The 144,179-nt window shown below is 35.3% G+C and overlaps 1 protein-coding gene and 1 long non-coding RNA gene across 3 annotated transcripts; one reads left to right on the top strand and one right to left on the bottom strand.

Annotated features, from left to right (window-relative positions):
* Positions 1–26,194: 26,194 nt before the first annotated feature.
* LOC136032277 (early growth response protein 3-like) lies at positions 26,195–139,489 on the bottom strand. 2 transcript variants are annotated; one of them, XM_065712540.1, is made up of 5 exons: positions 139,363–139,489; positions 122,736–122,991; positions 66,074–66,848; positions 39,843–39,902; positions 26,195–30,179 (listed from the first exon to the last, which is right to left on the bottom strand). In XM_065712540.1, exons 2-5 carry the CDS (start codon positions 122,961–122,963, stop codon positions 29,977–29,979), a joined length of 1,266 nt encoding a protein of 421 aa, XP_065568612.1. In that variant the 5' UTR covers positions 122,964–122,991; positions 139,363–139,489; the 3' UTR covers positions 26,195–29,976. The 2 variants fall into 2 exon arrangements, with proteins under 2 accessions (XP_065568612.1, XP_065568613.1); XM_065712541.1 differs by lacking the exons at positions 26,195–30,179; positions 39,843–39,902 and adding an exon at positions 41,065–41,138.
* LOC136032278 (uncharacterized) lies at positions 39,970–82,008 on the top strand. Its single transcript, XR_010618698.1, has 3 exons — positions 39,970–40,098; positions 51,387–51,533; positions 81,871–82,008. It is a non-coding gene; the product is annotated as an uncharacterized LOC136032278 (long non-coding RNA).
* Positions 139,490–144,179: the final 4,690 nt, after the last annotated feature.

Raw genomic sequence — 144,179 nt, 5'->3', positions numbered from 1 at the left:
CCCAAAGACACAGTTATTAGATTTTCGAATATGCTGAACAAAATGGCTATCATAGAACTTTGACAAGTTGACTTTGGGAAAAAATGAGCGTGGGAAGGGGTTTAGGCGGTGCCGTCCAATTTTTTTGGTAACATAAAAAGGGCACTAGAACTTTTAATTTCCGTTAGAATGAGCCCTCTCGCAACAATATAGGACGATTGAGTCGATACGATCACCCCTGGGGAAAAGAAAAAAAAATAAACTTGCACCCGTGATCGGTCTTCTGGCAAAAAATACAAAATTCCACATTTTTGTAGATAAGAGCTTGAAAATTCTACAACAGGCTTCTCTGACACGCTGAATGTGATGATGTGATTTTAGCTAGGATTCTATGACTTTTAGGGGGTGTTTCTCCCTATTTTCCAAAATAAAGCAAATTTTCGCAGGCTCTTAACTTTTGATAAGTAAGACTAAATTCGATGAAACTTTATATTTTAAATCAGCGTAAGAATCCGATTCTGCTGACGTATCTATTAGTATCAAGATCCCGTTTTTTAAAGTTTCGTTTGGTGTTGAGCCGGATCGCTCCTTACTACAGTTCGTTACCATGAACTTTTTGATGTTATCAATAGTTAGGCTCTTATACTTTCGTTATTGACATGGATCGTTATTTAATTACCTTTCATTGCCACGAAGAATTTTTTTCTGTTGCTTCAACTAAATCATATAGAAAAGATGTTTATGGAAAACCAGAAAGGGATCAAAATCAATTGGCAGCTAGCCAACAATGGGGCAACACACATCTTCTCTATGTTTTTTCCCTGTTATGCTCTCTTTCCTTTGATTTCCTTATTATTACTTCATAGTCCCAAATTTCCAGGGAGCATGCTCCCCTGCCCCCCTGTCAGTGCCCATGATTATATATCAAACATTCATTTTTTTTTATACTTGCCAAGACTTTTCAAGAGATATATAGTTTTCGGTACTCAAGGTCATATCATTGGTTTCCATTAGTAGAAAAAAAAAACCTGTACAAAGAACCGTGCCCCTGCTTTTACTGAGCGAAGTTTGTATGGATTGAACTGGGCAAATAAGCAAAACTTTAACTCGAGGTGGGGGTGAGGTTTGGATAAATTTCAAAACCTAAAAACGTGCTTTAGAAGAAATTTTGAAAGGCCCGTGATTTTGGGAAGACCCTAGGCCTAAACATCCCTCTTCCTCTGGGGAGTAAAAATAATAAATTTCGTAAGGCTGAATTTTATGGAGCCTAAGTTTTGCGTAGATGGAATTTTGTCCAATTTTAATTTTGTGACGTTCGGACTCCGGCTTGCATTACTTTTGTGTGTTGAATTTCGATTGAGATAAGATTTGAGATGAGATGGGGTGGATTTTGCTGGGTTGAGCTTTACGCGGGGTGTGTTGCACTGGGTTGAGTTCTATCGCATTCAATTCTGTTTGGGTTGAATTTTGCAGGGTAGAATTTTGCAAGAGCTGAACTTCGAGTAGGTTGAATTTTGCGGATTGAGTTTTCCGTGGTTAATGTTAATACACACCAGTAGATTTATGAGTGCATTTTTTCTAACAAGCCTATTAAAAAAAAAAAAAAAAAAAAAAAAAAAAAAAAAAAAAAAAAAAAAAAAAAAAACCTGCTGGCTGTAGTAGAAGGGATCTTAGTAAAAAGTGAACCACGGATTATAGCAACAAAAATTAAAAAACAATATGTTTAAAGCGACTTCCTAGTGATAAAGTTGTTTCAGTGTAACACTAATTTGAAAATGTTAACTTTCCTTCGGATTCAACTGAAGAGTAAGTTCTAGTTACAAGAACACAAATTCGGAGAACTGTCAATAGAAACCTGAAGTCCCTTAAAAATGACGCATAATTGAAATAAAAACAATAAGACACAAGGCTGTTCGATTATATAAATAATGAAAAAAAAATCTAAAAAATCAAAATAACTTTTAAATCAGGGAAAGAACCACGACGACCACCCCCCTTTAAATATGTGCCAGAGGATTTATAACAGAAGCAGAGTATGGGAGAGAATAAAAGGGGCTCTGATGATATCCCTGAAAATATGAAAGTATAAAATATATGCAAAAATGGAAAAATGTAAAGCAAGGTTTATCAGTAGCATCAGTAGTAATTATCAGCAGTAATTCCTGTCCTGTTAATGATAACTGAGAAGTGTCACAACACATTCTCTTATATATTTAGCTCATAAAATCCTTCAAAAGCAGGAATATTGGTGTATATTTTAGCTTCCCCAAAGAATTTTACTCAATAAATGACAGTCCCTTAACGCTAAGTATTATTTAGCAATCTGATATAATTTGGCAATCTTATATGATTGAAGGAAATCGTAAGAAAAGAATAAGGGAAATGGAAACTTCTTGGGAAGGTGCAAAGTGGGAGGTTTCGAATAGATTGGGATGGAAGAGGAGCTTGCGGAGCTGTTTTGGCTGCATCCGCCTTGGTGCTGAAAATGAGTTATTGGTATTAGTTGTAGTAATATTATTTGACGATATTGACCGTGTAAAACCAAAACAAATTCCCTGTATAGCGAGTTTGCAGTTACATGTGCCATTTGCGCTTAATCTTTGAGCTGTATCAATTGTTAACGTCAAAGAGATAACTTGATGGTTCTCTTTGTAAAAGCAGTTTAATATTTAATACCTTTTTCCATGCAGCTCAATAAGTCCAAGCCGTTTTTGATCTGAACTTAATTAGTCGTGGGCTCTTCATTTTGATTTTGGACGACCGATATAGCAGGAGAATTATTCTCAAGGTGCAGCTCTTATTGTTCAATGTAGACTCTTAACGTTTAATATGGTTTATAATTTCATATTTAAAATTTGCTAAAGTCCTTAGCTATTATATTTAATAATTTAGACCCAAACATTTGGCTTGAATCCTCATAAATAAAATATAATCAGATCAATAATCTTAGATAACATCTTTTGCTTACACTATTAATTGCACATTTTAATTTTAACATAAGTTGAACCACTGAATAAATGTAGTGTAAAACGTAAGGGATTTGATTAACAATGAAAAAGATTGCTAGTTTTGACGTTAATTATAGGAGTCTCTCGTCACAGGCTACCTCATTTCTAAGGACAGGGCCGTCTTAACGGTTGGACTCAATTGGGACTTGCCTTGACCCTGTGATGGAAGAGAACTAAACTATTGTATATACATATTAAGGGGAAATATTATGTCTATTTAAAGATTTCAGCCAAGTTTGTTAGAATTCAGCTGTGTGCCATTTGTTTTCAACTGACAAAGAATTTTTTGGCTCTTATTTTCCAGACAGACTGTAGCCGAACAAAGAGGACATATTACCTCTGAACCCCCAACTCAATAGGAGAATTAATCTAGAAAATAGGAGAATGTTCTTATTTTTAATTAAAGGACTGAAAATACACTGGTTTCATTTTAATGAACTGAAGGGAGAGACAAGAGCTCCGTCCTTTTCTGTTTTTTTCCTTTTAGTTTTTTAGTGTTTGAAAATTTTTCTTTTTTTTAATTTTTTTTGTTAATAAGTTTTAGTTTCAAATATATTAGGGAAAGTATCCACCGTGACAAAATTGGCTATTTGAGGTTTAATTTCTCAATAAGACGTAGAATTCACAGGGAACCTACAACTGTAAGTTGCACTGAGAGAAAAAAGGTACTCATATCAATCGATTCCTCAATTTTAGATATATCTATCCAAACAACCAGTCATAATTATTATCTGAACTTGGTTTTAAAAATGATAAAATCCGCCTATTTTCCACATTTACGCTGTTTTATTTGTTTGTTTTAAAATAAAAAGAAACAATAATACAGGATGAATTTCCAAAATTATTATTTAGATGCGGAAAGTGAGTCTCAGATATCGAGGGATATCAGAATTGTCAATTTAGGTTGAAAAATTAATACTTTCGGATTACAGAAATATAAAAGACCATACAAGACCTGTAATGATGCATGTAAATTATATGAAAAATATAAAGGTTACACGGAATATTGTAGAAACATCTATATTATGGGAGGAGAGCCAGACTCCAATTCTTCCTCTTCCCCTCTATGGGTACTGTCTGTTACCACAAAATGATCGCAGCATTAAACCAAGTGATGCCAACGAACTGGCAAACACTCCTGTTCAGGCATTTGAAGAGGAATTTGTGGGGTATAGCACTCAGGATCAGAGCAACAAGTGGAACAGGGCAGCAGTTTTGCACACATGCTTACTCCATTGGAATTCAATCTGTTCCGTGTTCCAGCTAAACGTAAAAACATTCTTGGGGAGCAGAATGGCGTTTCTCTTTGTTGAACATTCTATGAAGCATTTCGACAGCTCCCCCTGTAGTGGGAGTTGCTTAGAGTTTTGTAAGCTCGCTTTTTCCGTTTTTCTTTTTTAGAAAATTTTACTCTAGTTTTATTTCAATTTCCATCTCTTGTGCCTGGGTAAATATGAGTTTTACGATTTTTCTTCCACATCTACAAAAAATCAGACGAACTGTCCAAAAGTCTTCAAAACTGAAGCCTTTAGATCTGGCAACTAACAAAGGAACATTAAAAATTTAGGCAATTCCCGCTCCCTTCCTAAACTTCTGATTCTTCCACTCTTACCATCCTCTTAATTGATCTTTGATCCTTTTTGAAGCATTTTGGTACTTTGAAATGAAGGAAGGTTTATTCAGCAAGGAGTAGTTAGAGATGCTGCTAAAAGGGTTGCCTAATAATAAGGATTAAAATGTTGGTAAAAAACATAGTTCGAACCTACTTTTTAGTGTGAAATGAATGAAAGGCAAGCTGGTTAGGTCACGTCTTATTGATGATAAGTTTCACGATCGTGTTTACAACTACCTAGCTAGGGTCAGTAAGAAACGATTGTTTTTAAATAAACTAGCTTTATTGTGTTCTCAAAAACGGTGGGAAAAGACCAAAAGGAAGAACTCAAACTCACAGAAGAGAGAAAATGGTAAAGCTTTGAACTTCGCTTTGAATAGAATAGGAGAAGGAAGGTGTTCTACTGTGCTGGGCTCTGGTAAAATAGTGCTTTAACGAATTCTGAGTAGTAGTAGAAATGTGAGCCTTAAGTAGTATAGCATAAATAGACGTGGACTTTACACCGTTATTTGGGCCAAGAAACCTAGATCAGAATGTCCTAATTACACATTAGCATGTCCAGACAGGTATCTGACGCTTACATAATTTGCACAACCGGTTTACCTGGCAACTAGATCCAGTGAACAGCCTATATATTCCTATTTGGGTATGATTAACGAGATAGAGTAAATTCGTCAATTTAGTTTCAAATTGGACAAATACAAATATTGATATAGCATTGAACTTTACTTGACAGCATTTCTATCACAGACATAGTGTAACCGCTTATATCATCATATTCATGGGAATGAGTGCTTATATCAACACTTCTTCTAGAGAAAACTTATGGTCATCCATGTCTAAGCTCAAAACGTCCCTAATACTCCTCCCAAAACTTTTTTCCACCCCGTTTTTACTTATTTTTTTAGTTTTAAAAATTTTGAATTTTTTAAACTGGAATTTTTTCAACTTTTTTTAATGTCTTAAAATGACAAAAAAAAAATACTTAAAATAAATAAAAATCACTTGTGACATTATCAAAGTACAAAATAAAAATTACATCGATATGATTTTGTCATGATTTTTCATATTAGAAAAATAATGTATGTAGTGACATTTTTCTTTTTTACTTAAAATTTTTTGGACTTAGATATTTTTCAACTTTTTTGTGCCTTAAAATGACATAAAATGTACTTAAAAGCAAAAAAAAAACACTTGTGACATATCCCAAATAAAAAATGAAGATGATATGGATGTGTTAGTCGCAAGTTTTTCTATTAGATAAAACAAATAAAGACAGACAATGTGAAATGCAAACATCCGACTCAGACACAGAGAGAGAGAGAGAGAGAGAGAGAGAGGAGAGAGAGAGAGAGAAAGAGAGAGAGAGAAACACATACAAACACATAGAGTCAGACAAAAAAACACATTAAAACAGACACGGGGACAAGCAAACATCCATTCAGACACACAGACACTTAGAAAGAGAGAGAAGAGAGAGAGAGAGAGAGAGAGAGAGAGAGAGAGAGAGAGAAAGAGAGGGATAGAGAGAGAGAAAAAAAATACAAACACACAGTCTCAAGTACACAAGCATACATACAAAGAGAAATAAGCAAACACCCGCTCAGACATATGGACACAGCTAGGGGAAAGACAAGCAAACAGCAGCTCAAGAACACAGGCGCAGAGAGAGAAAGATAAAACCACCTAAAATCACACAGAGTCAGACACACAAAGACAGACACGGAGTAATGCAAATATCTGCTTAGACACAGAGGGACAGAGTGAGAGAAGGACAAAAACACATGCCAACACACTGAGTCAGACATACAAACACACAAAGACAGACACAGAAATATCAAATACCTGCTCAAACACACGGGCAAAGTGAGAAAGACTCACAGGCACAGAGAGAGAGAGAGGGAGAGAAGCAAACAGCCGCTCAAGCACAAAGGCACAGAGAGCGATAGAGAGCGACAAAAACACCTACAAAAACACAGAATCAGACATAGAATCTCAGACAGAGAGAGAGAGAGAGAGGGGGGGAAGAGAGAGAGAGAGAGACAGAGAGAAGGAAACACATACAAACACACACAAGACACGACATACAAGACATACAAGACACGGGGACAAGCAAACATCTATTTAGACACACAGATTTACGTGGAGAGAGAGAGAGAGAGAGAGAGAGAGAGAGAGAGAGAGAGAGAAAGAGACAGAAAATACAAACACACAGACTCAAGTACACAAACATACATACAAAGAGAAATAAGGAAACACCCGCTCAGACATATGGGCCCAGCTAGGGGAGAGACAAGCAAACAGCCGCTCAAACACACAGGCACAGAGAAAGAAAGATAAAACCACCTAAAAATACACAGTGTCAGACACACAAAGACAGACACGGTAAATGCAAATATCCACTCAGACACAGAGGCACAGACACAGAGAAGGACAAAAACACATGCCAACACACAAAGTAAGACATACAAACACACAAAGACAGACACAGAAATATGCTAACACCCGCTCAAACACACAGGCAAAGTGACAAAGACAAACAAACTGGCAGTCAAAAACACAGGCATATAAAGAAAGAAAAGCCACCAACTATAAACACACAGACTTAGACCTACAAACAAACACGCACAAAGAGAAAGAAGAAATCAGCCGCCCAGATATACAGGCAGAAAAAAATAGAGAGACAAAAATACATAAAGACACAGATTCAGACACAAAAACAAACAAAGACAGACACGGAGAGAAGCAAACACCCACTCGGACTCACATGCACAGAGAGAGAGAGAGAGGGGGGGGAGAAACAAACAGCCGCTCAAGCACACAGGCACAGAGAGCGATAGAGAGAGACAAAAACACCTACAAACAAACAGAGGCAGACATACAAAGACAAACACGGTGAAAATGCAAACATCCACTCAGACACACAGGCACAGAGAGAGAAAGAGAAAGAAAGAGAGAGAGAGAGAAAGAGAAAGAAAGAGATAAAGAATACACAAAAAACATATCCAGACATACACACACAAAAAGACAGGTACAGACACATGCAAACACCCGCTTAGACACACAAGCATAGTTAGAAAGATAAGAAAAAAGGCAGTAAAACACAGAAGCGCAAAGAGAGAAAGAGAGAGAGAGAAGCAATCACATACAAGCACAGAGAGTCAAACACATAAACACACAAAGAGAAAAAAACAAACAGTCAGTCAGACAGGTAAGTGCAAAGGAGAGACCAAAAAACAACAAACACACAGATTTACATACACAAACACACAAAGACAAACACAGAGACAAGCGAACGTCAACTCCAACACGAAGACACACAGGGAGAGAGAGAAAGAAAGAGAGAGAGAGAGAGAGAGAGAGAGAGAGAGAGAGAGAGATAGAGAGAGAGAGAGAGAGAGCGAGAGAGAGAGATAGAGATACAGAGAGAGAGAGAGAGAGAGAGAGAGAGAGAGAGAGAGATAAAGAGGGAGGGAGAGAGAAAGAAAGAGATAAAGAACAGATACAAAAAAATAGAGTTATACATGCAAACACAAAAAGACAGGCACAGAACAGACACATGCAAACCCTCGCTTTGACACACAAGCACAGTTAGAGAGACAAGCAAACAGGCAGTAAAACGCAGAGGCACAAAGAAAGAGAGAGAAGCAATTACATACAAGCAGACAGAGTCAAACACATATACCCACAAATAGAAACAAACAAACAATCACTCAGACAGATAAGTACAAAGGAGAAACAAAAACGCATACAAACACGCAGATTCACATTCACAGATACACAAAGACAAACACAGGGACAAGCGAACATCAACTCCAACCCACAGACACACAGGGAGAGAGAGAGAGAGAGAGAGAGAGAGAGAGAGAGAGAGAGAGAGAGAGAAAGGGACAAAAGGGAAACACCTACAAACACACAGAGTCAGACACACAAATGCAGATACGGGGACAAGCGAACATCTTCTCAGACACGCAGGCACAGAGAGAGAGAGGCAAGCAACCACCTACAAACATACAAAGTCATACACACAAACACAGACACAGAAACGAGCAAACAACTGCTCAGACACACATGCACAAAGAGAGATAGACGAGCAAACAGCCGCTCAAACACACAGGCATAGAGAGAGAAAGAGAGATGGAGAAAGAGAGAGAGAGAGAAAGAAAGAGATAAAGAACACACAAAAAAAGAGTTATACATATAAACACAAAAAGACAGGCACAGACACATGTAAACACCCACTTAGACACACAAGTACAGTTAGAGGGGCAAGCGAACAGGCAATAAAACGCAGAGGCACAAAGAGACAGAGAGAAGCAATCACATACAAGCACACAGAGTCAATCACATTAACACAAAAAGAGAAACAAACAAACAATCACTCAGACAGATAAGTACAAAGGAGAGACAAAAAACAAATACAAACACATAGATTCACACATACAAACACACAAAGACAAACACAGGGACAAGCGAACATCAACTCCAAACCCACAGACACACAGGGAGAGAGAGAGAGAGGGAGGAGAGAGAGAAGGAGGGAAAGAGAAGGAGAGAGAGAGAAGGAGAGAGAGAGAATGGGAAACCCCCTACAAACCCACAGAGTCAGACATACAAAAACAGATACGGAGACAAGCAAACATCCGGTCAGACACGCAGGCACAGAGAGAGGGAGGCAAGCAGCCACGTACAAACATACAAAGTCAGACACACAAAGACAGACACGGGAACGAGCTAACTCCCGCTCAGACACACAGGCACAAAGAGAGATAGATTAGCAAACAGTCGCTCAAACACACAGGCATAGAGAGAGAGAGAGAGAGAGAGAGAGAGAGAGAGAGAGACGCCTACAAACACACAGAGTCAGGTACACAAATATTGACACGGGAATACAAAAACACCCACTCAGACACACGGGCAAAGAGAAAGAGAGACAAAAATAAATACAAATACACAGAGTCCGACATAAAAATACACAAAAACAGATCATGCCGTCACCCGCTTAAACACACAGACAGAGTGAGAGAGACAAACAAACACATCCTAACACATCAGGTCAGACATACAAACACAAAAAGACAGAAACAGGAACACGGAAACAGACGTTCAGTCACACAGGCACGGTGGGTGAGAGACAAAAAACACACACAAAAACAAAGACAAGCATTAAGACATGCAAACCGAAGCTCAGTCACACAGACACGGTTGGAAAGAGATAAAACATATATAAAAAAAGTACAAAGTTAGACTTACAAAGACGCAAAGACAGTCATAGAGACATACAAACAGACGATCAGTCATAAAAACAGACATAAAAACATACTCAAAATACAAGGTTGGACACAAAAAGACACAAAGAGAGGTATAGAGACATGTAAACAGATACTCAGTTACACAAAAATGGCGGGAGAGAGACAAAAAACGTAAACAAAAAACATAGTCAGACAAAAAAATCACACACCAAAAAGACAAATTCAGACTTTGAGCGGGTGTTTGTTTATTTTCTTTTGTGTGCGTGTTTGTATGTCTGAGTCTTTGTTTTGTTTCTCTCTCTCTCTCTCTCTCTCTCTCTCTCTCTCTCTCTCTTTCTCTCTGCGTGTGTGTCTGTGTGTCTGAGCGGATGTTTGCTTGTTCCCGTGTCTGTCCCTCTGTGTTTATATGTGTTTTCTAATAGGCAAAATCATGACTAACATATTTACATCATCGTCATTTCATCTTCTTTTTATGCCGTTTTAAGACTTGAAAAAGTAAAATAATTCCTTCAAAAAAGGGGAAAATGTCACTAAATACATTGTTTTTCTAATATTAATAATCACGACTAACATATCCATGTCACTTTCATTTCGTATTTCAAAATTATCACGAGCGAATTTTTTGTTTTCAGTGTATTTTATGTCATTCTAAGACATTAAAGAAATTGAAAAATTTCCACGCCCAAAACAAGTTGAAAAAAACGTAAGTGAAAAAGATAATTTAGAAAAAAATCACATTTTAAAAAAATAAGTAAAAAATGGGGGCAAAAAGTTGGGGAACCGGTTTTTTGGGGCACTTTGAGGTTTGAATGCATGACTAGAAGCTCCCTCTAAAAGAAGTTTCGATATATGCACTCATTCCCATGAAGATGATGGTACAAGTGGTTACATTATACATATGCTATAGATGCTGTCAAGTAAAGTGTAATGCTTTATCATAAATTGTATTAGTCTAATTTGAAATCAAATGAAACGATTTACTTTATCTTGTTAATCATACCCGAATAGGAATATATAGGTTATTCACCGGATCTAGTAGCTAAGTGAGCAGGTTATGCAAATTATGTAAGCGTTGGATACCTGTCTGGACATGCTAATGTTTAGGTAGGTCATTCGGGTGTAGGTTCTTTAGGCCCAAATAAAGGTGTAGCGTCCAACCCTATTAATGTTATACTACTGATATAATGAATTTCGTAGCTATAACTTACCTTGTAGAATTTTAGCGGTCAAAATATTGGTCCCCAAAAACATTCGCGAACCATGACAACTATTACAGACTGAAAAATTACATTTACATTAATTTTCTTTAACAGCACCATTAATAAGGACAGAACATACCCATCCCCCATGAAAAATGTTCATTCCAGAGAAGTTTCTAAACTTTAAACGTAACTCAATGGGCATCCTGGAATAGATTTCAGATGAAGGTCGTACTAAGGATATGACGGTCAACTCTATTACGTCAAAAATTTTGACAATTAATTCTCTTAAGACTCCGACTTTTTTCATCTTCCCAAACCCTCCTGAAATGTCAGTTAGTCATAAGATCTTTCTGGGTGTTACCATCTTAGAGGATTTAAAGTGGGATTACCGCATAAATCACGTTTAACATGTGAAAGTACCACATTTTGCATCTTTGAAATCCTTCCAGAACTTAAATCCTCATTCGTATTGTTTAAAAACTTTTATCTCATTTTGTACCCTAAATCCTTAAGCATGGCTATCCTGTTCGACTACCTGCTATCTAATGAATTACCCGATTGAATAGGGGCAGTCTAAAAAAGACGTATAAGAATTATCTTCAATGAGGGTGAAGTCCTTAAATCTCCCTTCTTTGCAGAGCTAATCTGGTCAATCTGAAGGAAAGGAGAATAAAAATCTCCTTTTGTTTCACCAACATTGTTCTCCATAACTCCGGGAAGATTCTTTTTTCCCTAATCAAGTTCCCCCCTTTGACCTCACTTCTCTCGTTCTACCCCAGTAAAATTATCCACTGGAAGATATAGAAAAACTTTCGTCCAGTTCATAGTTGATATGCTAGGTAAATCACATTCCCCTCTTTTTTTTTTAATTAATTGACTCCAGAGTGCAAATTTGGCCTATTTGGGTTTGTGACAACCAATTTCCAGGAATAAAGTCTTATTTTATATTACGCCATTTAAGTCTTAAAGTTCTTTAAGACTAAACGGCCCTTGCATCTGAGCGTTCTTTCTTAAAGAATCATGATAAAAGTCAAAATTTAGCTTAAAGAGTGAGGGTTGAAGAGGGGGCATACTCCCCTCATAACTGAACATTTTCTGCTCATTTTGTGTTTTACTGTTGCTCCTCGCTTTCAGTTGAAAAAAAACTTATTTCGTTTTAATTTCGGATCTTTTTCAAGTCATGCTAGAGAATCCAATTTCCTCCCCCCATCCCAAATAAATTTATCCACGAATCACTGTCCCCATGGAAAATCCTCCATAGGAAATTCATCCCGAAAACATTTCCTTATATTTCGCAATAACAAATTCTATATTTGAACAATGTGCGAGTTGCACAGCTTACAGCCCTTTCTCTGCTGACTATGGGGGTCATTATGTCCTCAAAGGCATAAGTGTTGGTAGCTTTTGATGGTTAACATTAAATTTAATGAGTTTTGTGTGTTTGGAATCAGTATAAAAAGGAAATTTGGTACTTACGTCTTATACCGACCACACTCAAGAAGCGAATTTATGTTAATCATAATGAAATATTCCGAATATGATACAAATATAATACTTTTTTAACAAAATTATGGAAAACAGATTATGGTCGCAAATAATTAGGGCCGCAAATAAAACAAAAGCAAAAAACTATGACAAACACATAAAAAAATTAAAACAAAAGCGTAATTTTTTGCTTTTATGGAAAGTACAGCAAAGAATTATGCAAAAAGCATGCCGCCCGGAATGCATTTTGTTAAATGCCTAACCTAACCAACTATCTATATTGAATATTTAATTAAAATATACCTATATAGAAGGTTATCTCACTCAGGCTAAGCTGATCATCTCCGAGAGCAGACAGAGAAACCATTTTTAAACAGATCAAGAACAACAGTGTGGTCGGTATAATGCGTAAGTTCCACAAATTCTTTTAATATATCTATTGTTATCAAAATTCTATTTTTTAGAGTTTCGGTTACTTTTGGGCCAAATCGCTTCTTACTTGCATTTTGTTACCACGAACTGTTCGAAAAGAACTATTCGGAGACATCACTGCTTCATAAGGTAATACATGGTATATATGCATAAAGTTTCAGATGGAAACGAAGGTTAAACATTCAAGCACCAAACATATCTGTTAAAAACGTCAACGTTAAAAGGAGTAACCTAGATTTGAGACTAAGCGTAAAAATGTAAGCTAATCGATCTACCACTTAAAATTTGTACATGATAATCGAGTGAAGGTCTATGCACGCTATATTTAGCTTAAGATATATTATCTTTACCTGTTTTCAAATAGCTTTTTGAAAAACTAGCCAATTATAATTCTTAAACATAAACTGTTCATGTTAATACAGATATGTTTTGTGTGGACAAATTATAAGGATATACTGGAAATTAAAGCAGGATATATTAGAGGTGAAAACTGGGCAAGATTTTTACCGTTTTACTTGAATTCTGCATAAAATCGTTTTTCATATAAATATTACCATTTCTACTTTTTCATCTATTACATTTTAATATAATACGTACAGCCGTTTTAACATGATATAATGCATTTTAATGTAATATACTCTATGTTAAATTAATCAATATAACTTAGTTATTAGAATTTAATACGTTGTTATAATATATTAAATTTTAATATAATTTAATATAACAAAATATATTATAAATACGATCTGAGACCACACTGGCTATGCATGAGTTATGAAAACAAGAAAGGAAATAATAAATGAAGAGAGAAAAATCAAATAGGTGAAAAAACGAGGATTTTGTCAGCCAGTAGCAAAATATGCAGATGAAAATCAAGCAAATATTTCGACAACAAGTCGTCCTCAGTGCTCAAAAAAGTATAAGAAAGAGGAAAAAAACGACAACACAATCTAACCTTCTTAAGTGAACTCTACGAGAGGAGAAAAGGCAAGAGGAAGGGTCTTTTCTCCTCTCGTGGAGTTCACTTAAGAAGGTTAGATTTTGTTGTTGTTTTTTTTTTCCTCTTTCTTATATTTTTTTGGGGGCACTGAGAACGACTTGGCGGAGGTCCGTGTCGAAATATTTGCTTGATTTTCGTCTGCATATTTTGCTACTGGCTGACAAAATCCTCGTTTTTTCACTTATTTGATTTTTCTCTCTTCATTTATTATTTCCTTTCTTGTTTTCATAATCTAATATAAAATAATACAGCAGCCGTTGACGTTCAAAATTTGGCACTAACCAGAGATTCGGGTTCAAATTTCCAATCGCAACTATTATAAAACTCTACATGCATATGGTAATAGGCTATTTGGATCGATAACATTATGAACATACTATTCACTAATAATCATCTTTATCCGACAGCAAAGAACTTATATTGAAACGAAATTATCAAGGTTTGACAAATTATAAGTGAGAAAAAGAGAAAAAGAACGAACAGAAACCTAATGACAGAGAGGAAAAATATTTTAGAAAGGAAACACCGAAATAAGAGAAAACAGCTACTCCCTGGATAGATTATATTAAAAAAAAACTTTTTCAACTGAAACTAAGAATCAACATTAAAACTTAATTTGAAAAGAACAGAAATTATTATACATATGAGGGAGGTCTCCCTCCTCCATACATCGCTCTTTAAGCTAAAGTTTGATTTTTTGTTCCAACTATTTAAGAATAAGTCATAAAACACAAGGGCAGTTTAATTAGAATAATAAGCTTCTTAAAAGGTCTAAAAAAACTTTAGCGTAAAAAGCGAGGTATTAAGGAGGGTGCAAACCCCCTTATACCCGTAATAAGTTCTGTTCCTCTTAAGTTTTAATGTTGCTCCTTACTTTCAGTTGAAAAAGTTGTGTTTTTCTATTTGTGATCGTCTTCTAAATAATACCGGGATACCCAGCTGCTCCATGGAAAATCCCTTCCCCCACGAAGAATTCCTCCGTGGAAAGATCCTCCCACTTATCTCTCCCCCCATTGACCCCCCCCCCCGTTAGACCGAAATTCTTGATCGAGTAAAAAGGGCGTAATAGCTTTTCGTATTTGATCAAATGAGCCCTCTTCCAATCTTCTAGGATAACTGGTTCGGTAAGATCAGCCCTAGAAAGAAAAAAAAGCACGGATTCGTGATCTTGCTTTTGGAAAAAATACAAAATTCCACAGTTTTGTATATCAGAGCTTGAAACCTCTACAGTAACGTTCTCTGATACGCTGAATATGATGGTGTTATTTTCATTAAGATCACTTCATGTTTTGGGGGTGTTTCCCTTCTTTTACAAAATTTGGCAAAATGTTCTGGGGCTTGTAACTTTTGATGGTTAACATTAAGCTTGATGAATTTTATATTTTGTAAATGGGCATCAAAGTTCAATTCTTTTGATGTATCCGTTGTTAGAAAGACTCTGTGTCTTAGAGTATCGGTTACTATTGAGCCGCACCGCTCCTTACTTACGGTTCGCTACCACGAACTGTGTGATTTGAGTTGGTCAGTTCATACATCAATAAAGGGTATATTATCCACAGTTTAGGTTCTCACCGCATCTTACTTAGGCGAGTTTACGTTTTTACGGACCTTATGTAAACCATTCTGATAGGCAGATCTAATCAATATGAAACCATTATACTCTAAAATCCATTAAATGACAAAAGTTCAATGACTTTGCTTTAACACCTTCCTGAAATTGTATCTATTTAAGGTGTTACTTTAGGTTTAAGGTGTTCAATGTGTTTGCTTTAACACCTTCCTGAAATTGTATCTATTTAAGGTGTTACTTTAGGTTTAAGGTTTAAGGTGTTCAATGTGTTTGCTTTAACACCTTCCTGAAATTGTATCTATTTAAGGTGTTACTTTAGGTTTAAGGTGTTCAATGTGTTTGCTTTAACACCTTCCTGAAATTGTATCTATTTAAGGTGTTACTTTAGGTTTAAGGTTTAAGGTGTTCAATGTGTTTGCTTTAACACCTTCCTGAAATTGTATCTATTTAAGGTGTTACTTTAGGTTTAAGGTGTTCAATGTGTTTGCTTTAACACCTTCCTGAAATTGTATCTATTTAAGGTGTTACTTTAGGTTTAAGGTTTAAGGTGTTCAATGTGTTTGCTTTAACACCTTCCTGAAATTGTATCTATTTAAGGTGTTACTTTAGGTTTAAGGTGTTCAATGTGTTTGCTTTAACACCTTCCTGAAATTGTATCTATTTAAGGTGTTACTTTAGGTTTAAGGTTTAAGGTGTTCAATGTGTTTGCTTTAACACCTTCCTGAAATTGTATCTATTTAAGGTGTTACTTTAGGTTTAAGGTGTTCAATGTGTTTGCTTTAACACCTTCCTGAAATTGTATCTATTTAAGGTGTTACTTTAGGTTTAAGGTTTAAGGTGTTCAATGTGTTTGCTTTAACACCTTCCTGAAATTGTATCTATTTAAGGTGTTACTTTAGGTTTAAGGTGTTCAATGTGTTTGCTTTAACACCTTCCTGAAATTGTATCTATTTAAGGTGTTACTTTAGGTTTAAGGTTTAAGGTGTTCAATGTGTTTGCTTTAACACCTTCCTGAAATTGTATCTATTTAAGGTGTTACTTTAGGTTTAAGGTGTTCAATGTGTTTGCTTTAACACCTTCCTGAAATTGTATCTATTTAAGGTGTTACTTTAGGTTTAAGGTTTAAGGTGTTCAATGTGTTTGCTTTAACACCTTCCTGAAATTGTATCTATTTAAGGTGTTACTTTAGGTTTAAGGTGTTCAATGTGTTTGCTTTAACACCTTCCTGAAATTGTATCTATTTAAGGTGTTACTTTAGGTTTAAGGTTTAAGGTGTTCAATGTGTTTGCTTTAACACCTTCCTGAAATTGTATCTATTTAAGGTGTTACTTTAGGTTTAAGGTTTAAGGTGTTCAATGTGTTTGCTTTAACACCTTCCTGAAATTGTATCTATTTAAGGTGTTACTTTAGGTTTAAGGTGTTCAATGTGTTTGCTTTAACACCTTCCTGAAATTGTATCTATTTAAGGTGTTACTTTAGGTTTAAGGTTTAAGGTGTTCAATGTGTTTGCTTTAACATTTTCCTGAAATTGTATCTATTTAAGGCGTTACTTTAGGTTTAAGGTGTTCAATGTGTTTGCTTTAACAAATTCCTGAAATTGTATCTATTTAAGGTGTTACTTTAGGTTTAAGGTTTAAGGTGTTCAATGTGTTTGCTTTAACACCTTCCTGAAATTGTATCTATTTAAGGTGTTACTTTAGGTTTAAGGTGTTCAATGTGTTTGCTTTAACACCTTCCTGAAATTGTATCTATTTAAGGTGTTACTTTAGGTTTAAGGTTTAAGGTGTTCAATGTGTTTGCTTTAACACCTTCCTGAAATTGTATCTATTTAAGGTGTTACTTTAGGTTTAAGGTGTTCAATGTGTTTGCTTTAACACCTTCCTGAAATTGTATCTATTTAAGGTGTTACTTTAGGTTTAAGGTTTAAGGTGTTCAATGTGTTTGCTTTAACACCTTCCTGAAATTGTATCTATTTAAGGTGTTACTTTAGGTTTAAGGTGTTCAATGTGTTTGCTTTAACACCTTCCTGAAATTGTATCTATTTAAGGTGTTACTTTAGGTTTAAGGTTTAAGGTGTTCAATGTGTTTGCTTTAACACCTTCCTGAAATTGTATCTATTTAAGGTGTTACTTTAGGTTTAAGGTGTTCAATGTGTTTGCTTTAACACCTTCCTGAAATTGTATCTATTTAAGGTGTTACTTTAGGTTTAAGGTTTAAGGTGTTCAATGTGTTTGCTTTAACACCTTCCTGAAATTGTATCTATTTAAGGTGTTACTTTAGGTTTAAGGTGTTCAATGTGTTTGCTTTAACACCTTCCTGAAATTGTATCTATTTAAGGTGTTACTTTAGGTTTAAGGTTTAAGGTGTTCAATGTGTTTGCTTTAACATTCCTGAAATTGTATCTATTTAAGGTGTTACTTTAGGTTTAAGGTTTAAGGTGTTCAATGTGTTTGCTTTAACATTTTCCTGAAATTGTATCTATTTAAGGCGTTACTTTAGGTTTAAGGTGTTCAATGTGTTTGCTTTAACAAATTCCTGAAATTGTATCTATTTAAGGTGTTACTTTAGGTTTAAGGTTTAAGGTGTTCAATGTGTTTGCTTTAACACCTTCCTGAAATTGTATCTATTTAAGGTGTTACTTTAGGTTTAAGGTTTAAGGTGTTCAATGTGTTTGCTTTAACACCTTCCTGAAATTGTATCTATTTAAGGTGTTACTTTAGGTTTAAGGTGTTCAATGTGTTTGCTTTAACACCTTCCTGAAATTGTATCTATTTAAGGTGTTACTTTAGGTTTAAGGTTTAAGGTGTTCAATGTGTTTGCTTTAACATTTTCCTGAAATTGTATCTATTTAAGGCGTTACTTTAGGTTTAAGGTGTTCAATGTGTTTGCTTTAACAAATTCCTGAAATTGTATCTATTTAAGGTGTTACTTTAGGTTTAAGGTGTTCAATGTGTTTGCTTTAACAAATTCCTGAAATTGTATCTATTTAAGGTGTTACTTTAGGTTTAAGGTTTAAGGTGTTCAATGTGTTTGCTTTAATACCTTCCTGAAATTGTATCTATTTAAGGTGTTATTTTAGGTTTAAGGTGTTCAATGTGTTTGCTTTAACACCTTCCTGAAATTGTATCTATTTAAGGTGTTACTTTAGGTTTAAGGTTTAAGGTGTTCAATGTGTTTGCTTTAACACCTTCCTGAAATTGTATCTATTTAAGGTGTTACTTTAGGTTTAAGGTTTAAGGTGTTCAATGTGTTTGCTTTAACAAATTCCTGAAATTGTATCTATTTAAGGTGTTACTTTAGGTTTAAGGTTTAAGGTGTTCAATGTGTTTGCTTTAATACCTTCCTGAAATTGTATCTATTTAAGGTGTTATTTTAGGTTTAAGGTGTTCAATGTGTTTGCTTTAACACCTTCCTGAAATTGTATCTATTTAAGGTGTTACTTTAGGTTTAAGGTTTAAGGTATTCAATGTGTTGGCTTTAACACCTTCCTGAAATTGTATCTATTTAAGGTGTTGCTAACGAAAAGCTTCTGCAATGTTTTAAGTGCCCATATAAGGTATTATATGTACATTTGAAAATATCATACACGCTTTTTCCCCATCTCCCCCTTGATTATGAAATTTTATTTTCTTTGTGTGTTCATTAGAAAAAATCATAAAAAATCCCTTCCCTAGGTTTAAAAACACCTTTTCTTGTATTTTTCATTAAGTTAAAAAAGAAACATTTATGTCTCCTTTTATTTTGTGAATTCACACCACTGTAACGGGCGTCAGTTGTACGTATAACGCATTATTTACGTGCACAGGTCTTAGTATATTTGCTGATCTTTTCACTCTTCATAAATGTTGCATCTGAGGATCGTTTTATAGATTTTTTTTTTCTTATTTCTTGTAAACCCCGTTTAAAAATACTTCGTAAGATATGATTTTTTAGCTGGAGTAAAGGCACTGGGGTTAAATTCACGAAAATAGAGGGAGGTAATATTTATTTTCCAGAGACTAAGGGTGGAGGCAATTTTGCTTTTTCAATTTATTTCATGACAATACCAAAAAACAGGAATTTTTTAAATTCTAGAGAAGGCCAAAACAAGCTAGGGGTCAAATGCCCCCCTTTCCTTTCGTTTCCCATATACGTTTCTGAGTGAAGAAAAAGCTAGAAAGAAAACAACAGTTTTTCTCTTTCGAATTAAAATTACTAATGCATGATAGCTGTAATTAAACCTCAGACACGAAAAGAGTGAAATCTTCCTATATGGTAATGTTTAAAACATTCAAATTTGTCTTTATTGTTTCTTTGGATTCATTAGCTGTTGGAATACTTCCAGCCATTATCTCGCATTGTTTTTTTTTCTTTTCTTTTTTTTAATGCATAGACGACTATACATAGCAACATGCTGTTTACCCTTATGTAGAAATGCCTTTAAGAGTTTTAACATTAAAATGATGGATGACTTGAGATCAAAGATATGCTGTTGACTATACCAATATCGCTTTGTTTAATACTTATTTGCTCTTAGGGTTTAGGGTATAGAATTTATTATAGCAAGTTATTAATTATATAAATTCTTTTTGGGCACACACATTGTACGGTTAGTAAGACTTTTGACTATTTTAACACTGTTTTCAATAGAAAAATTATGTAAGCATTCGCCGGTATTTACATCGCTTTTCTTACGAATATTGACTGAATCTTGGGCGTAAGTAGGATTTAGAAAGAGCATGTGCTCCAATTCTTGGCGGGAGGGGGGGGGGCATATTTTGAAAACTATCATCATTATCATCATTTGAAAAGAAAATACAAAAAAAAATACTTTCTCCCCTTCCCATTTATTTTCATGAATTGATACCACTGACCAAGGAAGAGCATTCTAAACAAATCATTGTCCCTTAGACAAATCGTTAAATCGAGTGCAAGCGAATTTGTGATATATAAGATGATGGATTTAGTACCCTACCTTGCCGGGTGTTCCCCTGCGCGAAATCTTTAGCAACGCCCGTGGAGATAGTCACTGTTGTATTTTAAATCTTCAAGGAAGACATTTACAGCATTTTCATCATCATTGTTTAACTCTACACAACTGCTCACCTAGGCACTTCTACTGAAGTTTGTTTGGGGGAAAGGTGATAGGTAGTGCAACTTTATGAAGGTCCAAAATGGTCAAACTTTATGAAAAGTATAAGAAAAATATAGTAAATTTAGATCCATCGAATGAAGGGGCAGGAGGTTGAAGTAACCTCCTCCCCATATGTATGAACCTGACATCAACCTAGCTAGTTGTAAAATCAAGGCAATTTTAGTCGATAAAACCCAGAAAATATTATATGTAGTCACAACGAAATAAATATTCCTCAGCCCCTATCCTCAGTTCTTCAAGTGATTGGCCAAAAAACTGCTTAGAATTTTCATGTAAACCGTCTTTTTTTGCTTTTACTTTTTAAACAAATAGCAAAACACACAAAATAAATTCCCGCATTTCAAACCAATGATAAACTAATCCTATGGGTCTAAGCGTTACCCCCTTCAAAGAATTACCCCCCTCAATGGAAAATCCCTCCATGGAAAATTCCCCCGGATTATTCCCCCCCCCCATTTTTTCAAAACATGTAAGATCAAATTTGGACATGGCCATACTGTTCAAAATAGTAAAAAAAATTATTCAAAAAAGTCCAAAGGTCAATTAACCATTACCCCGGGTTTGACAAACCCCCTTTTCGATCCCCAGTACAAGGACTGTAAGCTTTGAAAGTTGTTCATTGTTAAGCTATATAAGGTTTTTATAGGAAGGTTGGTCGTATAGACTTTAGAGGGGGCAAGTACCTTAAAGCGTGCATTTTAGCGCCAAAACCCTTTAACTTTCACTGAGCCTTCAAGTAAATACAGAGTTAATTCTAAAGAAAGGGATTATGATATTTAATGCCTCTTAATTTCTGGGAATATGTCTGGTCTGCGCTGTCATTATGACAGCAAAGAGTAACATTAAACTCCAAAATTAACAGAATTTATTCCGAATTTATAGGAGGGGGCTGCCCCTTCCTTATCCAAACCTCCCTCTCCTGGTCGTAGAAACTTCAGAGGATGCTCTTTAGCAATTTTGATGGTGATTATTTGTTATACGCTCAAGACAAGCTTTTCTGGACAAACGAAGCATATGATGTGTATACACGTGTTTCTGATGGGGCAAAACAGCTCCAAGAATATTAAAAAGTTTCAGTGGTCTTGTATATATATATATATATATATATATATATATATATATATATATATATATATATATATATATACATTTTTAAATTATAAATCTGTTGTAAAGCAGCCGAGCGAACAATTTTATATCTCCTCACCGCATTTGATGTGGTTTTCTATACATCAGATGAGCAATGGAGTACCTTGATATTGTTTATCGCCAAACCTATAAGGAACGCACCCAGGATTTTTTTCTCGGGGGGGGGGGGGCGGGATAGAAAATAATTTTTATTCAGTGGGTTTTACTAAAAAAAACTTTAAGAAACATATCAAAAATTGAACAAACATTGTTCGACATTGAGTCGAGCAAACATTTTCTTTTCGGGGGAGGGGAGGGGTTCAGACCCCTAGCCACTCCTTGGATAAGGCATTGAGGTTGAGACCAATCGACTGTGGAATTTCATGCAGCTTTGACTGGCGAAGTAGCAATATGTTGATTGAAATTGACTTACTGCTCTTGCTCGGCAGCATTACCAGCTTAGAGGGAAGCACTACGTGAGGACCTCGAACCTGACGGATATTTCCTCCTGATACTGCTTAGCCAAAGTGGGGTCTTGCTGAATACGTTAGGTATCAATTTTCCGAGGTGTCCGGCTGGTTTTTGTAGCTTTTAGGCGAAGCCTCATTTTGGCTGCAACAAGACGATGGTCGATGTTCTCATGTTCGGCGCCTCGGTAGGTGCGATAATTCTGCACGGACGATAGCCATCGCCGGTGTATGATGATGTAGTCGATCATTTTCTTCGTTGATCCATCATTGCTGTGCCAGGTGCACTTGACTATGTTGGGTTTCTGAAACCACGTGTTTGCAATGGTAAGATTGTGGGCGAGAAAGCTGTTCAGCATTCTCTCTCCGTTTTCGTTTAGGCTATCTACCGTTACGGGTCCAACAGCGAAATTCGACACACCGGGCTCATTTGAAATGCTAGTATTCATATCTCCTAGAAAGACGACGTAGTCATGGGAAGATACTGACGACGTCCGAACTTATAAGATCATAGAAGTCATCCTTATCTACTTCCTCGACTTCATCTGTGGGGGTGTAACGGGTGATGATTGTTATTTTTTCCATGTTTACCATCTAGCCTTGCTCTCAGGAGCCTGGATGTTATTTGTGCAAATGACAGGAGGGCCTTGCGTGCGGTACTGTTTAGCACTTGGCCGACGCTTCCTCGTTTCTGGTAGGGAGTATTTGAAACATAGTTGCCAAACATGGCGAACTTCAAAACTATGTAAGCAAAAATTTCTTTTGGATTCAAAACTAAGTTCTTTGCAACTAACCAAATCGAAATTTGTGATGTTTAAGACTGGCAAATAACAACACAGGATAGAAAATGAAAAAGATCTTCTTAGTTGTTTGTAAAATTTTGAAGTTTTTGTTTAAGTTTGTTAACTATTGTTAATCAAAAAATAATAGCAATTATTCCTAAATCAGCTGCAAATGGCAATTTTTTCTCACTAAACAATTTTTATTCAAAAGAAATTTTTAAACTTTTTGTTACTATAGGTCGTGATTCGATATTTGCTGAGTTTTTGCTTTCGCTGCAGCTATGATTGTTCTTTGCAGACGTTTTGTCAAATCTAAACATTCAATTTATTATAGCATTTTGTTCCGATTATAACATTCCATCTTTTCAAGTTAAGCTTCTATCATTTCTGCTTCAACTATTAATTTCAATAGTAAACAAGAATTGTTGCATAGGTCTGTTACTCATGAATTGTCACTTGTTCCAAATTATATAAACCATGCACCAGGACAAACTTCTCATCTTGTTTTAAGTCCTATGCCCAGATGGTGACGACGAGGGTTGTAAGCAGAGAGTGAAGATGGTTGCCATTATAATGAAAGAGATAGAGGGAGGGAGAATGACAGCTTTACATATCTGATTATTGGTGTCTACCCTGAAGAATCGTGTAGTAGATCCTTCGTTTACCGATCTGTCTGTATTTATGCAGATAATTATCAGATAGTAGCGTATCAACTTACCACCAGTCTAATTTATCCGGTGTCACAAAACAATATCTAAATTTACGCTTAATATCCAAAACAATAATCTAAATTATCAAAATTAGTTAATATTTAAAATTAAATTGGAACTCCTAAATCTAGAAACCTGGTGTATTTCTCCTAATCTGATCAGTAATGCAAAAAGACGGAAATCAAAACAAGTTCAGTAGGTTGTCATGGCTTGACCTAGTTTTGCATGAGTATCTTTATGCTTTATTCGCAGATATTTTATATAGTGTTGACTGAAACAATAATTATTGACCTAAAATACAAATCCTGTCAAGGCCTATTCACTTAGGTTTGTATTGATACTGAGATTTAGCAAGCGCCCATTTCAGCCAATCAGATTTTTCGTATGATTTTCTGATTGGTGAAAACTTCTGTGAAACATTCTTGTTAGCTCAAATTAGGGCTAGCTAAATCTCAATATTAGCAAATTATCGTTGTGAGTGGGCCTTCAGCAACATACTATTCAAACCCCTTGAAAAGAAACAAATCACAGTGAATCATGAAAAGTGTCGTTTTTATATACAAAAGAAGCTATTTTTAAACAATCTTTTTTGATCGTAAACTGAATGAACGAATTGAACTCCAAAATTGCTCCCCCCCCCCCTGTATTTTCGTGAATTGACGTCACTGTACAGATCATATACTTACAAGAACTGCTCAACTGGAAATTTTCAGTTGATGTCCTAGTTCCTGGAATCAAAAGTGCTCCAAAACCACATCATGAACTGAATTAAAATAAGCACTCATAGTGTGGTATCACTGCAACAAATACGGTGAAGTAAAACGAGGGCTAAATAGTTTTTCCTGGAAAACCCATAACTTTTAGCAGAAGAAGAAGAGCACAAATGAAACCAACTTTAGACAAAGACGGGAGGAAAAATAAAGAAATATTTGCTGTTTGATAACCTCCCCCGAGAATACATGGCATTAATGTGTACCTGATGCGTCTCGCGCAACGCCCAGAAAAATTTGCAAGGTAGTAACTTTTTATCGAAGTAGTACATTTTAACGGTTCTAGTAAATACAATTAATTTTGTCTAAGTGGCAACCCTGACTTCAGTATTGTTTGCGGTTGTGTAGCATATGTATCGAAGCACTGCAATTTGTGCAGGGTGTTTCTTTATATTCACAGAGACAAAAACTGACTCTTCAATACTAAGTTAACTGAATATACCCTTTTGTCTAAGCACTGCATCCTTGCTTTTCTGATGAGATTTTGCCATAAGCTTGTGCTTGAGAAGCATGGAACTGCTCAGTCTTACTAGAAATCCAACATAAAGATTTAGAAGTGGATTTGTGTGGATTTAACCTGAATAAAAAGCAATTAAAAAATACTGGCAAACGCACAGCATAGCGACACCCAGCTATATTAAAAGAATAAAGATTAAGTAATAAGTACTAAGAGTAAGTAATATGTAATAAGAGTAAAGAATAAGTAAAGATGTTTCTATAAAAAGCAGTAGTCGTGCTGCTAACCACCTCTACACAAGGGCGGATCCAAGGTGGTGAAAAAGCGTACATAATTTTAGCTACAAAAGTCACCAAAATTCTAGCCTAAGGATCTGTCAACCATAAAAAATGTCACCAAATTTTCGTTTTTCTTCTTTTGTTAATCCTGGATCTGCGACTACTGTTACCGGTATACAGTGAAATCAAAAAGTAAAGCGTGTAGGCCTATAACAAAAAGCAATCAATACAGCAAAGGTATCGATACAAATAAGCCTGATTTTTAATAGAAATCAAAAGTAATAGTCTAAACTAAGCTCTTTTTATCAGGTTCTGCTTGGTAACAATTCACTTTCATTGGTCCCAGCATAAAAACTTTCAATTTCCATCAAGCCCGTGCAGGCTTGTGCGCAGAAGTTGTTTTCGGAGGGGGACAACATTACAAAATATAGATCTTAATTTCTATAATCCCCCTGCAGGCATGCACATAGCCCTTTTCTCGGGATGATGGGGCAAAACTAAAAAAAATACTTCGAAGGGGATGCAATAATGATTTTCTTTTATTTGATAATTTAAGGAAGAAGTTTCCAAAAATTGAAAAAAAAATTAAAAATTTCGTGCACTGCCGTGTTCCTGAACAACAAAATAAGTTATAAAACAATTTTGCTCCTCCCAAAAAATTGGAGTCGAGCACAAGTCCTCCTTAGATGCACTCCTGTGTCAGGGTTAGAAATTCATAGTTTTCTCTCTAACCATATTCCAATGCTCTTTAGTTCAATGTTTGCTCTTTTGCTCTTATTATATGCTCTTTGGTTTAAAACAATGCTCTTTTGGTTGTATTTGTGCATTTTTCTTTTTTTTGTGGCCATGGCCCTGTGGTTTTTTGAGTGTTAAATATACCATACTATACTACTAAACTATAGCTTTACTAATTCATGGTTATAAAAAACACGGTTTATGCTCTTTATTATAGGAAACGTCTTATAAATTAATTCGAAACAAAATGTAACAAACATTTTGGCACACTAACACAAATATGGCACTAACAAGATCAATTTCACTAGAAATTACAACTCCTATAAACACAAAACATATCTAGGCTCTTAAACAGACCATTAAGAATTTCAACAATCAAACTTGTCCATAATATATCTTTAACATCACTATTTGAATTCCATCACATCTTCCATTAGCAAAGTTACCATTCAGCCTTTAATCTTGACATAAATCTTAACTGAATCACAACCATAGATCAAAGAGGGCACTTTGCAATGTTCCTACCATAAAGAATAGCTATTCTACAGTTATTATTCCGTTTTATTACAATAATTATGTTTGAAAAAGTTATTCATCTGTTCAAACAGGTAAAAAATAAAAGATGTATTTACTACTTTGAATAAAAATTTCAGGGATTAAGAATCATTATGATATATATATATATATATATATATATATATATATATATATATATATATATATATATATATATATATATATATATATATATATATATGTATTTCCGATACACAAAGAAAAATCGACCGTCCGAAATATCTATAAAAAAAATTACCACCTCGCCATTTGAATTAAGATGATATAAGTGCATACATAAGGGGGATAGAAGGGGTTTTTGGCTAAACCCCTTACCTCGATGTTTAAAAGTTTATATAATTATGTTCATTCCCCTTCTTTTACAATTTTTTCCTGCTTCATAATACCGGCCCGGGACACCAAACGGCACGATTAATACCAGTGTACCGTATGGTTAGGAGCCCTGCTGCATTGAATCGTGGCAGGCGATAAACAACCAGATATAATACTTGTAACTTGTCCCTTTCAAAAATATAAAGTTATATGATATTAAAGTATATTAAAATACGTACTATTAAGGTTTGCATTGTTAAAGTTCCAAATATTAAGGTTTAATTGATATCACGAGGATATAGCTACTGCTATTAATTTATCTATGTAATTTTTTTGACGGGTTCAAACGTTATTTTAAATTCAAGGTTTTAAATCCTAGATAATTAAAGTTTAATAAGTATGTTAATTTCTATTGGTCAGATTAGTTCCAGTTCTATCTTACTTCGGGCGAAAAAAAAAGTAATTCAAAAAGCCGATTGGCGGTGTAATTTAGAAGAAGGTATGCTAAAAAAAAAGGTGTGCTAAAAACAGACAAGTTTTTGTTCAACCTTGAAGACAAATAAAAAGTACAAGACTCCAACTATTTCTGAATTTGAGAAAACGATAAAAACACATTTTGCAAACAATTCAGGAAAAATACAAACCTCTTACTACCTTGAAAGCCGAATAAAATATTGGAAAGGAGCTTGGAACAATCGACTGAAAATATTACATTTATTATTGCGAGTTAGAATTTTGACGTGGTCTTTGTCAAAACAAACTTCGTCAAACCAAAGAGAATTTGACAATAAGTGGCATATACCGCCTTTTTAATTACCTCATCCGGTTTTCAATCCATTACTCCATCCCCAACTCTTTCCCATTCCAATCCCCCATCGATGTCCTATCTTTAACTTTATTTAAGATATGAAGTGAACATCGGACCTAAATTTACGCATCCACGGAATTCCACGCATCCATGCATCCACTCATACACAAATCTACGCATCCACGGAATAAATTCCACGGAAATAATTTCTGGATTATGTATTAAACAACCAAAATACAGGGAATAAATTTGTCTTGTCTTAAAAATCTTTCAGTTTGAAAATCCAAATTGATCAAAAACCAATCGAAAATGTGTAAGGACCATAAAAGATCTAACGGTTTTAAATTGTAGTAATCAGTAGTCTCCTATTGAGATGTCTGAATTCACATGCGACGAGCACAACTCCAAAAATAAAATTTTGTTCGTAATAGTCAACTTTGCATATAAGCTTCCTGCTAGAATTGTCACTTCTTGATCGAATCCGGCCAAGACTTAGCCGCCTTAAAGTGTCTGGTATAGATGTTAGAACCGATCGTAACAGCTGATTAAAATGTTAAATTCGACAAAAGAACATACAAACTTTAACGGAATTGCCTTTAATCATACAGCAACAGTGTATGAAAAGAAATCCGTAGTCAAATGCCTCATCAGGTCCCCATAGTGTTTTTTATACATGGATCGTTATAAAAAACTAAGAGGAATTTTGCAAAATCTTGTTTAAAAACAAGAGTAAACACCATTTAAGGCGTAAAATCTACATTAATCCGGCCTAAGTTATCCCTGAAATTGTATTTATTAATAATTTTGTAAGGACCAAGCATTTCGGCTTCTCACTACATTTTTAAATTTAGATAAGTTACACAGAACGTGCCCTAGCCATCTCAACCTTTCTCTCATTATTAGAGATAAGCGATAAGCTTAAAAATGAGCTTAGCATTTATATTAAACAATAACAGCGTCCTTTATATACATTAATCTGGCCTAAGTTAAACACGAAATTGTATTTGTTAATTATTTTTGAAAGGATCCAGCATTTTTGCTTCTCATTATATATGTAAATTTAGAGAAATTCTACAGAGCGTGCCCTAGACATCTCAACATTTCTCTCATTATTAGAGATAAGCAATAAGCTTAAAGATGATTTTAGCATTTATATTATACAATAATAGCGTCCTTTATCTACATTAATCCAGCCTAAGTTAACAATGAAATCATATTTATTACTAATTGTTGAAAGGATCCAGTATTTTTCCGTTGATTTTTGAATTAAAAAAAAGGGAATAGTTGTGAGAAAAGTCAAAGTCATGGCCAATTGTAGAAAAAAACCAAGACAGATTATCCAATTAGCAATTAGCAATTAAGCAATAAGCTTAAAGATGATCTTAGCATTTATATTATACAATAATAGAGTCTTTTATCTACATTAATCCAGCCTAAGTTAACAATGAAATCATATTTATTACTAATTGTTGAAAGGGTGCAGTATTTTTGCTTCTCATTATATTTATATGTTTAGAGAAGTTCCGCACAACATACCCTAACCATCTTAGACTAAGTTAACCACGAAATTGTATTTATTAATGATTATTGAAAGGACCCAGTAATTTTTCTTCTCATCATATTTGTATTTTTAGACGAATTCCAGACTTCACTCGTGTCTTAAATCTCATAGCACCCAGGAATGTCAGGGTGCTGTTGTGCATCCCTTTAGAATAGGTAACAAGATTTTTGCTGAAATATAACTTCATATTGGCAACCAAAATTGGTCATCGTATAGATTTGCTTGCTAGAATTATCAGTAGAAACCCACTCTTGCACCCCAAGGGGTGTGCACATCTTCCACTTTGAATACCCTGAATCAGAGAAACATAAGCCGTATGTTGTGTCAGTATAACTTCTTTGGTCTCATGGCTTCCGAAAGACGTGATATCCAATATCTTTTATATATGACAATTAAATTATATGTGAAAATTTATTTTATATATGACATCATATTGATGCGAAATGGGACTATAGATTAAAGGGAATAGAGACAAAAAAAACTGCCTTTAAAAGAGAAACTATCCCAAGTAATAGCGGAACTGGAACTAATAGCAATGGAAAAGATTTTAGTGCTTAGTTTTTATGAGTTAATACCCTTTGTTGGCATTTATGCTAAGATCACTGCCATAGCCTTGACCTTTATAAAATGCATTTACCATTGTTCAAGTGCAAGAAGAACTCATGTAAGGAGATAAGACATGAAAAAATATCCCAATAAATAATATGGTCTAATATCGCTACGTCGGCTGTTGTTTCGCAGCTTTTGGCATATGTCTTTTCATGTGAAGTGCAAGATGATCAGATCGAGCAAAAGACCTGTCACAGACTTTGCATCTGAATGGTTTAGCACCTGTATGTTTTCTATAGTGGCGTGTTAGTTCATCAGATCTTGCAAATCTCCATTGGCATTCGGGCCAGTGACATTGATAAGGCTTCTCACCTGAAAAATAGATGGCATTTGTTAAAACGATAAAACATATTAGTTGAGGGTAGATATTGCAAGGAGCATCAGACCCTTCTCACTGTTGGTCAATATAATTGACCATTTATTGATTATTTATATTTTCCTAACTGATCTTTAGTGAATCAGTTTGGAAATTGTTCCCTTTCATAAACAATTTTACTACTACTGCTGCTACTAATAACTTACTGCAGCACCAAGCCGCCTGAGGCAAACACAGCTACGCACGATCCACCTCCAACCTAATCTATTTAAGGCCTCCCTCTTTACACCTTCCCAGGAAGTTCCCATTTCCTTTAAATCTTTCTTTATGACATCCTCCCCCCCCCAGATAAGGACGACCTGCTTTCCGTGTAACCCCAGACGTTTGGCCAAAAAGGACAATCTTCGGCAATCTGTCATCCTTCATCCGCAGAACGTGGCCTAGCCATCTCAACCTTTCTTTCATTATAGCCCTAGAAAGCGGGATGGAACCATATTTTTCGTACAACCTACTGTTTGAAATACAGTCAGTCAGCCGGGTACCCAGAACAACCCGTAGGCAATTTCTCTGGAAAGATCTAGTAAATTATCGTCCGTTTTTTGGAGCGTCCATGCTTCAGAGCCATATTTGACCACTGTCATCAGTGTTGCTTCCAATACTCTAATCTTGGTTTGCAGACTTATCTTCCTATTCTTCCGAACCTTTTTTAACTGTGAAAAAACACCTTAGCTCTTCTGCTTTTAACACCTTCACTGCTCCCACCGTCTTTACTTATAATACTACCAGGGTAGGTGAAACTGCCCACCTGATCAATCTTTTCGTTACCCGACTTCACCTTTTCATCTTCACTTATTCCTAGCCTTAGTGACGTAGTTTTCTTACCATTAATTTTCCAACCTATTCTAGCACCCTGAACTCGCAAAACCTCTAAAAATTCATTCATTTTGCTCACACTTTCATCCAGAATGCTTAAATCATCAGCATAATCTAAGTCCAGAAGAGTTTTTCCTCCCCATTTGATTCCGTGATCTCCAATTGCCTTTCCTGTGCTCCTTAAGACGAAGTCCATCAAAATGATCCATACAAAAGGGGATAAAACACAATCCTGCTTAAATCCTGATTTAACACAAAACCAGTTGCTAACCTCATTTCCTACCTTAACCGAAGCAGTATTATTCTCGAACATAGCACAAATCACTTTGATGTATTTGTCTGGTATACCATATAAGAATAAGACCTTTGCTAAAGCTCTTCTATCAACAGAATCGAATGCTTGCTCATAATCGATAAAACTAAGGAACAAATGTGTTTGACAACGAAGGGACTTCTCAATATTAACCTAAGAGTGAAAACTTGGTCAACACATCCTCTTTCTTTTCCAAAACCACACTCTTCTTCTCTTAACACTTTGTCGACAGCATCTCTCAGTCTAAAAAGTATCATATTACTAAGTAATTTGCTACCTACAGAGACCAGACTAATGCCTCAATAATTACGACATTCACTCTTGTCACCTTTCTTGTATAGTAGTTTCATTAAGGTTTTCTTAAAATCATTAGATGCTTCCCATTTTCCAAAAGTCCAGCTTATTTCTAACCTCCGAGCCACCATATTTAAGAAACTCATTCATCACACTGTCAGCACCTGGTGCCTTATTATTTTTTAATCCTTTTATTACTGTCGCTAATTCCTCCTCACAAAACAAATCTTCCTTCACATCCAAGGTATCACAAACTTATTCATTTTCATCTATATCTTTTCCTGCACCTGTATCTCGGTTTAGCACATTCTCAAAATGTTCCGCCCATCTCTCTTTAACTCTTTCCTTATCACTAATTGTGGCCCCATTCCTATTTAATAAATAATAAATATAATAATATATAAGAATAAATATAGTAATATATAATAATAAACATAATGATAATATAATAAATATAATATATAAGTTTAACATTAAATAAATAAATATATTTTATTTAAGTCAGAAATATCATTTAACGTAAATTAATTTTTCTTAAAAAATAATTACTTTTCTTTAAATAAAAATTGATTTTAATAAAAATTGATTTTCCAGTTATATAAGGGGCTGCCCGCCTAAAAAATTCTGTACGAGGTGTGTGTCTTGTATGGTAGAACTGAGCCGCAGATGGTGAAAATTGTTCCCCGAACGACTGGGAAAGATTTCGCATGATGAAGTATATCCTGGGTGATGGAAGAAGTGGAACTTCGAGAGGTGTACCCGGTGACGTAGTGTGATCAACCCCTCAGAAATGGAGAGACTGTTATAAATGAACCCGCGTTGTGGTGCTGGATAATCAGAAACAAAATATTTAAAAAATTTTAGAAAAATAGGCACAAGAAATACAGAAAAAGAAAAATTCAAACCTAAGCTATTATAAGTTAGGAGTAATATTTTTGGCGGAGGAGTACTTCCAGAAATTCTGTCAGAAAAATTAATAATAGCAACTATTTTTATTCATGTGTCAGAGAAACAGAGAACAGGATACAGCAAAGAAAACAGTGCTAAAATAACAGGAAATAGGTACAGTTTTGCTTTAAAATTTAAAATTTTATATAATGAAAATATTTAGTAACAAAAAATATTGCACCAGACATCTCTAAGCCTCGATTCCGTAAGAATGACAGTTTAATTTTCAGTGGTGATGTAAGTTTAACTTAAGATAGATAGTATTGTTAACTTAAGATAACTTAACTTAACTTAAGATAGATAGTATTGTATTGTTAGATAGTATTAACTTAAGTTTATCTTAAGATAGACTGAGAACCTGGAATGTCCCGAGAAGGTCCGAGTATCAGACGATAGTAATGTCTGTGTATAAAAATGTTAACAAATCTTGGTGTTTAAAATACGAGGGCAGGTGAATAAGTCCAGCCTCAAATTAGTAGTAAATTACGACTAACTTTTATCTCGAGTTCGTAGTGACAAAGGTACTAATCACTATGATGCTGATGCTGTAGTACTTAAGATCTGTATATACTGATAGGCGGACTTAGCTGTTTTAGCAAAGTATATTGTTAAATAAACAAAGTTGTTAGTGTATTAACTGTGATCGAAACAACTTTCAGATTTTCATTATCCATTGCATTCGTGACTCTACCTACTTATTATGAGTGGGCTTTTGACTCGGTGGGTAGACAAGAAACTATCTAAGTCTTTCCTTTACATAAACCTCTAATTAAGGATATTATAGTCATTGACGCTCTCTTTGGAATCAATGAAGGATCAGTAAAGAAGTTAACTGGCTAGTCGTTTGATTCCTAATGAAATGCGGTGTGTAGCAGCGTTATGTCCTTCCCCCTTTTATTTGAAATATTGTCAAAGATTTTGTCAAGCATAAAACCCTAGAAGAGGTTAGAAGAATAGAATTGTGGCGGGGAGACACGATTGAATCCTATTAAGATAACAGATTGATAAAACACCTAGAATTTTATTACCTTCGGGTCGATGAAAAAGTATGAGAATATTTATACTTCTTAAAAACTCATAAAAGTGTAGAAAAAATGAATTGTGAAGAGTCTTTGAAGCTTAAATTAATCGTTAAAAGTAGTTTGAGTAGAAAAGTTGTCCACTTTGGGAAAAAGAGGAAACTGTTGTTCCAAAAGTTCAGCCACCTTGATGAACATTATACCATCATATTCATCATGTCTGAGAACCTCTTGTCGCAGTTCTTATGCCCCTTTATCTAAAAATGCAAAATGTTGCATTAGTTTTCGTTTCATCCATCGGGCTCTAATTAAAACCCCAGATTTTGGATCAAATTTCAGAAATCTAATCGGGAGCATTATTATGTGTAAAATTTCTAGCGGCAGCACAAAAATTGTTTCTAAATTTCACTTCACTGACTCAATTCATTCCGAGAGGTAATTTATTTTACTGCATTATTGCATACCAACTATGAATGGATTACTAGATATTTCTAGAAATACTTAATTATATAACTTATAAAACTTAATTAAATTAAAAAAACAAGTGTTTTTAACTGAGAGTAACGAGCGACATTAAAACTTAAAACGAACAGAAATTACTCCGTATATGAAAGGGGCTGTTCCCTCCTCAACACCCCGATCTTTACGGTAAAGTTTTTCACTGTTTTAAAAATTAGATTTGAGAGAAAGAGCCAAAATTTAGGGTAAAGAGCGGGGCGTTGAGGAGGGAGCAGCCCCTTTCATATACGGAGTAATTTCTGTTCGTTTTAAGTTTTAATGTCGCTCGTTACTCTCAGTTAAAAACACTTGTTTTTTTAATTTAATTTCTGAACGTTTTTGAATTAATGCATGTTTTGATTTTGGCTCTCCACATATGAATACTTAGAACGAAATTTGCATTTTTTTTTGGCTAAATGGTTTTTTCTTAGTTAACTCAACACCCCGATCTTTACGGTAAAGTTTTTCACTGTTTTAAAAAGTAGATTTGAGAGAAAGAGCCAAACTTTAGGGTAAAGGGGGCTTTAGGCTCCCTCCTCAACGCCCCGCTCTTTACCCTAAAGTTTGGCTCTTTCTCTCAAATCTACTTTTTAAAACAGTGAAAAACTTTACCGTAAAGATCGGGGTGTTGAGGAGGGAACAGCCCCTTTCATATTCGGAGTAATTTCTGTTCGTTTTAAGTTTTAATGTCGCTCCTTCCTTTCAGTTATTAAATAAAAAAAACAAGTTTTTTTTTAACTGAAAGTAAGGAGCGACATTAAAACTTAAAACACACAGAAATTACTTCGTATATGAAAGAGGCTGCTTCCTCATCAACGCCTCGCTCTTTACGCTAAAGTTTGACTCTTTCTCTCAATTCTTCTTTTTAAAACAGTAAAAAACTTTAGCGTAAAGAGCGGGGCGTTGATGAGGAAGCAGCCTCTTTCATATACGAAGTAATTTCTGTGCGTTTTAAGTTTTAATGTCGCTCCTTACTTTCAGTTAAAAAAAACTTGTTTTTTTTATTTAATTTCTGAACGTTCTTGAATCAATGCATGTTTTGATTTTGGCTCTCCGCAGAGGAATAATCAAAACGAAATTTGCATATTTTTTTTTGGCTTAATGGCTTTCTCATAATTTTGATCGAATGATTTTGAGAAAAAAAGAGCGGGGGACGAAACCTAGTTGCCCCCCGATTTTTTGGTTAATTAAAAAGGCAACTAGAACTTTTAATTTTTTACGAATCTTTTTATTGGTAAAAGATTTACGTAACTTATAAATTAGCTTACGTAAAGAACTTTTGTATTCTCATGTTTTTATTACATATATGAGGGGATTCGCCCCATCGTCAGTTCCTCGCTCTTTACACTAAAGCTTAAATTTTATCCCAATTCATTAAGAATGACCCCCTGAATCACAAAAGCCGTAGAATAAGTAGTTGAAATTACTGAAAATACTTTAGCGTAAAGAGCGAGGTATTAGAAGGAGGTGAGCCCCTCATATGGGTAATAATTTCTGTTTGTTTTAAGTTTTATTGCTGTTCCTTACTTCCAGCTGAAAAAGCTTTTTCACTTTTATTTTTTGATTGTTTTTTTTTTTTAATAATGCTAGTAGCCTATATCCTGCTCTCCCTTCATGGAAATTTTCTTCTCCCATTACAAATTCTCTAAGGAAAGTTTCCCCAGCATATCCCCTCTTCTCAACCCCTCCCCCAAACCAAAAAAATCCTCCTGAAAACGCCTGTATACTTTCCAATAACCATTACTATATGTAAGCACAGGTCAAAGTTTGTAACTTGTTGCCCCTCCCACGGGGACTGTGGGGGAGTAAGTCGTCCCCAAAGACATAGTTATAAGGTTTTTCGACTACGCTGAATAAAATGGCTATCTCAGAATTTTGATCCGTTGACTTTGGGAAAATAATTAGCGTGGGAGGGGGCCTAGGTGCCCTCCAATTTTTTTTGTCACTTAAAAAGGGCACTAGAACTTAGAATGAGCCCTCTTGCAACATTCTAGGACAACTGGGTCGATACGATCACCCCTGGAAAAAAAAAAAAAAAAAAAAAAAAAAAAAAAAAAAAAAAAAAAAAAAAAAAAAAAAAAACAAATAAACACGCATCCGTGATCTGCCTTCTGGCAAAAAATAAAAAATTCCACATTTTTGTAGATAGGAGCTTGAAACTTCTGCAGTAGGGTTCTCTGATACGCTGAATCTGATGGTGTGATTTTCGTTAAGATTCTATGACTTTTAGGGGGCGTTTCCCCCTATTTTCTAAAATAACGCAAATTTTCTCAAGCTCGTAACTTTTAATGGGTAAGACTAAACTTGATGAAACTTCTATATTTAAAACCAGCATTAAAATGCGATTCTTTTGATGTAGCTATTGGTATCAAAATTCCATTTTTTAGAGTTTTGGTTACTATTGAGCCGGGTCGTTACCACGAACTGTTTGAAAAAACTTGTTTTCTTGATTTAATTTCTGAACGTTTTTGAATTAATGCATGTTTTGATTTTGGCTCTCCACATATGAATACTTAGAACGAAATTTGCATTTTTTTTTTGGCTAAATGGTTTTTTCTTAGTTATATGAGGGGCCTTGCCTCCTCTTTAATACCTTGCTCTTTACACTAAAGCTTAAATTTTGTCCCCATTCTTTAAGAATGACCCCTGGATCACAAAGGCCGTAGAAGAAATAGTTGAAATCACTAAAAATACTTTATCGTAAAAAGCAGATATTTAGGAGGAGATGAACCCCTCACATGCGTAATGATTTTCGTTCGTTTTGTTTTAATGCTGCTCCTTACTTTTAGCTGAAAAAACTTTTTCTTATTTATCTTTTCATTGTTTTTTTGTTTTAAATAATATTAGAAAATCTCGCGTCCCCTTCATGGAAATTATCTCCTCCTATGTAACCCCCTCCCCTCAATTCCCTCCCTATCCAAGAAAAAAACCCTGAAAACGTCTGTACACTTCCCAATAACCATCACTGTATGTAAACACTGGTCAAAGTTTGTAACTTGTAGCCCCTCCCCTGGGGACTTTGAGGGAATAAGTCGTCCCCCAAGATATATTTAATAGGTTTTCCGACTATTCTGAACAAAATGGCTATCTAAGAATTTTGACCCGTTGACTTTGGGAAAAAATGAGCGTAGGAGGGGGTCTAGGTGCCCTCCAATATTTTTGGTCACTTTAAAAGGGCACTAGAACTTTTAATTTCTGTTAGAGTGAACCCTCTCACAACATTCTAGGACCACTGGGTTGATATGATCACCCTTGGAGAAAAGAAAAAAAAAATAATAAACACGCACCCGTGATCGGTCTTCTGGCAAAAAATACGAAATTCCACATTTTCATTGATAGGAGCTTGAAAATTCTACAATAGGGTTCTTTGATACGCTAAATGTGATGGTGTGATTTTCGTTAAGATTCTGTGACTTTTAGGGGGTGTTTCCTCCGATTTTCCAAAATAAGGCAAATTTTCTCGGGCTCGTAACTTTTGATAAGTAAGACTAAATTTGATGAAACTTGTATATTTTAAATCAGCACAAAAATCTGATTCTTTTTATGTATTTATTAGTATCGAAATCCAATTTTTTAAAGTTTCATTTACTATTGAGCCGGATCGCTCCTTACTACAGTTCGTTACCACAAACTATTTGAAACGTTCAAACATTACTTTAATAGGAGGTTTCTTCCATAATATAGTAGGCTATCAGTAAGGAGCAAGCAACTACTTGAAAGATGCTAGTTTTGGGGGATGCTAAGGGAGGTGATAAACAATTCTAATCAAGGTTGTTTTGAAGAAACTTTTTTTTTTTGAAGCCACTAGAAAACAATCCCATAGAATGATTTCAAATCGCAAAATCGAAGCGTTGACAGGTTAGCGCTTATCCGACCCAGGTCCAAATGAACTAAACAACTATATTTAGTATAATGAAACAAACAAAATATATTTATGATATTACTCTTTCTGATGCTACCTAACGGTGGATCCAGAATTTTGAGGTGTCTGGGGGATCAGCCTCCTTTTTTGCTTCAAGTCGTACAAATGCAAATTCAAATTACACTAAAAATGACCTCAACCAAGCCGAAGGCTGCAACCATCGCCCTTAGGATGTATCCTTTTTGCTACCATATTGTGTCGCGTATCAGAAAAAATATCATAGAAGAATAAAAAAACATGCCGTATTATTACTATACACAAGTGCATTTTTCTTTCATTTCTGAGATGGGAAACTGTAAAACCTTGGTTAGGGCTTTTTCACTATGGCAATTGCAGCGGTAGGCTTTTTCGAACTGACACCAGTTTGCAGGGTCGGGCCCCTTTTTAAATAGTCAAAAACTTTATCAATGTGAAATTCTTTGCACAACATAATTTCTTCTCAATCACAGTTTTTAACTGTTGCTTCCCTTGGGCCATGTCTCACTGTTTACTAAGTTACTGGTATAGCTGGGATCATGACCTAATAGAAAATTTAACAGCTTATTGGGCTCTGGCTATCAAAAAGAGTCCCCCTGTTCCCTCTCTTTCACTATTTCAATGTGTACGCCAATGTAAAGCATATTCCAAATCCAATGCAATAAAAATTTAATAGAAACGACAGAATATTGCTTAAATGAAATTTTCCATAGCCGAATTAAGGCTTATACGAATCTAGGATTATGTTTGGGCTCCAGCGATCCAAAAGACGCCCCCTATCCCTCACCCAATGCATGACGTATTTTAAAGCAAGTGAAAGTGAAATATAGTCGATTAAAAGTTTCCTTCTACCAAATGATTTTTTTCATAAATTGTCATTTTCACTGTAATTTTAGATAATAGGATGTGCCCTTTGACATTAATTCTTGGAATTGAGTATTTTTTGTGTCTGATTAAATTGTCTGAAATCTTAACGACTTTATCGTTGATTAAATTTGTCTGAAGTCTCAACAACGCGTGTATTTGATTATACCGTTGCACCCAAAACGAAGGGATGTATATAAAGCTTTTATCAAAAATTAGTCAAGAAGAGAGAATTATTTTCAACCGATTTGGCCAAATCCTACAGAGGCATGTTCTATACAGTGTTGCTACATGTTTGGCTTAAGGCCGTGATTAAATGAACTGATGGAACTCGAAAACCCAATGTTAAAATTGAAAATTCGTAGTTAAAAAGTACTCAAAAAGTACTTGGCGGAAGATACCGCTTTTAATATCAGGCCGTAGCTTCTTGAAGATGCAAAAAAATGTTTGCTCGGATTTTGCTCTATTTCCTCTAATTGCTTAAAAACCTTAGAAAATGTCTAGCTCTTTTTCACAAGTGTACTCTATGAAGGATATTGCTTTTGGAATAAAATCGGTACTATCATGAGCAGAAGACAATAACCTGTAAGATGATTGCAACCATTTTTCGATGTATTTTCCTGTTTTTGAACAGTCCTATAGAATATTTTCAGCTATCTGATATTTTTACAAGCTTTTTGCCAGAAAGAATCGTTCCAGATCACCGATAACACCCCTAGAGACCAGATTGAAAAGCTGGTATAAGTAACCTGCTATTTCCACCAATGAATAAGTGCTATTTGAAGGGTTTTTGACAATCAACGGTCTCTAGAGAATTGAGAGACAGAAGGCTACCCTAACTTCAATTTTGAACCTCGATGTTTTCAAGTTCACTTAATCCCAGCATTGGAAGAATAACTAAATCAATGCTATTAATTAGCCTATCCATTTATTTTTTATAAAATAGCCTTACCTGTGTGAATTCTTTGGTGTGCTTTAAGATGCGAACTTTTTGTATAGACTTTGGAACAACCTGGAAAAGACAAGCAGATTTTAATACACAAGTTTTTTTTTATTTACAGTCTGATTTTAGTGTCTACAGGCCAAAGGGCTCATATCGTTTTTGGCTCATGTCATCTAGTCATATCTGCCATCTAGTGTTGCTCTTTAGTGCTAAGTTGGCATCAGAGCAAATGAAGCATGTTTCCAGAGAAAAGGGCGAACAAAAAGTAAGTTGTGCCTATTGTAATTATATAGTAATTATAAGTAATTATTACCTAGAGATCTTTTTTTCATGTTTGTTATCTGGGTTGCTGTTGGTCTGTAAACAGAATTGGTCATTTCCTAATGTAAAAAGGTAAACTTAACAACATTAACTGATAAATTCAGAATCTTGGCAGAAAACAGTAAAGCAATGAGAGTTAATGTTCTTTCAGAAGACTTTCGAGTTCTGAAAAAATCTTATTTTTTTCTTTTTCTCTTTAACTAGGCTCCCGTTACTCCCCTTTATATTCGGCCACAAAAGAGTGAAAAATAAAAATTGGGTATTTAAAGTTTCGGTTTGCACCAAAATATTTCTTTTGTTTTTTCTTGCCGAAAGAATGCTACGTTTGAGACTGGTTCTGACAGGACACTATTTATTCGGACACTATCGTTTTTGGGCTCATGTCATCTAGTCATACCTGCCATCTAGTATTGCTCTTTAGTGCTAAGTTGGCATCAGAGCAAATGAAGCATGTTTCCAGAGAAAAGGGCAAACAAAAAGTAATTTATGCCTATAGTAATTATAAGTAATTATTACCTAGAAATCTTTTTTTCATGTTTGTTATCTGGGTTGCTGTTGGTCTGTAAACAGAATTGGTCATTTCCTAATGTAAAAAGGTAAACTTAACAACATTAAATGATAAATTCAGAATCTTGGCAGAAAACAGTAAAGCAATGAAAGTTAATGTTCTTTCAGAAGACTTTCGAGTTCTGAAAAAATCTTATTTTTTCCTTTCTCTTTAACTAGGCTCCCGTTACTCCCCTTTATATTCGGCCACAAAAGAGTGAAAAATAAAAATTGGGTATTTAAAGTTTCGGTTTGCACCAAAATATTTCTTTTGTTTTTTCTTGCCGAAAGAATGCTACGTTTGAGACTGATTCTGACAGGACACTAATTATTCATTTTAGTTGAGAACTAGCTGTTTTCACAGAAAAAGACTTGTGCTTTAATTGTGTTTTAAGTGTGCTTTAAGATGAGAACTTTTTGTGTAGACTTTGGAACAACCTGGAAAAGACCAGCAGTCTTTACTACAAAAAGTTTTTTTTATTTACAGTCTGGCTTTAGAGCCTACAGGATACTCATATCGATTTTTACGCAAAAATATAGCATTTGAGTAGATCGTTGTTCAGTTCCTGTCCAAAACCTGCCATGTTACTAAAACTTCAAAAAATCAGCTAAAACCTTTTTAACTTGTAAAAAAAAAATCAATGAGAGTTAATATTTTTTCAATGTCAAGCAATCCTTTTTGGTAGCTGAGAGACTATTTTGCACTGTTGTCAAACCTACCATTGCCTTTATAGTCTTATGAATGTTTACCCTGGACATATAAACGTTTGTCGTTAGACACTGGCTATGAGTTTATTTTGTTTTATACAATAAATAAGTGGCACATCGTTCTGTTTTAGAGGCCAATATGACATTTTTTTTTCTAAAATGTCCTTTAATGATTCTTCATGCTCAAGCGCATTTAAGCAAAAGATCAACTCGGGTAATATTTTTTTCTCGGTAGATGATTGGTACATTAAATGCAAACCAGCTTTGTATTTGTTTTTCAAATGCCTCAATTTTACATGTTAGTTCCGCAACATTTTACCAAGCCTCTACAATAGAGTAGATCTAGTTAAAGCGATGTGCCCACCATATTTAATCCCATCTTCATCGCATAGAAGTAATGATCTTAGAAAGTCGCGAAATGGTGCACTAAATTTTAAATCCTAAAATCTATTGCTCTTTATGCTTACTTCTTATGAGTTTCCTTTTTAAAAAAGAAAATATTTCTATGGGCATTGATTCCTGTATGATTCTTAGTCTTGTACTCCGGAGATGGCAATAAGAAGTGACATTTATGGTGCCATATGCCACCTACTGTGGCGCCAATTATTGTAAAAACTTACAAAATTAATGATACATGCTTATCATTTTAAGTTTTAACACAAAACTTTACTTTTTACTGAAACTTTTTTTTTTATCTACTCACAAAAAGAATAAATTACCTCTAAATAGGGAATTCTAAGAACCTAGCGAGTTATTTGGAAAACTAACAACCAGACGCGACTTATTTTTACGTGAATTCTCTTTGCCTCACATTCACAGAAATGGAACTTGACAGCTCCAGGAATAATTTCAAAATTCATATCAGTTGCAGTGTAAAAGAGAATCGTATAAAGAGAAAATGAAGAAAAAAAAACAGTAAGGGGTGTTTTACAATATATTTCAATTAGAAATTAGAAAATAGGTTTCTTATTAGAAATAAGAAAAAGAGTAAGATAAGAGTAATAAAGTAAGAAAATAGTTGTGTGAAAAAGAAAAACAGCAAGATGTGCAATTGATTCTAACTAGAAATTAAAAATATTATTTCAATTAGAAAATATATTTCTTATTAGAAATAGGAAAAGAAATAAGAGAAGAGCAATAAAAATGAGAAAAGGGTCGTAAAAAGAGAATACGAAAAATAAAAACCGCAAAGTGTGTTTTGCGATACATTGTAATTACTAAAAAAAAATAATGTCAATTGGAAAATATATTTCTTATTAGAAATATGAAAAGGGTAACAAGTTAAGAAAAGAGTTATGTAAAGAGAAGATGAAAAAGGAAAACAGCAAAGGGTGTTGCACAATAAATTCCAATTAGAAACAAGAAATTTTTATTTCAATTAGAAAATATATTTCTTATTAGAAATAAGAAAAGGCTAATAAAGTAAGAAAAGAGTCGTATAAAGAGAAAATGATGAAGAAAACAGCAAAGGGTATCATAAAATATATTTCAATTAAAAATAAGAAAATATTATTTCAGTTAGAAAATATATTTCTTATCAGAAATGAGAAAAGAGTAATAAAAGTAAGAATTGAGTCATATAAAGAAAAGATGAGGAAGAACAACAACAAAAGGTGCTGTGAAATGTATTTCAATTAGAAATAAGAGAATATTGTTTTGATTACAAAATATATTTCTTAGTCGGATGAAGAAAAAAGTAATAAGTTAGAAAAGAGTCGGGAAAAGGGAAAATGAAAAACAGCAAGTTGTGTTGTGCAACCTATTCTAAATTGAAATAAGAAGATACCATTTCAGTTAGAAAATAACAAAGTAAGAAAAGAGTCGTGTAAAGAAAAGATGAAAAAGAAAAACAAAAAAGGGTGTTATGCAATACATTTCAATTAGAAATTAGAAAATACTATTTCAATTATAAAATATGTTTCTTATTATAAATAAGAAAAACAGTAAGAAAAGAGTCGTGTAAAGAGAAGATGAAAGACAAAAACAGCATAGGGTGATGCACAATATATTTCAATTAGAAATAGGAAAGTATTATTTCAATTAGAAAATATGTTTTCTTATTAGGAAGAAGAAAAGAATAAGAAAAGGGTAATAAGCGAGAAAAGAGTTGGGCAAAGAGAAAATGAAAACGAAAAACAGCAAGTTGTGTTGTACAATGTATTCCAATTAGAAATCAGAAAATACCATTTCAGTTAGAAAATATATTCTTACTAGAAAGATAAAGAGCAAGGATAGAGTAATAGAGGAAGAAAAGAGTCGTGTAAAGAGAAGATGAAAAAGAAAAAATTCAATTAGAAAACAGAAAGTTGTGTTGTACAATGTATTCCAATTAGAAATCAGAAAATACCATTTCAATTAGAAAATATATTTCTTACTAGAAAGATAAGGAGCAAGTATAGAGTAATAGAGGAAGAAAAGAGTCGTGGAAAGAGAAGATGAAAAAGAAAAATTTCAATTAGAAAATGTGTTTCTTATTAAAAATAAGAAAAGAGTCATGTAAAGAAAACATGAAAAAGAAAACAGCAAAGGGTGTTGTGCAATATATTTCAAAAGCTGAAACGCTATATTTGCGTGTCTTTTGTATGAACAGGTTGTAATAATAAGCTTATGCTTCTGTTATTACCAGTAATAAATCTGCTAATGAGACGTTGCGTTGCAAAATAGAATATAGATAAATTGCTACCAGTCTACCTGGCAAAATTAAGTGAATAACAATTTTTCATTCGCCATAATGACGAACGAAAACGTTCAATTAGCTGGGGAATGACATTACCGAATTAGTTACGAGTTTATTTTTACTTTTGTAGTTGGGTCACAATTTTATTTGGCGAACGGACAAGCTTTCTAAAACAATGTGTAGTTCAACTCGCATTTCAAAGCAAAAAATCGTTAAATAATGAAAAGTTTTTGGGTACATTTGTGCGTAGAAATAATGAACTCTGTTTTGAGTTTTGAATCAGTGTTGTCAGTTCTTTGGAAAATCAGTGTTCTCATTATTTTGGCTAAAAACCACCCACTAAACACTGCGCTGACCTTTCCCCATCGCAAACTTCTTATTGCATTACTATAACGATCTAAGTTGACATGGAACAAGTCCTCTTCACGGTCCCACTTGAGAAAAATCTCATCTACGCTATGATACGGAAAAAAAACCCAGTGGAGCTGGAATTATGCTACAATGCCCTTTACAGGCTTCTAAGAAACGGAGACATGTCCGGTAAAAGTGATAAATTTGGGTCACTGTGCTAAATTCTACTTTATCAGGTAAATGCCGTTCTCCTTATTCATATGGTCAGCTTGAACACTGTTGTAAAGTCCGACAAAATGATGAACATTAAGAGAAATTAAGACCCTATACTTTCATGTTAAAATATGTGCCTAAAATCTATTGGCTTATCTCTCTAGCGTATTTCCTTTCGCCAATAACATTATTCCTCATTTATGGAGAGATAAATTACTCCGCCATTTTAAACCTGTGACTAGACTGATCAAGGAGTCAGATGGTTAGGCCTAGCCCTTCTTCAAGGCAGTAAAAAGAACACAAAATATGTTTTCTTATGAAATTTAAAAGCCAGCAAAAAGAACAAAAATTGAGTTAAAGCAGTTATTGCGAAGAATTTCTTTATTGAGATGTGCTTCAGCTTAAGTTACAGAGTTTCCAAACTAAGCCCATGAACTGTGATAAAATATATACAAAAAAGCTGAAAAATATACAATAAGCCATACAAGTCTAGCTTGCGAAATATATCAAACAGTTCGTGGTAACCAACTGTAGTATGGAGTGATCCGGCTCAATAGTAACTGAAAATCTAAAAAATGGAATTCTGTTACCAATAGTTTCATCAAAAGAATTGCATTTTTACGCTGATTCTAAATATATAAGTTTCATCAATTTCAGTTTTACCCATCAAAAGTTACGAGCCTGAGAAAATTGGCCTTATTTTAGAAAATAGAGGAAACACCCCCTAAAAGTCAAAGAATCTTATCGAAAATCAAACCATCAGATTCAGCGTATCAGAGAACCCTACTGTAGAAGTTTCAAGCTCCTATCTACAAAAGTCTGGAATTTTGTATTTTTTCCCAGAGGAAAGATCACGGATGCGTGTTTATTTGTTTTTTTGTTTGTTTTTTTTTTCTTTTCCCTAGGGGTGATCGTATTGATTTTATTATTTTAAAAAGTAGAGCTGTGAGAAGGAGTCAAACTTTAGCATAAAGAGCGAGGCGTTGAGGAGGTGACAACCCCTTTCATAAAAGAAATAATTTCTGTTCGGTTTAAGTTTTAATGTCGGTCCTTACTTGCAGTTAAAAAACTTGTTTTTTCAATTTAATCGTCTGTAAGATCAATACATATCAATCCGCTTTTGTATTACGGTTACCGGACGGGAAATAGAAAAGTTGTGAAGCTTTTTTTCTGCTCTTCTGAAAATTTACAATTATGGAGATACATCCTTTTGATAACCGACTGACGATATGTAGTCTCGTGAATAGGAAGACAGCGATGGGTAAATCATATACTTTGGTTTGAATTCGCTCCGTTCTTGCAGCAAGGAATTTTTGGTTCCAGTGATTCCTTGAAAAAGTTGGAAGGCAATTACCCCCTTCCTTCTCCTTTAAAATATGTATTTGGTCTATAAAAAGAAAAAACTTCCATCGTCCCTAGAAAACAAGGTTGGCTTTGAACTCCAACATGACAAAAGCCAACAAAAGAGATACTACTTCTCTATACCTCCATGGTAGAAAGTTGCTCTAATTTCATTGATTTACGTCAATGACGCATTTTATTTACGATTTCCAAACACAATTAACCCTGTCATTTAAAAAACTTGTCTGTTTTAAGGCATCCAGCGAGAAATTTCAAGCCAGGAAAACCAATAAAAAGTTAAATTCCACCGGATTGGCTCTTCTGTATGAAATTTCAAGCCAGTAAAAAGGACAACAATTTTTCGAGTCATAATACTTCTTTTACTAGAAAACTCTCTGTTTCTTGGCTGTGATAGCCTGATATACTCTTAAATATGTCTTCTCTGGATGATGATGGCATATAAAACACTGTAGATGCAGAAAAATTCTTTTAAGGACAAAGTACAATCCATTGTCCTGAGACTAAGCTTAATAAATTTCCGGCGCGCTAATGGCAAAGCTAGCTGCCTCTAACTAGCGCTAGCTGATAATTAACACGTACTCTTTTCTCAGTAAACATACAGGTTATTATTATCTTCTTTTTTTATCGCATCACCTATAGAAAAGACGTTCATAGGCATACACTCAGGAATACTGATTATTGGTAATATAATGAAAGTGGCTATGTAGATATGCTTGCCACCAGGGAAAGGAAACTTAGTCCTGAGGACTTATACGGAAAAATTAAAAGTACATGCCTGAACCTGCGTTATTTAACCTTGAACCCCATCCCCAGGAAGCAAGCTCTATTCTCGGTACTTGTTAATTATTCAGAACACACTCAAGAATTTTAGGTCCGAGAAAACCGGTTTCATTTTGATTCTTTGTCACAGTTCCATTTTTAAAACAATAAAAACTTTAGCGTAAAGAACGGGTCGTTGAGGAGGGGACAGCCCCTTTCATATACAGAATAATTCCTGTTTGTTTGAAGTTTTAATGTCCCTCCTTTCTTCCAGTTAAAAGAAAACTTGTTTTTTTTTTATTTAATTTCACTCATGACTCCAGAGGAAATGAGGTCCAGGAATAGGAGTATGTTCATACACCACAACAAGGTGTATGTTTCACCGCGTCCCTCCATAAAACCAAAATGCCCATGGTTTGCAATAACATTTCTTGTATTTTCTACATATTTCGCAGATTTTTTTTTCATTTCCTTTTTGGAAAGGGTATTTCCTCTATAATAAATTCCTTCATATTTTTCTGCTATAATCTAGAGGGTTTTATATTTTATTAATACAATATTGAGTTCAAGTTTGATATTGGCCTATAACTTCCATTAAATGGTGACCCCAAATATGGTAGTCGTTTGTTGACCGTCTAAAATCAAAATATATTATTTCATGATCTTGTTTTAAATACAGAACTATTTCAAATATTTATAGCAAAGAAATGGTGCATTGATTATTTAGTTCTATTTTAAATACTGAGAGACGAATCCTCAAATGGACTTGTTTTGGCACTTCCTTACGTTATGGAATATGTAAAATGGTCCATGGTTGGTCAGCTAAGAAAAAATCCACCATTCAAATATAATATTATATTCTTATAGACCTTGTATAAATCAATGGGAATGACCTAATTATCTAATGCGACGCCACTACAATAATGCACATGTTAAGAACAGGGTCTTACCCAGGCTCGCAAGGGATTTCGGGAGGGGGATGGGTTTACAAAAGGTTTTTTGAGGGGAGGGGTTACAAAAAATAAATGTTGATGTTCCTTTTTGTTACGTTTTTACGAGTCGGACGAAAGTTCGGAGGGAGGGATTCAAGCCCCCTAGCCCCTCTCCTAAAAACGGCCTAAAAACGGGTAGTTGGGCTAGAGAATAAAAAACAACGATCTTAATATTATCAATGGTAAAGATAGTGTTTAAAGACCCGTTATGATCAAATGGCCCATGTTTCATTAAGATACTATTTTACGTTTGACTGTAAAAACACAAGCAGTTGTTTTCGTCTTATGCTCGTCTTCTGTTTTTCCCTATATTAATCTTCTTACCTTGTTTTATACTGAGAAGATAACTGTCTGACCTAAATCTAAACAAACAAACACTAAAAAAAAATATGAGAAAGCTAATAAACAAAAAGATTATTTTCAGGATTAACATGTAAGCAGTTGAACATCACATATATGCACAATTATGGTTAAGCTTGACATTGTGCACTGCCAAAGCCAGGAATGAGACAATCGCAATCTGCACACATTAGGAGCGTCAGAAATAGTAATTAACGTACTTTGATAGTGTGTAAAATTATAGTAAAAAAAAAACTTTGATAGAAAATAACTTAGTATAACCTATCAGAGGGTTTATTTTGCGCTTGAGCCTTTTCTCGACCCAATTTTTAAAAGATCCGCGCAGTTGCAGCTGTTCTCTGCTGAAAGCTAGTATCTAAAAAAATTTATATTTTGAGTCAAGATTGGACCCCGCCCCCATCTTCACACGCGCTGTCCAGAGGCGTAGCTTCTTTTTTTAATGGGGGGGTAGGGGGAAGAAGGGTTTATACCCCGATAGTCAAGGGGCATAAACTATATAATAATATTTTTCTCCAAATTCTTGGGGGCAACAGCTCCCTTGCCGCCCTCCCAAAAAAAGGCACCCCCACCGGAATCCAATGGTGAATTTCAAAATTTTCCATCTACTCTACGTTCTTAAGCTAGTATATATATATATATATATATATATATATATATATATATATATATATATATATATATATATATATATATATATATATATATATATATATATATAACTGTATGTACCACTTCCCGATCTAGATGACCATGATGTTAAAATCGCAATATTGCTTAAATTTGTCTAATAAAAACAGTATGAACTACTTTTTAAAAAAGCCGGAAAAACGAGGTAACTTAGAGGGCATTAAATAGCTCTGTTTATCGTTAGTAGATTGAACAAAGTGGGTGGCATCGGGGTGGGAACAGGTATGATTAGTGTGTTTACCAGTATTAATCTAGGCAACGATATAGTATCTACACGAGTAAAAACCGTTTTCACGGGTTTTTGACATCTGGAGCGACAAAAGACGGGAAGAAAAGAGCATTCAAAAAAATAAAAAATATTTATCCCGATCTATTTCTCCCGTGCAGCTACGCAAAAGTTAATCTGTCGTCGGTAGAAACACGTTCTCATGAGCAGCTGTCTTTAGAAACCCAAGACTTTCTATTGTGTAAGACAGCTTCATAATACATTTGAAACACCCCAAGCTCCACAAAATGCCAAAACTTTGATTGGTGACAAATCAAATATAGATTAGGCCATGGAGCCATGGAAGAACCATGGAAACCTTTTCGAGTGGGACTTTCTGTTTATTGTATTTTGACCTTTGAAGTTAAAAAAAAAAAAAATAAAAAACGTGCCAACATACATTTTTTGCTGAATAACAAGATGAATTGAAAAAAAAAAAAAAAAAAAAAAAAAAAAAAAAAAATAAAAAAAATAAAAATCAAACACCTTGAATCCCTGGAAAGTTATACTTTTCAAGGTTGTAATTTCAGAAGAATGAAATCTAAGAATGCCACGCATTCTAAACGCCAGCACTTTCTTAATTGCAATCAAGCTTCTTGGGGTTGTAAGTACCCCCTCTTGAAAAATAAACATGGATCCCTATTAATTTTATTGCAAAGACTATTTCCAAAAGTCACATTTTTGATTACCATTTCTAATAGTAAATATGACATTGAAGTAGAAATAAATTTTAAGCATTAAATGCTATAACTAAGGATAAACCAACAGAGAGGTAGCCGGGCTGAAGTTGCAATTTCAAAACACTTAAAACCAACTCCGAGGAAAATCCAATATTATGCGTAAAATATGCACGCGTCATGTTTTGATATAGGACAGTCACCCGATCATTTAAGACTATTCCCTAAATTATTCTTGAACACTATCGATTTGAAAGTATCAAATGTTTATATTTGTTAAGGCTAGAGAGAAGGATTGGGGGCAGGAGATGGGGTCACGGTGCTCTAAGATTATGTGTAGCAAGATATTTGAATGATATTAATTTCAGCGAGGTATAATATTCCCACCTTTCAACTCAAAATTATCAATAAAGCAATTGTTTTGAACGTTTCAAAACAATTGCTTTGTAGATAAAAGCGATTGTTTTGAAACGTGTTATTTCAATAAATTACGGTCCTTGTCTTTTGGGGCCAAATATATTACAATGCCTCTCAAGTCATATTTTTGTACTTTCTACCCTTTAAGTTAAAATGGCTACGTTGACAATTTTATTCAATGGCACATTATGACTAAGGGGTGCCTGGGTACCAAAAGGGGTATGACTAAGGGGTGCCTGGGTACCAAAAGGGGTATGGGGACTGGTTGCCCTTCAACAGTTTTCAGCCGCTTAAAATGTCACTCGAAGCGCTAATTAAAGATCGAATGAGTCTGACCTCAACTTCCCAAGATTTCCAGTTCTTTATATTGAAGTCTAAAGAATAAAAATAGTGCATGGGGGACGAACTGTTCTTTACTATGGCAGTCAATGCTAGTGTGTTGACTATCAAAGAGAGAATTACCACGTCAAACAGTCCGTGGTAACATTTTGTAAGTAAAAAGCTACCCGTTCTAACAGTAGTCTAAAGAATAAAAATAGTGCATGGGGGACGAACTGTTCTTTACTATGGCAGTCAATGCTAGCGTGTTGACTATCAAAGAGAGAATTACCACGTCAAACAGTCCGTGGTAACATGTTGTAAGTAAAAAGCTACCCGTTCTAACAGTAGCCAAAAATTTCAAAAAAGGAAAGAATTTTGAGGACAGCAAATACATGTAGACAAATTTGCTTTTTGAGCTCTTTCCAAATACAAAAACTTCTTTAGTTTATGCCAATAAAAACCCAATACCATATTTTTTTTCTTAGAGGTGATTGTGTCGAGTCTGCTCTTTTAAGGTAATTGAACACACTGTTCGATAACATAGGTGATTTCGATCTCATTAGAGCCAAAATACTGTCGAGTCAAAATTTCGACATGGCCGATTGTTTAGAACAGTCTAACTGCTCTATATGCAACCTTCCTGTTCCAGAGCTCATATTGCTATATGGCAGCACGTTCGTCCCTTTTTTTTCCTAATGCCACAAGAATGAGACATTTATTGGTTCACATTTGCTTCGAACAATTTTCAACAAATTTTTGGACAAATAATACTTTTGCAATTAAGCAATAGATAAATTGTATAGTAAATAGGGGTGTATTGAAGGAGATAGCGTCCCCCATATATAACTAATTTATTTTCACCTTGGGCTTTAATATCCCTCTTTATTCTTCGTTTAGTAGTACACCAGAGACAAATCGCTCCCAGCTTCCCTTGTCTGCCAGCATTTTGAATATGCTTATCCAGTTTGGCACCCTGGCATCTCCAAGGAAGAATAAGCAAATATTGAATCTATGAAAAATCCTTGCGAATTATGTTCAAAGAAGGTAAGGTTTCATACTCTCTTTTACTAAAAAAAAAAAAATCTACGTTTAAAACGCTTAAGTCAAGGAGAGTTACTTTGTACGTCCGTTTCGCAAAAAAAAAGAAAAAATGCATTAACAAACCCTTATAAAAAAAAAAAAATTCCCCAAAAGACGCTCCACATCCACATTCCGCCCGCTATGAGTTTTTTCTAAACCGGTTCCTATTTTGTCCCTCATTCGCTGCAGTAGCTCCAGATACGAAAGAATCTTCGAGCCCTTGAACTTTTCTCCCCTTCATTACAGAAAAATAAACAAAATATCCCACTAGTTTCCTCTGTTATTATTTGCTGGTGCTGCCCAAGTTTCTGTAGTTCTTCACTTGTTTCGTTTCACCCTTTTTCGCTTTTTGAGTCCCTTTTAAGTTTCTTTTTGTTATATTTATTTGATTTTTTTATTGAATTTAACCAGTTCTTATCTTTTTAACCTGTTCTGACATTTCCCAGTTTAATTTATTGACAAACCAATGATTTGTCATTCTCATATTTTTTGTTTTGGCATTTTTGTCAGATTCTTAGGTTTTGTGTTTTTTATGATTTTTTGCAGTCATCTTTTTATTTACTGAATCTGAATTTCGAATTCGGCTCTTTGGGGCTTGTGCCAGTAATTTTTTACAACAAATATCTTACCTTACCTATCATCTATCTTACCCCATTTGTTGCTTGACTTCAACGTTTGAAAAAAAATTGTTCTTAATATTAAAGTTTTAAGTAAGTAAAAAAAAGAAAAAGGCTACTGCTTGTAATTTGCATATGTTTCGCCTGTCTCCTCTTTATTGGCGTGTGCTAGTTATTTTTTTTTTAAATAAACCTTATCTTACTACTAAGCCGACGCTACTGCTCCAACTACGAAAATATTTTTAATTTATTTAACATTGACATTCCAAAATGAAAATTTGTTATCCAACGCTGTTTTTGGATAGACTTAAACCACTGCAGCAAGTCTTTATACAGATTCAGCTTCAATGGTATTCAGATAAAAGGTAAAGGTAAAGGATACGGCATTAGACTTTACAGTCCCTACCGGCGGTGCTGATCTTTCTTGGCCCTTCAGCCAGGAAGTGCAATGGGGGGTTGGAGGCCAGCCATCCTGTGCTTGCGCACACCCTTCCTGTTTACCTTCCCCAGATTTCTCCAGGTACCCATTTAGAGCTGGGTCGACTCTGGCTAAGCTTACAGAGTCACGCCACTGACCCCCGTCCCAACTGAAGAATTGGGTACACCGGGATTCGAACCAGCGTCCTCTCAGACAAAGGATCCCGAATCCAGCGCACCAACCAACTCGGCCAGGACGAGATATGTTCGGATATGTTCAGATATGTTCGGATATGTTCAGATATGTTTCAGATATATTCAGATATGTTCGGTCGAATTCGAAAAGTTAAACAATATGATATAACAAATGCACAAAAAATCAGTGATAGCACAGAAAATAATTATTAGATTGAAAATCCTTACAAGTACTCTCGCTTTTGACTATGGCCGTTTTTTGACACGCAAAATGCTATGGAAATCCAACCAGCAATTTCAACGGTTTTGTTCCGTCCATTATACGTTAGTCCTTGCACTTAAATATGTGGTCCTGTATATTTAATAAGACAAATCAAGATAATAGTTTAACATTCTTGAATAAGCTACAATAGAAATCTTTTCTAGTTACTTCTGACTATTGAAAAGGTCACAAGAAATAGCGATTTGTGTTTAAGAAGAATCCATGTGAAAACTAAACTGACGGGGAAAAAGAATCACACACACACACACAAAATAAAACAGTATTTTCCATTTTTATGTGTTAGACTCCAATTCAGCCCCATTTGATCAAGTATACTGCAATGAGATAAATTCCTTGTGACATGAAGTACCAGTGAGAAGAGAAAGGAATAGACGACAGGGGCGTAATTTGCTATGGGGCAGGGGACAACTGCCCCCTCCAGACCCTAGTTTTTCTCTTTCCCATATGAAATTTGGTTTCTTCAAAAATCTTGTCAAAACTAAGATAAGCCTGCATAATTCAGGCATCCAGAGAAACGGGTCAGTTTTTTTTTAGTATATCTTTGCCTTTATGATTCCATATGGCTCAGTTTTATTTTTCATTGTCATCTTCACTTGGTCTGGGAAAATCGGCTCCAACTTTGCTCCCCCAGGATTTGACAAAATAAGCCAAAAATAGATGGATAAAGTTTTCATAACAAAGAACAATTAGACCTTAAAATTAGGTCAAATAGCCCCAGTATGGGGTCAAGCAATATACGCAAATGCCCTTCTAGAGAAACATGTTCAGAGACGTTTTTCCAGTTATCTTAATTCGATAAATATCTTGGCTTATGTCCCGAACCGAAATAGTCTAGGTTGTGTCGGATATTCGGCGGAAGTTAAATATGCAAATCTAATGACGTAATTGTTCGGGTATGAGCATGCGTATGCCAAGCTTTGAATGGATCGCGCTTGCTTTGATAGCAGCTCATAAGTTTATGCAGAATGAAGTTACTAATCAAATAAATTCTCAGGTAAATTAGCTGCGGAAGAATCCATGGATGAGCTGCCAATAAGATCGTAAGTTACTGAGGAATTATGGCCAGGGTCTCGATTGTACTTTGACCCAGTAAACACTAAAAGAATGTCGTTTGACAGAATATAACAGTGGGGGAGCCCGTATGATTTAGCTAAACTATCAAAGATTAGAATGCTATCAAATGTCTGCATATATTTATCTTACAGATTTTTATTAGCCTCAAAGGGTTGGACACAGGTGCATACACAAAAATTGAACTTTTCTGCTTATTCACTAGCATAAGCTTTTTTTTAACTTTTATAAGCGTTAATTTGCTGCCACAAGTGTTCTTTTTCCGGAAATACTTTATTGAATTAATAAAATATATATAAAAATAAAAAAGTACAAAAACCTACCTTCCCAAAAAAATTAATAAAGCAAACGACAAAAAAAAATCAATTTGGAATTAATAAAATATATATGTTGAGTCATGGCCGAAACCAGGAATTTGTTCAGGGGGAGGTTTACAGAAAAATTTAAAACCGCATAAAAAATTTGTTTATACCCATTTTGTAACATTTTTACGAGTCAGATAAAATTTGGGGGGGGGGGTTTAAAACCCCTAGCCCCCCTCCTGTATATGCAGCCTTATAGTTGGCTGAACAGAAAAATACGCACAGTTTAAAGAATTATTTGAAACAGGCTTAAACCACATAAAGTTCTTGATTTACTTTTTTTTTATTGACAATCCCACGGATACAGGAAAAACCAGAGCACGATGAAATAAGAGATTAATACTTTTTATTGGCAGTGAATAGACGGAAAATAAAAAAATGTTTATGTGGTGAATTAATGGAAAAGTTACCTGGAACTTATTTAGAGGCAATGACGTAATTTCGTCAAAATCCTGGGGGAGGGGCCAAAGCTGGAGCCAATTGAAAATGAGAGTGAAAGCTCAAAAATGAGCCATATAGTACCATGACGGAAAAGATATACTAAAGAAAACTTACCCGTTTCTGTATTTAATTGAATTATGCAGACTTATCTTAGTTTAGACAAGGTTTTTGAAGAAACTAAGTTTCAGCTGGGGAAACAAACTGGGGTCTGGGACGGGAGGCAAACTCCAGGAACGTACCATATTGTTTGTATTGAATTGTTTATCGCTTTTAAGTGCATAATCCATTTTCAAGTTATAAGCATACATTCAGTCACCAAAGTTTACGCTGACTCTAATATTGTCTTTCTTGGAAGAGGGGTGGAAGCCAGATTTTAATTGCATAGATTTTTAAACTGTTGCTTGACCTAATACTCTAATAGCACTAATAGAACTTTAGATTAAAAACACCACTTCTGCCGCTCCCCTTTGTAGAAGCTAAACTAAAGCTAAAAGGAAAATTCCGAAAATATCCGTCAAATAGGAAAGGATTCGTTCGAAATGATAATAGTCTTGAAGATTATCTCAATTTTTCTGTCAATTGCCCCCACTTGGGTTTCAGAAGCACACTACCACTCCCAGTCGTCGGAGAAACTTTATTATTTGTATCATGAAGTAATTTGCGCTCGGTTTCAAATCCCAGCGGAAACAAACTTTTTTCATGCAATTACACTGAGAAGTTTCTATTTAATTGCAAACAGTATAAAATAGAAAAAGTAGTTTCTTGGGTACTTACGTGGTATAGTGACCACACCAATGAAGTGAAGTTACGTTAATCTTGATCAAACAGTTCGTGGTAACGAACTGTTAGTATGGAGCGACCCAGATCAATAGTGATCGCAACTCTAAAAAACTGAATTTTTAAACCAATATGTGTATCGGAAGAATCGAATTTTCAAGCTGATTTCAAATATATAAGTTTCATTAAGTTTAATCTTACCCATCAAAGGTTACAAGCCTGAGAAAATTTGCCTGATTTTCGAGAAAGGGGAGGGGAATCCCATAAAAGTCATAGAATCCTATGAAAATCAGAGCATCAGATTCAGTGTATCAGAGAAACCTACTATAGAGGTTTGAAGCTCCTATATGGAAAACTGTGAAATTTTGTATTTTTTGCCAGAAGAAATATCACGGATGCATGTTTATTTTTTATTTTTTACCTGGGAAGGGCTCATTTGAATGGAAATTGAAAGTTCTAGAGCCCTTTTTAAGTGACCAAAAAATCAGAGGGCAACTAGGCCCCCTCCTATGCCCTTTTTCTCGAAATCGTTCGGTCAAAATTTTGAGATAACTATTTTGTTCAGCATAGTTGAAAGGCCGAATAACTATGCCTTTGGAGATATCATGAACCCCACAGCCCCCGGAGAAAAATCTTTAAGGTACAAAATTAGCCCATTACTTAACTATGGTATTTACTTTTGCGAAGTATGCATACATTTTTCGGATGGGGAAGGGGAAATTTTCTACTGGTGGGATTTTCCATGGGTATAATTTTCCATGGGGAGGGAGGTTTCCAGGGGGCAAATTTATAGGGGGGAATTTTACAATGTGAGAATTTGCCAGAATACCTATACGAAATTCTTCTTATGTCTTGGTTTCTCTTTGCCGAGACAATTCTACTCTTGGAGGTGTTAAGGGTAATTGTCTTGGGTAAATTTCACCATTTGATTGAATTGTCTAGAGAATAAATCCGTAGGGAGGAGGGATTTTCCTGTGGAGGTGTAGTCAGATTTCCTGGCATTATTTTAAAAACAATTAGGAATTAAATAAAAAACAAGATTTTTCAACAGAAAGTAAGGAGCAATATTAAAAATTAAAACGAAAAAAAAATATTACGTATATGAGGCTAAAATTTTACGCTAAAATTTGAATTCTGCTGCAGCTCTTTAAAGACTCCAGAAACACTATGTTCGTTTATAAAAACAATAAGAAGCCCCTTTTTTAAAGCATTGAAAACTTTAGCGCAAAGAGTGAAGTGTTGAGGGGGATTTCACCCCCCTGATATACGTAATAACTTCTGTCCGATTAAGTTTTAATATTGCTCCTTACGTTCAGTTGAAAAAAAACTTGTTTTTTTTTTATTTAATCTGTAATGAGACTGGTTTTCTGTGTCCTACCAGCTTAGCCTAAGCGACAATAAAATAGAAGGATACCTGATACTCTTATTGATGTAAATATGCTACGTATTATAAATTGGGATTTCCTTCGTTTTTATATTAGCTTTTTATTTAGCCCAAGACTACAAATAACATTAGGGGGGAGGGCTGTTGATGACTTGTCATAAGCGCAAGCAAAACTTTAAAAATAACAATCTAAAAGTGTCTTTCTTTTTGTTCTCGCATGTCTCCTACTCGAGAGCCACTATTCTTAACCTTAGCCATATGAATTCATCATTTTGTTTACATAAAATGTGTCAATTTAAAACCAGTAGGTACACTTATTTGCGCCGATTTTTATGAGAACTCCTGTATTTATTACAGTTTCGAACCCTGAAACAATATAAAGACATAAATGAATTCAAAATTAAATATGAATATACAACTACAAGCTGGCAGTGTAGTGTTTAGTTGTCTTTTTTGTTTGTTTTTCGTGGCTTGTGTGACGTACGAATTTGGGAATCTATGTGAATAAATGCACTCTTTTCTGGTATATTATTTAACGAAAGAAATAATAATACAGAGGCCAAATCGCTCTTAACTATAACTAGCACTCTCCTAATTACCTACGGTCATTACTTTGGAACTATAACAAATAGAGAAAAAAAAACACCAAATAAACGCGCATTTTTGTCAGCATTGGGACTATGTCTACTATCCTTGTCGGCTATCTTAAACTTCACTACCCTTATTGAAGAAAAAAACCTGAATTGGAAGCGGGGTGGCTGGAATCCCCCTTTTGTGGTTCTCAGACACCTGATCTTGCTGGATCAATATTTGGTCGGAAAAACGGTATTGGTTTTGTGACTTACACTCGTTTCACAACCCTTTTTCCTGATTTTCAAAGTAACCATAGAAAATCCAGTGACTGTGCATACATCAATAACTGGAGGAAAAAAAAGCTTCCATTCGCTATATCAATACATCTCCAAGCTCACTTGGATTGTTGTTAACGTTTGTTAGAAAAACGTGACTTACCCAGAGCAGAAGGATTTTATTTTTATTGCATTATTTTCAATTGATAATTCCTCTTCTTGTTGGTGACCCATCTATACCAGTAAATGCTTATAACAACCATTATTCATTACAAATTTCTCGGACACAAAATTGATTTTTGTATCATTTACAGAGAAAAGTTTATTCTGGGTTTGGTGAAGTTGGCACCGAGACTTACACACGTGACTTACACTCGCGTTTTTGGCGCTGTGAAAAAACATTTAAATGTTTGGTTTATTTTGTTAACTTCGATTATAAAAAATAGGGACAAAAACTAAAGGAGTACTTATCACTTTCTTTCAAACATCACTAGTGATTTGACGTGGAAACCTGTAACTGAAAGACTTGCCATCAATAACAGGACTGGGCAGAATCTGGACCACTCTAGAAAGTTCATTTTCATCACAGTCATTGGCATGAAACTTGAAGCTGCACGGAGAAGCATCAGCCTTTCTGAGGAAGATCCCTTCAGCAGAATGTGGACGAAGTGTATCAATCATTCCAACATAAACTTTTTCACACATACTTCCTCTTTTCCCTTTCACCTCATAAGCAACTGTGACGATCATACCCGCCATTAAATCCACCAGTTGGTGATTTGAGAGGAGTTTCAGTGTCATCCTTCTCTTCGTTGGCGTTTGTTATTTCGGGCTTGCTTGGACCTTCAACTGCATTCTCCGATGGTTCAGTATCATAAACTGTATGGAAGTGCCCATCTGATGAAGTGGATGAGAAGACGGAATGAAATTTTATGTGGAGTGTCTTCTCACTGCATGGAGTGGCAAAATGAATCTTGTGCGTTTTGAAAATTGGCTGTTTCCTGATGGCGGACCAGCGTGAGGATTCAAGAGATGAATGGATACCTTCAAGTCCTGAGCTGGCAAGGTAAAGGACCATAATAGAAGTCTCGTCTGTTTTCAGGGCTTTAAACTGTTCACTGTTCAGCAGTGTTAACAACAACTTGGCCTCGCAAAGTCTTCAGCCAGACCTTTTGCTTTGCTTCGGCTCCAGTACCATCCATGGAACCTTTACTGTGAGCTGTTCCTGAAAACAACCTAGTTCCAGGACACCCATAATCTGATATGTGATGAACAAGTGCACCAATCGTGTAGTGATTCTTGTACTGACTGGCAGCACCATCACTCTAGTGATGTATAATGCTAGGTTGGAAATGATGTGCACGAAAATAGTCGACACAAATCTTGGTACAAGCTGCAACAGCATTCTCGTCATGGGTTTACGTCGTCACTTACTACTGCATAGCTCAAGCGTGCAAGACTCCCATCCAGACTACTGTAGTAGATAACACATGTAAAGATTTGCCCCTCTTAGAGTTTCTTTTACTTTCCTGAGCTCATAGCGTTGGAAATGCTTGTTATAAATATGAAGGGAAATTGTTTTGAGGTGTTCTCTGAGGCACATAAGAGCTGCAACAGCATTCTTGTCATGGGTTAGGTCGTCACTTACAACTGCACAGCTGAAGAGTGCAAGACTCCCATTCAGATTAGTAGATAACACATGTAAAGATTGGCCCCTCTTAGAGTTTCTTTTACTTTCCTGAGCTCATAGTGTTGGCGATGCGTGTTATAGAGATTAAGGGAAATTGTTTTGAGGTGTTCTTTGAGGCGCATAAGAACTTCTTTAGCAGAGTCTTTCTTTAGCCAGGTCTTTCTCTAACATAGAACATAAGTAAATTGTGCTTTCTCTTCACTCGTGACTTGTGACTCGTGACAAAACGTTACTTACACTCGACACTTCGAGTGTAAGTCACAATTTTTCACCCTGTGGTAATAAATCGCTCACATGGAAACCGCTGGTCTTACTGACCAGCGACTGACTTTTACTGACTTACAGTCTCGTTGCATATTCTAGATCGTGGAGGGACGCGTCAGAGCTGGACAGGTTGGGACTTGATTCTGCCTTAATCTGTGCTGTGGGTGAAAACATTACCTGCTCAAACGTGACTTACCCTCGCAGTAAAAACGGGTAGCTTGAGATGAGCAGTCAAAAGTTGGTTTCATTAGATGGCGACTGTTGCAAGAACAACAGTTAAGTCTTGTCTAATGATGGCACTGATTTTAGATTTTTCCCGAGAGTAATTATAAGAGATATTTCTTATATTGCCGGACTGGTTCGCGAGGGTAAGTCACGATAATTTTTCTTTTGTTATATAAAAAGCTCAATTACCGCACTTTTTCTTCTATTATCTTAAAAATGAACTTCACAACCAAACAATTTGGATTCTTATCTTTCCAACGATGCATTCACATGTCCAAAATTATAACTTTTAGAATTTAGACCATGTTTCTGAAATACCACGTTTTCACCCATTTCTCAAGATTTGCTTTCTTCTGTTTTTCCCTACTTTAAAATTATGCAAATTTTCTTTTCCGCATAATGCTTGATGTATAATTGCCAACTTATAGCTTTTATGTATTTGGAATCTGCATGAAAGAATATTATCTTACGATTTTTATACTGTTCCAAGCCCGTATCCAGGGGGGGGACCCCCCCCCCAAAAAAAAAGAGAAAAATGTTTGTCCGACTCGTAAAAACGTCATTATTCGATCATTAGACCTGAGTGAAGAAGGAGGTGCGCAGCTGTGTTGGCGTTAGGCAGACTGGTGCTACAGGTGAGTTGTTAATGGTAGTAGTATTAGGAGTATACAACAAACATAATAACATATACGGCAAAGTCCCAGATTCTGATATATTTGACGAAAAGGCTTATAATCGCAGATTAGGGCTGTCTCAAAGTTTTGCTAATTTTGACATGAGGTTCTCTGAGCATTACAGAAAAGAAAAATCTTGCTCCTTTTAAGTGTCATGAGCATGTTATTAAAGCTAAATCATTTGAGGTTCTTATGTATTATATCGACTACGGTGCTGTTCTCGATCTGTTGTAAAACCGATTTCTGTGAGTGAGATAAACTACTATGCAGGTATATTTTAATTAGATATTTAATAGATAGAGTTGGTTAGGTTAGGTATTTAATATAACGCGTTCTGGGCGGTCCGCTTCCCATAATTCTCTATCGTAGTTTCCATAATTTTTTTACTAAAGTATTATATTTTCATTGTATTTAGGTATTTTTAATTATGATTTACCTAACTTCATTTCTTGAGTGGGGTCGACATAGCACATGAGTACCTAATTTAAGTCCAGAAACCTCTCCCTTTAGCGACTAAATGTGCAGAAGAATGACAAGACGAGTCAGTTCCGCATATCCGTATATGTGATCCATTTTCTTTCTGTTTGACTTTTGACAATATGTGAAAGGAAGATTATATTCTATGAAGTGTGACAGATAACGGTCTTTAACTGACGGTTCTCCTGCTTCTTCCCAAAGTTGGGTTCACACAAGATCACTTTGCATTATTACTCGAAGAAAAGAAGACAGTAAGACCTGAACTCTTTGTCGGGTGTTGTTTTCAATCGAAATAGGAGATTATTCATGCAAGTTTTTCTCTGTTAAAGTCTTATACAAAAAAAAATCAGGGTTTTAAAGATGAGGAAATCCCACCAACTATCAAACGAATATACCGAAGTAATGAGTTTGCATAATATGAAGCTAATCTTGGCACATCGGGGTAGCCACTCGGTGACAAAAAAAACACTAAATTTAATTGATTTTTCTGGCTGATTTAGTGATTTTTTCAATAGTCTAGTGATTTATTTGAAAATTTAGCGATTTTTTCTTTAAGCATTGTAAAAAAAATCACTAGAGATAGTGATAAATCACTAGGAGGGGCAACCCTGTGGCACACTGTCATCAGATATACCTCGCGCTACTTAAAAGGACTAGATAGGTAAGTGAATAGTGACCAGCCTGTCGAGCTCACGGGCTAAACTTACTTAGTAGACATGCACCTTCATGCAGGCACGCACCCAGATATTCTTTTTGTGGAGGGGCAATAATAATTTTTGGAGGGAGGAGGCAGCAATAAAAAAACACCGGGGTAAACTTACCTAATAGAGATATAATTCCCTGTAGGCCCGTACCTAAAAATTATTTTTTTAATGGGTAATAGTAATCATTTTTTGGAGGGGAGAGGAAGCAATAATAAAAAAAACTTGATACCCCTTGATGCGTAATTCCTTGCATCCCTATCATTGAAATATAGAATATAGGGGGAAGGAATACCTAAAATTAAATCTTGATTTATCAAAGCATCCCGAAATAGGGAATTTCTTGGACCATTAGATGTTACTGCTTTCCAACATTAAAGAAATATGACTAAATGTTTTTCGAATAAATTATTTTATTTTATCAATGTCTTTCATCAGTACTGCAACAACAAACCCTGAATTAACTTGATGAACCGTCAAGATAATAAACTAAAACATAATTAATTTTTTGGACAATTTGCTAAAACTACGAGGTGCATTTTGAAACCACATGCTATGCCACGCGAAAGAAGTACCTGCCAAATGAGGACCTCAAAAATCGATTCTGGTTCAGTATCAAAAGCATCAGGTTTTATGCCATCGAAGTTTGACATGAACTTGTAAAAGTATCGATTTACTATATTATAAATTACACAATAATAAATACATTAATAAATCTCATCCAGCAATTCAAACTTAAATTAAATATATTTTCAATTATTTGAAAAACTCATAATTTATTCTTCATCGTCAAAAACAATTTGCTTCAAATTTCAAAATCTTTTTTTCCATTTTCATGGTAACGCAGGACCCTTTCGAATGTCAGGCCCGATTGGGCCCAATCGCTCTAATCACCCTTTATTCGGCCCTGCACAGGAGCACAGGTTTTAAAAGACGAGGTTATTTTGCCTCCTTGTCAGATATGCACTTAAGGAATAATGAGATAGGATTACAAAAATACGTCACAGATATAAACCAATAAAATCAAGTCACTCATTTTGCCACAGAACTGTCAGAAAGTGATCTCTCTTTTTCTCTTGGGCCATGGGTATAACTTGTATAATTTACATTAATGATCGAATCTTTACAATCTTATGCTTGTTCGGAGTTCAAAGTTAACAAAAGTGCAAATACAGTCCATCACTCAGTGGCTACGGTCAAGACCATATCTAGAGGGGATATGGGTTTGAACTCCCCCCTCCCCCCAAAAATTTGTTCGACATGTAAAAGCAGAACAAAAATGAATATAAATAAATGTTTCATTTCTTGAAAAATTTTACCCCCCCCCCACGGAAAAAATCTTGAATATGACTCTGGCTACGGTACCATAATGGGCGTTAGCTTAGGCATTTTCGAAGAACACAACCGTTCCATGACGACAAATAACAGTTTAAATAGGGATAAATCCTTTTAATATCCAGAAATATCCAGTATTTTCTTTTTTCACCGTCTAATAAAATGATTTATTCCTATTTAAACTGTAGCTTCTTAGCCTATATTGTTAAACTAAGCAGGTTAAGTCGATTAATTTTATATTTGCACTACAGCCAAAACGTTCCTTCATTTAAAAAAAAGAAGAAAAAAGGTAGGTCTGCTATCATAACCTAAAAACTAATTTTACGCAACATGCCTAATTTTCAGCTTAGGGTTTTCATGAAACAAAAAAGTTGAGTGGTTTTCCATGAGTGGAGTAAAGAGCATGATTCAAGATTAAAACCTAATTAAAGTACCTGAGATTAATATTAAACTACCGCGCCTTAAAGTTTCCTTGCACAGTTTACCAGATTTAGCACTTTACTGAAAACACAGAATATGAGAATATGAATATGGACAATTCTGTTTCTCTTTTCAGAAAAAAAAGTTGAAAAAAAAATAAAAAAAAATTAATCACGATGGAGCATTTACGATCTTCTGACAACAATCTATAAGTTAAAAATTATATACAGTGAGTACTGGTATAGCCCAAATTTGTATACTACACAACGATTTTCGGTGCTAAAGTAAAAAAAAAAATTGCGCGGGACACGCGCATGGTCCGTTTAAGTGTAGGCTGCTTAGATTAATTATTAGCTCAATTCTTTAATTGTCTTTAATGTATAGAAATAAAAATTCATCCTGACCTGACCAGAGCGCTAAATGGGAAAATGTACGAACACATGCATACCCCGTATTTAAATTTATTTAGATTATTGTCACGCGTTAAAAATATTCTGGAACATATTTTGATGTGAGACCCATCATGTAATTGCATTTTATTTGTCTTTATTTTCGATTTGGTCATATAAGAGAAAATTTTTAATGTACGTGCTACAGTGCTACTTATGATATCACTTTCATTGATGATATCACTTTATGATATCACTATCCCTTGAGCTTTGTTGATGGTGATTGCTAATCGAACATTCCCTATGTCCCTTTCGTCATTTATATTTCCCCCTGTGCCCCCGGCGTCCCCGTTGTAGTTGTGTCCCTGTGTCTTGGTCGTGATTTGAGATCTAAAATATCACTTTCGTGCTACAGGTGGCAACTTTGGCCATAAAGGCTGGACTGAAGGCCTAGATGTAAGAACAGAAACAGGCCTGGACACGAAGAAGGATTGGATCCATCACCTGAGGCGAAAAAGGAGCACACCTACGATAGACAGTAAACGCTCTTTACATACTTAGTGTCTCATTTTAGAGAGAGTTCAGCTTATTTTGTGGGATGGTGCCCAAATAAGCAGAATCAGGCTGGACTGAAGGCCTAGATGTAAGAACAGAAACAGGCCTGGACACGAAGAAGGATTGGGTCCATCACCTGAGGCGAAAAAGGAGCACACCTACGATAGACAGTAAACGCTCTTTACATACTTAGTGTCTCATTTTAGAGAGAGTTCAGCTTATTTTGTGGGATGGCGCCCAAATAAGCAGAATCCTTTTGTTATTACATATTGAAACAGTATATAGTTTCGAACAAGTATTTGCAAATTTGAGTCCATATAGTTTCATCGGGTAAAAAAGTTAAGGAGCTTGAAAAATCACCTTATGTGATCTCAAATCACGAAGGAACTACGCCAGGCACATACATACAACATGAATCATACTTAAAGAATGAAGAATTAGTTTTGAAAGGGAGCGAGGATGGGCTGTAGCAACACGACATTGAAACCCTTTCATGTGCCCAGATGTAAAATAAATATTGTCTTTGAGAGACTGCTACTTTGAGAGATTTGCATCCTGTCTTATCATGTAAAATGCCGTCGACATAATAATACGGATACAATTAAAATCTTCATTTAGTATTCTCCTTGCAGGCCAAAATAATCTTGTTTTCTTTGGCAATTTTGTTCTAAATTTAGTCTTCAGCAATTTTTTCAACCAAAACGAAAACATGTCGCAATTTTAATTTCAAGGATATGTAGACTTCTCAGACTCGTGTTTTCGTATTTGTAAGAAATTCAAGTCTTAAAAACATATTAGTACATAGACACTGATATTACTTATCAATACCACATAAGATGTAAGATTTTTTGGCAGAGGGGGAGGAGGAGCAGGTAACCATATCTTCAAAAGATGTTAATAAATATACTAAAAATTGGTACTTATGTCTTATAGCTACCACGCTCAAGGTCTTGGTCTGAATAGAATCAGTTTCTTTCTGTATTTCAGTACGTACTCGGTGATGATCAGCTTAGCGTGAGAGAGATAAACTACAATGTGGGTAGAGTTTAATTGAATATTTTATATATAGAGTTGGCATTTTGGTTAGGTTAGAAACCATTTAAATGCCATTTGATAAAATGTGTTGTGGGGGGGGCTGATTTCCATAATTCTCTGTTGTAGTTTCCATAATTTTATCACTAAAGAATTATATTCTCATCATATTTAGGCATATTTCTTTTGGTTAACCTAACTTCTTGAGTATGGTAGCTTTAAGACATAAGTACCAAAAATTACTAGAAAGTGAATTTACCAAAAAGCCATTGTGTACAACATGTATATTTTCATTTTCTGGACTTGAGAAAACGATTTTGCAAAATTAAAATGATTTGGCTACATACCAGGAAAATGACAGTGGTGAATCCGTCTTTTCTCTAGTTCTGGATTGTTTCTACGATTGTATTTCGAAGGTTGTGGGGATGCTGTCACAGGATTACTATCTGAAGAATTTTGCGATTCGCTTTCTCCAGGACTTGCAACTCGAAGCTTTGGCAACACTGGTGTGTATAAAGGTGGGGGTGGTTCATGCTGAAACGCAAAAGTCACGGCCATTTGCTGATTAGAGTAACTTTCACTCATACTTCGCGGCACATTTCTTTTAACACTAGGCCGTCCGCGGTCAACATCAAAATAACTTTGAGTCCTATAAAGAGTTGATGGCGATTGTTCAGGCACTGGACTTGTAGAATATCCCATAAGATCACAATTTGACGGTGATGGAGCATAAGTCATTTCTTCTTTTATACACATAGCGCTTACATTTTGATTAAGTATTGTATCAGGACTAGGATCTTTTAAAGCATCAGCTCCTATTTCTACTTTTATAGGGTTAGTTTGTTCCCAAGGTAAGGGACGAGCAAATATATCGTCCTCATCTTTTGTTTGGCAATACACCGGAGGACGCATCCTTGGATGACACTGGATAAAATTACCTCCGAAAGAGTTTGTGCTAAGAGTTGCTCCGGATGATGATGATGGTCTGCTCAGAACAGCTTCTTCAAAAAAATCGTCAATTTGAGATGCAGACTCCCGCCGGGGTTTTAAAGTTATTTCACTAAAACCAGAAAGGTTACGATTCCAGTCGAATTTGCTTAGAATGGCGTCGAGATCAGTACCCTAAAATTTAAAATGTCTTACACTAAATGCATAATAATTGCATAGGAAAAAAACTGTTCATATTAAAACAAAAAGGTGATTATCGCAAATAATCACATTTTTAGCCCTCATACTCAGGGCATTATCCAGGATTTCGTTTCAGGGGGGGGTAATATGAATTTTTCGGAAGACGGGGGTACAAAAAATTAAAAAACGCATCGAGAATGTATTTATATTCACTTTTATTAAGTTTTTACGAGCGGGACAAACATTTCGGGGAGGAGGAGTTTTCAACCCCCTAGCTCCGCTGCATACGACCTTGCTCAAACTTCCGTGACATTACCCTGCGCAGAATTTCCGTCATTAATTGGCAGCAGCGATTCAAAAAAAGCTATGTGACATTTTCGGTCAAATATTGTTTTTAGCCGACATTTCTGAAGCACAGCACGGCTACTTCGAATAGTTAAATCCTTTTTCTTGTATCTTGTTTATTTCTTGAGATATTTGAAAGCTTTTGTCTTTTCCAAAACGTTTTTGTATCTCCTCTCAATTTTAAAAGTAGCAAGAAATCAGACTATATAGTTAAAATAACTATCAACAAAATAACCAGATGTCTTATTCTTCGTTTTCCCGCTTGTAACTGACGCTCGGTTTTAGAGTGCTTAAGGGTGCGGTAGCCTCAATCTTATCGGTACTAATTTTTGTTCTTTTTAATTTTAGCTTGATTTTTTCTTTAGTATCTGCAAAGTTTAAATTATGGGTTTAATGTACTCATCCATAGTTACGTTTAGCCTGTGTTGCTGTGTGGCTTCATTGCTTCTCATTTTGAGTAATAATTTGGCTCCCTACTTTTCTGTGAGAAATTCTTTTGGAATCCGTTTTCTTTAATTAACAGATACATAAACAGAGTTAACAGAGATTAATTAACATGAATTAACAGAGATTATTGTTGGCATGTATCTGAGTAAATGGGAACAAATAAAGCTCAATTTAGGTTAAGAATACTGGACAATAAAGCGGATTTGGAAAAATATTTAAATCCCACTAAAACCTACTAATTTAGAAGTATTTTTGTGCAAATTGTAAGTTTAGCTATGTTATTGTTACTAAATACCTGCCTAAGTCAGAAATAAAGTCAATTAATTTTCCAAGCGTAAAATTACCAAAAAATAACTGTCAATAAATAAACGAAACTCAAAATGAACGAAATTACAATAAATAACCGAGTCATTTTGCGCTGGAGCAACTTTCCATGGAGGAATTTTCGCGGGGGTCGGGACTTCCCATAGAGGGGAGGGGGATTTCCCGGCATTATTTAAAAAACGATAAACAATTAAACGAAAAAAATAACTCTTAGACTAGTTAAGATGATATTATTGGCCAACTATTGATATCACCAGGAAGTTTATTTATACATTCAAAAATACGTTAAAAACTAACAAGGTTCATAAAATAAAGTTCGATTTTCTAAATATTTCTAAAAGTAAGAGAGAGAGAGAGAGAGAGAGAGAGAGAGAGAGAGAGAGAAAGATGGGTTTATTAATATAAATAACAAAACAAAACAAGCAAATGGCGCGAAGCAAAGCTTGTTTGGGCTTACAACCCCAATACACATACAAATAAAAACAATACGAAAAAGAAGAAGAAAATAAAAAAAAAGAAAAGGAAAAGAAAAAAGAATAGAAGAAAAAAAATTCAATTACCCTGCATTTCAATCGATACGGTGAACAGGACAAGGAATATAAGAACAGGGAATATAATGAATTTTGGATATCGCAAGGATATTTCTTGGATTTATCAAGGACTACATAAGATACAGGATATATTGAGCACTATATTGCGCAAGCAAGGAGTGTTTGTATCAAACCTTAGGGCTGGTACGCCATTGGCACGCACACAAAAGATGATAAACCAATGGTTTCTCTGTGCTACAGTTACTACATAGAAACCTAGATTTCATCTATAGTTACTACAGTTCGTTACCACCACAGCTTAGATATACAATGCAGTTATGAAAACTCGATTTATTTTTGGGACACAGTGCGCGGTATCGATGCTAGCGGCTGGAGACAGGAAACTGGCAGTCTGAATCTAAAAGATCGGAGCAATTGGACAAATAAAACAAAATTGCGTTCCCGCCTATGATGTTGTAGTACGATCTAGGAGGCGCCAAGTTCAGAGCTCTGTACCAAAAGCTTCTCTTGGGCAAGATGGGACTTTTCGTAACTGTATTCTATATCTAAGGTGTGGTTACCACGGACTGTTTGATAATGAGAGAAAGGTTGAGATGGCTAGGGCGCGTTCTGTGGATGAAGGATAACAGATTGCTGAAAATTGTCCTTTTCGGCCAATCGTTTAGGGTTAAACCGAAAGATCGTCCTCGTCTGGGTGGGAGGATGTCATAAAGAAAGATTTAAATGAAATCGGAACTTCCTGGGAGGTTGTGAAGAGAGAGGCTTTGAATAGATTGGGATGGAGGAGGAGTATGCGTAGCTGTGTTGGCCTCAGGTGGCTTGGTGCTAGGGTGGGTTGTTGTTAGTTAGTTTCGTTTAATGGTAGCAAAATTAGCGCATTACGTTCAAATGTTGAAACTGTGGGATTGCATGGAACATTACATAGCAACAGCATGCACACGGAATACAAGCCTTAAATAAATAACATATCTCCGAGAAACCTTGCCCGATACAGAGGGTCTTTCATATTTTTCATCGTGGTTCACTTGGTTTCATTTTAGTTCACTCTTTCTAGTTGAACCCGACAGGGAATTCTGTGGAACCCTAATGTTTAACGATGGAAAGTAAAATTAAATCTGATTCGGAAAATGTAGATGAAATATATGGGCAATGTACAAAAACCTCGACATTTTATTTTGAGGGGGGGCACTACCCAAAGGCTAGATTTTTTTTTGTGTATTTATCTTATTTTAGAACGCCCCTGTGGAGAAACAATGGCATATAGACCTTCACATTTGAAAGGAAAAGAATTCTTGTACCTCAATAAACATGTTTAAATGTACCTAGTAGGCTTAGAATATCAGCGAATATCGATTATTCCTTGTGCAACTGAATGCACAAAATATACCCAAAATATGACGCATTAGTATATGAAAAGATCTTGGGAATCTAATGGACACGGAAAGCATCTTAACTTTTTGTCTTACAAAAAAAAAAAAAAAAAAAAAAAAAAAAAAAAAAAAAAAAAAAAAAAAAAAAAAAAAAAAACTCTTAAAAAATCAATTGTTGACATTATTTGGATGATTACAGACTTAGACAAAGTTAATGCTTTCCCTTAAATATGCTGCAAATTACAGGTTTCTGAGTTAGAGTCTATTAACTTCAAAATACAATTCATTTGCCTATATTATCTTGAAAAGAAAGATTAGTGGTTATTGTACACATGACTGCCTTATAAGGATGAATGTTAGGTATGTTCTGTCGTCTGATGTGTTCCGCGAAGATACGATTTTCTAGACGTCAGTCATCAACTGGAGACTGATGATGAATTGTCCAGGTGATTAATAATTCATTAGGTTCTGGTTTCTTATGAATCTTTGAGACGGATTGAAAATATTTCGAAAATTCTGATAGACTTGACAGATTCTCTTCCAAAGAAAGCCTAGTTTTGTTTATTCCTTTGCATAAGTGACAGCAAAACTTAAAATAATCCGTAGACAAAATTATATTGAATAACCTGTCAATTGGAAGAGGGGGTCTGTGCCCCCTAGATTTATTTACCCCCCAAAAGACTTTGAAAAATATGTTTTTGGGGTATTTTCATTGAAAATGACTTATTGATATTTTCATTAAAAAAACGACAAATTTGCCTTTCCCCCTAGATATTGAAAAAAACATGATGCCCTTCTCTAGATTGTCATAAATTGACGCCATTGCAATTTATAGATATATGTAATTAATGTTTCCATTTTTTCTTATAGACTTGGTAGATTCTCCTCTAAAGAAAGCCTAATTTTGTTTACTCTTCAATATAAGTGTTCGTAAAACTTAAAATAATCTATAGATAAATGGATACCGAATAATCTGCCAATGGCTTAATTGGAATAGTAGTAGCAGTAGTAGTGATAATAACTTATTATAAAAAAAAACAGTCACAAAATCAATCGGTAGCACACCAAAAGCGTCGCTTGCGAGGGTGTACGACGAACAAAAAGAAAAGAAAACAAGAAAAGGGTGTACGACTAACAAAAAGAAAAGAAAACAAGAAGAGGGTGTACGACTAACAAAAAGAAAAGAAAACAAGAAGAAAAAACAACGAATACATTCTATAGGAAGTTGAAGGCTTTAACCGTGTGCCTAAAAAAAATCACTTAAATATTTCATACACAATAAAACTACATAATCTCATGATCCCAAAGCTCCCCCCAAAAAAATGATCCTAAAAATAAGTTGAGAGGATTTTTGTCCCTTAGATTTTGAAAACCATTTTTTTTTTGGGGGGGGGGGGGTAAATTGAAAAATGGCTTATTGATATTTTCCTTAAAAATTGGAAACGACAAATTTACCGTTCCCCCTAGATATTGATAAAGCATTGTGCCCCTCTAAGTTTTTCTAAATTGTAATTTATGGATATATGTAATGAATTTTTCAATATTCTTTTCAGATAGAATTGACAGAATCTCCTCCAAGGAGAGCCTAGTTTTGTTTATTCTTCTATACAAATGCGTCCTTAAAAACTTAAAACAATCTATAAATAAATGGACATTGAATAATCTGTCAATGGCGTCAATTGGAATAGTAGTAGTAGCAGTAGTAGTAATAATAATTTATTAGAAGAAATCAGAGAAAAAACATTCGGTAGCACACCAAAAGCGTCGGTTGCAAGGCTGTGCTACTAACAAAAAGAAAAAAAACACAAACACACACAAAAATATGTTCTATAAGAACTTGGAGGGTGAAACCGCGTACCAAAGAAAAAAATAAATAATTCATACACAATAAAACTACATAATATCATGATACCGAAGCTAAAAATAAGTAGAGGGTCTTTGCGTCCTAGATTTTGAAAACCCTTTTTGGGGGGTATTTTCATTAAAAAATAACTTATTGATATTTTCATTAAAGATTGGAAAAAACGACAAATTTCCCCTATATTTTGAGAAACCTATTGTGGTCCCCTATATATATATATATATATATATATATATATATATATATATATAGTTTTTCTGTATAAGTGTCTACCAAGGTTAGAATAACTAATAGACTATTGATGTAGAATGATAATAGATATAGGCAATATAACGTTTCAAAAATATTTTCTAATAGACTTGACAAATTCTCTTTAGAAGAGAGTCTAGTTTTGTTAATTTGTTGGAACAATTATTGGCTAAAAGTTGGAATAATCTATATTTTATTATATTTATTTAATATCAATTTTTAACAAAAGGTTCATATAAACACATCCCCGACAAATGCCAAAATAGTTAATTATTATGCATAAACAATTAATAGAGAGTAATTAATATATAGCCCATCGATAAAATAATGCTTCCAAAATATCTTCCGATAGACCTGACAGACTCTTTTCCAAAGAGAGTCTAGTTTTGTTTATTTTTCCGACAAGTGTCAGCTAAAAGTTAGAATCATTTATAGGTAATTGGTGAAGACAAATCTATAGATATAGGTAATATAACGTTTCCAAAATATTTTTTGATAGACTTGACAGATTCTCTTCCGAACTCAGTTTAGTTCTGTTAATTTGTTGGAATAACTGCAGTCTAAAAGTTAGAATAATCCATAAATAGTTAAAATAGAATAATTAACAGATATAGATTATGTAGTGCTTCCAAAAATTTTTCTGATAGACATGACCGGTTCTCTTACGAAGAGAGCTTGGTTTTGTTTATGTTTAAGCATTAGGCTATTGTCTGCTAAAATTAAAACAATCTGTAGATAATCGTCGGCATAGAGCTCATGATCTATGTCTTAGGTTTCCAGAGTGGGCGTTATCGTACCCTAGGTGGCGTTCAATGCTCTCCAGGGGGTGATAAGGATCCCCAATAAGGGTAAGTGAATGGAAGTAAAAATAGGATATATGCACCACTTTTATTAATTTATCCTCTTTAATTTATCCAAAGCCCCACTTTATGAAAATTCAGTTGATAAGCAGAATTTGTTCCCTTGTAAAACTTAGACGTGAATATCAGATGAAAGGAGGGGAGGGTGAGGGTTGAGCTAAAAAGCTATTGCAGTTTGGCCAATTGGCACTCCACAAGGTCGGGATGATCATAAAACCCATCTTTCCTCACAGACTAAAAATATAAAAAGACAAAATGCAAAGAGTATCATCAACTGGGGAAGGGGGAGGGAGAATGGAAGGGTTTGTGGCACCCCTTGGATTTTTATCCTCTCCCCTGTGTGTATTCTGAAAAAATATTTTCTGCGGGAATTCTATTGACAAATTCCTGATTCTTTTGTATTATATGGTAAACGCTCGAGAAGTGAAATTAGGTTAATTCTAATGAAATATACAAAAATATATTAGAGTAATATACTTACTCTATAATTATAGTATATTATAGTATATTATAGTATATTAGAGTTTATTATAGTATATTAGAGTTCAATATTTTAGTAACAAAATTATGAAAACAACAACAAAGAATTATGGTAGGGGGCCGCATAGAACGCATTATATTAAATAACTAGCCTAACCCAATCAAAATACCGTCTCTTAAAATACCATCTATATTAAATATTTAATGAAAACATACCTACACCGTAGATTTCAACTGAGCCTAAGCTAATTTTCTTCAAATACTGACAGGTATAAACCGATTATTGTCTGATCTGAAGATGCAAATTCTCGATTATGTACCATATAATGCACAAGTACCAAATTCCTTTATGGTATTTTCATAAAAACAATTAAAAACCCAACAAATTTGCCCGTTCCCTAGATTTTAAAAAATAAATTTTGCCCCCCCCTTAAATTTTCGTGGATCGAAGGTAGAGAACAAGAAAATACGAAGAACATGAATGTCGGATTAGATGCATTTTTTTTTTTTTTTTTTTTTTTTTTTTTTTTTTTTTTTTTTTTTTTTTTTTTTTTTTTGTAAGCAAAGAGTACTCTATTCCATATCTTATTTTTACTTATGAATAGTATTTGCAGACTTGCTCTTTACTTGGAAAATTTCGTCGGATACTCGCCTTCGACACTTTACTACTCTATGCCACTAAAAATAGTAGTAACGATTTTTTTTTTGGTAAATTCCGGACTAAATTAATTAATTTGTAATATATTAAACAAACAAACAATAATACCGGTAAGTTAAGAAGTTCTTCCATGTGCAGAAATTTCTGCACATCAGTCATTACTTTGATTCTATGTTGCTGTTCAATGAACAGCACAAAAAGTTGATAAATCGCATTGGTCAGTATTGAAAATGATGGACATATTACTAACAAGAAAATTACAATTACGATTGTAATTTTCTATTAATTACACTATTAAACTTGAGATAAATCAACCAAAAGAGGTATTGGGTAATCGAAGTGGAATTCATAAACTATACTTTTTTTTACAAAAAAAGCCAGATTTTTGAAAGGTCAGAATCAGTCATACTTATTGAATTCCAGGGGAGGGGGGCTCGTCGGAAAGTGGAAGCTATGGATTATACGAAAATGATAAGAATTAACAGGGAAAACTATGAGATTTTGAACGGATTAGTAAATTTTGAGAACAGTAACTGAAACGTCGCTATTCAATGACGTATTTTAAATTGACTCCAATGATAGAAGTCAATTTAAAACTATCGATTATTGCACTGAAGACCTTTCATGTATTTTTGGGGAAATTTGAAATAAATTTGGCATATTGCTCGGGAACTAAAAAAAATTCCAATTTTAGTCCATATTTGAGTGTCAATAATTCATTACAAATAATAGATTCTCTAGCTATAGTTTCAGTCAAAAGAGTGGACACATTTGATTATTTCACTACATTATATACAAATCTACCACTTAATTTAGTATTTGGAAATTTATAGAAAGATTATTAAGAAAGTTTTCCTTTGTCTAATTTGGGTTTTCTTAAAAGTTGAAGCTTATAATAAGAAGGCTAGATGGACTAAGTTCTTTAATAGTAATATTAGTTCAAGATGCTACAGCTAGGACATTATATATGATTTACTAGAATTTGTTCTATTTAATACTTTTGTAAAGTTAAATGGTAATCTGCATAAGCAAATTGTTGGAATTCCTATGGGGGGGGGGGGGTTAATGCCAGTGAATTTGTAGCGGACTTGTTTTCAAGCCAATTAGAATATGAATCTATGATTGATAAAAAGAACCCAAGTAATTTTAAATGTTCGCTTTGAAAAATTAAAGATATTTAGATGATCTTCTGGTGATAAATTATGCAGAGTTTTTGGAGATTTTGAATAATATATACCCACCCGAGTTAATTCTGGAACCTAGCAATGCAAAAGACAATTATGACCACTTTCTAGATTTAGATATTAATGTTTCACATAATAACAATTTATTTCTAAAATATATAATAAAGAGGATGCTTTTAATTTTTTCAGTAGTTAATTTCCAATTCCATAAAAGCAATATACATTCAAATATAACATATTCAGCATTTTATTCCCAACTATTTATATACATAAGAATTCGTAGTAATTACATTGATTTTAAAAATAGAAGTCAAATACTTAGCCAAAAATTAATAGTAAGAGGTTTTTCCACCAATAAACTTACTTGGAAATTAAAAAAAAAACTTAATTTGTATAATGAACTTTAAATAAATATAATAACAGTTATCAAGAAATATTGAATCATATTTTTATGTAACTTGTTGTATGCATTTTTTCTCTTCCTTATTTTTTAAATAGGGGTAAGTTTCAACTCAAGCAGGTGTTTAATTGCAGGTGGTTAGGGTGAAATAATTTCTTGGAAGGTTTCAACGTATTACCTTAGTTCTACTGCCGACTATCTACCTTAGTTCTACCGCCCTAGGAATGACGCATGTACGAATAATAGATTGACATATCTATTAACAATTGAATTAGCATCATTTTTATACAACTCTAATACGAGGAGTTAATGCTCGAATATCCTCTCACTCACTCGGACTATATGTCTTGGCTTTTTCTACAATTAACCATGACTTGATGCCCGCAACTATTCGATTTTACTTCAAATCTTTTAACGCCACCGCGGTTTTCCGCCATCATATGTTTCCGCCACCTTTTAATTCAGGTAGGTCAGAACAGACATAAGAACAGGCATAGACATAGAAATGGACACAAACATAGAGATAGACATAGATATAGACATAGACTAACCTAACCTGTTAGGTTATTCTGACCCAGCTAATCCTCTTGATGATGCAAGATTTCCTGGGTGGCGGAAAACCGCGGTAGCGTTAAACTGGGATGTCATAAGTTTTTTGGGAGGCGCGCTCACCTGCTAGGGTCAGGAATTTAAAGCGCCAGAACCCGTATTGGCAAGTGTGCTTTCCTCTGATGAGCCCTGATGTGAGGTCATTGCTTGGGCAATATTTTATTAAATTTAGGGTGCTTTTGCTTTGAGTTGTACAGCGACTTGCATTTATCAATATTAATTTTGCTCGATTTTGGACATGATTATATGGCTAATGTATTGGTTATACTGTTTTGTCCTGGATAATTAGGTCAAGACCTTGTTCAAGTCCTCATTTGTCTCCATTAATAAATTAGAAAGACGTTTTTTTTAAACCAAATAATTATCTGCAATATATTATAAGTGTTTATACCTAGCGTTACAGAGTGGGCGATCCCTCGGGGATTTTTTTTTTAGTCTTCTTGAATTGAAATCTAAATGTATTTTTATTTCCAAAAAGAAATAGTGGATTCAGTAGACATCTAAAATAGAAGCTACCCGTAATATCACTATCAGGCGAAAATCTCGTAAAATGAAAAGAATCTATTAAAAAGTTGTAACCTGAAAGTTAGAATGTCACCAGACAAGTTCCTTCACTTAAAAAACCTATCTCTTTCATATCCATAAAATGGTGATATCCAAAGATGTCGAATTGCTATTAGGAGCATGCCAATTCAATGACAGAAAGGTTTTCTCGTAAACATAGGTATACGCATGATTGCAGCTAAATTTTCAGCTAGTTTGCAGCATAAATTTAACTAATCTGGTAGACGGCAAATAATTATATGAATTTGAAGGATAGTAAAGTATTGTGTCAAAGGTGGCCATCACATTGATGGTTTTCGAGAATTTGATTGATCTCCATGCTTGCGAAATGAGCCGGTTCATGGCGACCCTGGGGGCACTTCAATGTATGCTTCGGTTATTCTGTATTAGCATAAATGAAATATTTTAATGTGTAATGGTACAAATTTTGTTGGTTGGTAGTCGCTTCCATCGTTGTCTGCAGTAGTTCTTGAACAGTTCCAAATTTCACCAAAGAGCTTTTCCAGCCAGATTGTAATATAGAAAGCTACAGGGTTGAACTGCAAAGGATGTTCTTTTTATGGCACTTGGTATTAACCAAGTGACATATAGCAATCGCAAATTCTGTCGGTCTGTCTGTCGGTCCCGGTTTTGCAACTTTAGGCACTTCCAGGTAAGCTAGGACGATGAAATTTGGCAGGCGTATCAGAGACAGGACCAGATTAAAGTATAAATAGTCGTTTTCCTGATTTGACCACCTGAGGGAGAGTGGGAGGCCGGTTAATTCGGAAAAAATAGAAAAAATGAACTATTTTTAACTTACGAACGGTTGATCAGATCTTAATGAAATTTGATTTTTGGAAAGATATCGTGTCTCAGAGCTCTTAGTTTAAATCCCGACCGGATCTGGTGACATTGGGGGGGTGGGAGGGGGAAACCCAAAATCTTGGCAAACGCTTAGAGTGGAGGGATCGGGATGAAACTTGGTGGGAAAAATAAGCACAAGTCCTAGATACATGATTGACATAACTGGAACGGATCCGTTCTCTTTGGGGTAGCTGGGGGGAGGGTTATTTCTGAAAAATTAGAAAAAATGAGGTATTTTTAGCTTACGAACGGGTGATCGGGTCTCAATGAAATTTGATATTTAGAAGATATCGTGTCTCAAAGCTCTTATTTTAAACCCCGACCGGATCTGGTGACATTGGGGGGGTAGTTGGTAGGGGGAAACCTAAAATCTTGGCAAGCGCTTAGAGTGGAGGGATCGGGATGAAACTTGGTGGGAAAAATAAGCACAAGTCCTAGATACATGATTGACATAACCGGAACGGATCCGTTCTCTTTGGGGTAGCTGGGGAGGGAGGGTTAATTCTGAAATATTAGAAAAAAAGAGGTATTCTTAACTTACGAACGGGTGATCGGATCTCAATGAAATTTGATATTTAGAAAGATATCGTGTCTCAAAGCTCTTATTTTAAGTCCCGACCGGATCTGGTGTCAATGGGGGGGGGGGTAGTTGGGAGGGGGAAACCTAAAATCTTGGCAAACACTTAGAGTGAAGGGATAGGGATGAAACTTGGTGGGAAAAATAAGCAAAAGTCCTAGATACATGATTGACATAACCGGAACGGATCCGCTCTCTTTGGGGTAGCTGGGGGGAGGGTTAATTCTGAAAAATTAGAAAAAGTGAGGTATTCTTAACTTACGAACGGGTATCGGATCTCAATGAAATTTGATATTTAGAAGGATATCGTGTCTCAAAGCTCTTATTTTAAATCCCGACAGGATCTGGTGGCATTGGGGGGAGTTTGGGGGAAAAATCATGGGAAACGCTTAGAGTGGAGGGATCGGGATGAAACTCGGTGGAAAAAATAAGCAGAAGTCATAGATACGTGATTGACATAATTGGAACGGATCAACTCTATTTGGGGGAATTGGAGGGGGGGTTAATTCTGAAAAATTAGAAATAAATTACCTATTTTTAACTTACGAAGGAGAGATCGGATCTTCATGAAACTTCAAATTTAGAAGGACCTTGTAACTCAGATCTGTTATTTTAAAGCTCAACCGGATCCAGCGTCATTGGGGGGGGGGCCTGAAATCTTAGAAAATACTTAAAGCGGAGAGATCAGGATGAAAATTGGTGGGAAGAATAAAAACAAGTCTAAGATAGGTGACTGACATAACCGGACCGGATCCACTCTATTTGGTGGAGTTGGTGGGGGGGGGGTAATTTGGAAAAATAAGGTATTTGTAACTTACAAACGGGTGATCAGATCTTAATGAAATTTGATATTTAGATGGACCTTGTGCTTTAAAGCTCTTATTTTAAATTCCATCCAGATCCTGTGACATTGGGGGGGGGGGTTGGAGAGGGAAACCAGAACTCTTGGAAAGCGTGAAATTGGGGTATTTTTATCTTACGAATAGGTGATCGGATCTTAATGAAACTTGATATATAGAAGGATCTAATGTCTCAGATGCTCCATTGTCGACTCGAATTGGATCCGGGGACATAGAGTGTTGGAGGGGGGAAACAGAAATCTTGGAAAACGCTTAGAGTGGAGAGATTGAGATGAAAGTTGATGGGAAGAATAAGCAAAAGTTTTAGATACGTGATTGACATAATTGGAACGGATCCGTTCTCTTTGGAGGACCTGGGGGGGGGTGTTAATTTGGAAAAATTAGAAAAAATGAGGTATTTTTAACTTAAGAACGGGTGACCATATCTTAATGAAATTTAATATTTAGAAGGAATTCATGTCTCAGAGCTCTTATTTCAAATCCCGACCAGATCTTTTGACATTGGGGGAAGTTGAAGGGGGAAATCGGAAATCTTGGAAAACGCTTATAGTGAGGAATTGGGATGAAGCTTGGTGGATAGAGTAAGCAAATGTCGTATATACGTGATTGACGTAACCCTACTGGATTCGCTCTCTTTGGGGGAGTTGCGGGGAGGAGTTCAGTGCTTTGGCGAGTTTGGTGCTTCCGGACATACTAGGACGATGAAAATGGGAAGGCGTGTCAGGGAGCTGCACAAATTGACTTGATAAAGCCTTTTTCCCAGATTTGACCATCTGGGGGGCTAAAGGGAGAGGAAAAATTAGAAAAAAGGAGGTATTTATAACGTACGAATGGGTGATCGGATCTCAATGAATTTTGATATTTAGAAGGACATCGTGACTCAGAGCTCTTATTTTAAATCCCGACGGGCATTAAGCCTCTGATTTTCCTTTTAAATCAATCTATTCATTCTTTGAATTTTGTAACAGCTCGTACCATATGCGCTCTTGGCTCTTAGCTCTTCTGGTCTCGTCACAAGTGCCATATGAGATCTTAGCTCTTGTTTTTAATGAGTTCTACGTTAGAAGAAAAAACGTACTTATGTGTTATCGCGACCACACTCAAGAAGTAAAGCTAGGTTAATCGTAATGAGATATAGAAAGCTGCACGGTTGAATTGCAAAGGATGTTCTTTTTTTTAATGAGTTCTACGTTAGAAAAAAAATATATAGAAAGAATTGATAATATAGAAAAATATAGAACTGTAATATAGAAAGCTGCACGGTTGAACTGCAAAGGATGTTCTTTTTTTTTAATGAGTTCTACGTTAGAAGAAAAAATATAGAAAGAATTGATAATATAGAAAAAATATAGAATTGTAATATAGAAAGCTGCACGGTTGAACTGCAAAGGATTTTCTTTTTTTTTAATGAGTTCTAGGTTAGAAGAAAAAAGGTACTTACGTGTTATCGCGAACACACTCAAGAAGTAAAGTTAGGTTTATCATAATGAAACATACCAAAATCTGATGAAAATATAATCCTTTAGTAACAAAATTATGGAAACTACAACAGAGAATTATGGAAAGCAGGTCACCCAGAACGCATACCTAATCAACATATTAAATATTTAAGTAAAATATACCTGCATAGTAATTTATCTCACTAAGGCTAAGCTAATTATCCCCGAATGCAGACAGAGAAATCGGTATTAATCAGATCAAGAACTCGAGTGTGGTCGGGATAACACGTAAGTACCAAAAATAAGATAAAGGAAAACATTGATTTTCTTTATATCCAAACTCACAATCATGATCAAACTGAATAAATATTTTTTCCTACTAAACTGAGAAATTTGGGCTTATAATGAAAGTTTGGGGCGATCGTGGCATAAAAAGTAGTCCTAAAATAGGTGTAAAATATTTTGTGATTGCCTCATTCTTTTATTTTTATTCCTTAAAAATTTCAATTGTTTCCGTATGGTAGGAATTTTTCTTAAAATTTTTGTGCACCTAGAGATACAGTATTTTTTTTTCTACGTTTTTTAAAATATTTATGGTACACATAGCCATTTTTATAGTTTTATTATTTTTTTATATAGGCATTTTTGGGCACAAATTGGGAGAGAGCAGGACCGTGGAGGAAATACCCCCACCCCGATTTTGAAAATTAAATTATTTAAGTTTTCTCATTGAAACAAGAACATCACTCCTAGGTTTTGACAAGTTCACATTTTGGTATCTTTGTTTTGGCGATTGAAAATGAATCTATTCCCCCACATTTACGTAAATTGGTACCCCTATAGCTAATAAACTAAAAGCAAAGTCTAATAGGTGTTTGGATATATTTTGATAACACGAGGCAACACTCGCGATGAATGTTTAGGATACCACTATCCAGGAAGTCCGTCTTGCAAGGGTAAAACTTTAGGAGGAGGAGTTTCAGGCTTCAGTAATTTATTTCCTTTTACAAAGAAATTTCGATCTAGCTTCGTATTTTTGAAACCATATCTAATTCCAATCAGGGCTGGATCTTGGGGGGGTAGAGGGCCAAGCGCCCCGGGCGACAAAACAATCTTAAAGTTTAACATTTTGTGGAAAAGTTGCAATATTTACAGTATTAACGGTGTGACGGGGGACGTAAAAGCCTACGTTTGCTCCTCCCCCTTGAAAAAAACTAATTCTGGCTCTGCTTCTAATCAACTTTCTTTTTTACCTCTTTTACTCTTTTTTACCCATAACTACCTCTTATTCTACATGTGAAACTCAATTCCAGTCAGCTAAAAAATGTCACCTGTTTGGTACCTTCGCAAAAACATTTTTGATTTCTGGATTTTTCTTCTTTTTTTTTCTAGTGCCACCGTGCGACGGATGTCTGAGTCAAATTGAAAGTTTCTGTGTGTGCTGGATGTTGCGCATGGCAATTTGCTCAGGATTGTTTTCGGTGGTTAATCAGTGAGACTGGCTGTTTCTCGTTTTCTTTTTGCAATATATGCTCGTTTCTTCCTCCTTCATTTCTTTCTCCTTGAATCTGCAGTCATAGACCCAATGACCGCAACATAAAGCAAGTGCTTCTAGCTGGCCCGTTGCCAGATTGGTGCAGGCGACCTGGCGGTCAATTGAAGAGTCGGTGGGCAACTGCCACAAACGACCTCGAACCCATAGGCGGATTTTGAAGATTTGGCAGAAACTGGGAGAGCTGCTGGCTCCGGTTTGCTGAAGAGTTGGCAGAAGATCGTGACAAATGGGAGTCAACCATACGTAGTCTTCTAGATGTTGGGTGAGGCGTCCTTGTCTTGTACAGATACAAGTACAAGTAATCTCCGGTCATAGAGTCTTACATGATTTATACCGGTCATATATGACTTTGCACTTGTTATAAATAGAAAAATTTTATTATTAATATTTTTGTTGAAAAAATCTATCTTTCCAATTGTCCCCTCCTCAACGATCCGCTCTTTACGCTAAAGTTTGCCTCTTTGTCACAGCTCTACTTTTTAAAACAATTAAAAACCTTTAGCGTAAAGAGTGAGGTGTTGAGGAGGAAACAACCCCTTTCATATACGAAATAACTTCTGTTCGTTTTAAGTTTTAATGTCGCTCCTTACTTGCAGTTAAAAAAAAACTAGTTTTTTTACTTAATTTCTGAACGTGTTTGAATTAACGCATGTTTTGATTTTGGCTCACCGCACATGAATAAATAAAAAAAAATTGCATATTAATTTTTTTTTGCTAAATGATTTTCTCGTAGTTTTGATCAGACGATTTTGACAAAAAAAGAAAAGCGGTAAGAGGCCAAGTTGCCCGCCAATTTTTTGTTACTTAAAAATGCAACTGGATTTTTTTTTTAACGAACGTTTTTGCTAGTAATAAACATAAATACGTTACGAATTAACTTACGTAACGAGCTTCTATATTTGGGTTTTTTACTACGTATATGAGGAGGTTCATCCCCTTGTCAATACCTCGCCCTTTACACTAAAGCTCAAATTTCGTCCCAAGTCTTTAAGAATGACCCACGAATCACAAAGACCGTCGAATAAATAGTTGAAATTATTAAAAGCACTTTAGCGTAAAGAGCAAGGCATTGTGGAGGAGACGAAACCCCTTATATGCGCAATATTGTATGTTCGTTTTGGGTTTTAATGCTGCTCATTACTTCCAGTTGAAAAAAATATTTATTTTTTCATTGTTTTCTTTAAATAATGCTGGAAAATCCTGCACCCTTCATGAAAATTCTCTTCCCTCATGAAAAAATTTCTCCATGGAAAGATCCTCCCACGTAACTCCCTCCCCCTGACACACACCCCACCCCAACGCGAAAAAAGTCACCCTGAAAACGTTTATACACTTCATAATAACCATTACTATATGTAAACAATGGTCAAAGTTTGTATCTTGCGGCCCCTCCCCCGGGGACCGTGGGGAATTCGACTAAGCTGAACAGAACGGCTATCTCAAAATTTTGATCCTGTGACTTTGTGGGTAATGTGCGTGGGACGGGACCTAGGTTACCTCCAATTTTTTTGGTCACTTAAAAAGGGCACTAGAACTTTTAATTTCCGTTATAATGAGCCCTCTCGCGACATTCTAGGACCAAAGGGGCGATACGATCACCCCTGGGGAAAAAAAACAAACAAATAAACACGCATCCGTGATCTGTCTTCTGGCAAAAAATACAAAATTCCACATTTTTGTAGATTGGAGCTTAATACTTCTACAATAGGGTTGTCTAGTACGCTGAATCTAATGGTGTGATTTTCGTTAAGATTCTATGACTTTTAGGGATGTTTTCCCCCTATTTTATAAAATAAGGCAAATTTTCTCAGGCTCATAACTTTTGACGGGTAATACTAAACTTGATGAAACTTATATATTTAGAATCAGCATTAAAATACGAATTTGTTGTAACTATTGGTATCAAAATTCTGTTTTTTTAGAGTTTCGGTTACTATTGAGCCGAGTCACTCCTTACTATAGTTCGTTACCACGAACTGTTTGATCTGGTAACCCACTAGCCCTGAAAAAAAAAATAATAAAAAAAACGGAGACAGATCAGTGCTACCCATGCAGAAAAGTAATTGGCCATGCTAATTCCAATGATACTGTTTTCATTTTGATCTGTCGCCGTTTTCGAGAGGTTTTAGGCTTTTTTCACAATCACCATAAATTTCTTTTCGCTATAAATTTACTTTTAAGATGAGAATGATTAATGAAAATGTGAATTAATGAAATGTGAATTAATTAAATATTAATGAAAATAATGATTAATGTGAAGATTAACAAATCCAGAAAGAAAATACAGTAGATTGTCCCTGTTTAGTGCTTCCCATTTACGTCCAGTATCATTATTACTATTTTAGCGCCACATCAGTGCCTCGAATATACATTTTACATTTTTTACGGCTCTAAGTTTCTTAATATTAATGACTAATAATTAGCCTATAAAATTTTAGTGCCTGGTTCAGTGCCTAAACCTAAGAGCATTTTACGTACCATGCAGATCTCACTCATTAAATTTAGGTGAAAATGGTGCTGCTAAGCGCTGTTCAGCTGCTGTTACTTTCTTTTTCTTAGTGGTTTTATCAAGGCCGTATCCAAGGGGGAGGGGGAAGGGAGGTCGACCCCTGTACGATGAGAAATCTGAGTCGATGCATTGCTACCATTTTGGTACCAACTAAGTTAAGAAATGACGCCTTAATGGATATTAGAAAACAAAGAGTTAGCTGAGAGAGAGCTGAGGGATTCGTGGAGCAAATTGGAAAGTTTAAGTTGTATGTTAGTATGTCTTGCAGCGTAGTATGATTTGCTACATGAAGTTAATCTGACCAGCAAGCTACAGCACTTAAGACAAAGGCATTTGACTTCTGTTGCAAAAACAAGTGAGCAAAATTAGAGAAATTCTAAAAAAAGTAAAAAACAACTTGGGCTCTGGGAAGATACATTTACAATTAATTGTATTTTGAGCAAGAGTAAGATTTTTTGGTGTGGCATAATATTTTTCATGCAATTAATTTGATCGGCTAGCAGCAGCACTTAAGACGAAGTCTGCTGCAGCACTTAAGACGAAGTCTGCTGCAGCACTTAAGACGAAGTCTGCTGCAGCACTTAAGACGAAGTCTGCTGCAGCACTTAAGACGAAGTCTGCTGCAGCACTTAAGACGAAGTCTGCTGCAGCACTTAAGACGAAGTCTGCTGCAGCACTTAAGACGAAGTCTGCTGCAACAAATCACCTGTGCCAAACAATGTGCCACAAAATCACCTGTGCCAAAAAATTTTCAGAAATCATAGAAGCGAGAATGGTTTAGGAAGATTTATTTTTATGTATTGTATTTTGACTTTGAGTTTGCAGGATATCTTGTGGTGTGGCACGACATTTTGGCAACAAAGTTAATTTGATCAACAAGCTGCAGTACTTAAGATAAAGCCATATGACTTATCTGCTGCAACAAAAGAGCTGAGCAAAACTAGAGAAATTATCTTGTTGTGCCCCTACTTGCGTAAAATATGTCCTTGTTTAACGCCAAGTTTTGGAACATATTGTAGAATAGCCCAAAGGCGAAGCATAAGCCAAATTTCGTCGTCTTTTGCCTTTTCCAACCTTTTGATTTTCTCAAATAGGTTTTTCTCGTAAGAAATCTTGCCACCTAAAGTAAATTTCGGTCGCTTTACTTAAAAATTTGCTTAAAAGCCAATCAGACTTTAAAAAGGTGAAATTATTGACTTCTTTTTCATGAATACGCTTAAGGAATAATGTGGTTGGATTACGAAAAATACACACAGACGTAAACCATTAACATATTTTCCACCACTTTCCTTCATTGCTTTTGCGTATTGCACTTATCCCGAGTTCAAAAGGAAAACCGAGAGTCGGCCTTTAATCCACTATCCCCCTGGAAGATTCACCCCCTTGGAAATACAACCCCAAAAAATACCCCCCCCCCCGGAAAATACCATTCCGCGGCTGGTTGGTATCCAATCTCTTTCGACTTATTAAAAAAAGGCTAGAAACATGAATTTCTGCCACAATGAGCACCCTCCAAAGTTTCTGCGACCGTGAGGTGGGGGCGGAGATGAGGAGGGGGAACCACCCTCCTACACAGAATAAATTCTACTAATTTTGGGGTTTAATGTTACTCTTTACTTTCATAAAACAGCGTAGACCAGTAATATTCTCAGAAATTAATAGGGATTAAATATCAATTTCACATCTTTAACTGTTTTTTTAGCCCCCCTCCCCCACAAAAAAATACCCGTTCCCCACAAAAAATACCCGTTCTTTACAAAAAATACCCGTTCCCCCAAAATAGGGTTCTGGTTACAGCCCTAGAGATTACACATCAATTTCTACCTCCCCTCTCCCCTCGGTTTTCCCTTAGAATATGCATTTATCTGGAGGCTCAATGAGATTTGGGATGTTTGGGCATTAAAATGCATTCTTTGAGATGTCTCCCTCCCTCCCTAACTACAAAATAATCAGAGAGCCCCATTTTAGAGGTCTAAAGAGAGTTCTAGACCTTTTTTGTAAGTAAAAAGTGATTGAAGACCAACCAGCCACGAGGGGGATTTTACAGGGAATATTTTTCGAGGGAAGGATATTCATCAAGGGGAGGGGGGCGACTTGGGTTATTTTCCACGGGGAGGGGGCATTTCTTTGGGGGTATTCCCCGGGAAGCAGGTAAACGCCTATACCCATGAAAACCATTATAAACTGAGAAATCTATTAAGTCATTGAGCTTAGGGACTGTGTGATTATTTGGACAAACTCTGAAAACTATGTAGCAAAATAGAATTTGAGGGGTCGTCGAATTTCCAAAATCCCGTACACCAGGTAGCGCATGTCAATTGTCACGAAAGCGAGCTAAGCATGGAAGAGCTGTGCTAAGCATTGTGGCGACTGTACCAAGCATGGCGGAATTTCGCCACGCGAGGTGAAACTGCAAGGCACACATGACGTTCTGAGATGCACCCCTCGATAGAAATATAAAAGAAATAAATAAAACACCCTTTTTAATGGATCAGAGCAGGAGGGGGAGGGCAAAACAAAATTTTGAGAAATACCTGAGGGTAATAACTCTTGAAACCAACTTTACACTTAACAAATTTTAGAATCAATAGAAAAAAGTTTATTCATTTTAATACACACTGTGTTCAAAATCCGTTTTTAGTTTCGGTTGCTGTTAACTTGGGTTACTCTTAACCCATTGTCCATAACTATGAACAGTTTGATAGTACAGTAAAAAAAATGACGAGCTGCTCTAGGGGTGGGGGCTTAGCAAACCAGAATCTCCTTTAGGTTGTTTTCGAAAGGGGATGCAGATAAAGAACAGCTTGTCACGAAAAATTAGGAAGCCAAGAAGTGACCCGGGGATATCACCCCCCTAAAGTGGTGTCTCTTATGGGCTTTCTGCAAAATAGCTTGCCTAGTCCGAAGTCCGACGATGAATCAAACAGTTCGTGGTAACGAACTGTAGTAAGGAGCGACCCGGCTCAATAGTAAACGAAACTCTAAAAAACAGAATTTTGATGCTAAAAGATACATCAAAATAATTGTATTTTCATGCTGATTCTAAATATATAAGTTTCATCAAATTTAGTCTTTGTCATCAAAAGTTACGAGCCTGAGAAAATTTGCCTTATTTTGGAAAATAGGGGGAAACACCCCCTAAAAGTCATAGCGTATCAGAAAACCCTATAGCAAAAATTTCAAGCTCCTTTCTACAAAAAAGTGGAATTTCGTATTTTTTGCCAGAAGACAAATCACGGGTGCGTGTTTATTTGTTGTTTTTTTTTTTTTGTTTTTTTTTTTCTTTTCCCCAGGGGTCATCGTATCGAACAAGCAGTCCTAGAATGTCGCAAGAGGGCTCATTCTAACAGAAATGGATAGTTCTAGTGCCCTTTTTAAGTGACCGAAAAAATTGGAGGGCACCTAGGCCCCCTCCCACGCTCATTTTTTCCAAAAGTCAACGGATCAAAATTTTGAGATAGCCATGTTGTTCCGCATAGTCGAAAACCATAATAACTGTGTCTTTGGGAATGAATTACTCCCCCACAATCCCTGGGGGAGGGGCTGCAAGTTACATACTTTGACCAGTGTTTGCATATAGTAATGGTTATTGAAAAGTGTACAGACGTTTTCAGGAGGATTTTTTTGGTTTGGGGTTGAGGCAAGGGGGCTAGGTGGGAGGATCTTTCCTTGGAGGAATATGTCACGGGAGAAGAAAAATTCAATGAAAAGGGCGCAGGATTTTCTAGAAATACTATAAAATAACAATGAAAAAATAAACATGAAAACGTTTTTTCAGTTGAAAGTAAGGAGTAGCATTGGAACTTAAAACGAAGAGAGATTATTACGCATATGAGGGGCTCTAAAAATACTTTAGCGTAAAGAGCAAGGTATTTAGGAGGAGATAAATACCTCGCTCTTTATGCTAAAGTATTTCTAGTAATTTCAACTATTTATTCTACGTCCTTTCTGATTCAGGGGTCATTCCTAAAGAATCGGGACAAAACTTACGATTTAGTGCAAAGAGCGACGTGTTAACGAGGGTACAAACCCTCTCGTATACACAATAAAAATATAAGAATATAAAAGTTTGTTACGTAAGTTAATTCTAAAGTTACGTATATTTTTTACTAATAAAAACGTTCGTAAAAAATTAAAAGTTCTAGTTGCCTTTTTAAGTAACCGAAAAATTGGAGGGCAACTAGGCTTCCTTTCCCATCCCTTATTTCTCAAAATCGTCTGATCAAAACTAAGAGAAAGCCATTTAGCCAAAAAAAGAATTAATATACGAATTTCATTTTAATAATTTATGTGCGGAAAGCCAAAATCAAACTTGCATTAATTCAAAAACGTTCGGAAATTGAATAAAAAAAACTAGTTTTTTTAACTGGAAGTAAGGAGCGACATTACAACTTAAAACAAACAGAAATTACTCCGTATATGAAATGGGTTATCCCCTCCGCAATCCCTCGCTCTTTACGCTAAAGTTTGACTCTTTGCCACAATTCTACTTTTTAAAACAATTAAAAACTTTAGCGTAAAGAGCGAGGGATTGCGGAGGGGACAACCCGTTTCATATACGGAGTAATTTCTGTTCGTTTTAAGTTTTAATGTCGCTCCTTACTTTCAGTTAAAAAAACTAGTTTTTTTTTTATTTAATTTCAGAAAGAAACAATGATTATTGGCTGAAAACCAAACTGACTTAAATATCGCTTCTCCAACCCGTTCTGGAACTCTCTTTTTGAGATTTAAACTGCCATAATGAAACTGGTTTTTTGAAGCAAAAAATTAGAAATATTGGATATTACGATAAATAATGGGAAGCAGTGGTAGGGATGAAAACAGACCTGCGATTACATATTAGTTGGTATTCACACAATTCAGCCATTGGCACTTCCTTCTTTTTTGATCTATCTCTTATTATTAGGCCTGTAAGCCATGCCGGGCCAGGGGTACCAAACGGAGGAGAAGAGGGAATTGCCCCCCATTGAGTCTATGATCTGGAACGCTAGAATTAGGGATGTACGCAGAGGGGGGACAGGGCCCGTCTCCCGCCCCGATATTCTAAATTTCCCCAAGTCTCTGGGCTCTTCTTATTCAAATCACAAATAAAAGGTTATTATTGACCCCCCCCCCCGTAAAGCTTTCCTCCATGTATATATATATATATACATATATATATATATATATATATATATATATATATATATATATATATATATATATATATATATATATATATATATATATATATATATATATATATATATATATATATATATATATATATATATATATATATATATATATATATATATATATATATATATATATGTGTGTGTGTGTGTGTGTGTTAGGAGCGACCATATTCTATTTCAACAGCGTCATTTGAATTATGCTCCCATTTGGTAAATATACAGAGAGAGGGCGGCTAATCGCAGTGATCTGCTATCTGTTTGAACTTACTTCTTGCCCTTTCTATCATAAGTGAATGTCATTGTATCGAAGCCGCTTTGTTTTTGTTTTGTTTTGTTTTTTTTTTTTTCAGAAAAAAAAATTACATACTGGATTATTTCTAGGTTATGTACGGATATAAAGAACTGTGCCTAAAACACACAGGTGTGTATGTCAAATCAATAGAATACCTTATTGTATTATGCGCTGTGTAATGAGTTCCCACGCCAGGATTGACATTATTGGCCAAAAGGCATGGTCGGTGATAAATCCAAAACATACAAGCCATAAAGAGATATGCTAAATATTTACGAAAGCAATTTTAATTTGAATTCTCTTTACCATTTGAAATGATACAGACAAGGCTAGGTAATCTCCCATAATTTCAACAGAATAAAACTAAAGATGTTGATTGTATTACAGCCTTTAGCTTAGATTAGGGACAGGAGCGTATCCAGGGGGGGTATGGGTCAGGGTATATATTTCTCCAACTCGTGAATTTGATCGAAAATATAGGTAATAAGACTGTTTCTCTTAAAAACTATGAAATTATTCTAGTAAATTTGCCTTGAAAATGAAGGTAAAAAAACAACGGTACTTATGCGTTATAGCGCCTATGTTAAGTTCTTCATCGATTGACACACTGTAGAACCGGTTTCTTTGTTAGTTTCTTTCAGCTTAGCGTGAGACAAGACAACGAGGAGTGACACAATAGATGGGAAACATATAATTTGCGCTACATATTTGCACATTAGGGGGAGGGGGGTAAAGTAACTGGACAGCCTGAAGTTAGGAAACAAGACTTACTTCATAATATGCAGAATAATCGTGCCTAACACATTTTGCATACAGACCCGCTATTTTTTATCCCTACCAACCATCCCCCCTGATGTACAAATATATAGTGCAAGTCTATTTGTAAAATATTATATTCTCATCATATTTTTTTTTTATTTCATTAGGATTATTCAGAGAAACGGGTTCTACTTAGAAGAAGAACTTAACATAGGCGCTATAACAGGTAAATACCAACAACCTTAAACTACTTCTGAACAAAAATCCTTTTTGTAAAAGCCGTTGATCAAAACATTTTTGAACCCCACCCCAAACCAAAAAAAACTAAATTCTGAATAATTATTTATTCGGCCAGAAAAAATGAAGCAAGACAAAATTTATAAAAAAAAAAAAAACAGATGCTAATTTGGATGACACAATGTATTATGTGTGCGTCGACAGAATAAATAGAAGTTGAGAATTTTATCCGTCTGAATGATCAGTTGCAAAAATCCTTGCCATAGTTCTAGACAATAGTATAGGTCCACAAGCACCAAATTGAATGTTATATATAATAGTCTGGAAAAATTTAACTTACTTTTGAGCTGTAATCATAGGGGGAGATGACCCCCCTCCCTTAGACTAAATTAAAATGAAAATTTTGAGCCTGACATGATCAAATCGTAAATGAGGTTTCGACGCATCCTAATAGAATTTTCGGAAAGATAAACTTTGCGTATCTTCCCTTCCTCAACTTGGTCGTTTGAATTGTGCTCAAACGACAAATTGTGCTCAATTATTGGTTCGTATTGCTCATTCAAACATGTAATTACAAGTTCTACGAATAACAGGTCATCGGAGTAAGCCACATCAATATGACACATTTATAATTTCTGCATAAAAGCTCCTCTCTTGAAAGTTTCATACGTACAGTATATAGCTATTACTATTCATGAAAACGTTGGGAAGGGGGTAAAATGTATTTTTCAAAAAACCTAGGAGGGCAATCAGCTCGGCAATTTATTGTTTTTTCAATTTTTTCGATGAAAACATCCGAAAATGAAATTTTCGATAAAAACAAACGACTCCATAAAGACATTTTCCATCATATAGGAGGTAGGGGTGCAGGAAGTACGAGTGGAAAATGACCCCCCTCCTCTCTTCCTTAATTGATACCTATAAATGATACTACCTTCTATGGCTATAGCATAAATTATGCTTACTGAAAACAATTAGCACACCGTGCAGTATGTTTTTTGTCATAACATAAGAAACAGCATTTATTTTGACTTTTGTTTTACAAAAAAAAAACGCCTCAAAAACTTGTTTATATTCATTTTGGCACGTTTTTACGGGTAAGACAAAAATTTCAGGGGGGGGGGTCAAACCCCTTAACCTACCTGGATACGGTCTTGAAAGTAGTCCATGTTTTAAAACTGAATCAGCTATATTCCTTATTATGCAGCCCAAAATATACACCACAAAAAAGGAAAAAGAAAACATGAAGCTAATCAAGGCTTACAGATGAGGGTGCTGCTATTCACCCTCCCTGTCAAATTCTCTAAATAGCTTGAGAGCGATATTTGAGCTTCATCAGAAACATTAAGTCTACGAACATCAGTGGCGTACATTCGTCATAATCTTGGGAGGGGGGGCAACGTTGGAGCCAATTTTCCAAAGTCAAGAGAAAATGACAGTGAAAACTGAGCCATATAGTGCCAAAAAGGTAAATATATACTAAAGAAAATTTAAGCGTTTAAGTGGATGCTTGAATTATACAGGCTGACCTTCGTTTTGACAAAATTTTGAAAAAATTAAATTTCACCCAGGGGGGACAAACCGAGGTCTGGAAGGGGCAGCTGCCCCGTTACCCCATAGAAAATTACGCCCGTGACGAACAGATATTGCTACGCACAGGAGTAAATCTAGCATCTAAAGTCTCGTCTTGATTGACATCATTCATCCTGGCAGCAGCAGGCCCTGCTTCGACTGGACTGCCAATCCTAGCCTTCAAAATTACCGAAGGCTGTCCGATTTTGTTGGCTGCCTAATCATAGCCAGCTTTCTAAAAACGGTCCAACCACAAAGTGTTGCTAACAGGGTGAATGATGTCAATCAAGACGATGTTTAAGCTTTCGATAAGCAAGGACGTCATTTGCGTTTTGCTGGCAACGATTTGGATTACAAGCAGTGTGTATTTATATGTCTCACGCAGCACCAACACAACAAAGTAACTATATCGCAAGGCTTACAAATACGAATAGAGCTATCTGTTCCTTGTTCCCTTAACTCTGTTCCTTCTTTCTCTTAGCTCTGAAAGTTTCCACTTAATATTCTTAAGCCATTCATAAAATTAAAAATCTTTATTTCGATCTGAATGTTTCTATTTCTCATAATATCAGAAAAATACGTTATAACCGAGATTACCGAAAAAGATGAATTTAATTCAAAGAAGCTACCTGCAGTATACTGATATGCTGCAGTATTGAACTAGCTCTCAAAGGGATTACACCTGTTTGAACTTTTGAATTGTTTGAACCTGATTCCTTAGCCATGAATTAATTCAGTGACTGCAGAAATTGTGCAATCTGATACTTGAATTTATCACACAATCAGATTTTTGGCATTTTGAATTGAGAAAATTAGATATGGTAGCCAAGTGTGGTGTGTAGAGAAAATTGCATATAATTTGCCTGCGCGTTAATTACACTTTTTAGTGTAGAGAAGGATTAACAGTTGGGCCGACCTCGCATAGTTTGGACTGATTGTTCACTTGGATACATTAGTGAGGCTCGGCCCTCATGGAAAGATAAGTTTCTTTCACTTTAAAATCTTTCATTTACTAGGCATGAATCCTGCGAACATTAAAATCGTTGATTTATTCCTAGCCAAATTTGTGGGCTATCCCCTCTGACCAATTCGAATCCTAGAGGTAATGACGACGAATACCGGAGACTGCAAATTTGCTGTTTTTTTGCTACGGCAAAAAACACGCTTTTTGCTATGGCAAAAAAAGGGGCTGTTCCCTCTTCAATGCCCTGCTCTTTGCGCTAAAGTTTGACTCTTTCTCTCAACTCTAATTTTTAAAACAGTAAAAACTTTAGCATAAAGAGCAGAGTGTTGAAGAGGGAACAGCCCCTTTCATATACGGGGTAATTTCTGTCCGTTTTAAGTTTTAATGTTGCTCCTAACTTTCAGTTAAAAAATCGTGTTTTTTATTTAATTTCTGAACGTTTTTTAGTTAATCCATGTTTTGATTTCGGTTCTCCGCAGATGAATAATTATAGCGAAATTTGCTTATTTATTTATTTGGCTAAATGGCTTTCCCATAGTTTTGATCGAATGATTTTGAGAAAAAAGGAAGGGCGAGGAGGCCCAGTTGCCCTCCAATTTTTTGGGTACTTAAAAAGGCAACTAGAACTTTTAGTTTTTTACGAACGTTTTCATTAGTAAAAGATATATGTAACTTACGAATTAGCCTACGTAACAAACTTCTATATTCGTATGTTTTTATTATGTATATGGGAGGGTTCGCCCACTCGTCAATACCTCGCTCTTTACACTAAAGCTTAAATTTTGTCCCAATTCCAAATGGCACAAATCACACCAATCACAAAGGCCGTAGAATAAATAGTTGAAATTACAAAAAATGCTTTAGCGTAAAGACTGAGGTATTAGGAGGAGGTGAACCCCTTACACGCGTAATATTTTCTGTTCGTTTTAATTTTTAATGCTACTCCTTACTTTCAGTTGAAAAAACTTTTGCATATTTATTTTTTCATTGTTTTTTTTAAATAATGCTAGAAAATGCTGCGCCCCCTTTATGGAAATCTTCTTCCCCCGTGACAAATTCCTCCATGGAAAGTATCCCCCACATAACCCCCTCTTCTCAACCCCCCTCTCAACCAAAAAATCCCTCTGAGAATGTCTGTGCACTCCCCAAAAACTATTACTATATGCAAACACTGGTCAAAATTTGTACCTTGCAGCCCCTCCCAGGGGGACTGTGGGGGAGTAAGTCGTCCCCAAAGACATAGTTATAAGGTTTTTCGACTATGCTGAACAAAATGGCTATCTCAGAATTTTGATCCGACGACTTTGGGAAAAAATGAGCGTGGGAGGGGGCCTAGGTGCCCTCCAATTTTTTTGGTCACTTAAAAAGGGCACTAGAACTTTTCATTTCAGTTCGAATAAGCACTCTCGCAAAATTCTAGGACCACTGGGTCGATACGATCACCCCTGGAAAAAAAAAACAAATAAACACGCATCCGTGATTTGTCTTCAGGCAAAAAATACGAAATTCTACATTTTTGTAGATAGGAGCTTGGAACTTGTACAGTAGGGTTCTCTGATACATTGAATTTGATGGTGTGATTTTCGTTAAGATTCTATGACTTTTAGGGGGTGTTTCCCCCTATTTTCTAAAATAGGGCAAATTTTCTCAGGCTCGTAACTTCTGATGGGTAGGACTAAACTTGATGAAACTCATATATTTGAAATCAGCATTAAAATGCGATTCTTTTGATGTAGCTATTGGTGTCAAAATTCTGCTTTTTAGAGTTTTGGTTACTATTGAGCCGGGTCGCTCCTTACTACAGTTCGTTACCACGAACTGTTTGATTCTGATTGGTCAATAGCATACTTTAGACCTGAAAGTTGACCAACGTTTAACTCCAAAATTACAAACGGATACATAACTGGCACGGTGACCGTTCACAATTTGGATTTTTATCGACAATAATGTGTAATTAAATAATCTTCCACCATAACGTTGAAGAAACAAAGCAAGTGATATGCTCAAAAATTTAACAGAGAGGGATAGGAGTAACGTAATACCTGCCGCTCATAAATTCTGTATAGGCTATAGCCAGGGTTGTATCCAGGATTTTTTTTGGGAGGGAGTTAAAAAACCTTTAAAAATTCAACAAAAATTTGTTTATATTCAGTTATGTTACGTTTTCATGAGTTGGACAAATATTTTGCGGGGGAGGGGGGGCTCAAACCACCTAATCTCACAATGATACGGCTTTGGCTATACCATAATATAAGCTCCTTTGAATCTACGAGTGTAGCATCCAAATCACAGCGTAACCAAACGACGCACTCAATGTTGCTTTTTGGTGACAAGTTAATTACTGCACGTTTTATCCAAAATTTACCCCCTTTGCTGCTAGATCAAGCTTGCCTCTAAAATTTTTTGGAGCCTTAAAATTCTGAAGAAACTCAATAATTCCTAACATGACTAAGACTTCAATCAAACAAAATGCGAAAGATGAAAAATAGCGAACACCGGAATAGATAGTTTTATCAAGTAATTCCGGTTACTGATCTGAGAAGTTCTGGGTTAAAAAGTCCTCGTTTTATGAACGCATAGCAACTTTAAGCAATACAGCCTGGCTTTGAATGATGTATATTTCTCGTGTGAAGCGAAAACATATTATGGAAAACTTGTTTTTGTCACAATATTTTTTAGCTGTAAACTAGGCTTTAAGTTCAGCAGTAATACCGCTGTTCAGCAGCGAAAGTTGTCATATTTCCAGAGAGATCACTAGTAGCAGTAATTGCCTCTTTTGCCCGCGGCAAAATTTGATTACCCCTCCCCTCTGTTTTCCAAAAATTTTCACACCAAATTTTTTAAATTTGTATTTATTAGTAAAACTTTCCATTTATTTAAATATGACTTTTCTTACTTTAGCCTCAGCATAATTATTAATTATCTCGCTAGGAATGGTGATAAGGATATGGGAAAAAAGAAATTCTTGAACCCAATACTTACCGCCAACTGCTCCGTCTACCTTATTTTAATGGCAATCAATTTTCAAAAAATTACACAATAATTATAAACATTAAATTATTTATCTGAAATTTTGTGCCCCTAAGATTTATGCGCCCGGGACAAGTGCCACCTCTGTCCTTGGAACAAGTGCCCCCTCTGCCCCAGGAAAACCACGTCAGGAGACCACCGTATATAATACAGAATTTCATAGTAGGCTATTTAAAATGTACTTATCTTAAACAAGGATGAAAAAAAGAAAACAAACGCGAAAAAAGGAGCTGAACTTGCACAGGCTGGTCAAAAGCAAGAAATCTAGCAACTATAAGCGAACGAGAAACTATGCCGGTCTGACGACAGTTATTTACGTTTTGTATCGGATATTCGCACATTCGAGGCAATAAAACTTTCAAAACCTTCTTTGAATTTTATTGTAGAAAAAATTCAAAATAAGTGCGTATCGAAAGGTCAAAATTCGAGAAAAACAGGTTTGAAATTTCTGCGCGTAGATAAGATTGATGGAGGTACGTAGTTACTAAATTATACTATAAGTGGCTTAAAATTCCAATCTCTATCTTATAAAATGCTGGAGAACATCATCAACCTGTCCACAACTTTGGCTTCATTAAGACGTGCTATTCTTAGTTCCCACATACTGCGTTTTTACGGAACATCGCAGCGATTTTACGAATCGTAGACGATTTTAAAAGTATTTTTGTGGAAACACAAATCCGCATGCGCTGAAATTTCCCAGCGCATGCGAGCAACCGTGCTCAAAACCAAAAGAGAATTACTAACTTGTTTCAAAAAGTGATTGCTTCTATGAGATTTTGAAACAGTTCGCAGGATTTTGCTGATTATTTTGGGACAATAATATAAGTTTATCATCAGCAAATAGATTACACTCTTACGTAAGATGTGGTAAGGGGAATAGCAATTTTTTTCGCATTATCATAGCGATTTTCAAGGTGTTTTTCTGCAAATTAAATGCTAGATCGAATTACACCGTTCGGAAACGTAAGGGCCAAGCAGCCTTTTTTTTCGTCTTCACGAAAAAATTTTAATATGTAAAAGAGAAAAAAGACCATCCAGTCTGAACAAAATATAAATTAAATTAAACCAAAACAATTTAAAAATTTTAATTAATTAAATCAAAAAGATAAACGATACTATTCATAGCCAGGACATCAGCTCTATGTGCCAATTCGTAAATATTATTTTTAATATTTTCTACATACAAGTATACAAATTTGACATAAATACTTCCTTGTTTTATATTGACGAAAAGTGCAAATTAAGTTTTTATTTTTTTGTAGTGTCGTTTTTAAAATTGAGAATTATCTTATCTCAGTTTAGACGGATTTTATGGTTTGTTTTTCGTGGTCATTATCAAAGATCATGATCCCCTAGTATGTTTTTGAATAGAAGTTTCTTCTTTTGATGACGTTATTGTCTAACTTGGGAACATTATCGAAGATCATGATTCCCTAGTCTATTTTTGAATATAAGTTTCCTCTTTTGATGACGTTATTGTCTAACTCGGGGTCATTATCGAAGATCATGATCCCCTAATCTGTTTTTGAATAGAAGTTTCCTCTTTTGACGACGTTATTGTCTAACTCAGTTTCTCTATAACGAATTTGTAAAGCAAAGATGGTTAGAAACAGCTACTTATTTACGCCCATATAACTGCGTTTTATGCATATCTGGCTCTATCAAAGAATTTACCATGTATGTGTTTGTTTTTCTTGAATATTTTGACAAAAGCTGCATAAAATAGTTTTGGAGAAATTTTGTTCAACAATAACTTTTTAATTTTCGTTCAAACAAACTCGTTCTGGATTTTGTATGATTATCGGTTCAATACGATGGCTTCAGGAAAAAAAACGAGCATCCGTGCTCTGCCTTCTCGAAAAAGGTGCGAAGTTCCACAATTTCTGTAAGTAGGATCTTAAAACGTCTGCAAGAGGGTTCTCTGGTATGCTGAATTTAACGATTTAATTTTCATCAAGGTAACATACTCTTTGGGGTTTTTTTTTCTCTTCTTTTACGAACATCGGAAAAATTTTCGCAGTCTCGTAGCTTCTAATGGGGAACTTTCAACTTTTCCAGGGTTTTCCTTTTTTCGAGTCTCGGTTACTGGTAACCCAAATAGCTTCTTATCGTTTGTTACCACGAACTGTTTGATCAAGCTTAAAGACAGTCATGGGTGAAACGACTTCAAGGAAACTTACGGCGGAAATTTCCAAGATTTTATACGGAAGGGTGGGTCTAATGTTCGTATTTATAAAGGGCGGAGCCAGGAACGTACGTATGAGTTAATTTTGGTGTTGGGGTAAATTTTTGGGGAGTAAAACTGGAAAGTAACACATGATTTTTGAATTATGTAGAAAATACAAGAAATTATTGGAACAGGTTTCCTGCTGAAACTTAACCCCATCTTGGGCTAAAGTCTCGGCTCTTTAATCAAAGCATGTTTTAGTTTAAAGTGACCTTCTCTATTCAATATAGATAATTTTAAGGTATGAAACCTGAAAAGGACTCCATTTATCCACTTCTCTAATAACAAGTCCCCAACCACATAAATAAAATAAACGTCTACTCAGATTCAAAGGACTCTGGGCCTTCGGAAAACTGGGAATATATCACTGTAGCCTAACAACAAATAGTATAACTAATACTCCGTCAGTACATCTGATTAGGAAGTTAATATCGTCTTAATAATTTCGTGTGCTTAAAAGTTGTAACTTAGGCATTCAAAAATAATTCATTATGCAGCCATGCATTTGAAATTCTGTATAACTGAATAATGCAAATATAATTGATCATTATTTAAATGCGAAAATTCTCAATTACTATCATCAATGCAAACCGCCGCAGGGAATAGAGGATAGGTATCTGCTACATTAGAAATATTACTATGGAAGGCGATCCAATAATTTCCAAAACTATTCTGACAGTATTGTCCCTCCCTAATATTAAGAAAATATCAATTAAAAAAAAATATCAATTTAGAAAGAAAAGCTAAAAATTCCTCGTCCTTCCCCAGCGTATGAATTGGGTTGAGTATTATCGGTACTAAAAGGATTAGAAAATAATAAAGCTCCAGGGGCTGAAAGTGTGGTAAAGGAGTTTCTTAAATATGGTGGCTCTGAGGTTAGAATTAAGTTACTGAAGATTATGAATATGATTTTTGAAAAAAGGGAAGTACCTATCGATTTTAAGAAAACCTCAATTAAACCACTGTATAAGAAAGGTGATAAGAGTGAGTGTGGTAATTATTAAGGCCTTAGTTTGGTCTCTGAAGGTAGCAAATTACTTAGTAATGAGATACTTTTTAGACTAAGAGATGCTGAAGACAAAGTTTTAAGAGAAGAATACTGCAGTTTTAGAAAAGGTTGAGGATGTATCGACCAAATTTTCACGCTTGCGTTAACTATTTAGAAGTGCCTGAGTTGTCAAACACCTTTAGTCCTCTGTTTTATAGATTATGAGCAAACTTTCGATTCTGTTTAAATCTAACTAGGTTCATACAAGGCTCAATATCAATTGCTATTTGTGCCGATAAAACCTGTTCAAGGAGAAAAGGTCGGCTCATTAAATCATCCAGTATACGACGTAACGAGAGTAAATGAAATCTCGAACCAAAACAAATCTCTCTAAATGAAAAAAATAGCAAGAAAGGAAAAATACACATAAAAGCAGAGAAAAAGAAAAGTTGAAAATACAAGCAAAATAAACAAAAACAAAATAAACAAAAAAAATTGAACATTAAAACAAAATAAACAAATGCAAAAAGCACTAATCATAACATATGAGACTAAATACAGTCGGTAATAGAACGGATCTTCTTGACTGTTGACCCTACACTAGTCTTTGCCAAAATCTGACCCAGATCTGACCAAACAGTTCGTTGACCATACTTGTCTTTTGCTGCGTTCAAAATGTCCGGGCGACGTTTAGTTAGAGACTCCGATACAAAAACACCAGTTGAAGCAAGTTTAGCTTTTGCTTTAAACACTCTACGGGCTACATCTTTCCAGAAAATTTAACGACGATCGGAGCACCTCTAATAGAACTTTCTTCATGCTGTGCAGTCGGATTATTCAATCGGAGACGGTATACATCAATCAAATCAGAAGAAACGAGGTATGTCACATACATTTTGCTATTTATAATGCGAGATATTGTCGTACGAGTGTCTACACCAGGTAACTGCTTTACCCCATGAAATACAAGACTATCAAGCAAGGACTCTTGATCATAATCATCAAGCTTTTTTCAATTCTACTAATCCTCTCCTCCAAATTTTCAACTTGAGTTCTCAGACTACTTAGAGTCTGCTCAATTTTTGCAAACTTTGGATTAAACTCGAGCGTGACTGAATCCTAAACCTGGCTGACTATCAGTTCAGTAGCCTCTTTCAGTGACCTTGGGTCATTGAACTTTTCAGTCACTTTCTTTGTAATATTTTCCAGCAGATCCCTTCGTGTCTTCTCCAGCTGGGCTTCAGTTGCAACTAATTTGTCAAACAGTTCATGGTAACGAACTGTAGGGAAGGGAACATAAACCTTAATGGTAGGCAAGTAAAGGCACCCAACTGCCCTACTTTTTAAAACATTCTTGGCTTCTATGGAAAGTTTTAAGTCAGCAAAATGAACGAAATTTTTTATATATTTTTATAATAGCGAACGAAATAGTGAATTTTATATAATAGTGAATTTTTATATAATAAAAAGTGAATTTTTTATAATAGTGAACGAAACTCTAAAAATTTTGATTCTAAAAATTGACTCTAAAAAATGTGTCAATATGACACATTTATAATTTCTGCATAAAAGCTCCTCTCTTGAAAGTTTCATGCGTACAGTATATAGCAATTACTATTCATGAAAACGTTGGGAAGGGGGTAAAATGTATTTTTCAAAAACTTAGGAGGGCAATCAGCTCGGCAATTTATTGTTTTTTTCAATTTTTTCGATGAAAACATCCGAAAATGGAATTTTCGATAAAAAAAAACGACTCCATAAAGACATTTTCCATCATATAGGAGGTAGGGGTGCAGGAAGTACGAGCGGAAAATGACCCCCCTCCTCTCTTCCTTAATTGATACCTATAAATGATACTACCTTCTATGGCTATAGCATAATTTATGCTTACTGAAAACAATTAGCACACCGCGCAGTATGTTTTTTGTCATAACATAAGAAACACCATTTATTTTGATTTTTGTTTTACAAAAAAAAAAAACGCCTCAAAAGCTTGTTTATATTCATTTTGGCACATTTTTACGGGTAAGACAAAAATTTCAGGGGGGGGGGGTCAGACCCCCTAACCCACCTGGATACGGTCTTGATAGTAGTCCATGTTTTAAAACTGAATCAGCTATATTCCTTATTATGCAGCCCAAAATATACACCACAAAAAAAGAAAAAGAAAACATGAAGCTAATCAAGGCATACAGATGAGGGTGCTGCTATTCACCCTCCCTGTCAAATTCTCTAAATAGCTTGAGAGCGATATTTGAGCTTCATCAAAAACGTTAAGTCTACGAACATCAGTGGCGTACATTCGTCAAAATCTTGGGGGGGGGCAACGTTGGAGCCAATTTTCCAAAGTCAAGAGAAAATGACAGTGAAAGCTGGGCCATATAGTGCCAAAAAGGTAAATATATACTAAAGAAAATTGAAGCGTATTAGTGGATGCTTGAATTATAAAGGCTGACCTTCGTTTTGACAAAATTTTGAAAAAATTAAATTTCACCCAGGGGGGACAAACCGAGGTCTGGAAGCGGCAGCTGCCCCGTTACCCCATAGAAAATTACGCCCGTGACGAAATGATATTGCTACGCACAGGAGTAAATCTAGCATCTAAAGTCTCGTCTTGATTGACATCATTCATCCTGGCAGCAGCAGGCCCTGCTTCGACTGGACTGCCAATCCTAGCCTTCAAAATTACCGAAGGCTGTCCGATTTTGTTGGCTGCCTAATCATAGCCAGCTTTCTAAAAACGGTCCAACCACAAAGTGTTGCTAACAGGGTGAATAATGTCAATCAAGACGATGTTTAAGCTTTCGATAAGGACGTCATTTGCGTTTTGCTGGCAACGATTTGGATTACAAGCAGTGTGTATTTATGTGTTTCACGTAGCACCAACACATCAAAGTAACTATATCGCAAGGCTTACAAATAAGAATAGAGCTATCTGTTCCTTGTTCCCTTAACTCTGTTCCTTCTTTCTCTTAGCTCTGAAAGTTTCCACTTAATATTCATAAGCCATTCATAAATTGAAAATCTTTATTTCGATCTGAATGTTTCTATTTCTCATAATATCAGAAAAACACGTTATAACCGAGATTACCAAAAAAGATGAATTTAATTCAAAGAAGCTGCCTGCAGTATACTGATAAGCTGCAGTATTGAACTATCTCTCAAAGGGATTACACCTGTTTGAACTTTTGAATTGTTTGAACTCGATTCCTCAGCCATGAATTAATTCAGTGACTGCAGAAATTGTGCAATCTGATACTTGAATTTATCACACAATCAGATTTTGCCGTTTTAAATTGAGAAAATTTGATACGGTAGCCAAGTGTGGTGTGTAGAGAAAATTGGATATAATTTGCCTGCGCGTTAATTACACTTTTTAGTGTAGAGAAGGATTAGCAGTTGGGCCGACCTCGCATAGTTTGGACTGATTGTTCACTTGGATACATTAGTGAGGCTCGGCCCTCATGGAAAGATAAGTTTCTTTCACTTTATAATCTTTCATTTACAAGGCATGAATCCTGCGAACGTTAAAATCGTTGATTTATTCCTAGCCAAATTTGTGGGCTATCCCCTCTGGCCAATTCGAATCCTAGAGGTAATGACGACGAATACCGGAGACTGCAAATTTGCTGTTTTTTTGCTACGGCAAAAAACACGCTTTTTGCTACGGCAAAAAAGGGGCTGTTCCCTCTTCAACGCCCTGCTCTTTGCGCTAAAGTTTGACTCTTTCTCTCAAATCTAATTTTTCAAACAGTAAAAACTTTAGCGTAAAGAGCAGGGTGTTGAAGAGGGAACAGCCCCTTTCATATACGGGGTAATTTCTGTTCGTTTTAAGTTTTAATGTTGCTCCTTACTTTCAGTTAAAAAAATCATGTTTTTTATTTAATTTCTGAACGTTTTTTAGTTAATCCATGTTTTGATTTCGGCTCTCCGCAGATGAATAATTAAAGCGAAATTTGCATATTTATTTACTTGGCTAAATGGCTTTCCCATAGTTTTGATCGAATGATTTTGAGAAAAAAGGAAGGGGGAGGAGGCCCAGTTGCCCTCCAATGTTTTGGGTACTTAAAAAGGCAACTAGAACTTTTAGTTTTTTACGAACGTTTTCATTAGTAAAAGATATATGTAACTTACGAATTAGCCTACGTAACAAACTTCTATATTCGTAAGTTTTTATTATGTATATGAGAGGGTTCACCCACTCGTCAATACCTCGCTCTTTACACTAAAGCTTAAATTTTGTCCCAATTCCAAATGGCACAATTTACACCAATCACAAAGGCCGTAGAATAAATAGTTGAAATTACTAAAAATGCTTTAGCGTAAAGACTGAGGTATTAGGAGGAGGTGAACCCCTTACATGCGTAATATTTTCTGTTCGTTTTAATTTTTAATGCTACTCCTTACTTTAAGTTGAAAAAACTTTTGCATATTTATTTTTTCATTGTTTTTTAAATAATGCTAGAAAATACTGCACCCCCTTTATGGAAATCTTCTTCCCCCGTGACAAATTCCTCCATGGAAAGTATACCCCACATAACCCCCTCTCCTCAACCCCCCTCCATACCAAAAAATCCCTCTGAAAATGTCTGTACACTTCCCAAAAACTATTACTATATGCAAACACTGGTCAAAATTTGTAACTTGCAGCCCCTCCCACGGGGACTGTGGGGGAGTAAGTCGTCCCCAAAGACATGGTTATAAGGTTTTTCGACTATGCTGAACAAAATGGCTATCTCAGAATTTTGATCCGACGACTTTGGGAAAAATGAGCGTGGGAGGGGGCCTAGGTGCCCTCCAATTTTTTGGGTCACTTAAAAAGGGCACTAGAACTTTTCATTTCAGTTCGAATTAGCCCTCTCCCAAAATTCTAGGACCACTGGGTCGATACGATCACCCCTGGGAAAAAGAAACAAATAAACACGCATCCGTGATTTGTCTTCTGGCAAAAAATACAAAATTCCACATTTTTGTAGATAGGAGCTTGGAACTGGTACAGTTGGGTTCTCTGATACGTTGAATCTGATGGTGTGATTTTCGTTAAGATTCTATGACTTTTAGGGGGTGTTCTCCCTATTTTCTAAAATAGGGCAAATTTTCTCAGGGTCGTAACTTCTGATGGGTAAAACTAAACTTGATGAAATTTATATATTTGAAATCAGCATTAAAATGCGATTCTTTTGATGTAACCGTAACCTATTGAGCCGGGTCGCTCCTTACTACAGTTCGTTACCACGAACTGTTTGATTCTGATTGGGCAACAGCATACTTTAGACCTGAAAGTTGACCAACGTTTAACTCCAAAATTACAAACGGATACATAATTGGCGCTATGATTGTGCACAATTTGGATTTTTATCGACAATCATGTGTAATTAAATAATCTTCCACCATAACGATGAAGAAACAAAGCAAGTGATATGCTCAAAAATTTAACAGAGAGGGATAGGAGTAACGTAATACCTGCCGCTCATAAATTCTGTGTAGTCTATAGCCAGGGTTGTATCCAGGATTTTTTTGGGAGGGAGTTAAAAAACCTTTAAAAATTCGACAAAAATCTGTTTATATTCAGTTATGTTACGTTTTCATGAGTTGTACAAATATTTTGGGGGGGAGGGGGGACTCAAACCACCTAATCTCCCAATGATACGGCTTTGGCTATACCATAATATAAGCTCCTTTGAATCTACGAGTGTAGCATCCAAATCACAGCGTCACCAAACGACGCACTCAATGTTGCTTTTTGGTGACACATTAATTACTGCACGTTTTATCCAAAATTTACCCCCTTTGCTGCTAGATCAAGCTTGCCTCTAAAATTTTTTGGAGTCTTAAAATTCTGAAGAAACTCAATTATTCCTAACATGACTAAGGCTTCAATCAAACAAAATGCGAAAGATGAAAAATAGCGAACACCGGAATAGATAGTTTTATCAAGTAATTCCGGTTACTGATCTGAGAAGTTCTGGGTTAAAAAGTCCTCGTTTTATGAACGCATAGCAACTTTAAGCAATACAGCCTGGCTTTGAATGATGTATATTTCTCGTGTGAAGCGAAAACATATTATGGAAAACTTGTTTTTGTCACAATATTTTTTAGCTGTAAACTAGGCTTTAAGTTCAGCAGTAATACCGCTGTTCAGCAGCGAAAGTTGTCATATTTCCAGAGAGATCACTAGTAGCAGTAATTGCCTCTTTTGCCCGCGGCAAAATTTGATTACCCCTCCCCTCTGTTTTCCAAAAATTTTCACACCAAATTTTATAAATTTGTATTTATTAGTAAAACTTTCCATTTATTTAAATATGACTTTTCTTACTTTAGCCTCTGCATAATTATTAATTATCTCGCTAGGAATGGTGATAAGGATATGGGAAAAAAGAAATTTTTGAACCCAATACTTACCGCCAACTGCTCCGTCTACCTTATTTTAATGGCAATCAATTTTCAAAAAATTACACAATAATTATAAACATTAAATTATTTATCTGAAATTTTGTGCCCCTAAGATTTATGCGCCCGAGACAAGTGCCCCCTCTGTCCTCGGAACAAGTGCCCCCTCTACCCCAGGAAAACCACGTCAGGAGACCACCGTATATAATACAGAATTTCATAGTAGGCTATTTAAAATGTACTTATCTTAAACAAGGATGAAAAAAAGAAAACAAACGCGAAAAAAGGAGCTGAACTTGCACAGGCTGGTCAAAAGCAAGAAATCTAGCAACTATAAGCGAACGAGAAACTATGCCGGTCTGACGACAGTTATTTACGTTTTGTATAAGATATTCGCACATTCGAGGCAATAAAACTTTTAAAACCTTCTTTGAAGTTTATTGTAGAAAAAATTCAAAATAAGTGCGTATCGAAAGGTCAAAATTCGAGAAAAACAGGTTTGAAATTTCTGCGCGTAGATAAGATTGATGGAGGTACGTAGTTACTAAGTTATACTATAAGTAGCTTAAAATTCCAATCTCTATCTTATAAAATGCTGGAGAACATCATCAACCTGTCCACAACTTTGGCTTCATTAAGACGTGCTATTCTTAGTTCCCACATACTGCGTTTTTACGGAACATCGCAGCGATTTTACGAATCGTAGACGATTTTAAAAGTATTTTTGTGGAAACACAAATCCGCATGCGCTGAAATTTCCCAGCGCATGCGAGCAACCGTGCTCAAAAACAAAAGAGAATTACTAACTTGTTTCAAAAAGTGATTGCTTCTATGAGATTTTGAAACAGTTCGTAGGATTTTGCTGATTATTTTGGGACAATAATATAAGTTTATCATCAGCAAATAGATTACACTCTTATGTAAGATGTGGTAAGGGGAATAGCAATTTTTTTCGCATTATCATAGCGATTTTCAAGGTGTTTTTCTGCAAATTAAATGCTAGATCGAATTACACCGTTCGGAAACGTAAGGGCCAAGCAGCCTTTTTTTTCGTCTTCACGAAAAAATTTTAATATGTAAAAGAGAAAAAAAGACCATCCAGTCTGAACAAAATATAAATTAAATTAAACCAAAACAATTTAAAAATTTTAATTAATTAAAACAAAAAGATAAACGATACTATTCATAGCCAGGACATCAGCTCTATGTGCCAATTCGTAAATATTATTTTTAATATTTTCTACATACAAGTATACAAATTTGACATAAATACTTCCTTGTTTTATATTGACGAAAAGTGCAAATTAAGTTTTTATTTTTTTGTAGTGTCGTTTTTAAAATTGAGAATTATCTTATCTCAGTTTAGACGGATTTTATGGTTTGTTTTTCGTGGTCATTATCAAAGATCATGATCCCCTAGTATGTTTTTGAATAGAAGTTTCCTCTTTTGATGACGTTATTGTCTAACTTGGGGTCATTATCGAAGATCATGATTCCCTAGTCTGTTTTTGAATATAAGTTTCCTCTTTTGATGACGTTATTGTCTAACTCGGGGTCATTATCGAAGATCATGATCCCCTAATCTGTTTTTGAATAGAAGTTTCCTCTTTTGACGACGTTATTGTCTAACTCAGTTTCTCTATAACGAATTTGTAAAGCAAAGATGGTTAGAAACAGCTACTTATTTACGCCCATATAACTGCGTTTTATGCATATCTGGCTCTATCAAAGAATTTACCATGTATGTGTTTGTTTTTCTCGAATATTTTGACAAAAGCTGCATAAAATAGTTTTGGAGAAATTTTGTTCAACAATAACTTTTTAATTTTCGTTCAAACAAACTCGTTCTGGATTTTGTATGATTATCGGTTCAATACGATGGCTTCAGGAAAAAAACGAGCATCCGTGCTCTGCCTTCTCGAAAAAGGTGCGAAGTTCCACAATTTCTGTAAGTAGGATCTTAAAACGTCTGCAAGAGGGTTCTCTGGTATGCTGAATTTAACGATTTAATTTTCGTCAAGGTAACATACTCTTTGGGGTTTTTTTTTCTCTTCTTTTACGAATATCGGAAAAATTTTCGCAGTCTCGTAGCTTCTAATGGGGAACTTTCAACTTTTCCAGGGTTTTCCTTTTTTCGAGTCTCGGTTACTGGTAACCCAAATAGCTTCTTATCGTTTGTTACCACGAACTGTTTGATCAAGCTTAAAGACAGTCATGGGTGAAACGACTTCAAGGAAACTTACGGCGGAAATTTCCAAGATTTTATACGGAAGGGGGGGTCTAATGTTCGCATTTATAAAGGGCGGAGCCAGGAACGTACGTATGAGTTAATTTTGGTGTTGGGGTAAATTTTTGGGGAGTAAAACTGGAAAGTAACACATGATTTTTGAATTATGTAGAAAATACAAGAAATTATTGGAACAGGTTTCCTGCTGAAACTTAACCCCATCTTGGGCTAAAGTCTCGGCTCTTTAATCTAAGCATGTTTTAGTTTAAAGTGACCTTCTCTATTCAATATAGATAATTTTAAGGTATGAAACCTGAAAAGGACTCCATTTATCCACTTCTCTAATAACAAGTCCCCAACCACATAAATAAAATAAACGTCTACTCAGATTCAAAGGACTCTGGGCCTTCGGAAAACTGGGAATATATCACTGTAGCCTAACAACAAATAGTATAACTAATACTCCGTCAGTACATCTGATCAGGAAGTTAATATCGTCTTAATAATTTCGTGTGCTTAAAAGTTGTAACTTAGGCATTCAAAAATAATTCATTATGCAGCCATGCATTTGAAATTCTGTATAACTGAATAATGCAAATATAATTGATCATTATTTAAATGCGAAAATTCTCAATTACTATCATCAATGCAAACCGCCGCAGGGAATAGAGGATAGGTATCTGCTACATTAGAAATATTACTATGGAAGGCGATCCAATAATTTCCAAAACTATTCTGACAGTATTGTCCCTCCCTAATATTAAGAAAATATCAATTAAAAAAAATATCAATTTACAAAGAAAAGCTAAAAATTCCTCGTCCTTCCCCAGCGTATGAATTGGGTTGAGTATTATCGGTACTAAAAGGATTAAAAAATAATAAAGCTCCAGGGGCTGAAAGTGTGGTAAAGGAGTTTCTTAAATATGGTGGCTCTGAGGATAGAATTAAGTTACTGAAGATTATGAATATGATTTTTGAAAAAAGGGAAGTACCAAACGATTTTAAGAAAACCTCAATTAAACCACTGTATAAGAAAGGTGATAAGAGTGAGTGTGGTAATTATTAAGGCCTTAGTTTGGTCTCTGAAGGTAGCAAATTACTTAGTAATGAGATACTTTTTAGACTAAGAGATGCTGAAGACAAAGTTTTAAGAGAAGAATACTGCAGTTTTAGAAAAGGTTGAGGATGTATCGACCAAATTTTCACGCTTGCGTTAACTATTTAGAAGTGCCTGAGTTGTCAAACACCTTTAGTCCTCTGATCCCTTCGTGTCTTCTCCAGCTGGGCTTCAGTTGCAGCTAATTTGTCAAACAGTTCGTGGTAACGAACTGTAGTAAGGAGCGACCCGGCTCAATAGTGAACGAAACTCTAAAAATTTTGATGCTAAAATATACATCAAAAGAATCGGATTTTCCTGCTGATTTTAAATATATATGTTTCATCAAATTTAGTCTTTGTCATCAAAAGTTATGAACCTGTGAAAATTTGCCTTATTTTGGAAAATAGGGGGAGAACACCCCCTAAAAGTCATAGAATATTAATGAAAATACATCATCGCATTCAGCGTATCAGAGAACCTTATGGCAAAAACTTCAAGCTCATATCTACAAAAATGTGGAATTTCGTATTTTTTGCCAGAAGACAAATCACGGGTGCGTGTTTTTTTTTCAGGGGTCATCGTATCGACCAAGTGGTCCTAGAGTGTCGCAAGAGGGCTCATTCTAACGAAAATGAAAAGTTCTAGTGCCCTTTTTAAATGACCAAAAAAAATGGAGGGCACCTAGGCCCCATCCCACGCTCATTTTTCTCCAAAGTCAACGGATCAAAATTTTGAGATAGCCATTTTGTTCCGCATAGTCAAAAACCATAATAACTATGTCTTTGCAAATGAATTACTCCCCCACAGTCCCTGGGGGAGGGGTTGCAAGTTATAAACTTCGACCTGTGTTTACATATAATTATGGTTACTGGGAAGTGTACAGACGTTTTCAGGGATTTTTTTTGGTTTTGGGTGGGTTTGAGGGGAGGAGGCTATGTGGGAGGATCTATCCTTGGAGAAATATGTCATGGGGGAACAGAAATTCAATGAAAAGGGCACAGGATTTTCTAAAATTACTATAAAAAAAACAATGAAAAAATAAACATGGAAAAGTTTTTTCAATTGAAAGTAAGGAGTAGCATTGAAACTTAAAACGAACAGAGATTACTACGCATATGAGGGGTTCTAAAAATACTTTAGCATAAAGAGCGAGGTATTTAGGAGGAGATAAATCTCGCTCTTTATGCTATAGTATTTTTAGTAACTTCAACTATTTATTCTACGGCCTTTCTGATTCAGGGGTCATTCTTAAAGAATTGGGACAAAACTTACGATTTAGTGTAAAGAGCGAGGCATTAACGAAGGGACAAACCCCCTCATATACATAATAAAAATTTAAGAATATAAAAGTTTGTTACGTAAGTTAATTCTTAAGTTACGTATATTTTTACTAATAAAAACATTCGTTAAAAATTAAAATTTATAGTTGCCTTTTTATGTAACCGGAAAATTGCATGGCAACTAGGCCTCCTTCCCCACCCCTTATTTCTCAAAATCGTCTAATCAAAACTAAGAGAAAGTCATTTAGCCAAAAAAGGAATTAATATGCAAATTTAATTTTAATAATTTATGTGTGGAGAGCCAAAATCAAACATGCATTAATTCAAAAACGTTCAGAAATTACATAAAAAAACTAGTTTTTTTTAACTGAAAGTAAGGAGCAAGGGGACAACCCATTTCATATACGGAGCAATTTCTGTTCGTTTTAAGTTTTAATGTCGCTCCTTACTTTCAGTTAAAAAAAACTAGTTTCTTTTATGTAATTATAAATTGAGGCGATACTTGAAGAAACTGAGTTAGACCCTAATTTATCACTTGCTTTCAGGGCTAAAAAAGTCTTAGAAAGAGTTTCATAAATTTCAGGGGTATTATCAAGTTCCACGATTGTTTTTTTGACAGCAAGCGTGGATGAATCTATCGTTTTAGGGTTGTATTCTTGAAGATTTGCATCTATTAACCTAAATTCATCGTGACTACCGTAAAAAAAGACCAGATAAGTGGGCTTTCCGTACGAATCCTTTCCTATTCGCAAAATTCTCACAGACCATAGGGGGTAGTTCTTGAATTTAGCTAGCGCAACATCAAACTGCTTGAAACGCTGCATCATTAACAAGAAGTCGATAAACAGAGCAAAAAGACTTATCTTTAGGTGAGGGCCGAGCCTTCCTATTGCATCCAAATGGATTCCAATCCAACCTGTGTAAAGTCGGCCTAAAAGATTTTCCTGCGTATCACTGAGCAGAGCACTTTCCCAAAGAGGGCCCACAATTTGCCAATCCCACAATAAATAATCCTCCTAAAAATTTCAGTCCAAATTTGCAAAACTTATTTCAGTAATTGCAAGTTACTTCGTAACAGTACATTTAATTCAAAGCAGTAGCTAGCTCAGATCATGAACAATGTAAAAAGATAATCCGATTAGTTTATATGTTGTAACCTTGAAAACTAGTTCAGTACTGAACTAGAAGAGCTTTAGCCAAGGTCTTATCCTTGTATAGTATACCAAACGAATACATTAAAGTGATTCGTGCTATATACGAGAATAACACTGTTGTGGTTAAGGTAGGAAATGAGGTTAGCAGCTGGTTTTGTATTAAATCAGGAGTTAAGTAGGGTTGTGTTCTATCCCCCTTTATATGGATCATTTAGACGGGCTTTGTCTTAAGAAGTACAGGAAAGGCTATGGGAGACCACGGGATCAAATGGGAAGGAAAAACTCACTTGACTTAGATTATGCTGACGATTTAAGCATCCTAGATAAAAGTGTGAGCAAAATGAATGCACTTTTAGAGGTTTTGCATGTTCAAGGTGCTAGAATAGGTTTGAAAATTAATGTTAAGAAGACTGAGTCACTAAAGCTGGGAATAAGTGAAGGTGAAAAGGTGACGCTGGGTAACAAAAATATTGATCAGGTGGGCAACTTCACTTACCTTAGCAGTATTATTAGTGAAGAAGATGGGAGCAGTGAAGATATTAAAAGTAAAATAGCCAAAGCTCAGGGTGTTTTTCACAGATAAAAAAAGGTTGGGAGAATAAGAAGATAAGTTTGGAAACCAAGATTAGAATATTCGAAGCCACAGTGATGACAGCGGTCAAATATGGCTCTGAAGCACGGGTACTCTGAAAAGCGGATGAAGATTAGCTAGATGTTTTCCAGAGAAATTGCCAACGGATTGTTCTGGGTACCCGGCTGACTAACCGTATTTCAAACTGTACGAAAAACGAGGTTCAATCCCGCTTCCTAGGACTATAATGAAAGAAAGGTTGAGATGGTTAGGGCATGTTCTGCAGATTAAGGATGACAGATTGCTGAAGATTATTCATTTCAACCAACCGTCCAGAGCTAAATGGAAAACAGGTCGTCTTCGTCTAGGGTAGGAGAATGTGATAAAGAAAGATCTATAGGAAATGGAAATTTCCTGGGAGGATGTAAAGAGGGAGGCTTTGAATAGATTGGGATGGAGAAGGAGTGTACTTAGCTGTGTTGGTCTCAGGTGGCTTGGTGCTACAGTGAGTTGTTAGTAGTAGTAGTAGTAATAGAACCCTGAGTATTGTCGATTTAAGGCAAGGCTAGCTACATTTGATGAACTATTCACAAATTTATCGCCAAAAATCCGAATAGCTTATATCTTCAAATTTCGGAATAAGAATAAAAAATGGGCATATGTGCAAATAGATTCAAAATTAATCCCATTTGAACAAGTCATAACAGTAACAAGTGTTTCAGATTGGGTGCTCTGTCCGGTTTCTCATAAAAAATCATGATATTTTTCTATAACCGCCTAAAGTCTGACGGTTTTATAATGGCTTTGTAATGACGGTTTTATAATGGCTTAGATGGCTTTATAATGCCTTAGATGGCTTTAGATGGTTTACATGGCTTCATAATGGCTTAGATGGCTTTATGATGGCTTAGATGGCCTTATAATGGCTTCCCATATAATTTGTTTCCTTTTCATCACCTCCTAACTTAAAATAATGTAAACGTGTCTTGCCCAGTATCGAAAATGAATCGAGAAAGAAAAATATCTAACCTGGTATTATTAGCCGCAAAACAGAAATTGCAGTTACGGTCCTTATTATTCACCAAGGGCACATCCAGGATTTTTTTAGAAATGGAAGGGGTTTCAATAAAAAATAAACTTAAAAAACGCATCAAAAATTTGTTTAAATAGATTTTGTTACATTTTTACGAATCGAAGAAAAATTTCGGGGGGGGGGTCAAACTCAAACTGCCCCCTGGATACGGCTTTTACGTAGGTATTAATCCTCTCTCACTTGCGACACACACTTGCTGGCGCAATCAACTTTTATGCTTAACAATCCTCCACATCTACTCCGTGAGCTTCTTGCCTCCCAAGAATTTAGAGTTTTTAAGATGTCAGGTTTTCTATTTGATTTGTCGGTACTTACGTGTTATAACGACCACACCAAAGAAGTGAAGTTAGGTTAATCCTAATGGAAGATACCAAATTAAGATGAAAATATAATACTTTAGCAACAAAACTATGGAAAATACAACAGAAAATTAGAAAAAGGAGGCCGCCCAGAACGCATTATATTAAATACCTAACCACCTTTATATAATAAATGTTTAATTAAAATATACTTGCATAGTATTTTATCTCGTTCAGGCTAAGCTGGTTATCTCCGAGTGGACACAGACAACCGGTTTCATTACAGATCAAGAACAAAGTGTGATCGCTATAACACGTAAGTACCAATTTGTCAATTTCGGTCTACGTAAATGCCTTTCTTAGTGTTTTTTGTTTTCTTTTTTTTTCCTTAATGAAATTTCGCACTAGCATGTTAAGGATTCACTAGAAGGGACATTTGCATTAAGTCATGTCTTTAAGGCAAACAATATACCTCAATAATATACCTCAATAATATACCTCAATAATATACCTCAAACAATATACCTCAAAAATATCAATGGAAAGCGAAGCCAGCATTACACAACTGCCAATTGTAAAAATTAATTTGAATAACCACTAAAAAAATCATAAAAGCAATCACAAATACCAAATAAACAGATAAATTATTAAAAAGAATAAAACTACTTTTTGTTGGTGTTAAAACTGGTATTCATAATCATGTCCAGAAGCTGATTCTGTAAGTTTTCAAGAAAATTATATTTATTCCTTGAAGTTATCAATTTACGAGAGATGAACGATAGTCATATTCACAGCATGTTTAAAATCTATGACAGTAATAAATGTGATTTCGGCGCTTAGAGCCCCTAGCCAAGGGCACTTCTAATAACGGTCTATTTTCGCTTTTTAATTCTATACTTAATGCTCAATCCATACCATTGTCACATATTTTGATAGAAAAAAAATAAACAACGAGGTTACCATGGGTATAAATTTTTCTCGACTTTAACGCCACGCTCGCACTACAAAAGCTGAAAAACAGAATTGCAAGAAGTTGGTTTGAGAAGCTAACATCAACATCAACTAATTTGTTCCAAGGTATATTCTAATAATAGTTTGGCTTCCCACCTCTTGTCAGATTCATCATAAAGATAAGAAGACTGGATTTCTATGCTTCTATCTTCCTAATTTCAAAAAATTGTGCCTTTAGTCTTTACTCTAATTGGTCAATTAGACAGCTTATGCTGGAAAATTGGATACTGTTCAACCAAAAAAATTGCGAATGGGATACATAGTTGGCTCTATAGTCATAGCATTAGTCATAGTCATAGCATATAGTCATATGCATATGCTATAGCATAGCATATAGTCATAGCATAGTCATAGCATATAGTCATAGTCATAGTCATAGACTCTATAGTCTATAGTCTATAGCATTGATTTTATCCACAGATGTGACTTTAATTTAGCCCGAGCATTGTTCTTACCAAATCACGTGAATATCTGTCTAATACATTTCGGCTGAACACCAAACACCAATGGAAAGCAATGCTGGCATTGCTTTCCAGTGCTTTCCAAAATCGCCTTCAAGTAGTTTGTCACAAAAAGATGGATTAAGTTTCCTTGCCAAGCCACTTATGACTAATGAAACCTTGGAATTATTCTTATCAGTTTTATGATTTTATGTATAGGCTAGGGGACATATGCAGGAATTTTTCGGAGGGGATGAAAAATCGGCATAAAAAAGGCGAATTATATAAAAAGATATTGGAAACTAATGGAGAACCCGTAACAATCTAGAAGCTTCAGGGGGGAGGAGCAGGCTCAAAGCCTTACTGAGCGCACATGCTTGAGACAGTAAATAATTTCTCAGAATGCTTTTTCTTTTTACAGAATTTAAGAGACGAAAAACGGGCACAATTGAAATAAAACATAAATATTCGGATTTTTATTATTTAACTTTTGTTGTTGTTTTTTTTTTGTTCCACTGTTTTATTTAAATTATATCTGTTTTTCCTCTCCTAGATTCTGCTGAAGACAGAATCTTTCTTCAAAGGAAAAGATGGTCGAATTGACCTATAAGCCATAAAGTGTAGCGACAGTATTCGCAATAATAGCCACGGCATTCAAATTAATTATCTAGGATTACCGTATCAATTACGCCCAAAATAATGCCAATTCTGTAAATGTAGTAGGTATTGGCCTGAAGCCGTCTTAAACATGCAAACAACACTTTGCCTTTAATCAAAAGCCGAAACTTGAACTTAATAGTAAATTAATTTGACTAGATTTAGTAGTCAATTTGCATATATGAGCAATAGGAAAATTCCGGCAATTTTGCTTTTTCTTTGGCCTCACGGCGCCAGGTATTAAAGAAATGTCCGATATTTCACTAATTCTTGGCCTAAACCGTTTACAAGTTTCATTCATTTACTGCATCTTGGCCTGGATAAATAAACAGATTAGATTGATGGAAGGACCCTCCTCCCCCCTCAGGACAGGGCTCTAGATTAGTGTGTAGTTCTGAAAGATTTTTTTTCCAAGTGCGCTTTTTTGGTTATCCCTGCTTCGGGTAATCAAAGAGACCTGTGCGCCGTTTTGCCTTGGCAAATTGTGGCACAATGAAAGAAAAGTATACGGAACGAAAGGCGCATTACATTTACGACGCATTGTTAGAAAAAAATGGTGCCGTTGGTCACGACCATATCCATGAGGCCACTTCGTTCGAACCCTATCCCCCCCAGAAATTTTTGCCCGACTCGTGCAAAAGTTGCAAAAGGGTATGTGAACAAATTTTTGTTTTAAAAAGTAAGTTTTTAATTGTTTTAAAAAGTAGAATTGTGGCAAACAGTCAAAGTTTAGCGCAAAGAGCGAGGGATTGCGGAGGGGACAACCCATTTCATATACGGAGTAATTTCTGTTCGTTTTAAGTTTTAATGTCGCTCCTTGCTTTCAGTTAAAAAAACTAGTTTTTTTTATTTAATTTCTGAACGTTTTTGAATTAATGCATGTTTGATTTTGGCTCTCCACACATAAATTATTAAAATGAAATTTGCATATTAATTCTTTTTTTTGGCTAAATTGCTTTCTTTTAGTTTTGATCAGACGATTTTGAGAAATAAGGGGTGGGGAAGGAGATTTTTTTCCAATTTTCGGCTACTTAAAAAGGCAACTAGAACTTTTAATTTTTAACGAACGTTTTTATTAGTAAAAAATATACGTAACTTAAGAATTAACATACGTAAAAAAAAACTTTTATATTCTTATATTTTTATTGTATATATGAGGGGGTTTGTCCCCTCGTTAATACTTCGCTCATTACACTAAATCATAAGTTTTGTCCCAATTCTTTAAGAATTATATATTTAAAATTAGCATTAAAATGCGATTCTTTTGATGTAACTATTGGTATCAAAATTCCATTTTTTAGAGTTTCGGTTACTATTGAGCCGGGTTGCTCCTTACTACAGTTCGTTACCACGAATTGTTTGATGACCCCTGAATCAGAAAGGCCGTACAATAAATAGTTGAAATTGCTAAAAATACTTTAGCATAAAGAGCGACGTATTTATCTCCTCCTAAATACCTCGCTCTTTATGCTAAAGTATTTTTAGAACCCTCTTATTCGTAATAATTTCTGTTCGTTTTGAGTTTTAATGCTACTCCTTACTTTCAATTGAAAAAAACTTTTTCATGTTTATTTTTTCATTGTTTTTTTTTATAGTAATGCTAGAAAATCTCGCACCCTTTTCATTGAATTTCTCTTCCCCCATGACATATTCCTCCAAGGAAAGATCCTCCCACATAGCCCCCTCCCCTCAGCCCCACCCTCAAACCAAAAAAAAACCCTGAAAACGTCTGTGCACTTCCCAATAACCATTACTGTATGTAAACACTGGTCAAAGTTTGTAACTTGCAACCCCTCCCCCAGGGACTGTGGGGGAGTAAGTCATCGCCAAAGACATAGTTATTATGGTTTTCGACTATGCGGAAAAAAATGGCTATCTCAATTTTGATCCCTTGACTTTGGGAAAAAATGAGCGTAGGAGGGGGCCTAGATGCCCTCCAATTTTTTGGTCACTTATAAAGGGCACTAGAACTTTTCATTTCCGTTAGAATGAACCCTCTTGCGACATTCTAGGACCACTTGTTCGATACGATGACCCCTGGGAAAAAAAAACACAAAAAAACAAATTAACACGCACCCGTGATCTGTCTTCTGGCAAAAAACACAAAATTCCATATTTTTGCAGTTTTTGCAATAGGGTTCTCTGCTACTCTGAATGCGAGGGTGTGATTTTCGATAAGATTCTATGACTTTTAGGGGGTGTTATCCCTATTTTCCAAAATAAGGCAAATTTTCTCAGGCTCGTAACTTTCGATGACAAAGACTAAATTTGATGAAACTTATATATTTAAAATCAGCCTGAAAATTTGATTCTTTTGATGTATCTTTTATTATCAAAATTTCTAAATTCTAAAAAATCCGTTTTTTAGAATTTCGTTTAGTATTGAGTCGGGTCGCTCCTTACTACAGTTCGTTACCATGAACTGTTTGATAATGTTACTTGGTAAGTAAAATTATCCATTTAGGCAATTTCCTAGGTGCCTATCGGACCACTCGACCTCCATGTATTACAAATAAAGCGGCTTAAAGCCCATTCACAATGAGATTGTGGTTATACAATCTAGCCCCCTCTGGAACTCGGTGTTAGCTGATGCTAATAACGATATTTTACCATTCGCAATGGATAATTTAAACATTGAAATCAATTATCTTTTATTCCACTTTTTTTATTTGTTATTATTTATTTATTTATTTAAGAATTAACGACGCTTCTTGACTACTAAGGTCCCTGCGTCGGCCCTGCAGTGCATTCCTGCAGCGTGATTCGATCTCTGGGTCCCGTATTACCAAGCTAAGGTCAAATCCGCTGCGCCACCACAGGACTTTTTATTTGTTATTTGTCTTCATCTTCTTTTTTGAATTGTTATGCAGACCCTTGAACAGAATCCCATCACCAGTATCAAATTCCAGGCGCTGCAGCAGGCAGCTACATTTATTTTTTTGTTCACAGTTAGTTCTTTTTCTCTCTATCAAACAGTCCGTGGTAACGAACTGCAGCAAGGAGCGACCTGGCTCAATAGTAAACGAAACTCTAAAAAACAGAATTTTGGTGCTAATAAATGCATGAAAAGATCAGAATTTTATGATGATTTTAAATATATATGTTTAATCGAATTTAGTCTTACCCATCAAAAGTTACGAGCCTGGGAAAATTTGCCTTGTTTTGGAAAATAGGAGGAAACACCCTCTATAAGTCATAGAATCTTAACAAAAATCACGTCATCGCATTCAGCGTATCGGAGAACTCTATTTTAGAATTTTCAAGCTTCTATCTACAAAAATGTGGAATTTCGTATTTTTTGCCAGAAAACCAATCAGGGGTGCGTGTCTATTTTTTTTTCCAAAGGGTGATCGTATCGACCCAGTGGTGCTACAATATCGTAAGAGGGCTCATTCTAAATTGGAGGGTATTTAGGCCCCCTGCCGCGCTCAAATTTTCCCAAATCCAACGAATAAAATTTTGAGATAGCGGAACGACTTACTCACTCACAGTCAAAGGGGGAGGGGTTGCAATTTACAAAATTTGACCAGTGTTTACGTATAATAATGGTTGTTGGGAAGTGTACAGACGTTTTCAGGGGGATTATTTTGGGTGGAAGGGGGAGGGGGTTACGTGGGAGGATCTTTCCACGGAGGAATTTGTCATGGGAGAATATAATTTCAATTAAGGGGGCGCAGAATATTCTAGCACTATTTAAAACAAAACAAAAAAACAATGAAAAAATAAATATGGAAAAGTTTTTTCAACTGAAAGTAAAGAGCAGCATTAAAACTTGAAACGAACAGAAATTATTACACACTAGCTGTTGGGGTGGCGCTTCGCGCCACCCCAACACCTAGTTGGTGGGGGCGCTTCGCCCCCCCCAAGCCCCCTCGCGCGCATAAGTCGTTACGTGCCATATTAGTTACGCGCCATTGTAGTTGTGTCCCTATGTCCCACCTGTGAATATAGATAGATATATATATATATATATATATATATATATATATATATATATATATATATATATATATATATATATATATATATATATGTTTTTAACTACGTAAAACTTGCGAATATACAACATTCTTTGCTGTCCCATTGTCTGTGCATATAAATAGATTGTCAGGTTTACCGACTCTTGAACATGCAACATATAATGGTCCATGGGAAAACAATCCGTATTCAGATCTATACCTCATGATTCTAATGATTGCTCTTGAGCTTTGTTGATGGTGATTGCTAATCGACCATTCCCTGAGTCGCCATCGTCATTTATATATCCCCCTGTGCACCCCGGCGTCCCCTTTGTAGTTATGTCCCTGTGTCCCGGTCGTCATTTATATTCCCTGTGTCCCGGTCGTCATTTGTGTCCCGGTGTTCCAGTCTGTGATTTCTCTTTGAGTGTCCCGGGCGTCATTTATATTCCTTGTGTCCCGGTGTCCCGGTCGTCATTTATATCCCCCTGTGCCCCCCGGCGTCCCCATTGTAGTTGTGTCCCTGTGTCCCGGTCGTCATTTATATTCCCTGTGTCCCGGTCGTCATTTATATTTATATTTTTTTATATTTATTAATATTTTTTTAGTTTTCTTTTTCTCTTATTTTTCAGTTTTTCCTTTTTTTTAGTTTTTTCTTTTTTAGTTTTTAGTTTTTTTTTTGTTTTTTACCTTTTTTTAGTTTTTTTAGTTTTTTTAGTTTTTTAGCTTTTTTAGTTTTTTTATTAGTTTTTAGTTTTTTTTTTAGTTTTTGCCTTTTTTTAGTTTTTTCAGTTTTTTTTAGTTTTTAGTTTTTTACCTTTTTTTTTAGTTTTTTTTAGTTTTTTAGCTTTTTTAGTTTTTTTTCTTTTTAGTTTTTTTGTAGTTTTTACCGTTTTTAGTTTTTTTTTCTTCTTTTGTATTAGTGTGAAATAATTCAGACGTCATATGCGGACAAACACGACGTCACTCGACAGACAGACAGACAGACATAACCCACAAACAACTTATTTTTATATATATTTATTCATATTTTTTTAGTTTTCTTTTTCTCTTTTATTTTTCAGTTTTTTCCTTTTTTTTAGTTTTTTTCTTTTTTAGTTTTTAGTTTTTTTTAGTTTTGTACCTTTTTTTAGTTTTTTTTAGTTTTTTTAGTTTTTTAGCTTTTTTAGTTTTTTTATTAGTTTTTATTTTTTTTGTAGTTTTTGCCTTTTTTTATTTTTTTCAGTTTTTTTTTAGTTATTAGATTTTTACCTTTTTTTAGTTTTTTTTAGTTTTTTAGCTTTTTTAGTTTTTTTTTCTTTCTAGTTTTTTTTGTAGTTTTTACCTTTTTTAGTTTTTTTCTTCTTTTGTATTAGTATGAAATAATTCAGACGTCATATGCGGACAAACATGACGTCACCTGATCCACACACAGACAACTTATTTTTATATATATAGATATGTGAGGCTCATCTCCTCCTAAATACCTCGCTCTTTACGCCAAAGTGTATTTAGTAATTTCAACTATTTGTTCTGCGGCCTCTGTGATTCTGGGGTTATTCTTAACGAATTCGGACAAAATTTAAGCTTTAGTGTAAAGAGTGAGGTATCAACGAGGGGGCAAAGACCTTCATATGGGTAAAAAAATACAAATATAGAAGTTTGTTACATAAGTTAATTCGTAAGTTACGTATATTTTCTACAAATAAAAACGTTCGTAAAAAATTAAAAGTTCTTGTTGCCTTTTTAAAAAACCAAAAGGTTGGAGGGCAACTAGACCTCCTCCCCCACCCCTTCTTTTCTCAAAATCTTTCGATCAAAACTAAGAGAAAGCCATTTAGCCAAAAAAAACTAATATGCAAATTTCGTTTTAATTATTCATTTTGCGGAGAGCCAAAATCGAAAAAATGTATCAATTCAAAAACGTTCAGAAATATAATAAAAAAGAGAGTCAAACTTTAGCGTAAAGAGTGGGGCGTTGAGGAGGGAAAAGCCCCTTTAATATACGGAGTAATTTCTGTTCGTTTTAAGTTTTAATGTCACTCCTTACTTTCAGTTAAAAACTTTTTTTTTCATTTTATCTAGATAAGGTTCTGTTGTTAGCCCATCAGAAAATTCTGTGAAAAACTCTAATTTGCTGGGCCAGCCCAGAATTTTGATTCCGGTGAATGAGTTATGCAAAAGCATCTCTATAACAATCCAAACAAGAAGAATAATAATATTATCTCAGCATTGATTAAGTTCAAACTTCAGTTTTGGCTAGATCTATCGAAATTTCTATTATGGAAGGGCTTGAGTTTCAACTGGGAACGGGTTTGGTTTTCAACTGATTCCCAAAACTAGTGCTAGCTAAATCTTGGTATTAGTAAAATTTGACTATTCATTATCATTATCATTTGCATTATCATTTTTCATTTACTATCATAGCATTATCATTCATTATCATTTGCATAATCTAAATTTAAAAAGTTATATCTAATATCGTGGTTGCAGCAGTAGCTGCAACCCAGTAAAGGATTTAATTAAAATGGGACAAATTGACGTCAAAGGTCCTAGTAGTAGGCTATACTGCTAGCAGGTTCCTAAAACAGCCTAGTGAAAAGAGAATATAGACAGACGTAAGAACCAAGGGGCAACAACTATGTAAAGCCATATTTCTAATTGCTCGAATAACTAGTCTAATCTAGCTAAATAATAACAATATTATTATTACCATTACAATTAGCAACCTATAAAGTTTATATAAAACCGAAAAAGAGAAACAAAGAATTATATTAAAACTTACAGGAATTACGTCCTCTTGTCTTTGAAGTGGGAGTGGTTGATCTGGGGGTGCATTGGTACTTGACGGTCCGGGCATAATCAAGTTCCATAAAGGTCTATCACCAAGGGTTGGACAATCTGGTACAATTTGCTCTGATTCATGATCGAATATCTCAAGCAATTTAGCCGAAATCTGCTCCGCCATTGAGCCTCCATAAAACCCAATATTCCTCACATATAACAATTCCATAATAACAAATATAGCACCATGATTCAACCTGAAATTGTGTTTTCAGAAAATTAAATAAAAATTCACCATTAAGATGCATTACCGAACCAAACAGAGAAGCAGAGGACTTGCTAAAAATCTAGTGACTCGACAGTTTTGTTCTTTTAACTGGCTGGAAATTTCACGTAGGAAGCCAATCAGGTGGAACTTGACTTTTGTTTTCTTTTTATTGGCTAAAAACTTCACAAAGGAGCAAAGAAGAAATAATCATGTTTTTAAAAGGCAGGCTTATTTCGCTTTGCTTTCTGAAATCTGCTTAAGGAGTAGCGTGATTGGTTCACAAAAATATATCAATCCATGGCGTAATAATCGATGACGTCAATCAATAAAAGTAAATCAATTAAATATAAAGCACACTTTCTATCATGACGTTTTGGGGCATTAATCTTTATTCTTGCCTTTGCTAGTCATATTCCTATTCAATTTCAGTGCTGCCCTGATGCTAAACACAAGTATTCTTTGTCAGAAAACTACTTACTTAAATGAATAATCGAAAATATTAAGAATGATTTCCCGCTTATAGTCTACTACTGTTTGCCGTAGGACTAGTATGAGTTAGTCTTTACTCACTAGCGTATTCCTGCTCTTAATCATGTAGACACAGTACCATTTACGAGAGGATCTCTACCCCTCCCCCTGTAAGTTCGATCGGTCGATGAATAAGCAGAGATCATACATTTTGACCGAAAATGCCAAAGTTTTAATATGATTTTACAAATTTTTACCGAAGTAAATATAGCAGTCAGTAAACATGACAAACTTGTCAGTCTCTGAACCTGAAGTTCACTTAGCCTGTATCTCTTCCTCCAGTAGAATATCCTCTCACCAAGAAAACATCATTCGTTAAATTTAAAAAAAAAAAAAATGAACGCCAATGTGCCTTTCACCTCTATCACTTTTCGCAAATTACAATTGAAAAAAGAATTCGCTTCAATTTAAACATAAAACTTATATATTGGAAAAAATGAATTTAAATAATTATTATTCAGCACAGAAATTGAATTTGAAATACTCAAAAATGAAACATGAAACATTAAATAAATTTGCGAGAGTTTTTGGTGAAAAACAGTATAGGTGTTGGACCTCAACTTGGCGCTAAGACCGAACCGGAATAACACTAATTGTAGAATTCTAGAGCACTTTTGTATCCAATTTAGACTTTTTTTTACTTTGCAAATACAGATAACACTAAAAGGAGGAGACACATGTTGTGGGGCAAAGATATAAGGTTCGATTCTCACCAAGTGCAGAATGTAAAATTGCAATGTAGTATTTCCACCGAACTGCAAAATGCTGCCACATTTGCAGAATGCCACGCACACATTGCTAATTTGTGCATGCTATTGAGGTTGATTCTGTTCAACTTATTTGCAACAAATTTAACTAGGTTGAGAAAATAGAGATCTATACTTTAGGAAAATATGAACAGTCTTAACGCTAAACAGCCTAGTCAAACGGAATCAGTACCGGTTCTGGCCTCTCTTGTGACCAGGAAAAAATCTTGATTCCCCCCCCCGTCTCCCACAAAATTTTCAGGTCATATATTAGCAAAATTTTCATTTATTAACAGAGATACTTTCAATTAATTAAAAAATTAATTAATATTTTTTATTATTCCAATTGTTGTTAGCTATTTCAATTTAATTATTTTCATTTTTAATTTGTATTTATTTTATTGATTAATATTTTATTGATCAGTTTCATTTAGGCTACTAACTGTGCCCTCTACTTTATTATAGAAATTAAAAAAAATACAAAATGATTATAACCATTGGATCATTTATTTAAAATTTTGCACCCAAAAATTTATGTGCCCAGAGTAAGTGCCCCCTCAGTCTCTCCCCTAAAACAACCTCTGCACGGAATGCAACTTGATAATTTGCATATAGATTTCCATTTGATAGTTCATTACGACAAAAATTAGGAAAAAGAATACTGATCATTTAGAGCAGTGGTCCCCGACCGATTTTGGGCCATGCTCCACCTAGGCATTCCTAAAATCCTATTGCCCCCGTGTGATATTTAAGTTTCGTTATTCAAAAGTCTACGTGTATTGCCTGAAGGATACTTGAAAGACCATTAACTTGGTATATTTTTTCGGGTTGTCCTCTAGGCATATTTTATACTAATGAAAAATATTGACTGGATACAACATCTTCTATACAGTGTATGGCGACATTACAACCCTATAATGCATCTTTTTTGCTCTTCAAATGCATATAAATGTGACATCATTCGTATAAAAATTTTTTTTCAAAAGTGACGCTCTAAAGTGTAGTCAGTTGAAGGGTGCACGTCCTCCCCATGACCCACCAAGATATTGCCATGTCTCCCCAGTGGGGCCTGTGCCCCACGTTGGGAATCACGGACCTAGAGCTATTGATAGTACACAGGGTGTCAACAAAATTCGATGGTTAAGTTGCCGAGTCTTTTTACAGGGACAGGCAGCACACATGAATAAGTTACCAGTTGCGAATGTATTCCTGAAAGCGAATCTTGCTTAGAAGACCAGCTAGAGAAAATTACTGCTAATGTCGACTGAAAAAGCGAGTTATTTGTAAATTGACCACGGTTCCATTATCCTAATCAGCTTATCTCAGTTATGATTCTGCAAGGTTTTCAAAAATACCCGTCATTACATGTAGTTATTTATTTATAATGATGCCTTTTGAACATTTTTGCTGGTAATGCTATCTTACACCAGATATTTGGTAACACCGCCCAGAAGGAGATCTGCGGATGTTCTTGTAAAAGACAGCAATTGACAACAAATCGGCAAGTAGCAACAGCAAGTCTGCAAACCGAGATTAGAATATTGGGAGCTACAGTGATGACAGTGGTCAAATACGGTTCGGAAGCATGGGTGATCTGAAAAGTAGATGAAGATGTGCTAGATGTTTTCCAGAAAATTCCCAACAGATTGTTCTGTGTACCCGGCTAACTGACAGTATTTCAAATAATAGGCTGTACGAAAACTGTGGTTCAATCCCGCTTTCAAGGACTGTAATGAGACACGTTCTGCACCTGAAGGATGGCAGATTGCCAAGATTGTTATTTGCCGGCCAACCGTCTAGGGCTAAGCGGAAAGCAGCGTTTGAAGTGGGAGGATGTCATAAAGAAAGATTTAAGAGAGATGGGAACTTCCTGGGAGAATATAAAGAGGGAAGTTTTGAATAGATTGGGATGGAGGAGGAGCGTGCGTAGCTGTGTTAGCCTCAGGTGGCTTGGTGCTGCGGTGAGTTGTTAGTAGTAGTTGTAGTAGTAGAATCATTAGTTCTTAACCTTTCCCTCCCAAAACTGACTGAAGGGTGTTCTCTGTCACAAATCCTCTGGGCCATTAAAATACAGCCTCAAACTATACCGCCAATAAAAAAAAAAACTTCTTGGGATGAATGCACAAATGAAAAACGGCAAACATTTAGGATTGGTCTTCTGTTGTCTGTTGATCATATGGTCAATTACTAAGATTAACAAAATTGATAATTAATTATTATATTAATTAATTAAGATAAAAGACTCTTCGTAAGAGTAAGCCATCTAGGTCAGTTCCATTCCTCATACGCAGAGCTTTACGTGACTTCAAGGGTGTATCCAAGCTTTTTTGGGGATGGGGTATTTTTGTGATAGAGGGTGGAGCGTTAAAAAAAATAAACGCTTCAAAAAAATTTTATACACATTTTTGTAACGGTTTTACAATTCAGGGTTTTGCAACAATTGCACTTTTACTACAGTTTTGGGGGAGGCGTGTTCAACGGAGTAACCCTCCCTTCCCGGGTGTGGTCTTGCTTGACCCTATCCCGTGAAATTTTCACTTCCTTTTAATCTATTCTGATGATCTTTTTCTATGCCATTTGAGGACGTTTTACTGCTAATTTGGTCCTAGCCGGAATACCAAACATAATAATTTTGGATGCCTATATTCCTTCGGTCGTCAAACGCATGAAAGTGTTCTTAGATATTTCCTTTAGAAGACTATGGAATATTTTCCTTAACTTTCTCAACCCATACTCAATTAAAGTTTCAAAGCACATTAAACATTTTAGACCCATACTTAAATGCTGTCATTACACCTAGCACCCCAATCTTAGTTCTAAGACAAATCTTCCTATCTGATTACTACTTCGAAAGATATCTTTAGCCTTAGCAAATCATTGTTGAGGGCTCAATCACCCAAAAATCATGGTTGCACCGGCAGCTCAAACCTAGTAAACAACGAACCACGGTCACAAGTAGCAAAAAATTAAAAAACGCGTTTCAATCAAAAACCGCAAAATTACCATTTGCAGCTGACTCAGAAATGGCAACTTATTAATCTCGACTAGTTGCAACAGTAAAATGTTATTTCGAAGACAAATTAATAAGCATTTAATAAAACTGAGACCCCCAGAAATGGCGTCGGATCGAAACAAAAATTACACCATTGGAATAACCATGACCGAAACCTTATGCAGTAACTTATTGTGTCCTGGCTTGAACAAGGAAAATTCCTTTTTTCCATGGGTAGCACTGATGTGTCCTGTTTTTTTCTACTACTAGCGGGGCACTGGAACCTCACAGAGAGCTATTAAGGGATTATTTCAAAGAGAATTACTATATCTGGTGCCATTTGTAAGCACCAAAGCTTAATTATTAAATTAAGATCTATTTTTTTTACAAAAAGAAAAGATCATGAATGACGCCATAATCGCAGATTACAACCATAAATGACGTTATAGTAAAACTACATGATGACGTTATATACGTTGTCTTGGGTAGCGCCAATGACAACGTAGTTCGTTCTTTACTAGTTCTTGCTATTAGTATAAAGGACAAGGATTATCCAGAGCAATCGATAGTACGCAAAGCGTCAGCAATCTTCAACGGTTCAGTTGTAAATTCGTTTTTACAGGCACAGGCGGCAAGCGCGACAAAGTTCTCAGTTGCAAATATTTTACTGAAAGCGAATCTTGTTTATAAGAGCAGGTAGTGAAAATTACCATGAAAATCGACTAAAAAAGCAAGTTATTTATTGACAACGCTTCTACAGTCCTAACCAAATTGTCTCAGGTGTGATTCTGCAAAATTTTCAACAACGCTTGTCACATAGAGATATTTTTTACCGAAGAGCTATTTATTTACATTTGATAAGCACGTGGTTAAAAATTGAATTAGTTTTCTTTTTAACCTATTTATTTACATAGCTATTTATTAGCAATAATTTAAATTTGGTACTAATGATCACGAACACATTACACAAGCGGCCGGAATTTGCTTTCCAAATCTGGCATAATCATCGTCTTTTTGTAAATAGCTCAGAAATCACTTTGCAGTAGTTGCAAATACCAAATAAAAAGCTTAGCTGATGTTAGCTGCGTTTTGGTATTAGGATAGCCCCGGTGAATGGGCCTTTAGCTAGCCAGATAGCTAACAACGCCTTTTGATGAGAACCAAGAATATGACTACAAAACTCGACATAAATTCTCTAAATTGCTAATGATTTCTACCAAAGACTATGAGTAACTTATAAGAGAAGAAAGTAGAGTAGAGTGACAGAAAGAAATTATCAACCCCATATCTAGCGCTCGGCGACACTTGGCATTTTTTCAGTGTAATAATTAGAATAATTAAGTTAGGAATAATAGTTCAGTTACTGCTTTGAATTAAATGTGTTGCTGCGAAGGGACCTTAATTACAGAAATAAGTTTTGCAAATTTGGACTGAAGTTTTCGATATTTGGAAGGTTATTTTATTGTGAAATTGGTAATTTGTAGGCCCTGTTTGTTAATGCATACTGTTCAGTAATACACAGGAAAGTTTTTTGGGCTGACTTCACATAGGTTGGATTGGAATCATACAGCGTTTCAAGCAGTTTGATTTTGCGGTGGGTAAATTCAAGAACTACCCCCTATGGCCCGTGAGAGTTACATACAAATAGGATAGGATTCGCATGGAGAGCCCACTTATCTGGTCTTTTGTTACAGTAGTCACGATGAATATAGGCTAATAGATACAAATCTGTAAAAACACAACCCTAAAACGACAGATTCATCCCTGCCTGCTGTTAAAAAAGTATTTGTTGGGCTTGCTAATACCCCTGACAATTTGTCTAACTCGATTCTTCAAGTATCGCCCCGATTTACGAGCAATTAGTGGCTTTACGAGCAATCTGCTGGAAAATATAACCAAGAAAGTGACTGAAAAGTTCAATGACGCAAGGTCACTGAAAGAGGCTACTGAACTGATAGTCAGCAAAGTTTATGATTCAGTCACACTCGAGTTTAATCCAAAATTTGCAAAAAATAAGCAGGCTGTGAATAGTCTGAGAACTCGAATTGAAAATTTGGAGGAGAGAATTGGTCGAATAGAAAGAAAGCTGGATGATTATAATCAAGAGTCCCTGCTTGATAGTCATATGTTTCATGGGGTCAAGCAGTTACCTAATGTAGACACTCCTACGACAATATCTCATATTATAATAGCAAAATGTCTGTGACTGACCTGTCGTCTTCTGATTTGATTAATGTATACTGTTTCCGCTTGAATAATCCGATGACACAGCATGAAGAAAGTACTATTAGTGTTTGTCTGATCATCTTTAAATTTTCTAGCAAAGATGTAGCCCGAAAAGTGTTTAAAGCAAAAGCTAGACTTGCTTCAACTAGTGTTTTTGTATCAGAATCTCTAACAAAACGTCGCCGGGACATTTGGAACGCAGCGAAAGACAAGTATGGTCAGCGAAATGCGTGGTAAGATCAGGGTCAGATTTTAGCAAAGCCTAGTGTAGGGTCAGCAGTGAAGAAAATCTGCTCTATTGCGGACTGTATTTAGTTTTAGATGTTATGATTCGTGTTTTTTGTATTTGTTTATTTGTGTTGTTATTTGCTTGTTTTATTTTTTTCTTTTTTCCTTTTATGCGGATTTTTTTTTCTTTTTTACTGGTAAGAGATGGCCGGGTCTGAAGTAACAAAATTTTACCGGGAGGATTATTTATCTACAAGAATCACCCGTGATGATGATTCCCCTTTAACCCAGTTAAATAAAAAAAAATAGTGTTTATATGCGTGCGCCATATGAGTTTTCGTCAATATAGAATGACCAATGTTTGCATTTATGTTCTTGGAATGTCTATGTGATATCAAGTTAACTCGATATACTCCAGTTACTAGATGATTTTTGTTCCCAGATGATGTCGTAGCGCTATGTGAAACGTATTTGTGTGTAAATCAATCGCTTTGCTTTATTCATTTCCAGGGAACAACCTACGTGTCAAAAATCGTGCTTCACTAGGCCAAGGTGATATTGCACTTTTGGTGAAGGAAGGGATCAGGCGTGGTATAAGGGACGATCTTAGTATGTAGGTAAGGTAGAAATTTCGTCAGAAGATATTGAACTTAATTGCCAAAGAAATAATAATTAGTATGGTGTATAAGCCTCCTAGCGCTCACTTGGTTGACTTACTGATGGGTTTAATGAGCTCCTTGATAAAGTCCCGAATGGTGTTAGTTTTATAGATATGGGGGATTATAATTTATTGGACCTATCTAGCAAAATCATGTCCAGTAAAAGTTTTTGAAACAAAGAAGCTTCTTCCCCGTAAACCATGGATAACAGATGAGATAATAGACCAATTACAATTAAGAAAACAGCTTTATGGAACATATTTGGATTCCAAATGGGATGAGTCTTTTATTTTATGTACAAACCAAAGAAATCTAATGAATAAACTGAGGAGAAAAGCAATGTCTGATTATTATGGAAATAAGTTGGAGGAAAGCAAAGGTAATATGAAAGAAACGTTGAATATTTTAAATACGATCAAGGGTGATAAGGGAAAAGAGACCACAGCAGAAATTAATTTGGAAGGATTTAATCGTTGTAAATTAAGGTGTTTACGAGTTTGAATTCGCTGTGCGTGAATGTAAAGAAGACGGTTTTACTGACATTCTGTAGAGTGGGTGATTCAGTTGATGTAAAGTTGTAAAGTCCTATTGTGTGAAAAGTCTGTTGTACAAGTTAAATCACTACGGTACCTTGGCTTCCACATTGATTCTAATCTTTCGTGGAAGCATCATACCGGCATTATTTCCACCAAAATTGCACATGGAGTTGGCATTCTCAGAGGACTGAAGCACATTCTGCCGGAACAATTCTTCGCACGATATATTCTACAATAATCTACCCCCTGCATATCATACGGATGTTTAGTTTGGAGCAGCAATGTTTATGGTAATTACAAGCGTGTACGAATTCTACAAAGTAAAGCAGTAAGAATAATTGGGAAGTACGTAAAAATGTGAAAGACAACAGTGCATGCTTTAAGTTTCTAAAGCTACTCAACGTTGGACAGATAAGGGGCTATCAAGCGGAGATGTTAGTGTTTAATTGTGTGCATAATCTAGCCCCAGAAACTTTAATGAGTTTCATCTTTCAGAATTTCTGTTCATGAGCATGATACAAGAAGATGTGATAACTTGGTTGTGGATATTGAAAATAATGTGAGATTTGGTTTTACTTTGAAGGTTCTTGTTCCTTCTGCATGGACTTTGCTTCCTGTCAGTGTTAGGACGGCTGATGACCTCCCACAGTTTAAAAAAAGGTTAAAAGCGTATTTCTTGGGGAATTTGTTTTTTTAGCGTTTTTTGGGGGAGGGGGATGTGAGAGGGTTATAGATCTGAAGGGAGGAGTGGGTCGAAAGGGGTGGGGGTGAATGGAGTTGTATTTGGATGGTGGTTGTTACCCTTGGGGATTTTGAGAGGTGTTTGTGATTGTCTTTTTTTTTTTCCTTTTATATAATTATTTTAATTTGTCCAGGGTGCTTCTTAGAATATTTATGTAGGTTTATTAGTTTATTAATTTAGGGCGCCTACAGGAATGTTTATATAGTTAATTGCTAAGCCTTAGCAAAATTTAATTTTTTTTCCTAGCGTAGTGATATATATCTGTAATAGTTTATATTTCTGTGTATTATGTAAATAAAAGTCAAATTTAAACGCCAGTCAGTATAATTGGTGAAATTAGGGTAGTAATAAGTGTCTGATCTCAGTTTCTAATAGAAAAACGAGTGCAAAGCTTAAAAAATTTTATTTATCGCCAAACGCTAGATGGCATTGATAGTTTTTTTTTTGGTCGACGCTAGTGCCCGTTTCAACTTTAAAGACCAATAAATAACAGATAGCAGTTCTGTCTCGCTCCTATAAAGCAGAGATCTGATAGAATCTTTAATGGAAAACGACACGAAAATCATGAAACAAAACGCCAATAAAAAGCAGGTTTTGTTATGAATACAAAAGCCTTTTAGAAATTTACTATAATGTGGTTAGACCTGTGACAGGAAGGTGATAACTACCTTTGTTTCAACCGTTAAAGTCTAGTCAGCCTTAAGTTTCACACATTCTATATATGCATAAAAATTAAGACAAAAACCTACCAGCCATAAAAATAAGACGAAACTATTGAAGTTTTAGATACAAGAACGTGACTCATAGATACTCTATTGGCATACCTTTATAATTAGGGGATGGGGATCCACCCCTTAAATTAGCTTGAAGGACCTTCTTCTAGAAATTTATCAAATAATGGTCTAAAACTATAACTTTTCTTATTTCAACCCTCTCACTTCCCCTCCCTAAGAAAAATGCTCTAATATTTCATTGTGATTAAAAATATATTTGGTCTTATATTTGGTCACACCTGCGTACGCCTATGTTTGCTAGGACGAAAAAATAAAATAAAAAATAATACCAAGAGATTGTGAGGAACAATTAATACTAAGTTTGTATTTTTTTTTATAGACGGTAGACTTTTCTATTTCTATTTAGGTCATATCCAAGCCTTCTTAGAAAAATACTTATGAATACTTACAAGATTATTTAGGCAGATGGGGATTACAAATACAACATAGTAGCCTATCTTGAGGGTGGCTCTGTCCCCTAGACTCGGTGTGAACTCAAAGGACTTTCATTTGTGTTTATTGGTACTTAGCTAAGCATGCAGGAGGAAGGGGTATTGGGGCTCCTGTGTTGTATATACGTTGTGTCTTATGTGCTCTATGTGCCTTGATTTTTGGTTTATTTGATTCATAGAAGCAAATAACTAAAACTTGTCTTAAGAAGTTGTTGAATATCAACAGGAAGATATTTACTTTTTCCACTCAAAAATGCCTTAACAAGGTGAAATAATTTGGCACATCCTAAAAAGTCGAAGTTAATCTAAAATTAAATCTCCCTTATTTAAATTTTCCTTAAATCAATAAAATGTATTCTTGTTTGTTCTTTTTATAAATTGCCACACAATAATGACGACCCTACACGATACGTAAAATGAAATATTTGTAGTCAGCTTTTTGCTTTGACAACAGAAATGAACAGTGAATTAACTATAATTGACTAAATAAGTAACTATATGAACTACATCTAAATAACTTGGATAATAAGTAAATAAACATAAGAAGCAATTAATTTATTCCAAAAAATTGAAGTCATAATTTGTTTTGGATAAGCAATTATCAACGCAAGTTTGACATTTTTATTGAGAGTAATTATACAAATGAACAAATCCGGAGATCAATAAAATGGAAACGAAACCTACCTATGAGCCACGGGACAAAACATGCTAGTAGATGGGAAATTATTGGGGAGGGGGCTAAAATTTCGGGCCGGGAGTTACACGGGCTCATAGAAAGCGCAAAAAAACAGGCAACGTATATGTTTCAAAATATGTCAAATAACATATAGAAAATTACACACTAAATTGTGGAAACTTCTAAATTTCGCCCTCCCCCCCATTTACCTGATAGATGCAAAACCGCTTAACTGACGTTTAGTTAAACCTGTGATCGTTTCATTTTTTAAGAGACTACAGCAGACGTGATGTCAACAACAGTAATTTTCATACAGTTCCTGGTAACAAACTCAATAGTAACCAAAACTCTAGAAAACGGAACTTTGGTACCGATAGATACATCAAAAGAACTGGGGTCTTATGCTGATTTCAAATATATAAGTTTCATCAAGTTTCCTTTTACCCATCAAAAGTTAGGAGTCTGAGAAAATATGCCTTATTTTCGAAAAAAGGGGAAAACATTCCCTAAAAGTCACAGAATCTTAACGAAAATCACACCATCAGATTCAGCGTATCAGATAATTCCAAGTTTAGAGGTTTCAAGCTCCTATCTGCAAAAATGTATAATTTTGTGTTTTTTTTTGTATTTTTTTGCCAGAAGAAAGATCACGGATGCGCGTTTATTTGTTTTTTTCTTTCAGGGGTGATCGTATCGACCCAGTGATCCTAGAATATCACGAGAGGAATCATTCGAACGGAAATCAAAAGTTCTAGTGTCTTTTTTAAGTGACCAAAAATGGAGGGCAACTAGACCCCCTCCAACACTCATTTTCTTCCAAAGTCACCCTATCAAAGTTTTGAGATAACCATTTTGTTCAGCATAGCCAGCATATGTCTTTGAGGATGACTTAATCCCCAACGGGTCCCGGGAGAAGGGCTGCAAGTTATGAACTTTGCCCATTGTTTACATCTAGTATTGGTTTTTGGGAAGTATACAGACATTTTCAGGGGAATTTTTTCTGGTGGAGTGGGTTACGCGGGAGGATCTTTCCATGGAGGAATTTTTTATGGAGGAAGAAAATTTTCCATGAAGTGGGTGCCGGATTTCCCAGCATTATTTAAAAAACGATCAAAAATTTAATTTCAAAAAAAAGTTTTATCAACTGAAAGTAAGGAGAAACATTAAAACTCAAAACGAACAGATATCATTACGTATATGAGGGGTGCGTCCCATCGTCAATACCTCGCTCTTTACGCTGAAGTTTTTTTAGTTATTTCAAAAGAGCTATTTATTCTAATTAAACTGCCTTTGTAATTAAGGTGTCATTCTTAAAGAATTGGAACAAATTTCGAACTTCAGCGTAAAGAGCGAAGTATCGACGACGGGACGAACACCCTCATATCCGTAATAATTTCTGTTCGTTTTAAGTTTCAATTTAGCTCTTTACTTTCAGTTGAAAACACTTGTTTTTTTTTTATTTAATTTACAAGGAAGAATGGACTAGGGTGATGTGGAAAAAAATAAAAGAGAATTTTTTATGAAGTAAGTAAACCAATTGAAACCTTAGTAAATGAAACCTCAGAAAGGATAGGGAAATGGGTAGAGGAAGAAAAAAAGTAGATTATAGTGGCTATGGAACGCAGAGGCAATGTATTTGATAGCGGTAGGAAGGTGTTAAACGGCAAATGAATTTTTTTTTTACTGATATTTTATATGTTGGAAAAGTTAGAATACTGAAAGGAAATGTATGAAATCTATATGAGAAATATATAAAGCTAACAAATTTATTTTCTATAAAATGAAAAGGAAGAGGAAACGAGGAAAGGAGTTGCATCCAGAATATCTCAGTATGTACCAAAGATCACACGATAAAAGAAAGAAAAGAAGAAGAATTAAAAAATATCTTTTAATATTATAGTCTATTTAAAAAAAGAAGGTGATGTGGTACCTTAAATCATCGCCTTATCTCGTCCTTTATAAGCTTTTTTAGTTGGTGTGGCCCGACTATTTAGAATTTATTGGGCGATCTTGCCCTAGCTTGTGGAACTTTCATAGGGGATCCGAGTAACCGACAGAAAACTAAAAGCCGACACTTACTTTCCAAGAAATTTTAGAAAACCATTTAAATTCTCCTGTCTTATGCCCGAGATGGATACATTCAGATAGAATTAAACTGAAATCATTAGAAAGTGTGAATTTTGCTATTTCGATGAAATGGAGCAGAAATTTCTAATGTTAGTCCAGGAAAGGGCAGTACTAAAAATGTTTTAGAATACCTGCTAGGAAAACTTTTAAAATTCATTTCAGCTCAATGAATGTATCACTTGAGCAATTTGATAGGTTTTGGGAGTTTCCTGTGATGCTACTTGCTTTGATTGAAAACCCTTCCGATGCAAGGAACTTATTATTTATACTCTAGATATATTGAATAGACAGCGCTTTGTTCAGGCTACAAGAATAGGTTTGAAAATTAATGTTACAAGACTAAGTCGCTAGGGATAGGAATAAGTGAAGGTGAAAAGGTGATGTTGGGTACCGAGAAGATTGATGAAGTGGACAGCTTCACTTATCTTTGTAGTATTATCAGTAAAGACGGTGGGTGCAACGAAAATGTTTAGAATAGAATAGCCAAGGCCTAGGGAGGATTTCACAGTTGAAACAAGTTTGGAAGAATAGGAAAATAAGTCTTCGAACCAAAATTAGCATATTGGAAGCTATAATGATGACAGTGGTTAATTATAGCTCTGAAGTCTGTGCATTCCGAAAAACAGAGGACGATTTGCTAGATATTTTCCACAGAAATTGCCTACGGATTGTTTTTGGTACCCGACTTGCTAACCGTATCTCAAACTGTAGGCTGTACGAAAAGTGTGGTTCGATCCCGCTTTCTAGAGCTATAATGAAAGAAAGGTTGACATGACTAGGGCACGCTCTGAGGATGACAGATTGCCAAAGATTGTCTTCGTCTGCCAACCGTCTAGCGTCCAACGAAATCAAGTCATCCCCGATTGGGTTACGAGGAATTAGTAAGGAAAAGTTTTAGACAAATGAAAACTTCCTCGAAGGGTGCAAAGAGGGAGGCTTTGAAAAGATTGGGATAAAGGATAAAGGAGGATCACGTATAGCTCTGTAGGCTTCGGTCAATTTGGTGCTGCAGTGAGTTGCCAGTAGAAGTAGTACTATAAGTACTGAGTCTAGATGAATAATAAATAAGAAAATGGGGAGTAAATACTGTATTAAACTACAAATACTATACTGTAATACTATACTTAGGAATAATACTATAAAGAATTAATACGAGTTTAAATCTGCATGAAGAATAAACTCTGTAATCTAGATGAAGAATGAATGTAAGTCTAAAACAAGACGAAGTATAAACATTGAGTCTAGATGAAAAACAAATAAGGGTATAAATCAAGGTGAGGAATAAATACTGTAGTCTAAATGAAGATTAAATGCCACCCAATTTGAAAATCGTGCCGCTACCAAAGGCGATTGTTAATATGGGGTAGTAAAATGATACAATCAGTCATCTGATCAAATACTTAGGTTTTTCATCAAATCAAAGTGAAAGATATATATCTTTGAAAGTAATTAAGCTAGGAAAATTAAACTTTCAGGAATGGACCGACATCCCAAATTAAGTCCCAGAAAAGAGTTTGGGGATCTAACGACCATCTAAAGAATCTACAATTTTTTGTTTGTTTTTTATTTCAAGTATACATAGCGTTATAATTTCAAATTTACCCACCATGTTCATTAGTAATTATTATTAAATAATAAATAAAAAAGAAACCTATATAATTCCAGAAGTTTCATTTGTCCCTTAATTGACAACGCAAAAAATGAACCAAACTGTTCACAAATAAAGTCCAATTTACAATAAATAAGAAACATATTAACTGTCTGATTGAAAAATACACCCCTGCCCCTGCATCACCTGAACCATCAATATTACGTAATTCACCAACACCATTTATCCATCTGTTCCAAGGATTAACACTAATTAATGATATAATGAATAAAAAACAAAAAAAGATCTATTGTCAAAAAACTAGTGACATTTTATCCATTGTCGTAATTTCACACGCAATAACCGCAACGGATCTATACCCTATATTAGGTCCCAAAAAGAGGTTTGGGCATAGAAACTATATCTAGAGAATCTACTTTTTTGTTGACTCCAAGTATGCATAACGTGTCAGTTTCAAATTTACCCACCATTATGAAGATCTATTATTGTTAAAAAGATAAATCAAAAACCAAGTTTAAAAAAAAAGGTTTATTTGCCCGTTAACTGGTAAAACATGAAATGAATCAAGTTATCCATAAATAAAGTTAAATAAACAAGAAACCTACTCACTGTCTGATTGCAAAATACGCCCCTCCCCCGCCACAACCTTCAACCCCCAATAGCACGCTATTTACATCATTATTTATTCGTCGGTGCCAAGAACTAGCATCAATTAATTTAAATAATATACAGCAGTATTCCTTTATACACAGGCATATCTGTGGTAATATAAATGCACTATTAACATAAGTTTCTTAAAATAGTAATAATTATTTTGTTTTTATTGAGTAGTATTAATACCATTCACGGCACCCCAGTTTCATGCAGACCTTGTCTTGTCGAATAATTTTCACATGTACACTGAATTCTAATCCCTAAAGATGAGATAAAAGCTTTTTTTTCCAAATTTAGAACAAATGTATAACTGTCTTCTATGCAATCTTCTAAGGCAAAGAAAAAGGAAAGGAGTAGAAATAAACACTTGGAAAGCCACACCCAGGGAATAAAATTGGGCACAGCATTTATTCCTGGTAATTTCATTCTTCTAAATCAACTAATTACCAAGATAACGAAAAGCTAATTACCAATTTACCAAGATAATTACCAAGATAAGAATTCATCTAGAATTCTGCCAGAGAGTTGCTTTCCTTTACCCCTTGTGTACAGACATGCATGTAATCTACTTATTTAGAAACATCATAGGTTCTTCAGAGTCACTAGATGTCATAGCCAATTCAAAGAAGAATACATGACAAAAATACATTTGGGCCAGTGGGGATGGAGGGGGGGACGAGAGTTTGACATCCCTCTCCTACGGCTTAAACTGTAGGTATTTTTTCTATGGAGGTAAATCGATGGCCTCTTGGTCAATGTTGGTATTACTGGAACAATTTTTTGAAGTCATGAAACTGTTGTTAATAGATGCATTTTGGCTTTTTGAACATCTTTTTTCTCTTGCAAAACTACCGCAAACTCAACCTAACCTAACCTAGCAAAAAATTGTCTCTAAAAGCCACAGCGCAATTTTCGGTCTTAAAACGTTAACGATTTCAAATTTCCGATCAACGAAAACGGAAATGATAGCAATTCTATATGTATAAATACAACAATATTCGGGCCGGAATAACTCCATAACGGTGAGTTTGCGGTAGTTTTGCAAGAGAGAAAAGATGTTCAAAAAGTCAAAATGCATCTATTAATAATAGTTTCATGACCCCGAAAAATTGTTCCGGTAATACCGACATTGACCGGCCTCTTTACTCACATATAAGAAGCTATGAGAGGGCATACTTTAAGGACAAATAGAAGAAACATCCGTATTATATGAAAAGTATAAGCAATTATAGGGAATATCTTAACGTTCGAAGGGGGGGAGTACTAAATCACAAAGTACTTTCTTTATGCATGCACCTACCTCATCAGTATTTCTGAAAAAAAAATGGCAACTCCCTTGATGTCTAGAAAATTTATGCTGCTTATTTTTACTTTTTGCGGATTCATTAATATGACCCTAGCCAGGACCTTACCTATGATTGACATGCCTAGTATCACCTTAAATTCCAAACAATTTTAGACGGGTATATACTCTTTTAATTCCACACGTTTGTAAAGTCAAAGGAGCACTGGCAATCGTATGGAAAGATGCTTACGGAAGATGAGAGACGATCTGAGATTAGCAGCATGCATCTTAATGAATGAGCCTTGGGGTATTCATCTTTGATTTTTCTGAATGAAGCACATCACGCGCCAAAACATTGAAATGATAAATGACAAAAAGACACGTCAAAAGTCTACCACTCCGCCGTTGAGCGGAATTTTTATTGTAGTTGGGATCAGGCACAAGCTACTATGATACAGCTTTATTATTTTCTCTCTGTGATGTACTTGAACGTGATTGATTGAGACCACCGTAGATCTCGAGATTTCAAATTCATTTTTTATATCTTGTGATTATACAATTATATCCCAGGCTGGGTCACAAGGGCGGGGTATATACAAACCTTCTTTTACCCTTTTATGGTCGACTTACAAATCGTAATTGTTGTTCCAGCAAATGATTGCATCTAATTCACTCTAATAGATTAAAGCCAAAAGTTAACATACAATACAGCAAATGATGTTTCAAGAACACCGAACTTGACAAATAAAAGATAGAAAACTTAGGTGTCCCTGAGGGACCAGGAGGGTAATGACCCCCCTCAAAAACAAGAAAATATTTAAAAAATATACTGAAAGAGGACAATGAAAAATAATCCCGGCACTTACGCATTATACCAACATACTCGAGGATTGATGTCAGAATAATTAAAATGAAATATACCAAAATTTGATGAAGATATAATACTTTAGAAATAAAATTATGGAAACAACGACAAAGAATTATGGAAAGCAGGGCATGTATTAAATATTTAATTAAAATATATCTCCATCGTAATTTTTTCACTGAGCCTAAGGTAATCGTCTCTGAATACAGACAGATCAGGCCGGTTTCTTTCACATCTAAGAGAGTAAACTTCTCGAGTGTGTTAGGTACAATACGTAAGTACCATAATCTCTTCAAATCCAATAAAACAAAACAAGTAGAACTCCCTTCGGAAAAACTTCACGATGACACCTTTAATTGAATATAATTTTTACAATATCCCAGATGGCAGAAATTAAAAGGGATAGCTCGCATGGAATAAATAAAACAAATTTAGCAGAAAAAGAAAACGAAAAGAGCGAAAAAATGAGCTATTGATGCTGTGCTCTATTGAATATGTTCTTGAATGGAAGCATACCTCTAAAATACTGTTTAATATCAAGGAAAAACAACCAAAAACCAATACAATTTCTATGTAATAATCGAAAATATACTCCAAGGTATCCAACACTGCTATCTTAAAATAAAAATTCCGAATATTGCCATAGTTAACAAGGACATCTTTAAGTATATAATTAAATAAAAAATCAAGTTTTTTCAACTGAAAGTAAGGAGCAACATTAAAGCTGGAAACTAGTTGAATTGTATGAGGAGACTTCCCTGTTCTCAATACCTCGCTCTTCACGCTAAAGTTTTTGGTACTTTAAAGAGCTTCTTAGTGTAATTAAACGGCCCTTGTGTTTGACGGCCTCGTTCTTAAAGTATAGGCACAAAAAGCCGAACTTTAGCGTAAAGAGCGAAGTGTTGAGTAGAGGACAAACACCCTCATCTATGGAATAATTACTCTCCGTTTTAAGTTGTAATGTTGCTCCTTAGGTTCAGTTGAAATTTTCTTTTTTATTTAATTTCTGATCGTTTTCCAAAAAATGCCGGGAAACCCGCCTCCCTCCTCCATAAAAAATCCTCTCCCATTAAAATTTATCCATGGAAAAAACAACCCCTAGGCAAAAAAAACAACAACGGATAAAGAAGCATTCGTAATATTTCTGCTGGCAAAAAATACAAAATTCCTTTTTTTTGCAAAAGAGACCTTAAAACTCTTCAGAAGGGTTCTCTGATGCGCTGAATTTAATGGTGCGATTCTCATTAAGATTCCTTAACTCTTATTTGGGTGGGCAGCGTTTCCCCTTGACTTGACTTAGTTACTTATTGCTCCTGCTGGTGATCCAGCGTAGAGAGAGAACCCACTCGTCGCCTCCAGTCCAGACGGTCCCGAGCTAGCATGACAACTTCGTCTAGGATGCTACTGATCAATAAGTGACCAAGACTGTCCTTCCATTTAGAACGCGACCTTCCACGCGGGCGCTTCCAGCTGTCGTCAATGGATCGAAACTACAGGGAACTCTGGCTGCCTTTTCTGCCGGCATGCGAACTAAGTGACCGAACCGTCGAAGAGTTTGTGCAGCAGGCTGACATGAGCTGGATTTCGGGTTGGTAAGTAACAGTAGTTGGGTGTTGGAGACGAAGTCATACCACATTATCCCCCCCTTTTGGAAAATCAGGCAAATTTTCTCGTGGTCATAACTTTTGATGGGAAGCTTTAATCTGTATGCATTTTATATATTTGAAAATCAGCATAAAAAATGAATTCTTTTGATGCATCTGTTGTTATCAAAATTCCTTTTTTTGAAGTTTCGGTTACTATTGGCCCAAGTTGCTCCTTACTTGAAGTTCATTACAAACAAAATAATTGACTATCGTTCTAGGCCATCCTTTACCAGCTCCAGATTTTTGGGGAGGGAGGGGGTAAGAAGCAAAAAGGCTAAAAAACTGGTTTGATCGAATCAACTGAAAAACTAAGAAGGTGTAGGGGTGTTTGATAAAATATATCTTGAGATTATGGCCCAAATGTCCTCATATATGTGTGCTGTTATTCACTGCCTGTTGCAATTCATTGCATCTGTTATGCATTGCCTTCTGACTATGAGGAGAGATTTCACTGAGACTTAATTGGTTGATTAAAATGATTAATTGATATTATATACCCTTCAAAAGTAGTATGCGCACGGGAAGAGCTTTTGTCCGTCCTGTTGGGACCTCTCTTGTCTCACCATTAGTCAGGCATGATCACGATTGTTTGGGTACCCAACATCCGACTGACTGACCGTATTTCAAACAGTAGGCTGTACAAAAAGTGTGGTTCAATCCCACTTTCTAAGGCTATAAATAAAGAAAGGTTGAGATGGCTAGGGCACGTTTTGCGGATGGAGGATGACAGATTGTAAGAGATATTACTTTTCAGCCAATCGTCTAGGCCAAAACGAAAAGCAGCTCGTCCTTGGTTAGGGTGGGAGGTGTCTTAAAGAAAGATTTAAGAGAAATAGGAACTTCCTGGAAGGGTGTAAAGAGGGAGTCTTTGAATATATTGGGAAGGAGGAGGAGCGTGCGTAGCTGTGTTGGCACTGCGTGGCATGCGTGGCACTGCGAGTTGTTTATAGTAGTTGTAGTAGCATGAGCACGCGAGAGGTGCCCAAAATCTGGTTTCGAAACCCCACGACTTTAAATGTTAATAATTTTCCTTATACTTGCTTTTGTGATTCATATAATTTACCTGCATTTTCCATTTCTTTCAAGTTAGCTCCCTCAAAATATTTCTTCTCCCAAAAATTAATTATTCTTTGTCTTTTTAATTACCATCCTGTAGAACAAGCAATTATCAAAATAGAAATTGAAGAAGAAAGTATTTAGTAAACATTTCTTGTAATTTTAATATGAATAGTAAAAACACAATTTCAGTAAAATAAGCAAGACCAACCAAGAAATCTAACCAGTCAGTAGGAACCAAGGGTACAAAATGGGTTGTATTTTTGTTGTAACAAATGTTGTATTTGTAACAAAGAGCACTTATATATTATACCACCAACTCTCAAGTTTACGCTGTGTAAAACTCGAGAACAAACCGGTTTTATCTATCTATTTTAAGAAATAATTAGCTTACGCTCAGTGGAAAAGAAGTGGGGGATGACAGAATACATCGGAATTATAAAATTTGGGCTATATATTTGCACACTAAAGAGGGGGGATACGTAAGGTTACACCCCCCCACCCACACACATACAAAAAAACGCCCAATGTGCAAATATATAGCCCAAATTTGTTTCTAAAGTATTATATTTTCATCATGTTTTGGTATTTTTCATTAGGATTAACCTAACTGCACTTATTGAGTGTTGGCGGTATGATACATAAGTACCCAAAAAAAGTTGCCCATTGGCTTTTTCAAAATTGAAATATTTTGTAAGAAAAAAAAAGAAGTATGTCTTACTACAAGCTTTCTTTAAGATTCAGACCCAGTGCATTCATAGTACAATAACAGTATCTGTCTTCAAACTAAACAACCTTCTTATATATCTGTAAAATGGGAAGGTTTGCTCGGAAATTTTTAGTCTTGATATTTTTTGTAGCTCTTTTACAGACACAGGATCGCTTATTTTATTACCCAATAAAATGCTAAAATATCCAATAAAATACAGGATAAATACAATACGATGTGTCTACGATTTTCGTTTCATCTAATTTAGGGTTTATTTATTGTAAAAAAAAAAAAATTAAACCGTTAGTTTCTTTTCAATAAAAAGGGAACCAGTAACCTCTTTTGTCAGTCTTTGCTGAATTTTAGTGCATGGGCACCCATAAGAGGGGGTAGGAGGGGTGCCAGCCATGAACCAGTCTGAATGACACTGCCTTATATTTTAATATATTTCTTTTATTTCTATTATATACACTATTGCAAGTGCCGATAAGACCAAATAAGCCCCGCTTAAAAGTTTTATCTTCTTCAAGTTTTTATTCTTAAGTTTGTCTTTGTTTATACGAGTATCTTGGTTCTTTTTTGATGTTTTATTTTTTTTATTTTTTTTTCCATTACATTTTGGTGAATATAGTTATTGATGGTAAGGCTACATCCATAATTTCTGTTCA

The sequence above is a fragment of the Artemia franciscana genome, chromosome 10 (assembly GCF_032884065.1).
Source record: "Artemia franciscana chromosome 10, ASM3288406v1, whole genome shotgun sequence".
NCBI classification, from domain to species: Eukaryota; Metazoa; Arthropoda; class Branchiopoda; order Anostraca; family Artemiidae; genus Artemia; species Artemia franciscana.
This window is presented reverse-complemented; position numbering and strand designations above follow the sequence as displayed.

Excerpts from the sequence above, each read along its gene's own strand:
- LOC136032277 (XM_065712540.1), bottom strand. The coding sequence starts at position 122,963 with ATGGAATTGTTATATGTGAGGAATATTGGGTTTTATGGAGGCTCAATG. Across the intron at positions 39,903-66,073 it reads TCACCACTGTCATTTTCCTG|GTTGTTCCAAAGTCTATACA; the intron begins GTATGTAGCCAA and ends TGTCTTTTCCAG. Across the intron at positions 30,180-39,842 it reads ACACCAAAGAATTCACACAG|GTGAGAAGCCTTATCAATGT; the intron begins GTAAGGCTATTT and ends TCTATTTTTCAG.